This window comes from Schistocerca nitens, chromosome 5 (genome assembly GCF_023898315.1).
Source record: "Schistocerca nitens isolate TAMUIC-IGC-003100 chromosome 5, iqSchNite1.1, whole genome shotgun sequence".
NCBI classification, from domain to species: Eukaryota; Metazoa; Arthropoda; class Insecta; order Orthoptera; family Acrididae; genus Schistocerca; species Schistocerca nitens.
Window position 1 is genome coordinate 345,772,941 of NC_064618.1, and position 144,179 is coordinate 345,917,119.

General features: G+C 43.1%; 1 protein-coding gene and 1 pseudogene across 1 annotated transcript; both read right to left on the minus strand.

The window, feature by feature from the left end:
• Nucleotides 1-17,926: 17,926 nt before the first annotated feature.
• LOC126259930 (uncharacterized) lies at nt 17,927-65,799 on the minus strand. The gene is made up of 7 exons (XM_049957022.1): nt 65,665-65,799; nt 54,022-54,088; nt 47,439-47,491; nt 42,592-42,627; nt 32,194-32,320; nt 24,268-24,350; nt 17,927-18,066 (listed from the first exon to the last, which is right to left on the minus strand). The coding sequence occupies exons 1-7, from the start codon at nt 65,719-65,721 to the stop codon at nt 18,019-18,021; spliced, it is 471 nt and encodes a 156-aa protein (XP_049812979.1). The 5' UTR covers nt 65,722-65,799; the 3' UTR covers nt 17,927-18,018.
• Nucleotides 65,800-74,148: 8,349 nt separating this feature from the next.
• On the minus strand, nt 74,149-74,759 carry LOC126259916 (N-alpha-acetyltransferase 20-like; annotated as a pseudogene).
• Between the last annotated feature and the right edge of the window lie 69,420 nt (nt 74,760-144,179).

Genomic DNA, 144,179 nt, shown 5'->3' on the forward strand with positions numbered 1-144,179 from the left:
TGTTCTTGAAGTAACCGATTCGTAACAGTTCGTTGTTACTGAGGTGCCAATTGCTGCTCAGATTGCTGCTGCAGGTGCAGAACACGATGGTCTTCCCTCTCGGTGTGCCACGTGGCCATCAGTGTCTTCCTGCGACTACCACTGACTGCAATTAATTACAGTGGCTACATTCCTGCGAAGCTTTCTGCAACATCGCAGAAGGAACATCCAGCTTCTTGTAACCCTATACACGACCTCGTTCAAATTCTGCGAGGAGTTTATAATGGCGTCTTTGTCCCCTTAAAGCTGTTCTTGACTATCATCAACTCACCACACCCAGTCTCAAAGGTAACTGACGCTCACGACCGTTAAAGCCTGTATTTAAGGCAAGCCTGATTTGCATCCTCATAGTGGCGCTACTACCGCCAGTCTTGTGCGACTGGGGCGAAATGTCAACAGACACCATCTTTCAGATGTAGAAACAGGCCTACCAATTTTAGTTTATAACTGCTTCTTGGTGTTGCGCTTTTTCCGTCCGTGTATTTTGTCGTTCTAGTCATATGTCAGCTCTGTTTTTTGTTGGGATCACTACCTACTTCGTTACGGTTACTAGCAATTATCACGCATGAGTTCGCTCACACGTAGCATTGTTTTGTTTTTATCCTAAGACTTCCGAAAACTGCAGTGCTTCACAACGGCTAAATATTCATGTGAATAGGATATACATCCTAATCTACATCTCATCCTCTCTTTGTCCATCACCTACTACCCCTCCCTCTGCCCTACCTCCCCCCTCCCCCTGTCACTGCTCCTCCCCCACTCTCTGTACATCTCCTCCTCCACCCTCTCTCTCTATATCCATTTCCTTCTTCCCCCCTCTGCCCATTTTTTCTTCTCTCCACTTTTTGACCTTGAGCTTTGTTTACTGTTACTGTCAGCGAATCCTTGATTAGGAAACGAAGTTGCTGAAAATAAAAGGGTAAACTGTTTACATGGTACCACAAAATTTCTCTTGCTCCTGCCTCTGTGACGAACGTAGCTTCGGTGACATTTCACGCAGTGTTAACTTTCGAATGGTTAGAATTACAAAGTTTCGGACTATTTAGATTTCGTAGCAGTATTTTAATCATAAGCCGGTAAGCCATAAATATAACTATCTTGTTTCCTGTTAAAACCAACTGCGAGGAAGAAAACAAACAGTACATTGTTATGTATACAATTTTTGTTTAAAATTATGTATGAGGGAAAAAAATATATGTCTAACGTTTAAATGCTCTGTCATCACTTTTGAAATCGATTAATGGAAAGGAAATGAAATCGCATATTTTTACGGCATAGCACGGCATTATATTTCCATTCCCACTGTCGCTTCTAAGTGACAACCTGTACATTGCAGTTTAATAAGGTACACAGCCTATTTCCGTCTGAATACGAGGGTGAGTCAAACGAAAACCTTAAATTTGTGATAACAAATCGAAATTTCGTGCCGTTATCCTGTAAGTTGGTAAGCGTGCTACAAACAGCGTGCAGAATCGCATGCAGGTGGCAGCATAGTGCAGATGCACACATACCGTCGCAGTATCAGTATATAAATGGCCGCCCCACTTGCAACTTGCATCAGGGAAGAATAGCGTTCTGTTATTCGGTTTTTGCGTAGTGAAGGTTGAAACCTACTGAAATTTATCGACGAATAAAGGTTCAGTACGGTGACACATGTTTGTCACAGCAGCAAGTCTACGAATGGAGTAGGAAGTTCGCAAATGGTGTGGCTTCAGTGGAAGATGCTTCTCGTCCAGGTCAGGCACAACGAGTTGTGACTCCACAGAACATTGCAGCAATTGAAGCCATAGTGAAGGAAAACCGCTAAGTGACAGTGAATGACATTGAACCATGTTTACAGATTAGTCATGGGTCAGCACACCACATTGTGCATGATGTGCTCCAGTTTCACAAAGTGTCTGCAAGATGGATGCCACGACAGCTGACTCCTGAAATGAGAGAATGACCTTTTGATGCGTGTGAAAAACTTCTTCGGCGCTTTGAACGAGAAGGTGATGGCTTCCTTGCAAGAATCGTTACTGGAGACGAAATCTGTGTTCATTTCCACCAACTGGAAACGAGGACAGCGGGCAAGGAATGGCGCCATTCCTCATCACCAAAACCAAAGAGGTTTCGAGGAGAACCATCAACAGGGAAGGTTATGCTTACTCTTTTTTGGGACGAAAAAGGCGTTATTTTGGAGCATTACATGCCTAGAGGGACCACTGTCAACAGTGCATCATACACAGATCTCCTAGAAAAATCATCTGCGGCCTGCAATCAAATCAAAGCGATGTGGATTGTTGTCAGCAGGTGTCCTTTTGCGACATGACAATGCAAGACACCAAACTGCCCGTACAACAATCACAGACATGCATTTTGAGTGTCTGTCTCATCCACCATACTCACCAGACCTTGCCCAAAGTGATTTCCATATTTTTGGACCACTCAAAGACGCATTGGGAGGAAAGAGGTTCTGTTCTGATGAAGAGGTACGCCACGCGGTGCTTGAGTGGTTATGCCGACTACCAAAAGAATTTTTTTTATAAAGGAATTTATGCACTTTTTAAGCGCTGGAGGACTTGCATTGAGCGTGGGGGAGATTACGTTGAAAAGTGATACAGCTTTGTACCACTTCTGCACAATAAATAATATTCAAAAAAATATTTAAGCTTTTCATTTGACTCATCCTCGTATTTAGTAGAATATCGTGGAATATTTTCAGGTACATCGGTCAAAAGTTTTTTTCTAAAAACGTTTCCTCTCTCTCTCTCTCTCTCTCTCTCTCTCTCTCTCTCTCTCTCTCTCTCTGTCTTTCTGTCTAATGCTGATGAGCCAAAACATTATGACCACCTACTTAATTGGGTGTTGGTCCACTTCTGAAACGCAACTTAGCAGTGATTCTGAGCGCAATAGATTCGACATGTACTTGATAGGTTTCCGGAGATTTGTGGCACCAAATGCATACGCACAGGTCACGCATTTCCTGTAATTTACGGGCCGATGGTTTATGGGTGCAGAGCTGGCACACGACAGCGTCCCAGTTGGGTTTCATGGGACTCAGAAAAGAAGAATGTGATGGCCAAGATATCGACGTCAGTTCATATAATGCTACCCAGACCATTTCAGCACGATTCTAGCCTTGTGATAAGAACGATTATCTTGCTGGAAGATTCCGCCACTGCTGAGGAAGACATCAAGCACTAACTGTTAACGAAATCCAAAGCTGTCATCGTCCTTTCGATTACTACCGCAGACCCCATGTAGACCCAGGTGAATGTATCCCATTACATAATACTGCTCCCACCGACCTGCGTCCGTGGCGCGCTGCGTGCTTCGAACAGCCGTTCGCCTGGAGGACGATTATCGAATTATTTTAACAATAAACGGGTTCATCCGACCAGGCGAGACGATTTCGTTTATCCGCTGTCCAATCTCGATGCCCCCAAGCCCACTGTAATCATTACTGACCATGTTGTTGGATCAAAATGGGAACATGTAGGGGTCCTCTCCTGTGGAACACCATTTTCATCACTGTGCGTTGAACCATGTGCACCAAAACACTTGTGCCTGCGCCGGCACCGCAGTCAGTCGTCAGAGCTGTCACAGATTGCAGCCTGTCTGGTTTGGAGAGCGGGCAAGCGGCCGATCCGTATGTTTCGTTATGAGGTATTGGCGTCCAGCTTCTAATTCCTATTCTTGGTTTCAGAATTCTTCCACCAATTTTCACACATGCTCACGACAGTAGCACTCGAACAGCCGAGATGCTCGCTCCCAAGCACTGGGCTACAACAATCTGGATTTTGACCAAGTGGCGTCAGTCCGCGGATTACCGCATTTGCGCCAGTTTTCCGATCCACCATTGGTGTCTTCTCCGTTCTTATAATTCTCTTACCGCGTCACGTGTCCTCAGCGTCATCAGGCACCATAGAACTTCACAGTGGGTAGTGGTCATAAACTTTCGGTCCATCAGTGATGAAATATCCGCTATCCTGTTGCAAGATGCCATCGCTGTTGAGGAAGTCATCAAGCGTAAGGTGTTACAGGTAGCCCGTTCGTCCGTCTGTTAGAGTATCGTATAGAAGTCTGAAGAATGCTGGGCAAAAACTTTTCTAGATTTTTGGTAGCGATGTTAAATGACGACTTGTCTTTATATAGTTGTACAGATTAGGTTTATGGTTAGTCGATAAAATGAGAAGACTCGTTTTCGAGTGGTGGTATTTTATCCCAGTCACATTTGCAAGTTTTGCTGATATAGTGTTGTTGTATTTTGCTACTGGACAAGTGAACCTGTCCAGTACAACCTGCTCGCTGTTCGGAACTTTGTGTTTGTGTGCGCCTGCCTGGCACATCCTGACTCCTTGTTTAGGGTGGCCAGGTAGCTTGGGTACGTAGAAGCGTAGCCCCTCCCGGAAGTTGTCCTCCTTGCTCCGTCCGTCATTGGTTATTTTACTGCCTAGGTAGCAGAATTCCTTAACTTCATTGACTTCGTCACCATCAATCCTGATGTTAAGTTTCTCGCTGTTCTCATTTCTACTACTTCTCATTGCCTTCGTCTTTCTCCGATTTACTCTCAAACCATACTGTGTACTCATTAGACTGTTCATTCCGTTCAGCAGATCATTTAATTCTTCTTCACTTTCACTCAGGATAGCAATATCATCAGCGAATCCTATCACTGATATCCTTTCACCTTGTATTTTAATTCCACTCCTGAACCTTTCTTTTATTTCCATCATTGCTTCCTCGATGTACAGATTGAAGAGTAGGGGCGAAAGGCTACAGACTTGTCTTACACCCTTCTTAATATGAGCACTTCGTTCTTGATCGTCCACTCTTATTATTCCCTCTTGGTTGTCGTACATATTGTATATGACCCGTCTCTCCCTATAGCTTACCCCTCCTTTTTTTCAGAATCTCGAACAGATTGCACCATTTTATATTGTCGAACGCTTTTTCCAGGTCGACAGATCCTATGAAAGTGTCTTGATTTTTCTTTAGCCTTGCTTCCATTATTAGCCGTAACGTCAGAATTGCCTCTCTCGTCCCTTTACTTTTCCTAAAGCCAGACTGATCGTCACCTAGCGCATTCTCAATTTTCTTTTCCATTCTTCTGTATATTATTCTTGTAAGCAGCTTCGGTGCATCAGCTGTTAAGCTGATTGTGCGATAATTCTCGCACTTGTCAGCTCTTGCCGTCTTCGGAATTGTGTGGATGATGCTTTTCCGAAACTCAGATGGTATATCGCCAGATTCATATATTCTACACACCAACGTGAATAGCCGTTTTGTTGCCACTTCCCCCGATAATTTTAGAAATTCTGATGGAATGTTATCTATCCCTTCTGCCTTATTTGACCGTAAGTCCTCCAAAGCTCTTTTAAATTCCGATTCTAATATTGGATCCCAACCTCTTCTAAATCGGCTCCTGTTTCTTCTTCTATCACATCAGACAACACCCTCATAGAGGCTTTCAATGTATTGTTTCCACCTATCTGCTCTTTCCTCTGCATTTAACAGTGGAATTCCCGTTGCACTCTTAATGTTACCACCGTTGCTTTTAATGTCACCAAAGGTTGTTTTGACTTTCCTGTATGCTGAGTCTGTCCTTCCGACAATCATATCTTTTTCGATGTCTTCACATTTTTCCTGCAGCCATTTCGTCTTAGCTTCCCTGCACTTCCTATTTATTTCATTCCTCAGCGACTTGTATTTCTGTATTCCTCATTTTCCCGGAACATGTTTGTACTTCCTTTCATCAATCAACTGAAGTATTTCTTCTGTTACCCATGGTTTCTTCGCAGCTACCTTCTTTGTACCTATGTTTCCTTCCCAACTTCTGTGATGGCCCATTTTAGAGATGTCCATTCCTCTTCAACTGTACTGCCTACGGCGCTGTTCCTTATTGCTGTATCTACACTCCTGGAAATTGAAATAAGAACACCGTGAATTCATTGCCCCAGGAAGGGGAAACTTTATTGACACATTCCTGGGGTCAGATACACCACATGATCACACTGACAGAACCACGGGCACATAGACACAGGCAACAGAGCATGCACAATGTCGGCACTAGTACAGTGTATATCCACCTTTCGCAGCAATGCAGGCTGCTATTCTCCCATGGAGACCATCGTAGAGATGCTGGATGTAGTCCTGTGGAACGGCTTGCCATGCCATTTCCACCTGGCGCCTCAGTTGGACCAGCGTTCGTGCTGGACGTGCAGATCGCGTGAGACGACGCTTCATCCAGTCCCAAACATGCTCAATGGGGGACAGATCCGGAGATCTTGCTGGCCAGGGTAGTTGACTTACACCTTCTAGAGCACGTTGGGTGGCACGGGATACATGCGGACGTGCATTGTCCTGTTGGAACAGCAAGTTCCCTTGCCGGTCTAGGAATGGTAGAACGATGGGTTCGATGACGGTTTGGATGTACCGTGCACTATTCAGTGTCCCCTCGACGATCACCAGTGGTGTACGGCCAGTGTAGGAGATCGCTCCCCACACCATGATGCCGGGTGTTGGCCCTGTGTGCCTCGGTCGTATGCAGTCCTGATTGTGGCGCTCACCTGCACGGCGCCAAACACGCATACGACCATCATTGGCACCAAGGCAGAAGCGACTCTCATCGCTGAAGACGACACGTCTCCATGCGTCCCTCCATTCACGCCTGTCGCGACACCACTGGAGGCGGGCTGCACGATGTTGGGGCGTGAGCGGAAGACGGCCTAACGGTGTGCGGGACCGTAGCCCAGCTTCATGGAGACGGTTGCGAATGGTCCTCGCCGATACCCCAGGAGCAACAGTGTCCCTAATTTGCTGGGAAGTGGCGGTGCGGTCCCCTACGGCACTGCGTAGGATCCTACGGTCTTGGCGTGCATCCGTGCGTCGCTGCGGTCCGGTCCCAGGTCGACGGGCACGTGCACCTTCCGCCGACCACTGGCGACAACATCGATGTACTGTGGAGACCTCACGCCCCACGTGTTGAGCAATTCGGCGGTACGTCCACCCGGCCTCCCGCATGCCCACTATACGCCCTCGCTCAAAGTCCGTCAACTGCACATACGGTTCACGTCCACGCTGTCGCGGCATGCTACCAGTGTTAAAGACTGCGATGGAGCTCCGTATGCCACGGCAAACTGGCTGACACTGACGGCGGCGGTGCACAAATGCTGCGCAGCTAGCGCCATTCGACGGCCAACACCGCGGTTCCTGGTGTGTCCGCTGTGCCGTGCGTGTGGTCATTGCTTGTACAGCCCTCTCGCAGTGTCCGGAGCAAGTATGGCGGGTCTGACACACCGGTGTCAATGTGTTCTTTTTTCCATTTCCAGGAGTGTATATCGTTAGAGAACTTCAAACGTTCTCGTCATTCCTTAGTACTTCCGTATCCCACTTCTTTGCGTATTTATTCCTCCTGACTAATGTCTTGAACTTCAGCCTACTCTTCATCACTACTATATTGTGATCTGAGTCTATATCTACACCTGGGCACGCCTTAAAATCCAGTATCTGATTTCAGAATCTCTGTCTGACCATGATGTAATCTAATTGAAATCTTCCCGTACCTCCCGGCCTTTTCCAAGTATACCTCCTCCTTTTGTGATTCTTGAACAGGGTATTCGCTATTACTAGCTGAAACTTGTTACAGAACTCAATTAGTCTTTCTCCTCTTTCATTCCTTGTCCCAAGCTCATATTCTCCTGTAAACTTTTCTTCTACCCCATCACCTACAACTGCATTCCAGTCGCCCATGACTATTAGATTTTCGTCCCCCTTTACATACTGCATTACCCTTTCAATCCTCATACACTTTCTCTATCTGTTCATCTCCAGCTTGCGACGTCGGCATGTATACCTGAACTATCGTTGTCGGTGTTGGTCTGCTGTCGATTCTGATTTGATCAACCCAGTCACTGAATTGTTCACAATAACACACCCTCTGTCCTACCTTCCTATTCATAATGAATCCTACACCTGATACTAAAATGTAGACTTTCACGGCCGGAAATATCATGTCCATTATAATTATCCGGGCTGTTATGCCGTGTTCGGTTGATGAATTCTGTGGTGATTCCCAACGTTTCGTCTCCAACTGCGGTAGACATCTTCAAGGGGGTCTGTAGCTCGATGGAAGGTCCAACACACACACTGGCTCGCTACTGACTGCCGCTAAATTCCGTGTCCGCGCGCCCCCGCGCCGCGGCGTGACGTCACGTGTTTTGAAAACGTCAGTGCAATTGGCCGCTGTCCGTCGCCGTCGATCGCCGTTGCCATCACCCAGTAGTGGACGGGTGGTACACACCTTCTTTAACACCGGCATCCATATACCGTTTAATTTCACGCCCTCCTCCTTTCGGTTGAAATTATTTGGGTGTTTAGCGATTTCGATTGCCTCCCTGTAGAGCCTTTCGTAATATCCACTCGTGGCCGCTAGTACTTGCGTCTCCTCGAAACGATTATTGTGGCTCCCTGGCTGGAAAGCATGCTCCTCAACAGCTGATCGTTCCGTTTCTCCTCTTCTACAATTTCCCTTGTGCTCTTCCAAACGTTTAGAAACAGTTCTTTTAGTGGTACCCACACAAACATCACCACAGCTGCATGGGGTCCTATACACTCCAGATTTTTCCAATGGTTTGCGAGCGTCCTTGGCAGGCTTAAGGTATTCCTGTATCGTCCTGGTGGGTTTGTAAATTACGGTAATATTCCGCTTCGTCAATACCCTCCTTACTCTTTCCGTTACATTTTTAACAAACGGCAGGAAAACCTTAGATTTTGCAGTAGCCTGTACGTCAGTATGATTTCTGCGTGGCTGCCTCAACGCACGTTTTATTTCGGCGGACGAATATCCGTTCTTCATTAGTGCATTGTGGAGATGTTCCATCTCAGCGTCGAGCAACTCAGGTTCACAAATATTTCTAGCTCTGTCCGCTAACGTCTTGGGTTTGCGGTACACTGAGTGGCCCAAACTACCATTTTCGTTTCTAAAACAAGCACATCGAGGAAATGTAATTTGCCGTCTACCTCCTCCTCCATTGTAAACTGCATTCTCGAGTTTATACTGTTCAGATGTTCGTGGAACCGGCTTAGTTCCTCCCTACCATGTCTCCACAGCACAAACGTGTCATCCATGTATCGGAACCATACATTTGGTTTCTTGCTGGCAGTACCTAAGGCCTGTTTTTCGAATTTCTCCATAAAGAAGTTTGCAATTACGGGACTTAGGGGGCTTCCCATAGCCACGCCATCCGTTTACTCATAAAACTGTTCATTCCAATTGAAGTATGTGGTCGTCAAACAACACTTAAACAGTTCTAAAATATCGGCAGGAAAAATTCGATCCAGCTGTTCCAATACTTCATTAAGTGGAACCATGGTAAACAGCGGTACCACATCGAAGCTGACCAATATGTCCTCCGGCTGGACCACTATGCCATTCAATCTTTTGATGAAATGTGTCGAATTCTTTATATAAGAGTCCGAACGGCCCACATGTGGTTTTAACAGCGTAGTCAAAAACTTGGCTAACGAGTAGGTGGGCGAACCAATAGCACTTAGTATCGGTCTTAACGGCACATTTTCTTCATGAATTTTGGACAATCCATAAAGCCTCGGTGGTAGCGCAACCGAATTGCAGAGACCTTTCTGTACACTCTCTTCAATGGAGGACTTTTTTATTAACCGCGACACAGTTCTTCCTATATGCTTGCGGATCCAGTAGATCAGTAATTTTTCTCTGATAGTCGGCCACATCCATAACCACCGTTCCGCTTCCTTTGTCAGCTGGGAGAACCAAATTACTATCGTCGTCATTCAGGAGTTTTAAAGCTCTTCTCTCACCCACAGTTATATTACTTTTCGGCGGTTTTGCATTGGCTAATATTCTCACTGTTTCTATACGGATTTCTTCAGCTGTTACAGAATCCATACTGCGAATTCCTGCTTCTACACTGGATATAATTTCTTCCGTGGGCACAAAAAGCGGACTAACAGCAAAATTTCCTCCCTTGGCAAGCACAGATGTCTCATCGTCAGATAACGAACGTTTGGACAAAGTGATAACGGTCCGGGAAATGTCTAAATGCCGAACAGTCTGATTAGGAAGCAAATTATCAAACTTCTTCTTCTGTCTACTAGACGTCGTCAACATACGCTTCCCCATGGTATCATGCAGTAGTATATCAATTTTATCCCAGTCACCGCTGCACAGTTTATTACTGATCGTAATATGGAGAGACATTAACTTACAGTTTGTGCTTTTGCCAAGTCCCGTCGGGTCTGCTGAATGCGCTCTTGTAGTAAGGCCTCCTCAGTCCGTTTGAAAATGCGTTGTGCCTTTCCCGAATAGAACAATCGCTTTATCTTCAGAAACTTCGGTATAACGCCGACGGTTCTGCGACGAGACAGGAATGTGAGTGAACACAAAAGCTGCACTCTCTTCTTCTGGAGTCATTCCAGGCATCGCACTTCTCTTGACATCTCCTCCCCGTAGAGAAGCCAATTGCACTGACGTTTTCAAAACACGTGACGTCACGCCGCGGCGCGGGGGCGCGCGGACACGGAATTTAGCGGCAGTCAGTAGCGAGCCAGTGTGTGTGTTGGACCATCCCCCTTGAAGATGTCTCCCGCAGACGGAGACGAAACGTTGGGAATCACCACAGAATTCATCAACCTAACACGGCATATCAGCCCGGATAATTATAATGGACATGAATCCGACACCTGTTATACAATTTTCTGCTGCTGTTGATATTACCCGATACTCATCTGACCAGAAATCCTTGTCTTCCTTCCACTTCACTTCACTGACCCCTACTATATCTAGATTGAGCCTTTGCATTTCCCGTTTCAGATTTTCTAGTTTCCCTACCACGTTCAAGCTTCTGACATTCCGCGCCCCGACTCGTAGAACGTTATCCTTTCGTTGATTATTCAATCTTTTTCTCATGGTAACCTCCCCCTTGGCAGTCCTCTCCCGGAGATCATCATGACACTTCTTCAGATACAGGCCACATGTCCTGTGGATACACGTTACGTGTCTTTAATGCAGGGGTTTCCATTGCCTTCTGCATCCTCATGTCGTTGATCAATGCTGATTCTTCCGCCTTTAGGGGCAATTTCCCACCCCTAGGACAAGAGAGTGCCCTGAACCTCTATCCGCTCCTCCGCCCTCTTTGACAAGGCCGTTGGCAGAATGAAGCTGACTTCTTATGCCGGAAGTCTTCGGCACCCAATGCTGATTATTTATCAAAATTTAGGTAGTGGCTTGGATCGAACCCGGGACCGAAGACGTTTTTGATTATGAATGATAATTAAATGGACACCCTATCTGCAAACAGGCGTTGATGTACTTCATTGGGGACATGTTGAAAATTTGTGCCCCGACCGGGACTCGAACCCGGGATCTCCTGCTTATATGGCAGACGCTCTATCCATCTTTTTTTTTTTTTTTTATGAACCGCTGCAGGAGCAGGACGACGGGTAGGGCAGGGGTCGACACCCGAAGCCTGGCCATCCCGCCGCCACGCCCAAGCAACGTGTTCGAGTTCGAGGATCGAAGGATCGAAGGATCAGGAAGAGGATGGAGTGGGTTTGTCGATGTTGTTCTTTTTATTTATTTATTTATTTAATTTTTATAAATTTTTTTTTGTATCATAGATTTATTTTTGTTTCATTACAAAGAAAGATCCTACAACTGCCGTAGCCGAGCGTCCGTGTCGTCTTCTCGTCTGTTGGGAGGGGTTCCCCCCTATTCCGTCCGTAGAGGATCAATATGCTCCAGGATTCTTCTTCATTTTCAGCGTCTCATACCCGGAACGCCCCAGTGAGCAGGAGGATCCGCAAATAATGAACCTAAATAACTTGCGAAACGAGTTCTGTACTTCGGGTGGCGGCTGAAAGCTGCATGTGTCGTCATCAATAGGGACCAAAAGTCGAGTGTGCCTTTGGGAGCATCGCAAAATATGTAGTAAACGGCCATGCCTTTTAGCCAGTTAACGGCGTTCGTTCTGGTTGATGGAAAGTATACGACGTCGGGGCGCAATACGTCATCAGGGGAGATAGACTCCGGCAATCGCCGCAAGAGTAATGCCAGCATGCGCTGCGTCAGTAGCCAGCACTCGCTGGTCGCGACACACGTCAGACGGTGTGCATCCGAGTCAGCGACTGAGCATGTCGGACACAAGGGGTCGTCCGTCAGATGTATGGAATGTAACCTCTGACGAGTAGCGAACTTCCCGTTCACAACCACGTACCACAATGAACGCACCGTCGTAGGTAGAAAAGCCGTATAAACCGCTCGCCACACCGTATTCCAGGCAACTTCAGGATGTCTGTGGGTGACCGTTTTTACAGGTTGCCGCTGCTGATAGAGGCGATAATAGTCTTTTGTGCTGGGCTTCCGTGTCGTCGGAAGTTCTGACCGTAAGTAGCTGAAGTCAATAAAGAAGTCTCTGATGTGGGTGAGTGCCGGTGAAATGTGTCCTACAGAAACCGGGGGATGCAGAGAGTGTGGTGTCACTTCCGCTATCACGGTGCCCGTCAGAGTGGCGTGGGCAGAGGTCCACGTGCGACGCATAGTGTTGAGATAAAGCGATCGCGCACGGTTATATACGTGAATTAAACCGATACCGCCCGCCTGCTGCGGCAGTGTCAGTGTGGCGTATCGGACTTTAAAAACCAGACCGGTGCTTACGAAATGTCCATATGCTGCTTGAAATCTGTCGGCCATCGTAGCTGTCAAGGGAAGGATATGCGCAAAATAGTTCAGTTTTGAGACAAGATAGGTGTTGACATAACGTGTTCTGAGGAGCATATCCAAGCGACGCAGTTTGTTGTCCTGCAGCCGAGCACGTGTCTGGTGTAGGAGCCGGCGGTACGTAGCCGCCGCCGTGCGGCGGACATTGCTATAGAATTGCACTCCTAAACACTTGAGTACGGGCACCTTGTCAAAGGGCACCGCCGTTGTGTGGGAAATCCCCCCTCCGACATCCATGTATTTTGTCTTCTTCACGTTGATGACGCTTCCAGCGACCGCCCCGTACTGGCGTAGCCACTGTAGCGCCATATGCATTTCATCCTCTGATCTGGCCAGGAACACCACATCATCGGCGAATGCACCACAACAAAAGGTCACGTCCCGCAAGGAGATACCAGTTAATCGCTGCCGTAGACCATGTAAAGCTGGTTCAAGCGCTGCAGCAAATAATATGCCCGACAGGGGGCACCCTTGTCGCACTGACCGTCCAACAACAATGTGACCAGACTGATAACCGTTGACCATCATGCGGGAGCGCGCTCCGTGGACCAGTCGAAGGACCACCTGTGCAAACTCCGGAGAGAGGCCCATGTGTTGCAAAACTGTGCGTAAGAAGCCGTGATCGACGCGGTCGAATGCGTGGTCAAAATCTACGGCGACAAGGGCGCCTCGACTTTTGCAGGCCGCCGTCAAAGCAATTACGTCGCGGTATGCTCCTAACGCCGTATGAATGTTGCTGACACCACCTAAGCATGTCTGATCGGTGTGGATGGCTTTCCCGATAGCGGTGTGGAGACGCGCGCGGAGGATACGGGCGAAGATCTTGTAGTCGTTGTTGAGGAGTGTGAGTGGGCGAAAATCCTGCCACCTACAACCACCATTCGGTTTCGGGACTGGGATCAAGATGCCTTCTGTGAATTCTGTGGGGACAGTGAAATCAGGACGGATCAGGTCTTGAAACATTTGGAGCCACTTGTCACCCATAAGGTGGTAAAAAGTGCGGTAGAATTCCAGGGGTAAACCGTCCGGTCCAGGCGACTTGTTCAGTGCACCACGTGCCAAGGCCGATGTCAGCTCGTCGGGTGTAATGGGCAGCAGCAGACTATCATCGGGTGCCACGTCACGAGGGGCGGGAAAATCATGCAACAGCTCGTCATAATCACGTACATTTCGCGGATCTTCCATGTACAAGGTCCCATAGTGTCTGGCGAACGTGTGCGCGATGTCCGTTTGTGTCACTGCGCGCCCGCCGTCCTCCGTGTTTACCGCCGTAATGAGCTGACGTTTGCGGTGGCGCCTCTCGCGCACAATGTGATACACTGACGCTGTTTCGTTGGGGATACAGTCTTGCACTCGCGCACGGATGCGGACACCGTCTAGCTGCTCTGTCCTGATGCGAAGTAGACGAGCTTTGATGCGTTGTACGGACATCTGACGTTCGGGAGACGGCGGTTGCGTCGCCAGCTCACGTAACGCTGTATAGTAAAATTCCGATGTTGCCCTTTGCCAGTTCGATCTGTCACGCCCGTAGGCCATCAAGGTCTTTCGGAGGGCAGGTTTGACACATCCCAGCCACCACAGCAACGTGGAAGCATACATAGGCAGGCGCCTGATACATCGACGCCACGTGTCAGTGACTGCTCGCCGACACGCTTCCTCGCGAAGGAGGGAGACGTTCAGCGTCCACGGGCCCCTGCTGCGTCTTGTGAGTTGTCGGGGCAAGGTGACAGTGCAGATGTACGCGAGATGGTCCGTGAAGGCCGTCGGCCAGAGTTCTGCATCACGGGTTGCTGTGCGGAGGGCACGCGAGACGTATATCCGGTCCAGACGACTAGCAGAATGGCTGGTAAAGTGCGTATATCCACTCTGGGTCCCATGATGTAAGAGCCATGTGTCGTGGAGCGCGAGGTCACGTATCAATGCTTGTAGAGCCGGGCATGGGACGTAATGCGGTATCTGGTCCTCGGGCCGCAGAACACTGTTAAAATCGCCGCCCACAATGTAATGGTCCATATTTCCTTGCAAAAGTGGGGCCAACTCCTCCGAATAGAAGACATGCCTGTCACCACGGTGCGAATAACCGGAGGGAGCGTAGACGTTAATGAGGCGCACTGCGCCAAGCGTGAGTGCGATGCCTCGCCCGTTCGGCAAGTACGTCGCGTCCGTCGCGTCTATGCCGTCTCGGAGAAGGATGGCCGTTCCTCCTGCGCCATCACCTACGGGTAGGCTGTACGTGGTGTATCCATATAGGTCTAAACACAGCTCGGGACGGACCTCCTGGAGAAGGGCAATGTCCAAGTCTGCCGCTCTGATCATGTCGTGCAACATGCGGGTCTTGACAGTGGAGTGGACACCATTTACGTTGACTGTTCCCACACGGTATGACTGAGACATATCAAGTGGCGGAGGCAGTGTGCCGGTGCAATCCCACAGTGATCTCACACACCACACAGCCATCCATCTGCATGCCGTGCATTACTGTGCCGTAGGAGTCCCTGATTGGCAGAGCCCTCCGGGCTCAATGTCAGCCATGGGCTCTGGTGGAGATATCGATGTTTGTTGTGCGGCATCTGCCTCCATATCGTCTGCCCAATCACCAAGAGACGATTGTGATGTCATTGGGGGCTGGACGCTTTCACAGGAGCCCACATTTTGGGAGTCGACGCAGTGCGCCTCGTTTTCTGGGCCACCAGATTTAGGAGAGTGTTCCCTGTCTTCAGGCACCTTCTGGTGAATGATGCCACTGGAGTCCGTTGCAATTGTGGGCGAGTCAACGAAGTCGATGGCTTCCGCCGGCTTCACATTCCTGTCCTGTTCGTCAGCTGACAATCGCCTCTTCTTGTGTCGCTTGGGTGATTTTTGCTTTCGGGTCCGAGATTCGACATCCACTGGAGGGCGGGGCTCGACACAGTCTCGGTCGCTAGGAACCCCTGTGTCTGATCCCGACAGTGACGGTGGCTGGGTGCCCACGACGCTGCGGTGGGCGGAGGCTGTAGGAAGCTCTGCACCGTTGGGCTGCGGCGTCGTCGACGGCTCTGACTCTCCAACGGAGCTGGCAGCGGCTTGAGGAGGGAGCAGGTTTTGATCATCCATCACATCATGTCGTGCCGCCTCCACATATGTTAGCGGGAGAGAGGTCATAGTGGATCGTTGGGGAAGTTCATTGCGGGGCACCTGAACGAGGCGGCGCTGCAGACACTCAGTTCTAACATGGCCCTCCTGGCCGCAGCCCGAGCAGGTCCTCGGTTGTCCATCATATATAACAATTGCGCGGCAGCCACCAACGAAAATATACGATGGAACGTGCTTCTTAAGTTCTATGCGCACTTGTCGTACCCCGTTAAGGACAGGGTACGTTTCGAATGTGTTCCATTTCTCCTCCGTGTGGCTCAGAACTGTGCCGTATGGCCGCAGCGCATCAACGACTAGGTTGGCAGGAACTTCGAACGGTAGTTCAAAGATGCGCACGGTACGCACCCCCAGACCAGCATGGTCAACTCCTACCACGCTCACGTTACCGTCTGCGTGACAGAAGCGAAAGCCGTTTGCAGATCGTTGGAGTAGTCTGTCGCAGGCCGCTTCGTCAATCAGTTTGAGGTACACTGTGCTGGTTACAATAGACAGATGAATTCCTATCAGTTCTTGTGGTTCGATGTGCATGATGTCTCGTAGAAACCGTTCAATTTCATGGGCCTTCGGTCTCGTGTACGATGCGTTGAACGTTAGTCTGATTGTAGCTTTTCGATATGAGAACGCCATGTCGGGTCGGTACAGGTACTATACGGCAAGACAACGAGGCGACCGCGCGCTAGCGGGTAAACAACAACACCTGCGGAGCACTGCCCGGCGCGCCGAGCCCGTTCGCACGGTAACACGGCTGAAAGCCGACTGCCCCTAGACCACGGGTACTTTCTCGTACTGTACGCTAAAAGCTTAAATGCACGAATGTAGGAATCAGTGGCTTGCATATGAACAGCTACTTACACCCATAGTTCGGGTAATACCTCTACTCTAAGGAGTGAAGTGCTTGTGCAGAGAGACAGCGCCGGCCGAAGTGGCCGTGCGGTTAAAGGCGCTGCAGTCTGGAACCGCAAGACCGCTACGGTCGCAGGTTCGAATCCTGCCTCGGGCATGGATGTTTGTGATGTCCTTAGGTTAGTTAGGTTTAACTAGTTCTAAGTTCTAGGGGACTAATGACCTCAGAAGTTGAGTCCCATAGTGCTCAGAGCCAGCCAATCAGAGAGACAGCGTGCTAGACTTAGGCATAAAACTTTGGTACTTGAAAATGTTGTGTAACTACCTTCAGGTGAATGAGCCCACCCAACAGCCGGCACAGTAGCAGAGGCTGCTAATGCACACTAGTGTGGTGGAGTGCAATTGACAGGGAGAAACAGGTTCGAATCCTGGTAAAAGAATTTGTAAATCTGTGGTAAGATCTTGTGGGACCAAACTGCTTAGGTTACCGGTCCCTAAGCTTACACACTACTTACTCTAACTTAAACTAACTTGCGCTATGGACAACACACACCCACGCCCGTGGGAGGACTCGGACCTCCTTCTAGGGAAGCCGCGCGGAGCGTTACAAGACGCCCAGACAGTGCGGTTACCCCGCGTGGCGAATCCTGGTGGTGAAGAAGCTATTAATCACAGTATTTCACCACAAGGAAGCAGAGATGTTGGCTAGCAGTTCCTGATCAGCAGACTTTACGCCATTATCCTGAATAAACTCCAAATCTCTTCATAATGTGACCTTACTGAGGGGTCACATGGCACTCTTGTTGGTAATCCAACCGTGTGATGGGTGCGTTCAGCACGGCGAACCCATTGCTATTTTTCGAAAGAGTCAGGATATTTGTCGGCACCAGGTTCCCTCTCCCCTATCGTCGCCATTAACAAAGTGGACATAAACACGCAAAAAGACTATATACACACTCACTATCGTCACCTGTACTTGAGACAGTTATACCTGAGAAACATGAAATGGACGCAGCCCAGGTAGTGTCAGTTGGAACGGCTTGTAGTAAGTCCTCAGTCACGTGCTTCATCATCAGCATCATCACTAATATAGACATTCACGCTCCGTCAGAAAATGTAATTGTTTTGAGTTCTCGCTCTAATAAACAACAATGAGGTTCAATAAAACAGTTGTTGAATTTTCAGAATTTTTATTTCTTATTAATGTCCTTACAACAATAGTAGCTGTAAATAAGTAACATAACTCTTTCTATTTCACTTTTTTCTAATCAAGCATCCGCCTTTACGATGACTTCTGCAAGCCGGTCATATACTGTCTGAAAGAACAAAAACACGTTTATTCGTAACACATCCAGTTTGCATTTGTATGTTTTTATCAACATATGCTGAAAAACGTATTGAAGATTTGCTGTGTGGTAATTAATCGGTAGCTGTAAAGTAACAAGGTAAAATGTTTTAAAGCGATATCGCAACATCATTTCTGGATAATACAGAGGTTTAGAAAAACTGTGACTTGATAAGAATTTATTAGAATGTAGAATCAACAGAAGGAGCACAGCCAAAACATACTGTAATCTAAGTGGAAAAAAATAAGTCGAAGAGCTTACCGCCAGACGTTTATTTTACAAGTACATTGGATCCTGCAGAAAGGTGTATCTGGAAAATGTTACGAAGACAATGATGTACATATCATTTAAGTACTGTAGTACATCGTGTCTAGTTTTCATAATTTGCGATGTGTGTGATCTTCGTCCGTGGTCGCGTAAGAGTCCAGAGGCGCTAAGAGCGCGAAATTTAAAATATTTTCTCGTGGCACTACGAACAATATTACATGAAGTGAATCACCGTTTTAATATCGCCCCTCTTTTGCTGTTGTTCGTCAGCGAATCAATTATACCAGGTACGTATACGATCTTCATATGAATAAATTATTGTTATAGTTCAAATTTATAAACGTTCGATAATTATTTATCACGGTATCTGAGTCACTGATGCTAATAGAATAGTAACTAACAAGAGAAGGAGTCTTGCTGTTTAGGAAATATATAATTTGTGATGTATTTGTCATTCTGTCTGAAGTGAAATGACCTGAGACAGTTGATGCTCATTTTATTTTGGTGAAATTTCGAAGCAGCAACTCCGTGATTTGTTTCAAATAATTCCACTACTAGTTACATATTAAATACAATGCTTTTGTGCTGCATGTCATCGTCAGTAAAAGCATATATTCTATCACTTAATCTGCTTTTAAATACGTTGCACTTTATAATGCAACACAATGAAATGATTTAACATTATGAAATATTACTGAAATACAGTGGTAATGTTAACCATAGCAAATGTATAATGGTGATTTTTATGAGTTTCATTGACGAGAACCGTCAATAGAGTAGATGGAGTTGTTCAATAGAATGGTGTTTAATTCAACCTTACACTTCACTAAATTACACGTAAGACATTTAATACACTCAGACAGGTTGCTGAATGAATGAATTCATGGTTGCCACTACTTTCTGTAACAATATTAAGATCCTAAAGTCTTTACAGAATTTATTTTTGGGTCTAGTAATATACACTCCTGGAAATGGAAAAAAGAACACATTGACACCGGTGTGTCAGACCCACCATACTTGCTCCGGACATTGCGAGAGGGCTGTACAAGCAATGATCACACGCACGGCACAGCGGACACACCAGGAACCGCGGTGTTGGCCGTCGAATGGCGCTAGCTGCGCAGCATTTGTGCACCGCCGCCGTCAGTGTCAGCCAGTTTGCCGTGGCATACGGAGCTCCATCGCAGTCTTTAACACTGGTAGCATGCCGCGACAGCGTGGACGTGAAACGTATGTGCAGTTGACGGACTTTGAGCGAGGGCGTATAGTGGGCATGCGGGAGGCCGGGTGGACGTACCGCCGAATTGCTCAACACGTGGGGCATGAGGTCTCCACAGTACATCGATGTTGTCGCCAGTGGTCGGCGGAAGGTGCACGTGCCCGTCGACCTGGGACCGGACCGCAGCGACGCACGGATGCACGCCAAGACCGTAGGATCCTACGCAGTGCCGTAGGGGACCGCACCGCCACTTCCCAGCAAATTAGGGACACTGTTGCTCCTGGGGCATCGGCGAGGACCATTCGCAACCGTCTCCATGAAGCTGGGCTACGGTCCCGCACACCGTTAGGCCGTCTTCCGCTCACGCCCCAACATCGTGCAGCCCGCCTCCAGTGGTGTCGCGACAGGCGTGAATGGAGGGACGAATGGAGACGTGTCGTCTTCAGCGATGAGAGTCGCTTCTGCCTTGGTGCCAATGATGGTCGTATGCGTGTTTGGCGCCGTGCAGGTGAGCGCCACAATCAGGACTGCATACGACCGAGGCACACAGGGCCAACACCCGGCATCATGGTGTGGGGAGCGATCTCCTACACTGGCCGTACACCACTGGTGATCGTCGAGGGGACACTGAATAGTGCAAGGTACATCCAAACCGTCATCGAACCCATCGTTCTACCATTCCTAGACCGGCAAGGGAACTTGCTGTTCCAACAGGACAATGCACGTCCGCGTGTATCCCGTGCCACCCAACGTGCTCTAGAAGGTGTAAGTCAACTACCCTGGCCAGCAAGATCTCCGGATCTGTCCCCCATTGAGCATGTTTGGGACTCGATGAAGCGTCGTCTCACGCGGTCTGCACGTCCAGCACGAACGCTGGTCCAACTGAGGCGCCAGGTGGAAATGGCATGGCAAGCCGTTCCACAGGACTACATCCAGCATCTCTACGATGGTCTCCATGGGAGAATAGCAGCCTGCATTGCTGCGAAAGGTGGATATACACTGTACTAGTGCCGGCATTGTGCATGCTCTGTTGCCTGTGTCTATGTGCCTATGGTTCTGTCAGTGTGATCATGTGATGTATCTGACCCCAGGAATGTGTCAATAAAGTTTCCCCTTCCTGGGACAATGAATTCACGGTGTTCTTATTTCAATTTCCAGGAGTGTATTTACACTGTTTGTTGGTAAATGTCAAATATGTGATAGAACAAATGAGACATCTACTTCCACATCTGAATCTGTACACCACAGTCTGCGTTATGGAGGGTGGTGTAGGGTACTTTGTGCGCAAGCATCATTTCACTTTCTCCCCTTCTTGTTACGTGGGAAGAAAGACTGTTGGTAGGCCTCCATTTGACCTCGAAATCTTAATTTTCCTTTCATGACCTTTTTCCGGAATATACGCAAGGAGGAATCAGTACAGTAAACCACGGGGTTACCCACAACGCCACTCATGTAGCTTGTGCCACTGGAGTTGGGAAGCTTTCGCGCTCACTAAATACAACAGACGAAACGCACTGCTCCTCTTTGGATCTTCTATAATTCCTCGATCAATCCTATCTGGTATACATCTTACAGTGACTAACTAAACTGAGTGCTTAAGCCACAGTATTTCTTATCACGCTCGGCAATGGTGTATCTACAGAAAATCATTGCTAGCGAAGAGTGGTAATTTTGTAATGAATAAAAAATCTATATACCGAAATTCGAGAAAGAGCGAAGGATCCTTTTGCCCCACTGCCCCCCGACCCCACACCCCCACCGACCTCCTCCAATTTCGAATGCCTGCTGGTTATGACGTACTTAATATTAGCTCTCTGTTATTACAAATAAAAATGGTTCATATGGCTCTGAGCACTATGGGACTTAACATCTGTGGTCATCAGTCCCCTAGAACTTAGAACTACTTAAACCTAATTAACCTAAGGACATCACACACATCCATGTCCGAGGCAGGATTCGAACCTGCGACCGTAGCGGTCACGCGGTTCCAGACTGAAGCGCCTATAACCGCACGGCCACACCGGCCGGCTCTTTTATTACAATCGTACATAAAGTTAAGTCATTTCATTGTAATTAATTTCAGTACAACCTACACCCTTTAATTCCTCCCACATTTTAAGACGTAGCAAGATATGAAGGCGACTTTGTGACATGTTTTTTTTTTAATTCTCTGCTCTTTTTGTAAATTAAAGAACGGTTGCGAGCAAAAGATTGTTTCCCATGGAAGGCACTTTGTTCATTCTAAATTTACTCATAATGAAAGTTGGTTCTGAGGTTACATAAAATACATTTTCGGTTACTATACATAAAATTGCTTGAAATTATCCGTATTTTTTAATAACGATCTTGTATATCTTCGTCTGTTTCCCGTTTTCATAACTGGCTTCACTTTTAGAAATAATCCACAGCATTCCTAACAGCATAAATTCGAAGCTAGGACCATGCCCTTTTCGCAGAGACATAAGACCTTTTGTGGGTGATGGCTTCCACTTACAAATTCTTTAAAGCCCAATGCCAGAGCACTGCACGGATTACTTTTGCGCGTTTTTTGAAAAGCGTCTGATGTAACTGAAGCGCCACAGTGGATGTGTTAGGTCTAAGTACTTCTAGACATGTAATTTGTTTCATAAAAACATCAATGTTCCAATTAATATCAATTACTTAAAACATTAATAAATATGCATCACTCACATATGAAATACTTTGCTCAGATTCGGAATCTAAGACGAATATGAAATCATTTTCTTCTCAACTTCGATTTTGACATGCTTTTAGTGACTTTTGTTTTGTACGCCATAAGAATGACATCACAAGCCTCCATAACAGCAGAAGTCGCTTCAGAGAAAGGTTGATAATTACGGAGTTTTCCGCGAGCTGGACCAGTTACTATGATGGGAGCAACAGTTTCAGCGGATTCGGTTCTAATAAACAGTATGGTGGCAACACTGAGATGACACAAAATGAAGGCGAGCTGTGCCGTTTTTGTGGTGCCAATTATTAAATTGTAATAAACAAACATTACAGAACGTTTATTTGTTATTCATTCATTCCAAATTCGTCTCGAACATAATATGAAGATATTGACTAGCAACTTTGGAAAAGCCAACGACTACAACATAGGTACGTCCACGGAAGTTACAGATTTGACAATCTGCTGACTGGGCCTCACCATTCACGAACAAAACATGGAATCAAAGCCAAATCTCAATTTATGAGAAGGAGTCGAAGGTAATCTGTGTGCCGGAGGTTACTTCTTTTGGTCATCAGTCATCTCGCTGGCTTGATGAGGCCCGCTATGATTTCCTTTCCTGCGCTAATCCCTCCGTATCAGAGTGGCAACCAGTTATTTGTTGGATACATTCCACTCTTTGTCCTACTCTGCAGTTTTTGCACTTTGCATCTCCTTCTATTGCCATGGAGGTTACTCCCCGATGTCTTCATCTACAATTGTGTCACTCCTTCTCGTCAAGGTTTTTGACCTGTTCCTCTGCTTGACAATACTGTTTAGAACCTCCTCATTCATTACCTAATCTGTCCGCCTGATTTTCAACATTCTCATGTAGCACCACATCTGAAACGCTTAGATTGTCTTCTGTTCTAGTTTCCCCACAGCCCGTCTACCACAATCATTCAATGCTGTGGTCCAGACGTACATTCTCAGAAACTTCTTCCACTGTTTAGGGCTACCATTTGATGCTAGTGGACTTCTTTTGGCCGGGAATGCCGTCTTTGCGTGTTCTGCTAAATCCCTCCTTACCTCGTCTGTCTAGGATTATTTTGCTTCGTAGCAGAATTCCTTGACATCGTGTACCTCTTGATTCCCATTGTTGATGGTAAGTTTCTCACTAATCTGATTTCTGCTACTAATAGTAACTTTCTTCTTTCTTCGCTTTACTCTCAATCTGTGATGTGTGCTCATTAGAATGGTCATTCGATTCAACTCGTCCTGCAGTTCTTCCTCAGTTTCATTGAGGATAACACTAACATCAGCGAATCTTATCAGCGACATCTTCTCAATCTGTATTTCACTCCACCTCCTGAACCTTTCTTTCATTTTGTAGGACAGCCACAAATCTCAATCAGTATTTGTTACTTGTCAGTTTAGTTCAGTTTGACAAGGACGTCGTAAAAACCTGTGGAATTTACATTGTGTAATTTCAAAAGAACGAATTAAATTTCCAATATGATAACTTACGTTCAAATTAATTGGCTTGTTACCTTGCCGAAAACAGAGATTAAGCTGGTGGTAGGTATCTCTAATTTCTATGATCATGTCTTTTATGCCAGTTTAACATTCCATACCCTAACACTTTCTAAGTTCCACAGTTTATGACGATGCTCTTGTTAAACTGCGTGGTACTTTCCAATAAAAGACATTGACTGCGGCTTACGACTGTCTTAAAACTTTGTTTCAACAGTGATTGTTGCCTATAAGGAATGGCTGTTCTCGCTTTCTTTTATTTCCGCCATTGCTTCTTCTGTGTATAGACTGAACAGCAGCAGATACAGACTATAGCCTTGTCTCATACCCTTTGTAACCCGAGCCCATTATTCTTGGTCTTCCATTCTTATTGTTCCCTCTTGGTTCTTCTACATATTGTTTACTACCTGTTTTACCCCGTAGCTTATACCTACTTAGTGATAATCTAAAGACTCGCTGGTTGCACCTCAGGCTGTCAGCTTACCTCATAGCCCTTGGCCTCCATTCCCTCCGACAAGCAGTCGCCTGCGACGATCCCGCATTCGCAGTAGCCGCTGCATCCTGTAACTGTGATACAAAAAGGCACAACGTCAGCGACTGTAGCACATGCGTGACGGAACAGACGTGTCATTTCCCTGCCATCTAGCTTCATAAGATTATTGTCTCAATACACACATCCTTAAACAATGGTTTAAACAAAGGGCGATTCATACAAAAGAGGCATGTAACAGAACTTCAATAAACATCTACATCTACGTCCATACTCCGGCAGCCATCTTACAGTATGAGGGAGAGGGTGTTTCTGGTACTACCACCTCACCATCTACCATTTGCTCCCTTGTCTGTTTCACTTGCGAAGTCGCTTGCGTAGAACGACTGCACATCAACATCTGCATTAGCTCTAATATGTCTGATTTTACAAAGTTTTTTATTAGGTTGCCTTCTTGTCTCTCTGTCTGTTTGGTACAGATTCTGCAATTGATTCTAAACTAACTTTCCGATGTGCTAGAGTTACGGAACTTATAACATAGCTCAGATCTGGATGACAATGCAGTATAAATTCGCTTTCATGTCTGTCTTATCAACATGGGTGGGAATGGGAGACAAAATGATTGCTAAAATCTGAAATCTCACCTGCTCTGCAGGACAGGCGTGTTGTTCAGATAGTACCAGAATGCATTCGAGGTGCCCATGGTTGAGCAGAGAGAGGGAGGAAGAGGAAATGGATATCACTTTCTTGTCTGTTTGCACTGATTTTAAACTAACTTCGTGATGAGCTGGAAACTTGACATTTTAAATATGGCTGAGAACTGGAAGGCAGCGCAATATTAACTCTCTTTCTTGTGCAGCGTGTGACGGAGGACACATTTCTGTACCTATGCCATTTCGCGCTTTTCCTGTTCTAGTCATAAAGGGATCGCGGGAAGAACGATCACTGGTGCCCTCTGAGTGAGTTTAATTCTCTCTGATTTTTACCTTCACTCTCTTTTTCGCGAGGTATACAGAGGTTCGTTGAGTTAGGTGAAGAGAAACTGAAATAAGCCCGAAATTTACCACATGTCTGCGTTGTAATGTCATCAAAATGTTTGAAATCGATTGAAAAATTTCAGACACACACATAGAACAATAAAATTCAGAGAGAGTACGTTCTGGGAACACTGGAGCGACATATCACTTCCTGCAATATGTCTTCATGAAATGAGAATAATTATTTAAATGAAAATTAATTATTAATATGTCACATTTTTAATCGGAATAAAAAGTATAAAATAATTTCTCCCAATCACCACTTACAGATAGTCCTGATAACTTGTGACGAAAATACTTCTATGATTTAAAACGAAAAACATCGGGTGCATGCAATACATAATTGGCACATGAATACTTCACCTCCTTACTACTGCACTGGTTGCTAATTGACACAAGCGTAGTTCACCAACTTACTATTATCTGCTGCATGCGCTCCAGGTTTTTAATTTTAAATGTTACAACTAACTTCACGGCTATTAAAAATTCCTTAATTTTGTCTGTTGTATTTCTGTGGAGGTTATGAATCTCTACGGGGCTAAGAAAAATTATTTATACTTTTTAGTTCGATTTAAAAACGTGGTCGATTAAAAATTCATTTTCATTTACTTGATTATTCTGTTCCGTTAAGAGCGACGTGTTGATTTCTATCTGCGAGGAATACAGTCACAAATCTCATCTGGGACTCAAAAACTCGTATTCTGTTTTTCTAAACGGCAATGAGAATTAAATCAATAGCCTTCGTCAAGTCAAGGAAGACAGCATGAATCTGGGCGTGATGTCTACGCCTCCCTTGTCTCATGATTGAACAGAGTGAGCTGAACTTCGCTACATCCCTGTTTGATGGATCCATGTTGATATTTAAACTTTTCAGTTCTTCAGGGATGCCACAATAGGTGATTATAAAATATGTTCAATAATTTTTGGATTGATGTCAGCAACATAGGCCTGACGCCCCTTCTTTGAAGCGGTAATGACGTGCACTTTCTCCAGGTACTAGCTACCTTTCGTTGCCCCAGTGACATACGATAAAGTACTGCTAGAAGGGGTGCAAGTCCATTTGCATGGTCTCTGTAGTTTCTCATAGACAGAGTACACGCAAATAATTTGGACAATACCTGTGCAGATGGCGTGGTAGGGGAGCGGACAGGAATAGTGCTGGGGGATCCGTTGTGAACGGCTATTGCACAGTAGGAGAGGTGGATTTGGACTTCTGAAGCCTACGCAGAATTCGTAAGCTACAACTAGCGAGTAAGCAAACTGTCTAATTAACTGGTTATGTCAAAACCACCAATAATTCGACAAATGTAGATGTTCAGAGACAGTGTTTTCTCCCTAGAGTACCAAGAAAAGCAAGTCCAACCACATGCTGCCAGAATGAAATCTCATCAAACAAAAAAGGGGAAAAACGGTTGAGTAGCGGACAATGTCGCTTACTACGATACTTACAATGCAAAATAAAGAACATATGTCACGTGGAAGTTGTGTCAGTTCCATGACAACCTGTATTACCAGAAACAAAATTTTCTTCTACTTCTTCCACATATTTCCGAAATAGTAAGGCCTTGGGATGTACTGGTAACTATGCTTTATTCCATTTATTCAGTGATTGGAAACGTTAGGTGTTCTTGCAGTACTTTCAAGCGAAGTTTTCAATGTGGTTTTTGCTTGCTCCTCTGTTTCTTCTGGCATAAATTTATTGGCATTGTGTATAATCGCACGTGCCTGCTTATGCAGAAATTCCACTGCTCCTTCTGTGTCCGAAGACTGCGGTGCCACTCTGTGTAGCAAAGAGATAGGAATGAGAATGGTCGAAGTACCGACCTTGCAAATGACAGTCAATTTGGGGGCCCTACCTTTGGAACAAAGGTGTAGAATAACATAGAGCTCTCGACAAAAACGCTTTTCTGTTCAAGAAACACGTTATTTTTTGCAGTCGTTACATCATCCAGTCCAGTCACCTTCCGCTACTGACGATCGCTTCTCAAGGTGTCGATATGACATCATCTGCATCATCAGAGTAGCACAAAGCAAGGGGAATTTGTTCTGAAAGAAGGCTGCCTTCCAGCCGTCAATAGTGGTGTTAGTGCTGTGAAAAACGTGTAAGCGAAGCCATTGTTATTCGAGTAGTAGCTATCTGGTTGGCATTAGGAGTGGGCAATTAATAGTAAATAATTGTTTTTTCGATTATTTTAATGAAGCAGTTAATCGTATCGACTGATTGTACCCTGAAATCGATTATTCGATTAGTTGTTATGTTGCGGTTTATTTATTTCTATAAATCATTGCCCTAAACTTACTTTTTATGATTAGAAAGCTTGTTCTAAGAGAATCGGTGTTATCATAGTTCCATTCCTCGATTGTTGGACTTAGTAAATTCATTTACCTGTTAACTATCGTTTTCTGAACTTTATAGGGTAATGGTAACTGGGGTACTGAAGTACATGATTGTCTTTTACAGTCGCATTGTTAATTTTCAAGTTATTCATCGGATGCATTATATTTCCTAAACATTCAGGGACTTGAATCACAACTTATATTTACATCAGCCTTTATCACCTTCTTCAAAATGTTTCAGTACTCCACTTGTTTTTCTTAGTCCCATAATTTTATTTTAGCGGCAATCTGCACGTTGGAAAGTGTACCACAATAATAAAGCTAGGTTACAGAAGTAATTCCGCCTGCCTGAAAGGCGGGCGGGCAGAAGAGGGTAAATAACACTGCTGCCGTGTGGTGAGACTACATGGGAGGGTGAATGTTTACTTATTTCCGTCCTGCTTTGATTACTCTCTGGTTCGAGCGCAACGTACCAATTAGCAATTATGGTATAATAAACGACACATGTAACAAGGTCTGTTGACAGCACGTCACAGAGACGTTCAGGTTCGAACACACGTGTTACTTTTATTTCTCAATAGACACACACAACAGAAGACTATGACATGCTATATAAGAGCAACTACTGTTAGATCTCTGATGTTGGCAACATCCGTGAACAGAACACAATCGGCATGAAATGTTCCGCCTTATGCGAACGTTATGCAAAGAATACTAGGGAAGAGTTCAAAAATGGCTCTGAGCACTATGGGACTTAACATCTTAGGTCATCAGTCCCCTAGAACTTAGAACTACTTAAACTTAACGAACCTAAGGACATCACACACATCCATGCCCGAGGCAGGATTCGAACCTGCGACCGTAGCAGTTGCGCGGTTCCGGACTGCAGCGCGTAGAACCGCACGGCCACCGCGGCCGGCTAGGGAAGAGTCCGTAAAGCTATACCTATACAACAAGTTAACACACAACAAACATCAAACAAAAAAGGAAAACTTTAAGTAAATAATTTTAAGGGTGTACGATTGTGTAACATTAATTAACTGCAAAGAAATATCGTTATATCCATAATCCATTAACAGAATAATTACGATTAAACAATTAACAGCAATTAATCGCCCAACCGTAGTTGGCAAGTTAACGTCACAGGAAGTGAACACTCAGGCAGTGTGTGCGCGAAATAAGATGAAATGGCTGTTGAATACAAACCCTAATCAACATTAGTCGGAGCAGTACGCGTAGAACAAGAGAGTCAAGTTGGTCTTTAGACCGTCGATGTCTCAACAATCAGCCACAACGCTAACACAAACCTAACGGTATTAAACAGCGGCAGTTTATCCATGTGCCACGTGTAGCACATCTGTACGAATGCGTAGTGTCTGTTCTTTCAGACAAGTCTAAAGAATAGATACAACACGTTCATACAATTGATTTGACCTTCAGTACGATTGCGCAACATCGTTCGGCCTCCAGCAGGAATCTAAAGTTAGCGAGCATGTTGGACATGGAAGGGGACTGCGTATAGGTGGCTCTTGGCGGGAATGAGAGTCGGCCCGGGAGAGTGTCGCGACAGTCTGCGCACTTGGAATGAACACCGTGGCCGGAGGGCGCAGTGGTTAACGCAGCTACCTAGTTAGCAGGAGATCCGGGATACGAATATACGAATCCCGGTCCAGCACATGGAGCACACATATTCACTCGTCGCTGCTGATTCTGCATAAATTCCCGATGCAGCTGATTTCATCAATTTCTTCCCTTTCCTTCATTTTCTTCCATCACCTTCAATTTGCCATACATAATGTGTACCAACTCACTACTGGTTCGGTGATGCTGTTTCATCATCATGCAGATTTCTACTTCAATAGTAACCCATAATTCTTTTTACATGATTCAGGGAAACTATAGTAAACCAATTAAAGATCTCTGGATGTGGAGTTTGCACAAAGATTGTTTCGAATGTGAGTCCAGCCTCAGCTGCTGAGACACGTTATTCAGGACAGAGGTTGGAAGGGAAGTAGAGAAGTAGCAGGGAACTGGATGCTTAAAAGGAGTGATGGGGCAGATATCTGGAAGTGCACTGCCCGAGCTCGTAGACCGATGACGGAGTTCGAGTACCGGTGTGGCACACACGAGGAATAATCCTAAAGTTTTAATTTTCACCTCAGGAAACTTGATGATGAAGTTTATTCGTAATCTACATGTCGACTCTTCAACCTTGTATGTATCAGTCTGCATCTTGGCTTTTAGGAAGTTTCCACTTCGTTGTCATTCTGTAAATGCCTACCACGCAACATTTTCGTCGTACGAGGAAGAGTCCACTGGGTGTCATGTCTGGACAATACGTGAGTGTGAGGCAAAATCTGGTAGCCCCAAGAAGCAGCACATTGGACTGTGTCCTGTGCAGAATGAGCACGGGCTTTGCCGTGAAGCCAATAAACCTTATAGCTTCCAGTGAGCCTCCTCTAACTTCGTCAGGATATGCCACTATTACATGTCTTTGACGGTTTGCCTCTTACGAGAATAATCTGTTAGCAACACACCACGGCAGCCCTAAGAACGCAGCAGCACCTTGCCCGATGGTGGCTGCGTCTTCGCCATTTCGGTGCTAAGGATTCTAAATGTTCTCACAGCTTGCTTTGTTCCTCTGTCTCGGGGTCGAAATGGTGCACACAGCACTTCCCCCCCCCCCTCCCCCCCCCAACGGTTTCGATGACGAAAGAAGTCATCTGGATCGGCCTGACACAGCTGCGACATTTTCGCTGCGTCATCGGTTCAGCTGGCCTTTTCAGTGGGCATGAGCTATCGCGGAACCCAGCATCCGGCGATCTCTGTAATGTTCCGAATGCGTGCAAGATGTTGTAAACTGTTCTATGAACATTATATTCTCATTATCCACTATAGCTTCGATTGTGATAAGGTGGTCTTCAAACACTAGGGGCTCCTCTTCTCTTGTTCAAATGGCTCTGAGCACTATGGGACTCAACTGCTGTGGTCATAAGTCCCCTAGAACTTAGAACTACTTAAACCTAACTAACCTAAGGACATCACACACATCCATGCCCGAGGCAGGATTCGAACCTGCGACCGTAGAGGTCGTGCGGTTCCAGACTGTAGCGCCTTTAACCGCTCGGCCACTCCGGCCGGCTCTTCTCTTGTGATCCCCGTCATACAGACTTGTTTGACCTCACTGGAACCAGCTGCCGCATCTAACCACTGTGTCACACGATGGCGCGTTGTTTCCATACATTTTCATCTAGCGTCGATTGTGGCAGCATTTTTTACTTTTCAATTGAGGAAACGGCTAATTCTACGGTACTTCACTTCATCAAAGGGCTGCCCCATTTTGTTTATGCTCATTCAACGGCGCGATATGATACTGTGGTGCCAAGATGACAACCTTACTTAGTAAGTGCTAGGAAACTGCAATTAGTCAGATTACGAAGAGGAAGGAAATACCGTACAAAGAACTGACTTCGGGGGCAGGCACAGGCGCAGGAACAGCTGAGATGCCACCAGCAAGCGAATGTAGGATGCAGTAACGTGTTGGAGGGAGGAGTTGGGAAGGAACTGGTACGCCGTGGTCGACGCTGCCCTGTAAGAGGCACAGACCAGATTCAGAACGACATTCCACGCCAAGACGGAAGCTACCTGCCACCTGCTGCTGCAAACCTACCACGGGTGGCTGCAACTGAGTCGCGAGAAGTACACTATGTCGAGCACATAACCAAACTTGCGTCCTCAAAAACCGAGGGCCACCATGGACAACAATAGCCGGACACGCAGACGCAGACGACCCAAGCGGACCAGCCGAAGTTCCGCCCAAGGTAGTCGACATCGGAGCAGTAAAGGCGACACAAGTCAACGCGGAGCCCCTCCCGTGGGCGATCTCAAAGGTCGCCCCGAGAACAGCGATCAGTATGACGGTAGAGAACGAAATATGTGGTAACTCCAGCAATTCCTACTAGGGTTTACGGAGGCCTCCCTCGGACAAAAGGTGACTACTGGAGTTGTTCCAAATCCCCCCACCCCCCCTATTCTCAATTGGGAGATTAGTCCACCCATAACCCAATAGTCCCTTAAAATTCGAAACGAAAAGAAAATTCCAAATTAGTACACATGCATGCAACGTAACTTAATAAAGGCCAGACTTTGTACCCAGTACTTCAGAAGACTGTAAAGAACAACGTGCAACTCCCTGAAGGAGACTGAAAGGTGCGAAAACAAACAGACAAGCGGTCATTTCATCAGTGCACCTGATTATATCAAGGTGGACGCTTGCTGAAATATTATACCTACTGGACACTGACTTCCGGCCGTTCACACGTGAACTATTTCGTCAAACCAATACCGAATGACGTAACTGTATTTTTTTTTTTTTTCAGGCGATTATGATTTTCCGACTTGATTCTTACAGGCACATTTGCCGATAATGTTACAGCAAAACACGATGGGCCACGAGAGAGTTTCCTAAAACAGTTTCCTGTGAGGAACGAGCGGTAATAGACTCAGAAGAAGATACAAAGAGTAACGTATGAGACATGGTTCGTACCTTTCCCAGCGCAGCTTTCGGCGACTTCGATCGCAGCTGCTTTCTTCTGCTGGTCCTTCATTAGCTCAGGACAGTGATTGATGTATTCCTTCAGAAGATCCACGTCGTATTCGCCATCAGAGTTGAGCTGAAAACAAACATAACGTAAAGAATTTTACAGTGATAAGTGACAACGCAGCAAGTAGGGAACTCAAAGAGACCTTTGGGGAAAGGAGAAGTACCTATATGAATATTAAGGTGCTCCAATGGCAAGCTGATACTAGACAAAGGAGGGAAAGCTGACAGACGGAAGGACAACGTAGACGGTCTTTACAGTGTGATTCCTTGATGATGTTACAAACTTTCAGGTACGCTGTGGAAGAGTAAATGTATCAATTTGAGGCAATGGACCCTGGCCCGCAAACGACTGGGTCCCAACCGAAAATGTTCTAATACCTGTGATAGGGGAATGAATACATTTACCAGTACTGCTGTTGCCAAGTTTGTAGTCAGTCCCGACGAACACTGAAATGTAGAGGTTGGCATACTATGTACTGATATGAACAGTCCTGGTGTGCAATGTATGTGCCATAGCAGAACACAGTCTGTGTTTACTACTTGACGTAATAACTGAAATAAATCGTTCTAGCTACGTCATAAGTTGCATTAAGAAGAGATTTCTTTTATTTCCTGATGGTGATTAGTTTTGACCACCTATGTCCAGGACCAAATCATCCATTTAGTAAGCGTAACAATTCAAGCGAAAGCCAATGCACAAAAACTGCCCCTGCAGTAATGGTCAGAGCAGCACTATGGCCGACTCAACCACAGTAAAAGGACAGACGCAGGTGTCCGACACTAGTCACTATCAACAAATAAAGAAGGATACTTCTTAATGCAGCTTATAATAAAGCTGCAATCATTTATTTCAATTTTAAAACAAGATGCGGAATTATTTTTCACCTGCTGCATGTTGCAAGTTCGTTGACGTACTAACGTCGTTCAGCCCGAATCAAATGGAGTTGCAGGCTATGGCGGAACTTGGAGACATGATTTTCGTATGTGGACAAACAAATGGAAGCAGCGGAGAATCGAGCGACTTTCCAACGATTAAGTGAATGAGGGCACAGTACGACGATCGAGCCGTTCGACGAACTACACGGGCTCCCAACTTAGACGATGCAGTGCTTGCTCGAGTGGATGACGTGCTTGCAGTCACCAATCTATCAGCTGCATTACTAATGAATGTTTCGCAGCATTATGTGGCGAGTATTGAGGATACCATCAACAGAGAGTGCATGCTTTGAATCCTGCTGACTTCGAACTTCGTGTTGTATTCAGTCAACGAGTCTTTAGGAGCCTTGCAGTCGATCATCTATTGCGCATGTACATTTCACGAACGAGGCCTCTTTAATCACAGATGGCACGCTCATGACTTGCAATAACCATGGTTCGATCGATGAGAATATCTACGCTAAAGTTATCAAGAGCCATCAACACAGATTATCCGTCAACGTGTAGGCATATTCAGTTACAATGTAAATGGTCAGTTTCTTCCTTGTCCCCGCTAAAATGCACTAGTGTATGAAGCATCAATGAGAGACATAACTCTCAGGTTCCTGGAAAATATCGGACTTGTTACGCGTGAACGGATACCGTACTACGTGATCGAGGCACATTCCATTTTGGTCTAAGAATTCGTGAACACTCGAATTAGCCGTGCCCCGAAAAGTGGATAGGCAGAGGACGTCACTTAATTTCTCCATGTGGGGCCATGTGAAAAGTCTTGTGTACGAGACTAATGTCGAGAATGAAGAGGGACTCCTGGTAAGAATTCTCGCTGCCTGCAACACTGGGGTATTAGGATTGGTATGGCAGAACTTTGTACAGCGATGCCATGCCTTCACTGACGGTAGGCGGAGTCCATTTTGAACATCTGTTGTAAATTTTACAGTTTGTGAAACAGGTAAATGGAATTCATTATTACTGTACCGCAGACTTAGGATTTTCGGTCTCTCGACTCCAAATTATGTACATCGTTACTAGTCCATCAACAGGGAGAATTCTATACGTCATGACTAAGGTGCAGATGTTCGGGCCCTTGGTTTGACCCCTGTGCGAGGTTATGGCGGAAGTGGAGTAGATTTCCGCTTACAGCGTTCGGCTCCGGCGTTTCCGGACTAGAGTACTTTACCTCAAACTTGACACATTTATCCTTATACATAATCCCTGATCGTTTGTAACATCATCACGGAATCACCCTATATAACGGAAACAAATTTGAAGACATTATTACAGAAAGAGCAAAGGAAGGAAATGGAGATGAAATGGGAGATAAAATACTTTGAGGAGAATTTGAGAGGCCTCTAAAAGACGTAAGTCGAAACAAGCCCTTGGAGAAGACGGTATTCTTTCTGAATTCCTGAGATCCTTTTATAAGCAAGCCATGACAAAACTATTCAGTCTTTCATGTAAGATATATGAGACAGGTTAAAAGCACTCCCCACACCTTACCGGTGAACTAGCCAGTTGGTACTGAATCTAGCTTACTCCTCTTCAAATTTCCCCGTTCCACAATCACTATGCACCCGATCATGACGCTGACTTATCAAGCCCAAACTCTTTTACCTTAACATCAGGACATTTACTGATCAATATTCTTTAACACAGAATTACGCACCAAATTATACAAATAACTCAGCAACTTTGAAAAATATTACTTTCTAATTATCCTTACCGTCTGTACACCACAGCCCCATTATTTCTCTGTTAGAGCCCCCTGATAACTACTACAACAATGCTTAAGTGCAGAAAGTGCGGGAAATAAAATATCATCTCTAAACTTATCGACTACTCACAGAGATTTTCAAAAGATACACGATGGTTAGTGTATGCAAAGAGTAATGCGGGGGGGGGGGGGGGGGGGGCAGCTGCTTGCTGTTTCAACAACACGGAAACCTGTAGCCTAGAGGGTGAGTCCCTGGGTCGTGGCTAGAGCGAGAAGGGAATGCCTCCCAGATATGACTGATAGAAGGGAAATAAAATGCCTCCCACTGAGCAAAAGGCACACCAGCGTCTGATCCACGGTCGAAGGTTGCTGACAACGTCTGTCTCCATGTCAGGCAGGAGTGGATGACATGTTGGGGGCAAACAATGGAATATCACGTGACAAACCTCCTGGAGAACCACATGGGTACATTCACCGCTAAACGTCCCCAAATCATTCCTCAACAGGCACTCGAGGAGGGCAGTTTTGAGTGGGTCCACGTTAAAGACGAATATAAGGAGTGAAAATCAGAGTTAGAACATGAAATATTCGAAGTATATATGAAGTGAGAAAACTAGCAAATGTGATCCATGAAAATAAACGGCTTAGTGCCTCATAGTCTCAGAGTGTATTTCCCAGAGTATTAAAGATTTTATCCCATATTCCGATAAAACTGTCTTTTTAAAGCTGAGTGCCAGTCCAGTGAACATCAACATCATTCAAGCTTAGCACCAATGCTGATACTCATGAGCAAGAAGTGGACTCATTCTATGACCAAATAAAGAAAGTACTTACCCTTAATATGAAATTAATATAATATTAGGAGAGCTCATAGCCATACTGGAAAATAATGGGAGACCTCATAGCCAAACTGGAAAAAGGAATCTTTTGGTTTAGGAACATGAAACGAGAAAGTTAACCACCCAATACAATTGTGCCAGGAACAAAACATGAAATTCGCTGATAATTTGTTCAAATTACCACGAGGATGCTTGTGCCATATAGCTATACATGGAAATCTACGGTAGACAGCAAGGTAACGTTATTCGCAACTAGACAGACTATATTTTAATCGATAAGCGTTTTGGAACCTGAGTCACCAGACCACCCATTTATTCCAGAGCAGATTATCCATCTGGCCATACTCTACAGTTAGTTTCTCTAAAAACAAAACTCGTAAAACAGAAAAAAACAGCTAAACCTAGGACAGTAAGCACTCCATCTTCAGGCCACCAGTGGCCTACCGGGACCATCCGAGCGCCGTGTCATCCTTAGTGGAGGAGGCGAGGGGCGTGGGGTCAGCACACCGCTCTCCCGGTCGTTAGGATGGTATTCTTGACCTAAGCCGCTACTATTCGGTCGAGTTGCTCCTCAGTTGGCATAACGAGGCTGCGTGCACCCCGAAAAATGGCAACAGTGCATGGCGGCTGGATGGTCACCCATCCAAGTGCCGGCCCCGCCCAACAGCGCTTAACTTCGGTGAGCTCACGGGAACCGGTGTATCCACTGCGGTAAGGCTGTTGCCCAAACCTATGAGAGTAGCTGATGAAAAACTGAAACAGCCTGAATTGATAAATCAAGTGATCATATATATCAACAGTAAAATAGTGACAACAAAGACCTCCCTGATTGATCAAGATAACTATATCAAAGTATAAGAAGAGATGAAAACATTATGATAACAACTGCTTAAGAGACACTAGGATGTGAAAAAAGGGTTTTAAAAGGAAATGGATGCCTGATGAAATTCTTTCATTGATGGGTGAACGCCGAAGGCAAACCCAGACAGATCTAATTGATTACAATAATTTTTAGAAACTTACGTGGTCGGCAATCAGAACAACAGAATATAAATGGTGGCATCTCGGATATGAAGACACTGAAAGCTTGCAAGTTCCACATGATGTTTTTAAATTATATAAAAAGCTACAATATGGAATAAGAAACGTCTCTTCGGTAGCCAACAAAAATTATAAAATAGTTCCTGATGAGACAGAGAAGAAAGAGATATTGGAAGACAGTATCAGGAACCTCTTTCCAAATAACAAACGAAACGCTGAGATTTCTACGAACGATAAGGTAACAGGACCTTCAGTTATGAAAAAAGCAACCGATAAAGCCACACGAAACTGTTAAAACAATGAATCCACAGTACCTCATGAAATTCCATTTGCACTTATTGGACTTCTTGGTGAAGAGGTATAGGGGTCTAATACAAACATTTTTAGCAAACTTTTCATTGCTCCTAATCTCAATGCCGTATCATCTATAATTTCCTTGCCAAGAAAGGCGAATGCTCTAATATTTGAGTTCATAGACTAATGTCTATGAGCTATTTTCTGAAAATATTTCTGAATGTCATTCATCAAAGGTTATTTGAAAGGTGTGTGAAATGTTTAGGCGCAAGAGAAGCATTAGTTGCAGTACAAGTTCAAGTGGAAAAGTGCTATGTTCAGGATAAAAGTGTGAGCCTTTCTTGAATTGATTACGAACAAGATTTTGATTGAGTACAACATCATAAATTTACGAAAATTCTCAAAAGAATGGGTATAGACGAGAAAGACATTCGCTGTATAAAGAAAGGTCATCAACTTAGTTAATTCTGTAGAGGGTACGGCAAGCGTGCGTTATGTCACGTTTGTTATTCAGTTTTTTACTCAGAGAGTATATCTCAGGAAGCACATTGTGATTTAGAAAATGGTGCAAAGGTTAATGGAGTCTTCATCAACAACATTCACTATGCTGATGATACTGTGCTGATTGCTAATAAGTCAAATGATCTTCAGTGATTCGTCAACGTAGTAGGAGATAACGACACGAATCTACATCTGAATATTAACACTAAAAACACGCGTTTATAATTGTCCCAATTCAGCACAACGCCTTCACAAATGCAGATCTACGATTCAATGGCTCCGTAATTAGAAGAGTGGACAAGTTTAAGTACCTTGGAATGTGGTTCTGTGAAGAGCAGAGATAAAATACCGCTAAGAAAACTTCAGTAATGCTATCATAAAATTCCAGAAAATTAGATCGGTACTTGCACACATTTCTGAAGGATGCACACTAACATACGCCAAAAGTAAAGATGATAAAGGCATTTGAAATCTGCTTTCAGCGCAGAATGCTTAAAATACCTTCTACATTGAGAATAACTAACATCCAAGTGTTACTACGATTAAGCAAACAGCGAGAAACGTGAGCAGCATTAAAAAGAATAAATACTGTATACTTAGGACACATCGTGTGGAAGAGCAAATATACACCTCTCCAGATGAAAAAGGCAAGATTGGGGTTGAAAGAAGAAAAGGACGAAGAGGAATATTTTGGTTATGTAACAAAGTAGTAGACAAGATTACCAAGTGCAGACCAACTACTACAAACTTCGGATCATAGAATAAAGATAAATCGCGTGGTCACCAACTTCCATTAATGGATAGGCAGAAGAAGAAGAAGAAACATCCTCAGACTTCAAGAAGAATGTAATAATACCAATTCCGAAGAAGGCAGGTGCTGTCAGGTATGAATATTGCCGAACCCTAAGTTTAATGAATCATACTTGTAAAACACTGACGCAAATTTTGATCAGAAAAATGGGAAACTAGCTGAAGTCGACGTTCGGGAAGATCATTTTGGGTTCCGGGGAAATTTAGGAATACGCAACAGATGCTGACTCTAAGACTTATCTGAGGAGAAAGCCTGAAAGAAGGCAAACCTAATTTTATAGCATTGTAGATTTAGAGAAAGCTTTTGAAAATGTTGATTGGACACAGTCTTGGAAATTCTGGAGGTAGTAGGGATAAAATACATGGAGCCAAAAGTTATATATGGCTCGTGCAGAAAGAAACCAGAAGAATCGAAAGACGTGAAAGGGAAGCATTAGCCGCGAAGGCAGTGAGACAGCGTGGTAGCCTTTGCCAGATGTTATTCAGTCTGAAGAATGAGCAAGTAGTAAAGGAAACCAACGAGAAATTTGGATAGTTCAAGGAGAAGAAATAAACAGTTTAAGGTTTACAAACGGTGTTTAATTCTATCAGAGACGGCAAGGGACTTGGCAAAGCAGTTGAAAGGAATGGATAGTCTCTTGAAAAGAGTTTGTGATATGAACATCTAAAGAGGTAAAATAAGGTTAATTCATTTGATAAATGACATTATTTGTATGCATAGACAAGAAAAAGGCTGCTTGCTTTTTACATTGTTGTTGTTTCGGTCCGGTATTGAGCCCCGCGCTCATCGTCAGCGTACATTATATTACGTGCTACAATAACTTGCGCTGTTTTGCTTTACTGTCTAGTATTTCATGTATGACGGCTACAAGACACCTCGAACACAGGACTGAAATTCAGTTCAGCTGAAATAAATAAGATGGCTCTGACGGAATTAGAGCAGATAGTTAGACGTCAAATAGTAGTAGATGATTTCGGCTATTTGGGCATCAAAATAACTGGTGATGCCAAAAGTAGTGTCCACCAGCAACAAAAATCAAGAGCAGTGAAATATGTATTTCATGAATTATAATAAAGTGAAACTTCCTGGCAGATTAAAACTGTGTGCCGGACCGAGACTCGAACTTTTTTTTTCCTCGACAATAAAGCAAAAGTAATAGAAGAAGTTGTTGACCCTTCTCTAATTTCCGTTTCAAAAAAAAAAGCTACACGGTATTTGATTTTCGTTTCCTTTGTAAAGCCCTTCTGTTTCTTCTATCATTGAGCCCACTCTACGTTGACGCTGGCATAGTCGCAGTCTACATCTGACCTGCTGCAGGACACCAGTTGCCTCTAACTGCAAATGGGGCTCCGGGGGCGTCTCTGTGACGTAAGTTTGTAAACGTCACCAAGAATGTATACTCTGCTCAGAGGGGAATGCAGACACGATCAAGACTTATGAATTGTGGATTATCTTAGAGTCAAGGGTCTATTCGAGGTGGGTGGATTCCTTTAACACACAGAGAGACAACTTTGTTGAGAAAACCTTGGCAGTTACTTACAGTGATTGATCGTTTCTTTCCATCCTACTGATTGTGCTTAAAATTTTTACAATGAAAAGGTTAATCACTGACGATAGGACATAAATACATAGCAGACAATACAAACGAAACATTGAGTACTATCAGTGAATAAAGAATTAAATCAGGCCTGCGTAAAATTTCGGATGTTGTTCAGGAATATATTCTGAGTATTTTGCTATAAGAAGCCTGTGGCGTCCGGTAGCTCGTTAAGGAGTAATTACGTTTCTCTTGATTTCTTGCCTCTATTTATTTTTTAATTTGTATTGCCTCAAAATATCTGAACAGCGGTCCAAATGACGATGATGTGAGCTGTGTCTTGTTTGGAAACAATCTAGCTCCAGTCATATGTTCAGGTTGCGTCAAGAGCTCGTGTAAGAGACTGACAACTGGTGGCACGATTGTCAGAAATGGTGTGTAATACATTCTGTTCCAGATAACGTGTTCTCGTATATCTCGTACAGTTCTGCCACGGGATGATCCAAGTTCTAGTAGGAGCCCACGTAGAGATGCGAAACAAATGTGACGCTTTTGCCGCCGCTGAGTATAAGGTCGATGTGCTGTTCTTCCGTTTCATCCAGTTGACCCATAGACAGTGTGACATCGGCCAACTCTTAATCAGTGAACCGTCCCTTCTATGTATGTATTAAATCGGGGATCTAGAAACGACTGAGAGGCTTCGTCCCCTCGTAGCCCTCAGTGGTTCACAACCCCACAACAGGCCACAGAGCCCACCCACCCAACCACCGCCCCACATCGAACCCAGGGTTATTGCGCGGTTGGGTGTTTGCGTGGTAGAATAATTATGGCCTACGCATACGTGGAAACGGTGTTTGCGCAACGATCGCCGACACAGTGTAAGTGAGGCAAAATAAGGAGAACCAACGTGCATTCGCCGAGGTAGGTTGCCTTAAAAACCATCCACAGACTGGCCAGCATAGCGGACCCCGACGTTAATCCACCGGGCAGATTCGTGTCGGGGACCAGCACCCCTTCCCGCTTGGGAAGCAGCGCGCTATACCGCTCGGCTAGTCGGGCGGGCAAACCTAACCATACTGCCCTGTATCATTGCGTACGTCCAATCACCACAGGGAATCTCTGAGCGTCCGCAGCTCGTGGTCGTGCGGTAGCGTTCGCGCTTCCCACGCCCGGGTTCCCGGGTTCGATTCCCGGCGGGGTCAGGGATTTTCTCTGCCTCGTGATGACTGGGTGTTGTGTGATGTCCTTAGGTTAGTTAGGTTTAAGTAGTTCTTAGTTCTAGGGGGCTGATGACCATAGCTGTTAAGTCCCATAGTGCTCAGAGCCATTTGAACCAATCTCTGAGCAGTGAGCGTGGAGAACATGGACAGGGACTGTGGCTAGATAGCGTTGGGTCGGCCGAAAAGCGTGCCGACATAGTGTGCATAGCCATGGTGAGAACCTTGTCTGGGTGGCGCTGTGATTAACGGCCGACACGGTAGCTCAGCATATTCGGTCAGAGGGTTGCTCGCCCTCTGTAATAAAAAAAAAAAAAAAAAAAAAAACTGAGTAAAGGAATCAACGATGAACTTGAACTGATGTCTTGTGACGTCCGACCAGACCAAACGCAACGAACAATACCGAACAAAATGGAAAAAAAGTTCGAAGCCCACTGATGACGATTAAAAAAAAAAAAAAAAAAACGCAACTGCCTAATAAGCGGGAGACCCCGAGTTCGAATGCACGTCCGGCGCACATTTTCACTTGTCGCTGCTGATTCCACTTAATGCCTCCATGCAGCTGACATCAAAAATCTGTTCTGTTTGCCTTCTTTTCTCCCCCCTTACCTTTAATTTACATATAATGTAAAGTGGGCATTACTGTTCTCAACAGTAAGTAGTGTGATTGAATGGAAACAAATTTGTTTCAATTCGCGACACACAGCGCATACCATCGACATTTACACTGTTGTGCATATGCATGGTCTAACTAAATTCCCTTCACAGACTTTACTTATAACAAAACAAGAATTAGAATTCTGATAAATGGGGACACTAAAATTTATACGTGTAGAGATGTGAGCACTTGTTCATCTTGGCTGCTGTGAAAGACATCTCTCCCAGTGAAATTTTTCTCATTTTGTTTCATACTACTTCCTCCCAAAATGCGGAAAGTAAAGAGCTTGCAGTAGAAGAAATGTGTTTCACACCTATCGAAGATTAACAATTGCTCAAACCTCTTAAGGTATGTCTTATAGAGCATATGTTTACTAAACATTTCTTTCTTGTTTGGTAGAAGGAACCTGTCCTCAAAGTCTGTCCTCTAAATGTGCCAGAAAATTAAGTGTGATTCACTGAGTATGCATGTAGATTGTATATGGAAAGTAATAAAATCACACCCTCTACTCTCAATGTAATACAGATTCGAACATAAATGGGGATTAGCGACGCACTCTAGTCAAGGGTCCCTTGTACCAAAATATACAGAAAACATCCCTGAACAAGTCTAGAAATTTTTTCGGTGGAGTTCGGGTTCAACCTAGGTAACAAAATGTTATGTTAAAGCGGTGACTTTTATTGAAAGAGTGTCAAATTGCCAGATAGCTAAACTAGTCAGTCAACTGATTTTAACTCAACATGAGCGGCCTAAGCGCAAATTCCCCTGGCGCGAGCGCAGCAACAGGACTTACCACATGAACGGCCTTCATCATGCAGCCGATAAAACACTGAAATCAGAAAGAACAATGACATTTACCATTGACTCCTTAATCCAGTTGATACCTTACGAACTACTGAAGCACAATAATATTGCTACAAAAATTGTATGTATACGATAATATTAACACTTTTGAAAAAATATAAATCTTAAATATTAGGCAAACTATTTAGTGTAGTAGACTTACTAACGCCCAGCAAAAACTTTTAAACGATGGATTCTTCGGGTTCACAGGGAAAAAATACTATTCCTCTATATATATTCAGGGATCCTTGTGTTTCGAGTTACAAAGATCTCCTGATGGCATTCTAATTGTGGCAAAGAACACAAAGGAATGGGAGGGCCGGTTGAACGAAATGGATAGTGTCTTAGAGAACAATTGTAAGACACCCATCAAGAAAACTAGAATAAAGGTAATGGAATGTAGTGGAATCATAATTAACAGCGGAAACTGTCGTGGGTGAAAGTATAGGATAAAGAACAAAAATGTGCCAGTAAACATACCTAACTCTGCTTCAGTGTGACGTTTTATCCTAGTTGGTACAAATATGTTTGATTCACTGAAGACATGATCTCTTTTCACTTAGGACTCTGATTCTCAGTCTGGTGGGAACCAAAAAAACATTTTTGAACGGTTATAAAGATGGGCACAGTTGTGTTTAGGTCAAGAAATAAGTTATTTAAAAGTTGTTTTTATTTTTATTTGTTAAATACGTAAACAGATAAAAGTCATTTGTCCACACAGTTTGAAATCATTAAGGCATCGAAACGGAAGATGACAGAGATTGTCGTTGAGGCTCAACACAAACAAATGTGCTTAATTACGTAGTAAGCCCCAGTATTTTCCGATTGCACGTTGCAGACCAGTCATTGAAGCAGTGATATCCGTTAAATGTCTGGATGTATATCTACGAAGCAATTTATGGGGGAACGATCACATAAAACTATTCGCAGGTAAGGCAGTGCCACACTGAGATTAAATGGAAGAATCCTCAGGAAGTGTGGTGCACTCACAATTGAGTTGACTTAGAAAACCCTCGCTTGCCCAATGTTTGAATATTGCTCGTCAGTACTGGATTAGTACCGTATACGACTGACATAGGAAATACAGCAGATCTAAAGAAGACCAGTGCTCTCCGATACAGGTTCAATAAGTGGGCACGAAATCGTCTGAGAAACGCTTAGCCAACTGCTGTGACAGAAGCTACAAAAAAGCTGTGCATCGTGGCGTGGTTTATTGTTAGTTTGAGGGCGTGTATTTGTGAAAGAATGAACCAAAACATTGCATCCTCCTTCCTATAACTCGTGAAAAGACCACGAAGGTAAAAGTAGAGATATTCGAGCTCATACAGATGCTTACCAAAAATAGTTCTTTAACGAACCATTCGTAACTGGAACAGGAAACGAGAGCGAGGGAAGAGCAGTGGTACACAAGGCAGCCTCCGCCACGTACCATAATAACGCTTGGGGACTGTAGATCGAGATATAAAGATTGAAATAGATCCGAGGAGTAGGTAAAATTCCATTACCGTAGTAGTCGCTGCCGATGTTTATAAAAGCTCTCGACACTAAGTTACATCTGTATTATGAGATACACTTTGAAACATCCCCTTGGAAAAATTTATAAATGACACTGCTGGAAAACCTTTACGTTATTTGATTTTCAAACAGCTGAGCAAAACTGAACGTACTCAGACATTTCTCTCTTTACATATTCTGATCGTCACTAAATTGACACACAATATTTTTAGCTCAACGCAATCTGACTTTCAAAAATCCCTACAAAAGAATGGCCCTGACTAATAATAACATATACCTTACATGAATCACTTACCGCACAAAATCTTCGTTACTCGGACTACTGCAATACAGCGAGCGCTAATACTGCCAGCTAAATAAAAGATTCTAACTACGAAGGCACTAACTACTGATAGGTATAGTTAGCAAATGAAAGATTTTGATGGAGAACAAACAATGTATTTACCTTAATAGTCTTCAAAAGTCATTATATATATATAAGTTCATGACATCCAGTCTTACCAATTTCCTTTCTCTGACGGACACACGTCCTGATCATCCGCTTTCAAAACTCTGCCGTCTCTCTAGCCACATCCACCACTGCTGGCGGCTCACCTCCAACTGCGCAACGCTACGCGCTGTTCACATCCAACTGTCCTACACTACAATAGTAAATATTCCAACAATGAAAATCAGCCACAGGCTGCACACAGCACAGTCAGTGATTTTCATGCAGAGCGCCACGTGGCGTTACCGACATAATACCTAAACAGCCTACTTACAATCTCGTGCATACCTGTATAAGTCAATTATAGGAGGTGAACAAAAATACGTAAACACCACCAATACAACAAGTCAAGATGCTTAATTCGCCGAAGAAAAACGGTTTGCATTCTATATAGCTTCCAGTCATCTCAGAGTGGATAAATACAGTCGTGCATGGTTTTCAAGGGAGTCTCATACCATTCTTACTGCAGAATAGTGGCAAGTTCAGACGACGATGATGGGGGTGAATAGGGATCACGCTTCTCTCCAAAGTAGACCACAAAGGTTCAATGACAATGCAGTCTGGTGATTGTGATGTCCAGAGGAGATGCTACAATTCATCCTTGTGGTTACAACAGCAGTCTTGCATGATGCAAGCTGTGTGAACAGGGGCCCCGTTGCCTTGGAACGCAGCGTCATCATTGGCATACAGACATTGCACTATAGGATGGACTTGATAAGCCAAAATGATCACGTAATCTTTGTAAGTAAAGCGACCTTGCAAAGTACCCATTGGCCTCATAAGATATCGCGATATGGCTGCCCAAACCATCACCTAATGCCATCCGTGTTTCGCACTTGGGGCATAAACTTGGCCAAAAGTTGGAAACAGTGTGAAGCAAGACTCCTCCGATTAAACGACATTCTTCCACTGCCCCATAGACCAGGTGCTGTGGTTTTGGCACGATGTTTTCCTCTTAGGGACATTTGCTTAATTCCAGTTCGCCCTACAAATACTTGATTCTGGAGCTCTCTTCGTGACGTTTTGGTGAGACAGCGTTCGCGACATTCAGTTATGCAGTGACTTTTGGAGCTGTTATCTTCTTATTAATCGTAACAATCCTCTTCAATGACTGTCCGAAAGATCACTCACCACACACTTTCATCCTTGTGACTTGACAGATAATATTTTTGCGCTTTCTCTGTATGCGTTGTAGACTTTCGACACGGTGCCCCTTGAAACACCAAACACTTTGCCAGTCGTGGTTACGAAAGAACCCACCATACGATCATCAGCAATTTGCCCTCGTTCGAATTCACTTAGCTCCGATATAATGCAAACTACACATGACGCGGTTCTCGATGCATTCTCATATTTATGTTCAATCCCGTATATCATTCAGCATGTGTTGTAAGTAATGAAATCATTTGTTTCGAACTATTGTCAAGTATGTTTTACATATTGTAATAACTGATCGTCATCACATCCTTTATTAAAAAAAATGAATTGAAAACAAAAGGGGAAACTAATGTGTCACACAATACATTTCTTTTACAGTGTCTAATAAATGCATACTGTTTAATCAATGTATTCCAGAAATTGTAGAAATGCTATTAATGATGTTTCATAATAAACATTATTATTCAGTACTCAGGTAGCAGTCTACTGATTCAAACAGTATACTTAGTTTTAGTAAAAACACTCTATTTAAGAAATGCAGTCCGCAGCTCGTGGTCGTGCGGTAGCGTTCTCGCTTCCCACGCCCGGGTTCCCGGGTTCGATTCCCGGCGGGGTCAGGGATTTTCTCTGCCTCGTGATGACTGGGTGTTGTGTGATGTCCTTAGGTTAGTTAGGTTTAAGTAGTTCTAAGTTCTAGGGGACTGATGACCATAGATGTTAAGTCCCATAGTGCTCAGAGCCATTTGAACCATTTTTAAGAAATGCAGTCATATTTCGGTACCTACAAAGTATGTATTACCTAAAATTTCTACAGAGATGAAAGGTAGGTTTATTAAGTTTGACGTAAATCAGTTAAAAGCTCTTTTTCTACATATTTCAAAGCAAAATTTTTATTTTACAAAAAATGCTTTGTTAAGTTATTGACGATAAAAACTTTCGTAATCTAGTATATTGACTTGTAAAATTGAGTAAGGTTTGAATAACCTGTACTATATTCATGTAACCTATTTCTCAGGTTTTTGCCAAAATTACTACGCAAATTATAAAATTACTGACATTAACAAGTTTCTGTCTAGACAAAATTCTTGCGGGAAATGCGAGATTGTAAGTGTGGGCGTTGTGCTCAAATTCTGCGAGCCTATGTTAAGTTTTTGCCTTATAAAATTAGTGTCAGTCAGTTTGCGATTAACTTACGACTTGGAAGATACTGCACCAATCCTCTCAAGATTTTTGTCATTTCCCTCACTTGTCGGTAGAAATTTCGTCGCACTGAAGCACCAGAGAAACTGATACAGGTATGCGTATTCAAATACAGAGATATCTAAACAGGCAGAATACGGCTCTGTGGTAATTTTAGCAACTGACGAAAAAAAGGCCAACAGACCCGATCATAGACAACGAGTAGGAAGGAAGAGAGAAATAAAATTAAAACTTATTTTGTATGTAATCACCCCAATCGTAATTAAGCATTGTAAAAGTGGTGATTAATTATGCCTAAATGACACTTAACTTTGCTTAATATTAAACTTCGTTCCATACTTCTTGGGATGGAATGCTACATAAAGCAGACTAAGGTACATTCTTCTAGGACGACGGATCAGTTTGCCTATAGTGTGTGGCTCCTCTGACTAACTTACCTTCTCCTCTGTTGTTGTGGCCTCCTCGTTGGTTTTGAGGCCATCCAGACTATCTGCAGACAAGGAAAAGCAGCAATCAGAGACATTGCACATCAAATATCGATCACTTCACAGCGCGGAACACTGTTCAAGACGCAAAAAATAATTAACGGCACAAAGGCAGTTGCACATTTTTCTAAAAGAATCTGTAGAATTCTTGGAATCCTTAGTTTTAGTTATGTTAAACTGCTCAAAATAGTTTTGTGACCCTCCCCCATCCCCCTTTTCTCTCTCTCTCTCACTCTCTCTCTCTCTCTCTCTCTCTCACACACACACACACACACACACTGATGAGCCAAAACACTCTGACTACCTGCTTAATAATATGTTGGTCCACTTTGGAAAACGATATAGCAGTGTTTAGTTTTCTTGAGGTATGTGGCACACAGGGCGTCGACTTTCCAAAAATTTTGTGTGTGCATACCAATCGCGGAATGTAACATATGTTTTCTTGATACTCTCGATATTTTTAAAATTATTACTTTCCATTTGTAATCTTTTATGAACACTGCTGGTGTCACAAAGATCTGTACTGTGGTAAAGTAAATATACCGGTACTACACTGAAGCACCAGAGAAACTGATACAGGCATGCGTATTCAAATACAGAGATATCTAAACAGGCAGAATACGGCTCTGCGGTCATAAAAGCCTATATATAAGCCAGAAAGTGTCTGGCGCAGTTGTTAGATCAATTACAGCTGCTAGAACGGCAGGTTATCAAGATTTAAGTGAGTTTGAACGCGGCGTCATAGTTGGCGCACGAGCGATGGGACACGTCATCTCCGAGGTAGCGATGAAGTGGGGATTTTCCCGTACGACCATTTCACGAGTGTACCGTGAAGATCTGGAATCCGGTAAAACATCATATCTCCGACCGCTGCGGCCGGAAGTATATCCGGCAAGAACGGGACCACTGAAGACTGAGGAGAATCGTTTAACGAGACGGAAGTGCAACCCTGCGCCAAATTCCTGCACATTTCAATGCTGGACCATCCTTAAGTTTTAGCGTGCGAACCATTCACCGAAACATCATCGGTATGATCTTTCGAAGACGAAGGCCCTCTCGTGCACGATACAAAACTTTGCGCCTCGCCTGGGCCCGTCAACACCGACATTGGACTGCTGATGACTGGAAACATGTTGCCTGGTCGGACGAGTCTCGTTTCAATTTGTATCGGGGGGGGGGGGGGGGACGTGTACGGGTATGGAGATAACGTCATGAATCCATGGACTGCATGTCAGCAGGGGCTGTTCAAGGTGGTGGAGGGCATGTGCAGTTGGAGTGATATAGGCCCCCTGATACGACTCTGAGAGGTGACACGTACGGAAGTATCCTGTCTGATCACCTGCAACCATTCGTGTCCGTTGTGCATTCCGACGGACTTGGGCAATTCCAGCAGGACAATGCGACACCCCACACGTCTAGAATTGCTACAGAGTGGCTCCAGGACCACTCTTCTGAGTTTAAATACTTCCGCTGGCCAGCAAACTCCCTAGACATGAGCATTACTGAGAATATCTGGGATGCCTCGCGACGTGCTGTTCAGAAGATATCTCCACCCCCTAGTACTCTTACGGATTTATGGGCAACCCTGCAGTATTCATGGTATCAGTTCCCTGCAGCACAACTTCAGACATTAGTCGAGTCCATGCCATGTCGTGTTGCGACACTTCTGCGTCCTCGCAGGGGTCCTACACGATATCAGGCCAGTATACCAGGTTCTTTGGCTCTTCAGTGTATAAGCATACGTTGAGACTGCCCTAGCTCTCTCGGTAACACAGGTGACTTAAAGGCAACGGAAATGAAATCAAACTCAGGTTCAAATGTACTTGGACGAATCGACAGACCAGAGGCGTAACGTAAGCGATACGGGCCCGCCTGTTTCCCTAATACAAAATGTATAACCTAAAATTAGCTAACGTAACTTTCATTACGAGAGATAGAAATAGGAATTTAATGGAGTTTATTATAAAATCCCATGTAATACAAGCAAAGAGATGTGAATAGAAGCAATTCTCAGTATAGTATTTCAGCTTTCCATATGCCTCCAGTAATCGCGCAACGTTTGGAAATTGCGAAAATGTCAGGTGACATCTACTTTGCACTAGCTATTAATGCGGTAATACCCTTTGAATCTACAATATAAGCTCCAGCGTCCATCAAAACCATTGTTTCAACAAACTAAACGATTACAATTCAGATTAGGTGAAAACAATTTCACTGAAATCTTAAACCGCACCGCTGGTATGTTTAAAAAAAAAATAACTATTGAGGCAGTCTGTAACAGTCTGCCGGCCGGAGTGGTTGAGCGGTTCTAGGCGCTGCAGTCTGGAACCGCGCGACCGCTACGGTCGCAGGTTCGAATCCTGCCTCGGGCATGGATGTGTGTGATGTCCTTAGGTTAGTTAGGTTTAAGTGGTTCTGAGTTCTAGGCGACTGATGACCTCAGAAGTTGAGTCCCATAGTGCTCAGAGCCATTTGAACCATTTTGTAACAGTCGGCTTCCTTGTATCTCGGGTTATTCTTTATTATTGCTCAATTTTGGCAGGCAGATTTTTTAAAACACGAATGGCGTGGGCGTATTGTAGCTTTTCTTTTGTAAGGAAAAATGAAGCAAGCCGTAAAGATGGGATTCCATTCACGGTGTTACGCGACTGCTTTTCTGGGGAATTCATTTGACTTGGCAAGGGAAAGGCAACGGACGGTGGATTGTGTTGCTTGGTTGTGGAGTGTGTTGCTTGGTTGCCTTTGCCTTGGTTGATATGTTTTACAGGTCATAAATTTTAACTTGCATCTCAGTATTTTAATAGTTCATTACTTTTTTGATAAAAGCAAGTGAGAAATATTTATTTAATTTTGTTTTTATCACACTAAAAAATTTGTTTGTGCGGTGCCGCCACAAGATTACTTGTGTGGGTGCTCGATCCCCGGCGCGTCCACGCAGTCGGCGCGCATGTGTGGTACAAGATGTCCACGCACATGTTATGTAATTCCCGTAACTTACATCCCAAATGTGTTCTCGGGGCTCAGAGCACACGAATTAGATGCCAGAATTTCAGTATAACTCTCCTGAAACCATTGGTCTTGTGACACGGACAGTTATTCTGGTGAAAAACAACGCCGCCGTCGGAAAGGACATCTAGCGCCAAAGGATGCAGGTGGTCCACTGCAGTGTTCACCTGGTCCACGACTCTCGTGGTGACCGATTATCAACACTGGTCCCATGGAAGCATTGACGAGATCGCCGCCTATCCTGCTTTTCGAAGCGGACAAGCTTACGATCTCCACATTCTGAGATGAGACACGGAAGCCCAACTGCTTGATGCCTGCTCGTGGTTTCGTCGTCCTTCAACCACTTTCCATAGATGCTTACGACAGTAGTACGTAAACAGCTCTTCGCCATTTCCAAGGAGCTCATTCTCAGGCGCGGGGCCTTAACAGTTTGCCCTTTGTCAAAGTCGCTCATGTAAATGGATTTCCCCATTTACCACCATTGGCGTCGCGAAATGGTTCGCCATTCGTCTCTGCCCCAGTTATACAGTTTTCTTACCATATCACGTGCTGGCAACGGAGCAAGTGGCATTCAGTCTCACGGTGAGCAGTGGCCATAGTGTATTGGGTCACTAGTGCATATCTGAGTGGCGATTACGTAGGGAAGCAATATAAGGCCCAGCTTTAAATTTGTCCTAAAAGCTTCAGTTTAAGTAGACAGTACTTTCTTGATAGCCTAACAGAGGTTAATATTCGGGGAGCCCTCACCAACAGTGCTGCCAAAATACCAAGCAAATGATCCTCCCGCAGTGCAAGGTATCGTCTCTCTCAAAGAAAAATCCTTGCGAACAAATTTTAGGAAATGATGGGAAAAGTGAAGGACAGGTGGAAGTTTTGGACGTCTTGATGGCTCCTTCCAGTCGATGGTTCAAATGGCTCTGAGCACTATGGGTCTCAACTGCTGAGGTCATTAGTCCCCTAGAAGTTAGAACTACTTAAACCTAACTAACCTAAGGACAACACACACATCCATGCCCGAGGCAGGATTCGAACCTGCGACCGTAGCGGTCGCGCGGTTCCAGACTGTAGCGCCAGAACCGCTCGGCCACCAGCGGTCGGCCCTTCCAGTCGCAGAGATATGTTAGTGCCCCTGCCAATATTCCCCATGGTATTATAATTTCTCTCATATGTTTGTATCTTGTCTTACAGTTAAAGGAGTAACGAGTGACAAACGTCTCAAATACATCTTTTCATTTCTCCTTTGACAAAAATCCTAATTTTGTGAATATATTTTATACTTCCTGAGCTTATTAATGACGAAACAAATTTCTTGTCTCATTAGCCTATATTTAGAGCTCAGATTCCGTTCCCTCTTTCGGTTTTGATTTTTTTTTTCTGTTTTCACGTTGCAACTGCAAACGCAGCTACTCCAATCGCCTGGTCATTCAAATAATGATTATACAAACTGTGTTGGCGTGAGAACTATTTGTTCATTCTTCTTCAGCACTAGAGTCCTTGATCGGCCTAGCCCCCTGCCTCCGCATACTTGTGTACTCTACTTTTGTCCTCCATCGTCGGATCTCAGACTTCGTAAGGTCAGCCAACACGTTACCAGCCATCTAGTTTGAGGTCGGCCCTTCCTTCTGGGTAATACATCTTTCCTTTCATTATCTTTCTGCGTATTCTGTCATGTGCCAGCTACTCTGACATTCGATATATTTTACTGTATCTTTCTCTCTATAAGATGTCTTTCATAATCAACCCTTACTCTGCAACCTCCTGTCCGTATCTCATATGCCCGTAGGTCTTTCTCGGGGTTTCTCTTTCAAATGGCTTAGGTTGTTCATATCATCTTCTGATTCAGGTTAATAATACCATCTCAACTTTTTTGTTCTTGCAATCAGAGAATTCCCAAATAATTATGTTAGCATAATAGGCTATTTCCTACTTGTAATCTTTCTCTAAATCTTTGCCTCATATTACCATTCACAGCAGTGGAAACCTTTACATGCTCAAATAAAGGCTTACCATATCTACATTTAGACTCCGCGTACCCCTGTGAAGTGCAGGGCAGAGTGTGCTTAGCATGGTAGAGTATGTTACACTTTCTTCCAACTGGAAAAGCGCATCGAGCGCGGAAATAATGACTCCTTAAATGCCTCTGTGCTTGCTTTAATACCTCAAACTTCGAATTCACAGCCCGTAAGGGAGCGACACGCAGCGGTCCGAAGAATGTCTTTAGATTTTTCACTTAAAACTAGTTCCGTGAGACATTTCATTTGTCTTCAAGAATCTGACAAATGTGATTGTTCATATTTTTGTAACGTTCTTCTGTGAGTTAAGCAAACCTGTGACAGTTTGTGACGTCCTTCTCTTTACACATTTAATATCCAGTGTTAGTGCTATTCTGTACGAGTTCCACACACTTGAGCGATACCCTAAGATAGGACGCACGAATGTTTCATAAGCAATTTCCTTTGCACACTGTCTCGATTTTCCTGGCATCTTACTAAGAACCGAAGTCTGCCACCCGCTTCCCCTACGACTAAAATGTAAATGTCGTGTGAGTACGGCCTCCCGTCGGGTAGCCCGTTCGCCGGGAGCAAGTCTTTCGATTTGAAGCCCCTTCGGCGACTTGTGCGCCGATGGGGATGAAGTGATGATGTAGGACAACACAACACCCAGTCCGTGAGCAGAGATCTCCGACCCAGCCGGGAATCCAACCCGTGCCCTTAGAATTGACAGTCTGTCGCGCTGACCACTCAACTATCGGGAGCGGAACCCCTACGACTGAGCATCTGTGATCATTCCATTTCATATTCCTACAAATCGTTATTGATGATTCTATGAGTTTACTGATTCTAATTGTGAGTCGTTGATACTGTACTCATAGGATAATACGTGTTTTGTTTTCCGGTTTTTGAAGCGCATAATTTATTATTTCTATAAATTTGAAGCAATTTGCCAATCGTAGGACCACACTGAAGTCCCAGCAAGATCTGACTGAATGTTTTTGTATCTTTTTTCAGGCAATATTTGACTATAGAAAACTACATCACTTGCGAAAAATTTGAGATTCCTATTAACATCGTCTGGCAGGTCACTGATTTGCGACATGAACAACAAGGCCCTCAATGCACTCCCCTGGGGCATGGCTGAAGTTGCTTGTACTTCTATCGATACCTCTCCACCAATGATAAAATGCTGTTACCTATGTGCGAACAAATGCCCAACCCAGTGAAAAATTTTGTTTGTCAGTCCATAGGATCCTAGTCTTGTTAATAAACTTAGTTGTGTAACGGAGTCCAATGCTTTTAGGAAGTACTGCATCTACATAACTGCCTTGATCCTTGACATTCAGGATGTCACATGAAAATCGCTTATGTTTGGTCAATGTTCTTTTCTCCTCGCCTTAGAATACGCCATTGTGATGTGTTTTATGTTATCTCCAGTTTGTACATGCCTACATACGGATGCTTCTCAAGGATGAAATCATTTTTCTGGCCATCTTAGCTCACGAACATGGAAATCCGAAGAGATGTAGACTTACCTAGGTTCTCAGAAGCCATGCAGTCCTTTAAATCCTTGACTGCTTTTGTCAGGTCTGGCTCGTCTGCCTGGAAAAGACAGTGACGCAGTGTGAGATATACAAACTGCTTTGATTGCACACAAAAGAGCGGGACCTAGCTTTACTGAAAGAAACATGCGAGACATGTTTAAATTCTCCTGGTAGAACGCCTGCTCGTAGCTTTAACAACCTTATACTATTTATTATTATTATTATTTATTTGATCTTGTTTCCATTATTTTTCTGAACTGGAAGGAAATGTGCAGTTAATCATCTCATCTCGTCATTTGTAAGGCATCTAACTTATTCAAAGTATATTGTTAAAACCTAGCTTCGGTTTTTTGCCTTTGGATGCAAAGAGGAACAAGTTTTGTTGTTGCCCAAAACGTGAACATTCTACGACCTAACCAACGGTTAGAATCAGACTCCTATACAGTTAAGTTATCTTGTAGAGCAATGGCGGAATCCACCCGCTTCGCTACGACGCCAACACAAGAAGTAGGTTCAGAAGAAGAATAGAAATGAAAAGAAATTGGAGCCTTTTAAAGCAGAATGGTAAGTTAATTCAAACAACTGGAACTTTTGATGTGACTACGGACCTGCCTTTATTTTTCAGGTTAATATTTCCTCCTCTATGGCGCTGTTTAAAAGTTTTTGTGGGGGCATGCAAGGAGCACTGACGGAATGTACGAATTAGGTTGAGAAGTTTACGCTTTCGCCTTGATTTGTCGTTGTATCAGTGGGTTAAAATATTTTTTCTTCTTCTGGTGTAGTACTCCACTTTTGTCGTTTTATCATGAACTGCTGAACCTTCTTTTTGGTGAAAATGTTTGCTCACATAATTTTTGTTTGTCTACGTAGTTCCTCCTTTTCCTTAAGTCTTTAGTACTTTGCGCAACTCGTTGGTTAAGGCGACTTCGCCGGAATACGGATCAATGCGATATGTGTCTTTTTAGGTTGTATTCTAGAACATTCGAGACTATTGTAGAAAATTTAGAACATTCGAGAATATTCGGAAAACTCGATAACATTGATGAACAATCTCGCAAATTTTCCCTTGAAAAATACGTTGATGCGACAGAGGCAGAAGATGTCGTGGTGATCACCACAATGTGATGGCGAGCACTTCGAATCCATATACCACCATATCCACAACGGCTACTATATCACAACCACAATAGTGAGCATTTGAACTATTAACCAGTATGTGGTGAAAAAGGTAAATACTGCTGCGATACGACTGATGAGCCGCACACTGAATGGCATATTTAAGCAGAATGATTGAAGACACCACACTAGTGTTCACAAGACACAGCGAGGAATGTTCAGTTCCTCGACTCGCCACCCCCATCCCCTGATCCGTTACCTGTGGGAAGACGAACTATGTTATAGCAACCTCCAGCCAGTAATCAACGTGTACTGTGTTTCAATAGTGGCAAGAAATTTCTTAAGATTCTTCGGAGGCAGTTTTCTTCCACTGCACAACGACTACGTTAATCTATAGCCACGGGAGTCACAGCACATACCGATGTTGATGATGGAAATCAGCTGCCAATGGAATGTTAGGTTAATCGATTAAAACACATTGCATGATGAACGCCCCCACAGAGCTTGATAAATATTGAACTGATGTTCCATACTACAAGACCTTCACTATCATCAATGTGTGCTTCCATTGTAGTCAAACAATTTCGAATGACGGAAACTAAATGGCGGAAAACCACGACGACTAACCGAGAGTCGCATGGCAAGTGCAGCGTATGGAGCACCAAGACGGGTCCATCAAAATCGACAGAAACTTGAGAAAGTAAAAATCAGTCATGCATCAGTTTTCAAAATCTTACACGACAATTTGAACACGAGAATGGTCGGAGCCACCCGGTTCCCACGACTACTCACTACCAATCAAGAATACCGTCGAAATGAGCAAGCAGTCGAAATTTTATAGCTGTGTCAGACTAGCTTTGTTCCACGACTATGAACCAATTTATTCTGCACGGAAACAGTGTCCCTGGACTATCAACCGTTGTCTGACCACTGACTTCATCTGTCCTCGGATCAAGAAACAGTTGCGTGGCAGGCGTTTACACAACGACAACGAAGTGATTTTGAGGTGGAACGTTTTATTACATTGTTTTTTTTTGGGGAAGCGGGGTGGAGGGGGGGTCATTAGTCTTCTGGCTGGTTTGATGCGGCCCGCCACGAATTACCCTCCTGTGCTAAACTCTCCATCTCAGAGTAGCACTTGCAACATACGTCCTCAATTATTTGCTGAATGTATTCCAATCTCTGTCTTCCTCTACAGTTTTTGCCCTCTACAGCTCCCTCTGGTACCATGGAAGTCATTACTTGATGTCTTAATTCATATCCAATCATCCTGTCCCTTCTCCTTATCAGTGTTATTCACATATTCCTTTCCACTACGATTCTGCGAAGAATCTGCTTATTCTTTACCTTATCAGCCAACCTAATTTTTCAACATCCGTCTGTACCAACAAATCTCAAATGCTTCGATTCTCTTCTATTCTGGGTTTCCCAAATCCATGTTTCGCTACCATACAATGCAGTGCACGAAACGTACATTCTCAGAAATTTCTTCCTCAAATTAATGCCTACGTTTGATACTCTACGTCAGCCGGCCGTGGTAGCCGAGCGGTTCTAGGCGCTACAGTCTGGAACCGCACGACTGCTACGGTCGCAGGTTCGAATCCTGCCTCGGGCATGGAGGTGTGTGATGTCCTTAGGTTAGTTAGGTTTAAGTAATTCTAAGTTCTAGGGGACTGAAGCCCTCAGAAGTTGTCCCATAGTGCTCAGAGGCATTTATATTTACGACATTCGGGGTAAACAATATTGTCTTCTGTGACACCGCAATCTTCATGAGCCCAGCGATAACATTGCGTGCACTGTGCTCATTTCTCCCCGTGTTCTTCTCCAGAAAAGCGTCCAGTACAGAACAGACACTCTGCGTCATCGTCATCACTGCTGTCTGAATACCCACTGTCATCAAGATTGACATCGGATGCCGAGTCACTAAACGATTATTCTGCTTTAGGTCTACGATTTGAAGGTTTTCCACTCTTCTCCCCAAATAACTTTCTGGCTGCTTTCTTAGCTTCAGCCTCTGATTTCTTCTGTTTAGATTCTTGCAATTGCTTCACATAAGGAGTTCAAGTTAGCAACGCAGCAGAGCAATAACGGGGTGTTTGACCTATTTGACGATCTCCAGGTGGTTTCGCGATGTGTGGGAGAAGTCAAATGTCTGCCGGGCTGACAGCTTGACCATCACCGTCAGTAGTTTCATTTTCGTTTTTGGCATCTCTTTCATGAAGAGCGTCAGCATGCCGATGAATTTTTTATAAGCACTGTGAACGGAGTACATTGAATTTGGAGTAATATTGATCAACTTCTGAGCAAAATACTGCCTTGGAAGAGAGTTCCAGAAAACATTCCAATTTCTGATCATAAGACTAGTGAAAGTAATTCCTGTTTATGATAATTTAATCGAATTAAAATAAACACAGTTGCCAAAAGTTTACTACAATAAATGATAAAATATTCTTATCTCATGATAGTATTGCGTAAATTACATATAACAAATCGTGAGAGAACGAGTTCCCCCAATATGCGATAGGTATCGTAATATGCGACACTGTTGCGTATTTGGATCCCCATACTATCGCATAATAGGAATTTTGCCATGTTACACAAAGAATCACACACTTGCTAACAACTTTCGTTGGAAAGTGAACCTAATTGTCAATAATTACAGGTAATACAGTCACAAATAACAACAATAAAAGAGTGCAGTACTATCCACTCACCTTTAAGCTGAAATATTAACACCGAGTCGCAAAAACTCCAAACACAAGAAATTTTGTATCAACCTCTACGTACTGTGTCCGGCTCAACTATGGCGCCCTATTCGCTGTGTCGTCGTCTGGCACGCAATAGACGTGTTTAAGAAACTGTCCACCAGAGTGCAACCACTAATATGAGCGCAGTTGGGGTGTCTCATATTAGGGAACTATCTCATAATAGGCACCTTTCCCCTATTTCGCCATAGTCATACGTTCTACACAACAACGTTAATAGCCGTTTTGTTTCCACTTCCTCCTATTATTGTAGAAATTCTAATGGGATATTATTTATTCCTTCTGCCTTACTTGATCTTAAGTCCTCCAAACCTCTTTAAATTCTGATTCTTATACCGGATCTCCTATTTATTCTAAATCGAGTTCTGTTTCTTCTTCTATCACATCAGGATAAATCTTCCCCCTCATAGAAGGTTTCAATGTACTCTTTCCATCTACCCGCTCTCTCCTGTGCATCTAATAGTGGAATTCCCGTCGTTAGTGTTACCATCCTTGCTCTTCATGTCACCGAAGGCTGTTTTGACTTTCCTGTATGCTGAGTCAGTCCACCCGACAATCATTACTTTTTCGGTTTCATCACATTTTTCATGCAGCCATTTCGTCACAGCTTCCCTGCACTTTCTATTTATTTCATTCCTAAGCGACTTCTATTTATGTGTTCCTAAATTTACCTGAACTTATTTGTATTTCCTTGTTTCAGCGATCAACAGAACTATTTCTTTTTTACCCTTGGTTTTTTTCGATGTTGCCTTCTTCATACCTATGTTTTTCAACTTGTGTGGCTGCCCTATTTAGAGATGTCTATTCATTTTCTATTGAGGTATTCCTTATTGCTTTGTCTACAGCCTTAGAGAACTTGAAGCGTGTCTCGTCATTCCTTAGTATCTCGTTATCCCACATCTGTGCGTGTTGATTATTCTTGATTAACCTCTTAAACTTCAACCTACTCTGCATCACTACTACATTGTGAATTCAGTTTATATCTGCTCCTAAGTACACGTTTTTGATTAGTATTCAAAACGTCTACGAACTCAGATTCCAAACCTACCACCGCCTAAATTTCGAATAATAAACAGCATTAGCAGCTGAAGACTTCTGGCAAAAGAAGTCACCTTCATTTGGCAAACGGTCCTGTCAAAGAGGGCGGCGGACCAGACAAAGTTTCAGGACACTATCTTGTCGTTGGAGTGGTTGGAGTGGTAACTGCCCCTAAAGGCGGAAGAATCAGCAATGATCAACGGCATGTGGTTGCAGAAGGCAATGGAAACCACTGCATTAAATACACATAATGTGTATCGACACGACGTGTGGATCATAATTCAAAAAGTGTCATTATGATCCCTCCATTGGTAAAATAGTTCCCCATTAGGATCTCTGGGATGGGATTGCCATGGAGGGTGGGGGAGGGGGGGTTGGGCGATGGTTACCATGAGAAAAAGGTTGAACAACCAGCGAAAGGATAACGTTCTACGAATCTGGGAGTGGAATGTCAGAAGCTTGAACTTGGCAGGGAAGCTAGAACATCCTAAAACGGAAATGCGAACTGTTACTGTGAACATTTCAAGGATGGGGCTGTTCTTATCAGAATCGACAGCATACCAACACCGACAACGATACTTCAGGTATACATGCCGACCTCGCAAGCTGAAGATGAAAAGACAGAGAAAATATATCAGGATATTGAAATGGTAATACAGTACGGAAAGGGAGATGAAAATCTGATAGTCATGGGTGACTGGAATGCAGTTGTAAGGGAAGGTGTAGAAGAAAAGGTTACAGGAGAATACGGGTTTGGGACAGTGAATAAGAGAGGAGAAAGACTAATTGAGTTCTGTAATAAATTTCAGCTGGTTATAGCGAATATTCTGTTCACGAATCACAAAAGGAGAAAGTATACTTGGAAAAGGCCGGGCTATACGGGAAGATATTTGTTAGATTACATCATGGTGAGGCAGAGATTCCGAAGTCAGATACTGGATTGTTAAGCGTGCCCAGCAGCAGATATAGACTCACTTCGAAATGTTGTAACTATGAAGAGCAGGGTGAAGGTAAAGAGATTTGTCATGAAGAATCAATACGCAATAAAGTCGGATGAGAAAGTACTATGAAATGACGAGATATGCTTCAAGCTCTCTAAGGTTGCAGATACAGCAACAAGGCGTAGCTCAGTAGACAGTACAGTTGAAGAAGAATGGACATCTCTATAAAGGGCTATCACAGAAGTTGGAAAGAGAAACAGAGGTACAATGAAGGTAACTCCGAAGAAATTATCGGTAATAAAAGAAATACTTCAGCTGATAGATGAAAGAAGGAAATACAAAAATCTTCAGAGAAATTCAGGAATACAGAAATATAGCTTGCTTAGAAATGAAATAAACTGAAAACTGCAGGGAAGCTAAGACGAAATGGCTGCGTGAATAAAGGTGAATAACTCGAGAAAGAAATGATTGTGGGAAGGACTGACTCAGCATGTAGGAAAGTCAAAAAAACTCGGTGACATTAAAAACAAAGGTGGTAACATTAAGAGTGCAACGGGAATTCCACTATTAGATGCAGAGGAGAAAGCGGGTAGATGAAAAGAGTATATTGAAACCTCCTACTTGGGGGAAGATTTTTTATGATATGAGAAAAGAAGAAAGAGAACTCCGGTATTAGAATCAGAATTTAAAAGAGGTTTGGAGGACTTAAGACCAAATAAGGCAGAAGGAATAAATAATATCCAATCAGAATTTCTAAAATAATCAGAGGAACTGCAAAGAAAACTACTATACAAGCTGTTGTGTTGCATGTATGGGTCTGGCGACATACCATCTGACTTTCGGAAAAATATCACCTACACGATTCCGAAGAATGCAAGACCTGACAAGTGCGAGAATTATCGCCCAATCAGCTTAACAGCTCATGCATCCAATTTGTTGACAAAATAATACACAGAAGAATGGAAAAAAATTGAAGATCTGTAAAATAATGATCAGTTTTGCTTTAGCAAATATAAAGGCACCAGAGAGGCAATTCTGACGTTTCGATTGCTAGTAGAAGCAAGACTAAATAAAAATTAGGACAGATTCATAGGACTTGCCAACCTCGAAAAAGCTTTCGACCATGTAAAATGTTACAACATGTTGCAAATTCTGAGAAAAATGGGGGTAAGATGTATGAAGAGACGGGTTATATAGAATATGTACAAGAGCCCAGAGGGAATAATAAGAGTGGTCGACCAAGAACGAAGAGCTCGAATTAAATGGAGTGTGAGACAGGGATGTAGTCTTTCTCACCTTCCGTTCAATCTGTGCATCGAAGAAGCAGTGGTTGAAATAAAAGAAAGGTGTAGCGTTGGAATTAAAATTCAAAGTGAAAGGTATCAATGATTCGATTCGCTAATAACGTTGCTACCCTGAGTGAAAGTGAAGAGGAATTACATGATCTAGTTAATGAATGAACAATCTAATGAATACAGAATACGGATTGAGAGTAAATCGAAAAAAGACGAAAGTAATGAGAAGCATCAGAATTGAGAACAGCGAGAAACTTAACATCAGGATTAATGGTCATGATGTAGATGAGGTTAAGAAATTCTACCAATGAGAAATTTCCGAGAATGTACCATTCGAGCACGGCACTATGTGATAGTGAAGGATGGACTTTGGGAATACCGGAACAGAAGAGAATCGAAGCATTTGAGATAAGCTGCTACAGACGAATGTTGAAAATTATATGGAATGGTAAGGTAAGGAATGAGGAAGTTGTGCGCAAAATCGTAGAGGAAAGGGAAATGTGGAAAACACTGAGAAGGAGAAGGGACAGGATGATAGGACATGTATTATGACAGCAGAGAATGATTTCCATTGTACCAGAGGGAGCTGTATAGGGCAAAATCTGTAGGGATAGCCAGAGATTGGAATACATTCAGCAAACAACTGAGGACGTATGTTGCAAGTGCTACTCTGAGATGAAGAGGTCGACACAGTAGAGAAATTCGTGGCGGGCTGCATCAAATCAGTCAGAAGACTGATGGCTCAAAAAACGAAATGTACGTTATTCCTTATAATTTGTTTTGAACAGAACTGGTACACAGGTACCACCTACAGGCAAAATGTACATTATCCGTACAGTGTCTAGTTTGGGAAGATGTTGTCATGGCTCAAAGACATGTCATAAAAGTAGCTTGATCCGTCAGTGCGCCACATTGTGTATTCTCGTCCTCTGTGTCTGCCAGTTGGGAAAGCGTAGCTCGTAATGTGCAACCCCTCCTCCTCCTCGCCCCCCCTCCCCCCCCTCCTGCCATCAACTGCCACAGCGCACAACAACGTGGCATCCACAACGGCGCTGCGAGTGGCAATTTTGTCCAGACTAAATTATTTCATGGAAATTGGTTCAGTTCTTTAGTCGTGGAAAGGTAATAGACAAACACACTTATGTTCAGAAAGAACAGAACACCTTGAAGGACACGTTCATATTCACATAACATGTACGTTACTATGTTCTGTAGAAATTATTAGCATTTGAACCATCTCGGCCAGCCGGCTCAAGGCCAACGTCAATATGGAGACGCAAATCCACCTATCGGTAAAAATGTGCCTGCTGTCGTCGCTATAAATCAAAGCTAATGGATCAGTCTGATTTCAGCAGATGTGCAGGATGCGTCATTGACATCATACGCGAACCGTACCGTCAAATCAGTGAGTTTGAAAGCGGGCGCATTATTGGCATCAGAGAATGTGATACATACCTTCGGGAAATTGCTGCTCGTATGGGGCGAAGTGTTTCGGCACTGCAACGGATGGATGCAGAATGGTTCACGGAAGGCCGTAGAACAAGACAAGATGGGTCAGGTCGCACTCCGCCGAGAAGATTGACACCTCATTCGAATGACATTGCGGGACAGATCTGCGCTCTCCTCGGCTCTAGCGGAACAGTGGAATAGTGTAACGCATCCTACATCATCAGTAGCGATAGTGCGTCGCCAATTATTACGGTATGTGATACATGCGCGACGTCCACCTCTCTGCCTAGCTTTAACGAATGCGCAGAAACATGCTAGACGGCATTCGTGTATGGAACGACGTCACTGGGAACAATAACAGGATCAGGTAGTGTTTTAGGACGAATCCGGGTTCTGTTTGTTTGAAAATGATGGTTGCGTTTCGGTTGGCCGCAGACAGTGGGAACGGTATCACAGTGATTGCTTTCGCACGAGGTATACAGCGCCAACTCAAGGCCTTATGGTGTGGGGTACTATTGAGTACAACCATTAGTCACAGGTTGTGCATGTCCAGGGTACGGTGACCAGCGTGACCTATGTAAATGATATCTTGTGACACGTAGCCATACCCTTTCGGCACAATGCCCAATAAGCCATTTTTCAGCAAGACAACTACATGTTGCAGCACCAACTCGTGCTTCTTGTTCTTACAGGATTTCAACCTTTTACCCTGGCCCATCACATCACCAGACTTCTCACCAATGGAAAATGTGTGGGGTATAGTAGAACGAGGGGTGCAGCGCTGTGACCCAGTGCCAAACACCACAGATGAACATTGGAACCAGGTAAATGCAGCATGTGTAGCTACACCACACGAATCCATTCGTGCTTGATACGCGTCGATGCCATCAAGCATGGAACAAGTTAAGAGGGTCCATGGTGGACCCTAGGCCACAGGACACATGCTGGACCGAGGCAACTGATATACTAATCATTTTTGAAGACATATTACTGTAGATGTCCTATGAATATGAACTTCCTATCTCTAGTCGTTCAGGGTGATCTGTTTTTCAATTGATAACATCAAGTCTGAAAATGAGTCTGTAGTGGACTGACAAGGCAGCCAGTCCACAGAGACGGGTAGCCGAAAGGGCACACGTACACACACGCCGACTGGCGCGAAGTCTGGAACAGGATACGTGATGAATGTGATAAAGAAAAGAACGTAGCTACTACTTTGGTATACAGCATTCTTGATGATACAAGTGAGACTCTTTAGATTCATGAAGTAACTAATGGCGCCTTGCTAGGTCGTAGCCATGGACTTAGCTGAAGGCTATTATAACTGTCTCTCGGCAAATGAGAGAAAGGCTTCGTACGTGTAGTCGCTAGCAATGTCGTCCGTACAACTGGGGCGAGTGCTAGTACGTCTCTCGAGACCTGCCGTGTGGTGGCGCTCGATCTGCGATCCTGACAGTGGCGACACGCGGGTCCGACATGTACTAATGGACCGCGGCCGATTTAAGCTACCACCTAGCAAGTGTGGTGTCTGGCGGTGACACCACAGAGTCCATGGTCTGTTTTTTCTGGACATGAGTGTATGTACATATATATTTGGTTTGTTACTACAGTGACCCTTGTTTCTGTGAGAAAACCTGTAATATGCAATAACCAAACACACGACACATAGCAATATAACAACACTTTAACGAAACTCTGTACAGTTACGTACTTGCCGCCGCTGTGAGAACAGATCATCATACCATCGTTGTCCCGTTGCATTCAGTGAACCCGTTCAGAGGTGACTGTCGGCCAGCTCTTCATCAGTGAAACTATCCATACACATATGTATCGCTTTTAAGGTACACGTAACACGGCTGGAAAAGCATATACAGGACAGAACCTGTCAGAAGTGAATGCAAGCTTCAAGGCGAAGAGTAAAATGGGAGTAGCGTTGTCAACAGCAAGCACTGTGAACGAATGTGTAGAAGTCACAAGAGCGTATACCGACTACATTTCCACTGTTGTGCAATGTTTCCAGTACAATACTGCTAATTAGGGCAAGAAACTAAACGAACTACATTAACTCTGTAACCAGGCTCAGCAGGCTTGTGGGTCGCTTATATTAAAATATTCAGAAGGTGTGCTGAATAACCTCTGAAAGTTTGTTGGTGGAGTACTTGCTCACCCTGTACATAGCCCGCCTGCCACGTTAGTTTTCCCTCACTGAGAAACAAGGTACGAAACAAGCAAGTGGATTGCCACGAGGGGCGGCCACCCTTACGAAAATACACTGCTGAACTTAAACGCCAAGATAAGCCGCGGCCAGTCAGTGGGCTTGAGGGGAAAGAAATCGAAACACTGTTTAGGACACAGTGGTGTAGCGATAATAAGGCAACAGTGGACGTCAGGAAGCTGAATGTTTTCGAAACATAGGGTGAGCGATGGAGCGTCCCTTTACTTCAACGACGAACCCCGAACTCCTGACGCCTCGTATGCTAACGATCTTGATGACCGCTACTGACGTGTTCAGGAAATCGTTCCGAAAGTCTCATCTCCTCGACTATTTTTAAGTGAAGTTGTACGATTATATATCGGATTGTTAGCAGTACCCAAAAGTGGGGATATCTGGCGTTCCACGTAATACTTAAAAACCGGGACAGGCCACAAAATCGGGTATAGGGCACCACTACCCGAGCAGGACATAAGCAGCGTGTGCGAAAGAAAAGATGGCGTCTGAAAGGTATTCGTTTGACCCACTCCATGTCCCTAACGGGGTACTCCGGTGGAGATAATAAAGTGGAAACTACCGAGTCGGCATGACGTTTCAGTTACTGCGAGTCCGCTGAAGTTAAACGAATTGGAGTAAAAGGATAACTACCAACTCAGTCTGAGCCGGGCACGATCTACGTCCGGGGGGAGGAAGGTAGGAGTAGTGAAATGTTCCAGACGGTAACAAAACGGCGCTTCGTCTCTCGAGGCATATTCGTTACTCCATAGCGAATACATACGACCTCCAACAGTTGTAGCTTGAGCTCCGCGTCGGCTTACCTTTGCGGGGGCTGCCAGCAGCATCGCGCTGACGACGACAGGCAGGAATGTCCTCATGGTGGCTCGCGACTGGAGGCTATGGCGCCGATCTGTTCGCTCGCAGCTTCACTTGTACCGCGCCATTATGCTGTCTCATTCCAGGTGACACAAAACCTGACAGGACGGCTAAACATAATTTACTGTCAGCTGGCTCTGGCGTAACGAGCCGGGTTTCCTCCGCTGTCGCAAAAGTCTGTTCAGCTCTCTTCCTGCTGTCAAACCGGAGTGTCGGCCTAACATGACAGGCTGGGAATACAGTTGTATTGTTCTCGCCTGTTGTGCGACGTCCTCAGTGGGTAGTTTCCGCATTTGTCGCCCGCCGCTGTGGCCTAGGCTCTAGGCGCTTCAGTCCGGAACCGCGCTGCTGCTATGGTCGTAGGTTCGAATCCTGCCTCGGGCATGGGTGTGTGTGATGTCCTTAGGTTAGTTAGGTTTACGTAGTTCTTAGTATAGGCGACCGATGACTTCAGATGTTAAGACCCATAGTGCTTAGAGCCATTTGAATCATTTTTGAACCGCACTTCTTAGCTTGTCTATGGCACTTTTCTTTTCTTTTTTAATTTAGAAGGGAATGTCTCATCTTCAGGAATCAAAATGGATTCCGTAAACAGAGATGTTCTGAAGCTCAGATCGCTCTCGTTATCCTTGAGATCTGTGGTGCCCAGGTTGCTGCCATGTTCTTTACCTTCCCAAATGCTTACCATATTGCTCCACACTGCCAATTACGTGGCATAATACGAGCTTCACGAGCATCGACAAGATTCAGAATTTGTTAGTACTCATAACTCAACATTTAGTTTGAAATGGGACAATCTCGACGGCTGTATAGGTAATTTCTCCAGAGTACTCCAAAGGAACGGTACAAGAAAAATTACAAAAATTTTCTGATATTTTCTTGTAACAGACCCACTGTGTACAGTGGTTCGTTGCAGATCAATAATGTCATTACGATTTGTTCGATCTATTACTCCAGTTACCTTTGTTTCGGTGAAAATACCTTCACAACGGTAGGAAAGCCAGTAATAGGCAGTCACCATAACCACAACGCAACACAAAGAGTGAACGAACAACCATCAGAATCAAGAGCTGCGATGTGGCTTCCTTCGCAATAGGAACAGTTCACCGTGGCGTCGTTGCACTGCTCTTCCATTGATTTTAATGAAACCACACATGAAGGGCAAAACGGCCAATGCATGACGGCCAACAGTTCATCATTAAACCTGTTCATACAACTGTGCATCACTGTTAACGCAAAACTAACACCACCTGAACATAAACCATAAATAGAACCGAGCAGTACTTAAGGCAAGCTTCAGTTCGAAGAATAATGTGGGCATTTCAATTGCCAAGAGCAATACCCGAGAGTGAATGGAACATGTTTGTTTCCAAACAAGATACACAGCACATACTGTCAACATTTGACATTTTCAGTCGAATACACACACAAAGCAAGTACCACCCAACAAACTCGGAAACCATGTCGGTGGAGTTCACGTTCACCCTGTCAAACGGCTAACGTCGCAAGGTCCCAGAGGCTGTTCGTGGACGATGCTGTTGCGTAAAGCAGGGCGACAACGACAGAACACTGTAACCAAATGGAAGAGCACCGACAGTGGGCCGACGTCTCTTGCAAAGACTGGCATTTCACCCCGAAAGTAAACAAATGTAATGCATGACACATAAATAACCAGAAAAGGTCAACTACTGTTCAATCACCGCAAACGTTAAGTACCGGAAAATGCCTGGGCGTAAAAGTCTGAAGTGATGTGTGGCGAAATGACCGTTTATAAATAATTGCAGGAAAATAGGAGACAGGCTGAGATGATTGGGAAGTATACCAAGTAAACGTAATTCATTCCCCGAAACAAGTAGCTCATGAAACGTTCAACCAATTTTTTAGTATTGCTGTCTAGTCTGGGAGCCATACGAGGTAGTACTACTGGAAGAGATGAACAACATCCAACCTTTCGTCAAGAATTCATTGTGGTGTCACATATGGCGTAAGCTCATAAGGTTTACAATTATGATCGGACTTGGTCCGTGAAGCGAAGTATTACTCAACAAAACAAAAGGAGTTACAAAACGTCATTGTATTCTGCCAAAATCGTGACCAAGTGTACGTCTGGAGCAGCAAGTCACCTGAAGGATGGTGGTTCTGGACCGGACACGACATTAAAAAGAAACGTGACTCGTCCGACAAGGCGACTCATTTCCACTGATCCACGGTCCAAATATCGTTAGTCCCATGGCCACTGTGATCGTCATTAACAACGTCATTGGGTGAACGTGGAAATAAGTAGAAGTCGTCTGCTGCGGAGTCCCATGTCCAACTATCTGCACTGAAGGTGTGCTCCGAAACACTTGTGCCTCCAGCAGCACTGCACTCTGTCACCATGTCTGCCACAGATCACCGCCTAGCCCGCTTTACAGAGCGAATAAGGTTCCGACACCCTGTACCTGTGATGAGGCGTAGACTTCCAACTCCTTGTCTCCTGCTTGTGGGTTTCACCGCCCTTAAACCGCCTCCAACATATTATCACGACACACGAGAACAGCTCACCACCTTCACCGCTTCTGAGATGCTCATCCCAGTCGTCGGTCCTTTGCCAGAGTTGCTTCCGCCAGTGGATGTCGCCATCAGCGGCCCACAACGTCGCTGGAATGACTCCCCATCCGTGTCTTCTCCGCCTGTATACTTTCTCCACTCGTCACGTGCACGCAACGCCATCCGGCGGCATTCAGTGTGACAGTGGTGTGTGTGAATTCTTAAGGGACCAAACTGCTTAGGGCATCGATCCTTAAGCTTACACACGACTTAAACTAACTAATTCTAAGAGCAACACACACACACCCATGCCCGAGGGAGGACTCGAACCTCTGGCGGATGTGGCCTCACATCCATGACATGACCCCTCGAACTGCGCGGCCACTCCGCGCGGCTTTGACAGTGGTCGTAATGTTTTGGCTCATCAGTGTGTTACCACATGAGTCGTTTCTGAAGGCTGATGTGATGATGGAAGGAAAGATTTGCTGGAACGGCCCAAGATATAAGACTGATGGGTGTTGAAGTGGGATGCTGCATTTACGTTGAAATGGAGAGGATAAGAGGAAAGCGCTACAAAATTACTTTAAATTGATTTAAGGACTGATCACCGAAACATCTTCGTTTATCGTAGTATTAACGCACGTCATATCCCTTGGGGCTCCAGCAATACAGACAACAACAATCTACTGTAAGCGACAGACACCACACAGAAGGTTATATATATCGACGTCTACGGTTAACAGTTAAGTGTTTACAGAAGGTGTCTTTGAATCTGTTTCAGACTGTTTCTTGAGCGTTCCATTTTCGAGTCGCACGTGGCAAAAATGAACACCTATATCCTTCAACGCGAGCTCTTATTTTTTTTGTTTTATTACGATAGTGATTTCTCTGACAGAGTGGCTCAACAGAATATTTTCATGTTCGGAGGAGAAAGTTCGTAATACAATTTCGTGAAAAGATCTCGCCGGAACGAAACACACCTGTGTTTTAATTATTTCCAACCCAAATTGCTTACTATATCCCTTCTACCCTCCCCCCTCAGTCGTGAAAATACAAAAGGAGATGCCTGTCTTTGGATTTTTTTGAAGTCCGTCAGCCCTGTCTGGTATGGATCCCTTACAGCAATGCTCCGAAAGAGAAAAGACAAGCTTGGTGTAGGAAATCTCTTCAGCAGATTAATGAGTTGGGGCATAGACTGACGTGCGAAAACATTATGACCACCTACTTAAATGCATGGTGGTCCACTTCTGGAACGCAGTTAAGCAGTGATTCTACTTACCATGGATTCGACAAGTACCTGATGGGTTTCTAGAGGTTTGTGGCAGCAGATTCCTATGCACAGGTCACACATTTTCCATAATTTACAGACGGTTTGTTTCTGGTCGCGGAGCTGGCGCTCGATGGTGTCCCAGCAGCGTTGCATCGGATTTAGATAAGTCGAATTTGACGGCCAAGACATCAACGTTAGTTCACTATGATCCTACTCAATCCACTGCAGCACGATTCTGGCCTTGTGACATGGACAGCTATACTGCTAGAAATGGAAGACATCAAGCATAACGGGTTACAGGTGGTCCCTTATAATGTTCACTTAGTCCACAGCTGTCATGGTGCCTTCGATTACTACCGCCATGTGCCATGGAAGCCCAGGTGAACGTCCCCCACGGCATAATACTGCTCCCACCGGCCTGCGTCCAAAGCGCGCTACATGTTTCGAGCAGCCATTCGCCTCGATGACGGCGTATCTGGACACAAATATTGACCTGGTTTAACAATAAAATGCATCCATTGGGCCAAGCCACACTATTCCACTGATCCGCGGTCCAATCTCGACGATTCCCGTGCCCACTGTGATCATAACTGTCGATGTGTTGGGTAAACATGGGAACATGTAGGGGTCCTCGGCTGCGGAACACCATGTTCAAGTTCAACACTGTGCACTGAGCGGTGTGCTCCAAAACACTTGTGCCTGCGCCAGCACTGTACTCTGTCCTCATATCTGTCACAGATCGCCGTCTGTCCTGCTTTGGGCAGCGGACAAGCCTCCAACCGTTATGTTCCTGAGGTATGGCCGTCCAACTTCTTGCTGGCTACTTGTGGTTTCAAAATTCTTCAACCACTTTCCACAGATGCTCACGACAGTAGCACGCGAACAGCCGACCAGCTTCGCCGTTTCCGAGATGCCCACTCCCAGGCACTGGGCTACAGCAATCTGGATTTTGGCAAAGTAGCGTAAGTGGGCGGATCTCCGGATTTGAGCCACTTATCGTCGCTAGAATGATTCCCCATTCGTCTCTGCTCCGCTCATAGGCTTCTCTTACCGCATGAAGTGCCCTCAGCGCCACCAGGCAGCATACTTCCTCGCAGTGCGCAGTGGTCAAAACGTTTGGGCTCATCAGTGTATTCACAGTAAGGTTTCACAGTGATTCAGGAAATATTTGTATAATTGTAAATCTAGTCACGACAAATAAATTTATTAATGAAGTAATTAATTTCGGTCAGCTATGACCATCTTCAGACCAGAATGAATCCGGTACATTACACATATCGTGTCGTTATGTGTATGTATGGTACAGTCACATTAATCAGTCATACGAAGTTGGTATGACCTTGTGACATGGACAGCCATATGAAACTCGAATGGCTGATTAATTTATGTACCAACTACATTTGTCATTTTTCGGGGTGCACTCAGCCTCGTGATACCAATTGAGGAGCTACTCGACCGAATACTCAGTGACACGAATTGTGTAATGTACAGGGTCTACTCGTGATGAAGATGGTCATAGCTGACCGAAATTACGAGTAGTTACCTACTTAGGAAATTAGTAGCTCCTTCTAAGTTAATCTGCCAATAAAAGGCAGCATTTTCTATGAGATGTTTTCAGTTTTAGTATTTGTAATCGTAATCAATGGATATTTAGTTGACTTGACAATCTTTAAACTTGTATAATTTATCGTGTAACCGAAATTTAACGGATTCTTTTTTAATAGTTCGTGTGGAAGAACTCTCACTTCTATTGATCACGATCGATTGCCACTTTTCGCACAACACAGATATCCTGACAAAAACATTTTGTAATTTATTAGGGTTTTCTTATTGGCAACGGCCTTCCCGCAGTGGATACACCGGTTCTCGTGAGATCACCGAAGTTAAGCGCTGTTGGGCGTGGCCGGCACTTGGACGGGTGACCGTCCAGCCGCCATGCGCTGTTGTCATTTTTCGGGGTGCACTCAGCCTCGTGATGCCAATTGAGGAGCTACTCGACCGAATAGTAGCGGCTTCGGTCAAGAATACCATCCTAACGACCGGGAGAGCGGTGTGCTGACCCCATGCCCCTCCTATCCGCATCCTCCCCTGAGGACGACACGGCGGTCGGATGGTACCGGTAGGCCATTCGTGGCCTGAAGACGGAGTACTATTATGGTTTTCTTATTACTTTACTAGACTCTAACCGATGGCATCATCTGCACACAAATTAAGGGGGTTTCTCAGATTGTCTGCTAAATAGTTTTGTAGATGAAGCATAGCAAAAGTCCTCTAGCGCTTCATCGGCTTAATAAATGAACTTAAATACACAGCTGTGGTGTTGGTTTTAACCTTCTGTAAGAAAATATAATCGTAGTTAACGTTGTGAAGCTGAAGTGGACAGGATCCATGTAGCCATAGATCTCCAAGATGAAATACGAAAATGGTACTCAGATGTCTCCAAGATGAGAAACGATCTAGAGGAGGTCTATAGATGATGTACAGGCAAAATCAGGAAAATACCGCCCACAAGAAAATGTAAGAGGTTTTTGGAGAAACGAGATGCAGCTATATGAATATCAAGGGCTCAAATGGAAAACCAGTTCTGAGTGAAGATGGGAAAGCTGAAAGGTAGGAGGAGTACATACAGAATCTGTACACGGATGATGAAACTGAATGCAATGTTATAGAAATAGAAGAGGACATACATGAAGGTGAGATGGGAGATATGATATTGCGAGATGAACAGGACAGGGCACTAAAAGACCTAAGCCTAAACAAGGCTGCTGGAGCACACGAAACTCCCTAAGAACTGCTGATGACCTTCACAAAGCCAGCCTTGAAAAAACTATTCCACCTGCTATGCAAGGTATGTCAAAACAGGTGAAATACCCCCAGTCTTTAAAAAAATATAACAATTCCAATTTCAAAGAAAGCAGTTGCTGAGCGATGTGAATATTAACGAACTATGTTTAATAAATCGTGGTTAGAGAACACTCACGCGAACATTTTACAAAGAATTGGAAATGTGGTAGAAGCCGTCCTATTGGCAATTTGTACAGCAACCAGACTGCAGTTATGAGAGTCGAGGGGCTTGAAAGAGAAATAGTGGTTGAGAAGGGAGTACATTAAGCACTAAATGAAACCAATGAAAAATCTGGAGAATGATTTACAGTCCGGGGAGAAGAAATAAAAAAAATTGAGGTATGCCGATGACATTATTATTCTGTCATAGATAGTAAAGGACTTCGAAGAGCAGTTGAACGGAATGGACAGTGTTTTGAAAGGAGGGTATAAGATGAACATCAACAAACAGCAAAACAAGAATTATGAAATTTAGTTGAATTAAATCAGGAGATGCTGAGGGAATTAGATTATGAAACAAGATGCTTAAAGTAGTAAATGAGTTTTTTATTTGGGCAACGAAATAACTGATGATGGCCGAAATAGACAGAATGTATAATGTAGACTGGCAATGCCAAGAAAAAGGTTTCTGAAGAAGAGAAATTTGTTAACATCGAATACAGATTTATGTGTTAGCAAATCTTTTCTGAATATATTTGTATGCAGTGTAGCCATACATGGAACTGAAACATGCATGATAAACAGTTTAGATAAGTAGAGAAGAGAAGCTTTTGAAATGCAGTGATACAGAAGAATGCTGAAGATCAAAGAGGTAGATCAAGTAACTTATGAGGAGGTTCTCACAGAATTTGGGAGAGAAGAATTTGTGGCACTACGTGGTTAGAAGAAGGGGTTAGTCGATAGGACACATTCTGAGTCATCAAAGGATCACAACGATGAGATCACGGATTTACTTCAGACTTTGTACACTTCTAGTATGTCATTGAAACAACATAATGTGAAAGTAGTAAGGTGCACTATTCTGGCAATTCCGAGAAAATCACAAGAGAAGTTTTACGCGTCTATTTCGTAACTGATGTATCTGTGTGAAGGTGCCGGGTGTTACAGTTCATAGTACTCAAGTGCTTAGCGTTCGATCTACGCAAGGCGAATGTATGTGAGGCGACGGTTTGACTCCATCTCACATTTAATTTTTAATTTACATTTTTTTCATCATGGGTCATATTATTTCATTTACATGACATTTGCGAGGTAATATAATTTAAAAACAACGTGTATTTAATTGAATTTTAGTGAATTTCATGTTATTTGACTACTTAGTGCAGGTGTATTTTTTAATATCAGAAAATTTTCACTTGTACTACAAAAATGGAGGTTTGAGCGGGAGTCGAACCGTCACTCCACACATGTTCATTTGACGATCTTCGGACGCTAACCACTTTTTGTTTTTATTTTTTTGCCAAGGCACAGGGTTGTTCCCTGTTACTGAAAAACTTTATTGCTTGCACACACTTATAGTTCAGACAGTTGTTTCTTCTCCAATGCTCAAATGTATATTCAACATTCTGCACATTTCAATTTAAAAGTACATAACTTGCGAAGTAGTACACAATAGAAATCACTCGAGAAATGAAAATCTTCAGTTCTTATTTTCAGTCAGATTGTGTTGAACCAGAATTAGCAGAGGTATTTTGTTGCCTACGAAATGTTTTGCAGGTTTTTCACACAGAGCAATCTAGTGAATGTCAAACGCCGTGCCGATGGACATTCAGTAGCCAACTTGTCGTCAGTCCACTTCGCCTGGTCGTACAGGATGAGTCAGCGAAATCGTCGACTTTTTCTTCACGTCCCTAGATAGGGCTTTCCGCATATCAAAAGCACTTTCATCAGGATCACCTGAACAGTATTCCAAAACAGTTATGTACTCAATGCACCCTAGGGTCTTGTACGTGTTTATTGCAACTTTGTTGGAGAAACGTAAGAACAGATCAACAAAGTAGGCGCGCTTTTTCTCCGACACGTCCTCGAGCCAGGCCATTAGTGTTGCCGCCAAGCCCAGTCGACGGTACTCTGGTGACACCGGCAGTGCTGTCACGTAACCATGCCAGCTTTCTCCGTGGCCCTCTGCCTTGCCCATAATGTAACCCATGATTTCCCCATTTGGTGATTCTGCCACTTGAAAATATTCAGGTCAGTGAGCGAGGTACTGCATGTAGAAAGACAATCCATAAGTTTCAGTCAGATTCACATTATTGAATTTGAACATGTCATTACAAGTGAAGGGCCTCAGGGTTGTCATACTTACAACTTTCGAAAACAAGCTTCCAAGAACCTGTTCAGTAATTGTAGAATCAATCCAGTTAACAATGGTACAGCACCCAACTCCGAGACACACTAGCATCTACCACTTGACCACCATGAACTCCGACATTCGGCCCCTGCGCATAGACACATCAGTTATATAGTAGGCGCGTATATCCTCTCGTGCGATTTTCTCGGAATTGCCAGAGTAGTGCACCTTATTACTTGCTCATAATTTTGTTTTGATGGCCTAGTAATTGAGTACAAAGCTTGAAATAAATCCGTGACCCCACCGTCGTGGCCTCCCTTGTTAGTTTTGGAGGGAAGTGTGAGGAGCAAAAATCTTAGGGAGCCAAAGATAAGAATACAGTAAGCAGATTCAGAAGGATGTAAGCTGTAGTAGTTATTCGAACTGGAGACCACAACAAACAACAGGGTGTCCCAGGAGGAGGAGTCAATATTCAGGGATATGACAGGAACGATCATTTGAAGCAGTAAACGTTTTATGGATATATGCCCTACTTCCAATGATTTCCGAGACAGAACACAGTTAATGTACAGTGTTATTTATTTTCTATTTTATTAACTATATTGCCAGTTTACACTAGTACACGTGTACGATAGTTAGTAAACATCACAACATGCGTTACACAAAGTATGAATCAAAATTACATTTGCTGGTTGATTTGAAAGAGGGGACCAAACAGCGAGGTCATCGGCCCCATCGGATTAGGAGGAGGGTGAGGAAGAAAGTCGGGCGTTCCCTTTCAAAGGAATCATCCTGTCATTTACCTGAAGCGTTTTAGGGAAATCAGGGAAAACCTAAATCAGCATGGCCGGAGACGGTTTTGAACCGCCGTCCTCCCCAATTCGAGCCCAGTGTGCTAACCATTGCGCCACCTCTCTCGGCCTGAAATACGTATTTATAAAACATTCACCTCTGAGCGTTATTGTATACATCACATTACAGCTGCTGTATAGTTCTCAATAAACGTTGAAATATTTCACCGTCGCCGGCCGCTGTAGTCGAGCGGTTCTAGGTGCTTCAGTCTGGAATCACGCGGCTGCTACAATCGCAGGTTCGAATCCTGCCTCCGGCATGGATGTGTATGATGCCCTTAGGTTAGTTAGGTTTAAGTAGTTCTAAGTCTAGGGGACTGATGACCTCAGATGTTAAGTCCAATAGTGCTTAGAGCCATTTGAACCATTTCCCCGTCATCGTCAGTGCATTTGTGTACCCTAGGGAACACATGTTGTCTTGCTTGAGTGAGCCCTCTGCATGTTCCCTAATTACCGTCCACTGTTAGACCAAGCTGTTCATCTCGCGTATTTACCTTTCGTTTGTACACCTCAGATTCATCCAACCCCATCAACAAAATTCTAATGAAATAAGGTCTGACGATCTTGCTGGTAAGCTAAATGCACTTCTACGACCAATCCAGCGATTAGGATTAGTGAGTTTGAGATGTTCCCTCACACGTCTGGTAAAATGTGCAAGGACTCCGTCAAACTGGAAATACGTTGTAGTCCGCATGGCCAACGGAATACCCTCAAGGTGCTCAACACACCTATTCCTCCAAAAGAGCAAATAATTCTGTCCCCTCATTCCAAAACGACTGAATGTTGTCGACCATGCCGCACCGAACATTGATCGAAAAACGAAGTTGGAAATTGGTTTCCACTGCAGCATTTGGATTTTCCTGCGACCATCGATGATTATTACGTGTGTTATTGATTACATTCCGTGTAAACGTGGCTGCATCAATGAATAGTATTAGTGGAAGCAAATGACGACTGGTGTTTAATGATGTCAAAATTCAAGACGTGCGGTGCTGTTATCAATGTAAAGATCGTGGACGCGTCGTATGTAAATAGGTACAAGTTCTCCGCATGTAATGTTCGCCATAGACATACACCAACGACACTGATACTCGTAGAAAGTCGCCAGCGCTGGTAGTAGGACTACGTTGTACCACTTCAACAATATGTTGCCGTTCCTGCACAAATTGGTGAAATGTACTTTTATAAGAAAAATGGGAACTTGGAAGAATACCTGTTTCGTGAAGTGTGCTGAAATCTTTGGTATACTCTCGACGATCAGGAAATTGCATAAAGCGTTCTTCAACAGCAGCAGGAGCAGTACCATCCTAGAAGGCGTAAACATGTACCATACCTGTGTATACTTCATTAGTGTAGATATGTCGTATTTTTGACATTGCGTGTACAAAGACAGTTAACCGACGACTTGAACTGATACACTCTCCACCTCTCGCACTACTCCACCCACAACACCTCATGGATGCGCATTCAACGTGCTAGTTTCGTGACAGAAAGACGTCCAGTGCAAAGAGGATGAAAGCAGTGACCTAGTTTCGGCTAGTGTAAGACACATGCGTGTACGACTAGCCCCCAAAAAATGTGGATTATGTGTGTTCCGTCTCGGAAATCATTCGGAATAGGGCATATGTCCATATGAATACTGATAATTTCTCCTGGAACACCTTGTATAGATTTTTTGTATTTCACAAAATTTAGCGGAACACCTATTTCCACATTTTTTGATGAAAGGGATTTTTACACTTGTTTACACCATTTATATGGTTCAAATGGCTCTGAGCACTACGCGACTTAACTTCTGAGGTCATCAGTCGCCTAGAACGTAGAACTAATTAAACCTAACTAACCTAAGGACATTACACACATCCATGCCCGATAGAGGATTCGAACCTGTGACCGTAGCGACACCATTTATAGTTAATGCTCATTCACTGTTGGCATTTACTACATTTACTGTATCTTCTATGGCCAGAGAATTTTCTATCGTAACACCAGTCTACCTTCTATGGCTTAGTATTTGGAACTGTTTTACCTTTGTAAATCGCCATTATATGTGTAAACATCCGTGTGACCGAGTTTTTATGTGTGTTTGTGTGTGTGTGTGTGTGTGTGTGTGTGTGTGTGCGTGTCAGTGGGTGAGTGAGAGAGATAGAGAGAGATACTTTGCACTAACTGTGTTTTCAAAGTACAGAAATTGTCAAATCATGCTTGGGATTTGGTGAAATATGCACCTCTTCGAAAGCAGTCATCAATGCAATAAAGAGACAGACTGTTCGATGTGACACAGAACTAACTCAGTTCTTAGTTTAGAAAGTTGTTTCAGCTATTACAATTCATTGTTAGATCAAATTACAATAAACCCTCTTTCCTTCCTAGTTTTTTTACTGCAAGGCACCACGATGTCAAGGAACTTTCATCACAATCTGTGGACACGACACGTTCATCATAAAATCATTTTACATTTTAACAGCCGTCTGAGGATCGATAGCGGTAACGGAGCTATTTGAGTAAATAAACAGTATTGTCAATAAGGATGGCTGCTGTTTTTAATTTATGCTAAGAATTAATCTGTATTTACAAAGAGACATGTTCTCGGCAAGCCTGTTTGCGACAGAATAGCATCACAAACCTGAAAATGTAGTATGCGTAGAAATCTGAAATACGCCTTTTTCTTTTTTGGAAATAGACGCAAAAAGATCTAATGACTTGAAAGTTAAAATGTTGCGATCGCAGCTATGTAACCTAAATTGTTACGTATTTAATGCGCAAAGACAGTCAGCACGTTTTGAGAGACAATTTCACGCTCCCGCAAATGAATTAATGTTCATTTTCGCTGTTGGAAGCGCTGGTGTTTATCGACAAACGCAGCGTCACCGCCACGGACGGCGACCTGGTTAGCAGACACGGCCGTTTTGCGGTCCCAGAGCTAACAGCTGGCTTCACGTATTGTGCCATGATACGGCGCGCAGTTATCCCTCGATAATTGCGTCCCTTCCGCTCATTAAATGGAATACGCCGCCGGTCCCCTTCCGTATTTTAATTGCTTCACGTGTTCTGCTAAATTCGCTTCACGTTTATCGCTAGCAGTTTGGCTGATCGCGTATCTGTCGACAGAATGTAGCTGAACACGAGTTGCAGAGTGCGAATTGTTACAAAGTATTAAGTAAACACGGCCTCATTACTGCAAATGGTACCCTAGTTTTGGTGTTCTTTCTGTGCTCTGATAATGCCAGGCTGTGGGAAAAGGAGGGTGATACGAAACAGTTCGTCCAAATTTATATAGAAAGCAGAGAAAATGTAGGCAAAAAAAATTATAAGAGGAATGAGAAGGAATGTACGAGTGGCGCTCAGTAGGTAACGCAACACATTTTTTTCTTGGCCAACTGCGGTCGAAAAAAATGCAGACTTTGTTTTGGGACACTGATCAGTGTTCCCGCCTAAGCCTAGTTTCTTGAAGTTCCGATAAGTGGTGGTGATTCACATCATCATCAGTGTTCTGCCAAAAGGCAGGTTTTTGCATGGTAGTTTTTCAGGCTGTCTAGTCTTCTGCCATCCTCTTCAGGTCTGCATACTTTCCTCTTCCCTTTATGTCGTCTATCATCTTGTATCTCCTTCTTCCTCTCAGTCTTCTCCCACAAACCAATTCTTCTAAAGTATCTGCTAGGAAGCACTCCCTTCTCAATGAATGTCCCAACTGCTCCTCTGCAATCCCTCTATACAGCTTGCTACACTCTCAGCAAGACTTTAGCTGCATGAGAAATTAGACTGATGGTCCGGTGCTCTTCACATTTTTTAGTGTTTCTCTTTTCCTCTATTGGTACCATAACGTTTGCAAGGAAGTCCTCTGGCCATTCCCCTTTGTCATATATCTCGTTACAGAGGTAGATTGTTTCTTTTCTTACCTTGTTTCCCAGGTTCTTCAACAGTTCTGCTGGCAAATCATCAATTCCACATGCCTTCCTATTCTTCATCTCCTTCAGCGCCTTTTCTACTTCTGCTTCCAAGATGGTAAAACCCATACACATAGCCTTCAAAATGGCGTTTGTAACGGAGGTGCTTTGAAAGCTCTCATTGAGTTTCGTTTGTCGGAAAACCGGAGCATTGCAGATATTCATAGGCGCTTGCAGAATGTCTACGAAGATCTAATAGCGAACAAAAGCACGGTGAGTTGCTGGGCGAGGCATCGCTCATAATCGCAGCAAGGTCGTGCAAACCTGTCGACCGGCCTCACACAGCTGTGACTCCTGCAGTGTTGCAGCGTGCAGACACTCTCATTAGAGGTGATCGATGGACCACAATCAAACGCATCACTGCACAACTGGACGTCTCTGGTGATAAACTGACACACTCGTCCAATAGTTGACGTACTGAAATATGTGTGGCCCCTCGGTCTCTCGGCCTAACAGAAGGCCATAAAGAGCAATGAAGGATCATTTGTGTGGAATTACTTGCGCATTACGAGTCTGAGTGTGACAACTTTTTGTAAATCATCGTCCCAGGCGATGAAAACTGCGTCCATCACTCCAAACCGGAAACTAAACGCTAATCCATGGAGTGGGGTGGCAACTTTTCCCCTCCGAAGAAAAATTTCAAAGCCATGCCCTCAGCCAGTAAAATCACAGTGATGGTCTTCTGGGACTCTGAAGGGATAACCCTGTTTGGTGTCCTCCCTCTCGATGCAAAAGAAGCATATTGTGTTTCTGTCATTAAATTGAAGGAACGACTTGAGCGTGTTCGTTGGCACAAAAGTGCAATGGAACTTCTACTTCTCCATGACAATGCAAGGTTCAAATGGCTCTGAGCACTATGGGACTCAACTGCTGAGGTCATTAGTCTGACAATGCAATGCCTAATACCAGTCTGCCCACCTGAGAGAGCTCACAAAACTTCACTGGACCCTTTCTTCCTCATCCACCCTACAGCCCGGATGCCTCTCCTTCCACCTGTCCGGCCCAGTGAAGGATGCACTACGTGTGAAGCAGTACACGGATGATGGGCAGGTCACCGAAGCAGCAACGTATCGGCTCTGGCGTCAACCGGTATAGTGGTAAGATGATTGCACACAGGTCTTCCCGGTAAGGTGGCGTTCGGCCGACGCACTGAACGGAGATTATGTTGAAAAATATGGTTTTGTAGCTCAAAGATTGAGGAATGCGATTTTTTATTGGAATCATGAATGAAACCAAACAGCTTTCAGAAAAAAGCGTTCCATTACTTAATGAACGCCCCTCGTGTCTGCTAACAAGTGTGTGATAAGAAGCCGCAACGACACAAGGTATGTGACAGACTGATGACTTACTAAAAACCTGTATGAGCCATCCATCGTACACGGTGAGGACCACGTGGAGTGTCTTCACGCTTCTCCTAAGAAGGAGCTCATCTCGTTTCTGTGGCTAGAAGGAGGCAGGTCACCGGCGTGTTGTTGACATTACCAGCAGAAACGTTTTGTCCGTCACTTTCAAATATTCTTCTTTCGAACTAAACTGTATTTCAACATCGAGATGATAGTATGAATCACCTGATTATTACTACGTGACTCCTTGGGTGTTATATTACGTAATTAACTTGTTTCTGTGAATTCTCACGTCGCGTGGCACCCAGAAGAATCTTACCTCTTCCCGCGGTCTTTGTAGGCTACAAAGGGCATCTTGTATCTGCTGAGATACTTTACCTGCTGGGTATGAACACTGTAGAGCAAGAGATCCACTCAGAAAGGTGGTGGACGTAAGTTATTTTTCAGTCGCAACATCCCGCCTGCCTCAGTGTCTTCAAGATATCGCGTAATCCTACATCATACACAGCGAACCCTAGACGCAATTAGATCTTGAATAATCTACATCTATACTCGCAAGTCACCCTAGGAGTGTACCAGAGGGTACTTAGTGTAGCATTTCCGCTTCCCCCTGTAACGTTCCTTAAATAATTGTGTTTTTGTTTTGCCAATGAATATGCAATGTGTATTGCATGTGTTATGCAGATTTACTGTGTGATGTATTGTTGAGCAAATTTGTATTTAATCAGTTTTACTGTAATCCAAAAAAATTAAACAATTTAATCTGGAAAACCAATACGCAGTGCCCATAATGAAATCGGTCCCTCTGAAATTTACCCTGTCTCGTCAGCACTGAGTTCTATGGCCCCGTACCATAAACTGATAAAATTCCCTATGCAAATAAACTATGAAATAAATGTTCCTTAGCTCTAGAGTCGCAACGAATGTGATCTTGGTATTCTCTTCTCTCCACATTAGGCATAGAAAATGTTCAATCTTCGCACAGTGAAGTGCAATGCCGGCCGTAAAATAACTTCATACAAAAAAAATTCAGAAGATTAGTTGATAAATGAATAACCTTGCAAATGTTCAGTGAAAACACCCGATACTGGTTCAGCGCTGTGCAATACTGCCTGCATTGAAGCTGTTACAAACATTAACAGTTTTCTGATTCTGGCACATTAATATTTTTCTGGCTCTGATTAAAAACTGATTTCTTTAAAAAAATATTCATTGGGTTAAAGTAAACACGACATGGAAGAAAATGCGGTACTGATAAGGGGATATCCTAAGACCAAATGCTTCAGTTTGAAAATTGTATTCAATATCAAGTTCCTCCTTCACAAAATCTAATCCGAAACATTTTACATTAACTTCAAAATCGGTTAACTTCTCAACTGTTGTACAATTCTCACTTACTGTCGTAATTAAAGACACTTGGATTGTTACATGACAAAAAGTCTCACATCGTTTGACAAGACAGATTCCAAAATTTAACTTCTCTGTATCAGAATTAAAAAATACACAAAATATTACAAATCGGGTGATGGAAAACTCTTCTTTCCTACAGTCAAGTGTCAGCACTGTAAAAATTAGCGAAAGCCACATTGTGTTGCTGCACATTTAAAATTAAATATACAAAATTTCATTATCTTACAAATTTGTTCCAGTTGCTTTACCTTTGAGTTACAGTATCAATTCATTCAAATGGTTCAAATGGCTCTGAGCACTATGGGACTTAACTTCTGAGGTCATCAGTCCCCTAGAACTTAGAACTACTTAAATGTAAGTAACCTAAGGACCACACACACGGCCATGCCCGAGGCAGGATTCGAACCTGTGACCGTAGCGGTCGCACGGTTTCTGACTGAAGCGCCAAGAACCGCTCGGACACACCGGCCGGCATCAGTTCATTACTCTTTTCTAATTGCCACGGACAATGGTCAATATTGTTAACGATCAGTATCACTTCAGTTTTCGATAATCTTATAGCCTTATAAATTAATGATACACACTCTCTGTGAGCACAATAATATCACTCATCACTTCATTTAGTGAAAATTGTATTATGCTCCGCCCATGGACCAACAAATAAATCCTCACAGCTAGTTACTAGCTTTAAGTCTTAAATTCTACCGCCAGCAGTGTGCTATGCAACTGCTATTACGCTCCGCGCGCCCTAAATAAAGTCGATTCTGCCCCTCAGGCAAAATCTTTGGTTCTTTGGTGTCAAAAATACAATCTCTTCTACATATGACAGTCGTTTCAGGTCACTTTTGATGAATTATATTACAAAATCGGGCTCCACGTAGAAGTGGACCCCTCACACCCTTTTACATCCGAAGACTCCTGTCCTTTGAGAAAGACCTGCTGTGTTCTGTTTTCTAGAAACTCATCACTCCAATCACACATCTGGTCAGATATCCCGTACGCTCACATTTTGTTCATTCGACGGAAATGTGGGACGATGTGAACGCTTTCCGGAAGTCGAATACGTGATCAAGGAAATCCACAGAACAGCCATGGGTGTTCTCCTACACATCTCCATCAATTAATACAGTTGTACAGTCGTGGTACTGATTTAGAATTTCGAAAACAACTGATTAAACAGTTGACTTTCAGCCCCCTCTATAACTGAGGTGACAGTCGGTTCCGTCCGAGCCTTCGTGCTTGACCGATGCCAAATACCTCCAGTTCATGCTTCGTACGGATCCAATATAGTTTCGTTACTCACGGAAGAATTGGGAAAATTAGTTCCAAGGCCAGGTGAGTACTGGTTCGGTATGCTGGTGAACGTGAAGTAGCCATGATTGCATTTTCCAGACAGAGAAAGTGAAGTTATCACCGGATGCCTTAGCATAGAGACTTGGTGTGGGACCAGTCCTGTAAGCACATGTGGCGACCCTGATACCCCCTCTACCCATGGTGGATAGCATTAATAACCTTGCGGCAAGTAGATCTTTATCTTCTATCTTGACTTCATATCGACATCGATTGCGCCACAGGAGTAAGCGTTATCAAATCAAAGAGGTAGTGCTGCACAGTAAAGGAATACAATGAAGTGATAAAAGTCATGGGACGCTTCTTAATACAGGGTGTTTATAAATGAATATCGGGGGTTTAACGCTTTATAATATTTATATGTCAAATGAAAGAGCAACTCAAACAGTTTTACCAAGAACCTTATAAATGTTCATTGTGAGCATCATTTGTCACACATCACGCATAAAGTCTATAGCCGAGTTCTTCCCAAACGTTGATAAATGTGTCCTCAGTGATTGTAGCAAGAGCTGCTTCAACCCGGTTTCTTAATTCAGGGAGGTCTGCTGGTAGCGGAGGCACGTACACATGACCCTTGATGAAGCCCCAAAGGAAAAAATCGCAGGGCGTTAGGTCGGGTGAACGTGGAGGCCATGCAAAGCAAGCCCTGTCATTGGGCCCCTTGCGGCCTATCAAGCGCCTAGGGTGCAGTGAAGTTCAACCAATCGCGTACTTCGCTATGCCAGTGAGGTGGCGCACCATCTTGCTGGAAAATGAAGTTCTCTGGCTCATCTTCTTCCAACTGAGGGAAGAGCCATTGCTCTAGTGTATCAATGTAAGAAGTGCCAGTTACAGTAGTTTCGCCAAAAAAGAAAGGCCCATAAACAACCGTTGTCTAGCGGATTGCGGCGGGAACATTACGCGCTGCGCATGCACACAGATGCCAAATATAACTGTTTTAGTTGCTCTTTCATTTGACATATCATTTATAACTGTAAGTTTAATGTAATAAATATTATAAAGCGTTAAAACCGAGATATTCATTTACAAACACCCTATGTTGTGTCGCATCTCCTTTTCCCAACGCAGTACTACAGCTCGACGTGGTGTGGAGTCATTGGAAGTTTCCTGCCTCTGTAGCCGTGGTCAGTCGCAAAGGTTTTGCTGGTGCAGGAATCTGTGCACCTGTTGACTTCTCGATTACGTCAGATAAATGTTCGATGCAATCTTGATGACCATATGATTCGCTGGAATTGTCCATGATGTTCTTCAATCCGATCGCTAACAATTTTGGACCGGTCACGTACCGCAGTGTCATCCATAAAAACTGTATCGTTGATTTGAAACATGAAGTCTGTAGATGGCTGCAAATGGTCTCTATGTAGCCGCACGTAACTATTTCCAGTCAATGATCGGTTGAGTTGGACAAGGGGACCCTGTCCATTCCAAGTAAACGTTGTCCACACCATGACGGAACCACCGCCAGTTCGCAAAGGTTACGTGGCGTCTGCGTTAACTGAAACACTACCATCAGCTCTTACCAACCGAAATCTGGATTCACCTGACCATACCACAGTTTTTCCAACCGATAAACTCACGAGCCCAGAAGAGGCATTGCAGGCAATGTCGCGCTGTCAGCAGAGGCGCTCGTTTCGATTGTCTACTGCCATAGCCCATTAACGTCACGTTTCACCGCTCTGTCCTAACAGGTATATTGGTCGTACGTCCCACAATGATTTCTGCCGTTATATCACGTAGTGTTGCTTGTCTTTTAGGACTGAAAACTCTACACAAATGCCACTTTTCGGCCTCTGCGTTGTTCGTGTTGAAAGGTGACGCCTGAAATTTGGTGTTCTAGGCACACCCTTTACACTGTGGATCTCGGAATGTTGAATTCCATAACATTTTCCGAAACAGAACGTTCCATGCGCCTATCTCCACCTACCATTCCGCATTCAAAGTCTGTTGATTCTCACTGTGCGGCCATAATCTCTCCGGAAACCTTTTCACATGAATCACTTGAGCATAAATGGCAGCTCTGCTAATGCACTGCCCTTTTATATCGTATACGCGATACTACCGCCTTCTATATGCATATCGCTGTCGAGTGGCTTTCGTCACTTCAATCTGTGGGTGAGACTCCTTGCGACACATCTGATCCTGCCATCTAGAGGCCGGAATGTCTCTGCCTGCAGCAATCGGGAACATCACTGAGAAATCGTTTGCGAGTGATAACGAAAGAAGGGTGAACAAAACTTTTCTCTTAAACTATTCTGGATCTTGTGAAATCCATACAAAACAGGTAAAGATGCGTCCTGTACCCTCCTCAATAGATGGAGATAAGGTATTTTAAGGACGTTCACCGCCCTTAGGGTCTAAGTCTTTAGATCCTTTAGGCGTGGTAGTCACGGCAGTTTTTAGTCAGATATCACAGTCAGAAACATCACTTATCCTTTCGTGTCCCTCGTTCCACGTCAGGTAAATTAAAAATTTGATGAGAAACGACAAAATAAATATATATACACTTATCTGCAGAAAATTCAAAACCTCTCTACACAATTCTACAACCCATGGCTGTGTGTTGCAACTAACGAGCTACTGTCGCAGGACAGGAAGAGGAACAAAAGAATGCAAAATCGTCCACAAATAAGTCGCACTGCAGAGGAATCCTTATTAGGAGGTTATGCCGTTTATGGTAATAGCAAAGCTGGTAACATTTAAAGACTTCCATGACGGACACCATTTTGTTGTTCTAAATTATCACAAAGCACTCTACCAAATCGATACCTAAAAACGCGTTGTGAGAAGGAAATCCGAATTAATATACCGGGTGATCAAAAAGTCAGTATAAATTTGAAAGCTTAATAAATCACGGAATAATGAAGATAGAGAGGTCCAAATTGACACACATGCTTGGAATGACATGGGAATTTATTAGAACAAAAAAAAAAAGTATTGCTGGACGCGTGAAAGATCTCTTGCGCGCGTCATTTGGTGATGACCGTATGCTCAGCCGCCACTTTCGTCATGCTTAGCCTCCCAGGCCCCCAGAACTCAGTGCGTGCGATTATTGTCTTTGGGGTTTCCTGAAGTCGCAAGTGTGTCGTGATCGACCGACATCTCTAGGGATGCTGAAAGACAACGTCGTACGCCAATGCTAAACCTTAACTCCGGATATGCTTTACAGTGCTGTTCCTAACATTATTCCTCGACTACAGCTATTGTTGAGGAATGATGGTGGACATATTGAGCATTTCGTGTAAAGAACATCTTCTTTGCTTTGTCTTACTTTGTTATGCTAATTACTGCTATTCTGATCAGATGAAGCGCCATCTGTCGGACTTTTTTAACTTTTGTATTTTTTTAGTCCTATTAAAACCCCATGTCATTCCAAGCATGTGTGTCAATTTGTACCTCTCTATCTACATTATTCCGTGATTTATTCAGTTTTCAAATTTATACTGACTTCTTGACCACCCGGTAGATACACATTGGTACAAGCCCCTGAGCCGTGCTGGCTCGCCTCTGTTCCTCTTTCGACCTGCCGGCGCAGCCTTTCTCGTTTGCGGTCTGCGAGGTAGTCCATAGGCTCTTGGCGAGTAGCCGTAGGGGCAGGGCGACTGAGAAGCTGAAGTTGGGCAGCCTTTGGGCCAGGAAGCCAAGTGTGGCGCTGCGCACGTGTTGCTTACTATGTCTTGCCTTGCTTGCTTTTACCTGTTTGTGGGCAGCTGGTGGGTTAGTCGGCTGCCTTTAGAGGGCTCTTCGTACGTTGCTATGTGACCCGCTCTTGCTGGCTTGACTGTGTTGCCGATTCATGACTCTGGTGGGTAAACCTTGTGGCTGTTCGTTCTCTGGGCTTGCCTGCCGCGACGTAATCTAATGTTTCCAGAATGAGATTTTCACTCTGCAGCGGAGTGTGCGCTGATATGAAACTTCCTGGCAGATTAAAACTGTGCGCCCGACCGAGACTCGAACTCGGGACCTTTGCCTTTCGCGGGCAAGTGCTCTACCAACTGAGCTACCCAAGCACGACTCACGCCCGGTACTCACAGCTTTACTTCTGTCAGTACCTCGTTTCCTACCTTCCAAACTTTACAGAAGCTCTCCTGAGAACCTTGCAGAACTACAGGGTGTTTCAAAAATGACCGGTATATTTGAAACGGCAATGCAAACTAAACGAGCAGCGATAGAAATACACCGTTTGTTGCAATATGCTTGGGACAACAGTACATTTTCAGGCAGACAAACTTTCGAAATTACAGTAGTTACAATTGTCAACAAAAGATGGCGCTGCGGTCTGGGAAACTCTATAGTACGATATTTTCCACATATCCACCATGCGTAGCAATAATATGGCGTAGTCTCTGAATGAAATTACCCGAAACCTTTGACAACGTGTCTGGCGGAATGGCTTCACATGCAGATGAGATGTACTGCTTCAGCTGTTCAGTTGTTTCTGGATTCTGGCGATACACCTGGTCTTTCAAGTGTCCCCACAGAAAGAAGTCACAGGGGTTCATGTCTGGCGAATAGGGAGGCCAATCCACGCCGCCTCCTGTATGTTTCGGATAGCCCAAAGCAATCACACGATCATCGAAATATTCATTCAGGAAATTAAAGACGTCGGCCGTGCGATGTGGTTGGGCACCATCTTGCATAAACCACGAGGTGTTCGCAGTGTCGTCTAAGGCAGTTTGTACCGCCACAAATTCACGAAGAATGTCCAGATAGCGTGATGCAGTAATCGTTTCGGATCTGAAAAATGGGCCAATGATTCCTTTGGAAGAAATGGTGGCCCAGACCAGTACTTTTTTAGGATGCAGGGACGATGGGACTGCAACATGGGGCTTTTCGGTTCCCCATATGCGCCAGTTCTGTTTATTGACGAAGCCGTCCAGGTAAAAATAAGCTTCGTCAGTAAACCAAATGCTGCCCACATGCATATCGCCGTCATCAATCCTGTGCACTATATCGTTAGCGAATGTCTCTCGTGCAGCAGTGGTAGCGGCGCTGAGGGGTTGCCGCGTTTGAATTTTGTATGGATAGAGGTGTAAACTCTGGCGCATGAGACGATACGTGGACGTTGGCGTCATTTGGACCGCAGCTGCAACACGGCGAACGGAAACCCGAGGCCGCTGTTGGATCACCTGCTGCACTAGCTGCGCGTTGCCCTCTGTGGTTGCCGTACGCGGTCGCCCTACCTTTCCAGTCCGTTGAAATTTGGCAAACAGATCCTTTATTGTATCGCTTTTCGGTCCTTTGGTTACATTAAACCTCCGTTGAAAACTTCGTCTTGTTGCAACAACACTGTGTTCTAGGCGGTGGAATTCCAACACCAGAAAAATCCTCTGTGCTAAGGAATAAACCATGTTGTCCACAGCACACTTGCACGTTGTGAACAGCACACGCTTACAGCAGAAAGACGACGTACAGAATGGCGCACCCACAGACTGCGTTGTCTTCTATATCTTTCACATCACTTGCAGCGCCATCTGTTGTTGAAAATTGTAACTACTGTAATTTCGAAAGTTTGTCCGCCTGAAAATTTACTGTTGTCCCAAGCATATTGCAACAAACGGTGTATTTCTATCGCTGCTCGTTTAGTTTTTATTGCCGTTTCAAATATACCGGTCATTTTTGAAACACCCTGTAGCACTCCTGAAAGAAAGGATATTGCGGAGACATGGCTTAGCCACAGCCTGGGGGATGTTTCCAGAATGAGATTTTCACTCTGCAGCGGAGTGTGCGCTGATATGAAACTTCCTGGCAGATTAAAATTGTGTGCCCGACCGAGACTCGAACTCGGGACCTTTGCCTTTCGCGGGCAAGTGCTCAGTTGGTAGAGGCTTCACAGGAACTACAGTAGCACACGTCCATTGACAAACGCAGCTGCTACTGCTGGCAGTAGCAACCTCCGTTTGTGTAGTGGCATCAGTTTTCTGTACTGGCTGTTTCAGGACGGAAGAAAAGGAGGCAGCGAACGTGGGCGGCTGCATGGACTTGTATGTTTTCTTCGCTTTACCATACGGGTTGCGTTTGGTGGTTTTAAGTTCCTGTGTCTTCCGTTCCTCAAGGAAAACTCTGCAGTCCCTACTCCAGAGCAGTTGACACACTTGGGAGGAGAGGAGCAACCATCTCCCTCATGTGGGGCTTTACCGCATGTCCTGTAAGTGGCTTCCCCTCTACAGCCGAGAGTAGTGTGCTCAAAGTGTTGGCATTTAAGACACCGCATTGGGGAAATAAGGTCGGACACTGAGACGTAGGAAACCTGCGTTCACATGCTCCGGTAGTTTGGTGCTGTTAAAAGTAAGAATAAATGAGTCGGACTTAAGAACGCCATCCACCCGTTTCATAACGTGTTGCACGTCGACAATTCCTTCCCGGAACGATTAAGCTTTCAGTTCTTCTTGAGGAATGTCAACGAGATCCCTGAAAGTCACAACACCTTTGCTGTAGTTCACGGTGTTGCGAAATTCAGTCTCTATCGCAAACTCCCCAAGGAATTGTGCCTTCTGAAGGTTCTTGTCTTGTTGGAAGCTAGATGTTTCAACCAACAAGGTCCCATTTTGCAAGCGCATAACAGATTTTAAGGTGGCAGCAATGCCTTCTAAGCATTCCTGTATAGGTATAAAATGGTGAAGCTTTACGAAAACTCCTCTCTTCTTTTATCTAGAAGAAACACATTCTGCGAAGCAGCATGCGTTCTGTTACAACTAACGGAATCAGCAGGACTGGCTACACGAGCCCTCTTGTTGGATTGGGTGTTGGAACCTACCAGCGGCCCACCCTTTCCGCTGGGAGGAGAAGAATAAAAGTTCGAGGGTTCCATCTCGGTCCCACGAGCAGCTAGGGAACTAGAATCCACCTAGACAGAGCCCCGCATGCCTAGGTAAGCCTTATACAACTGAGGTGCGGCAGGTTCCCCAGAGGTTGCCCGCTAACGACTGTTCCACATCAACAGCCATGCATCTCATCAGCGCGCAGCACACCTTGAGATTGAGGTTTTTTTATAGAGGTTTATTCCATCCTCGCGATCCAGGCGGTCAAGCCAAGATCCCCATTCCCTGAGACACACAACGTTCCATAGCCGCGCAACACGGTGGTCGCTGAGCTTACGGTGACAGGGGACTGGCGGCGCTAACCAGTCAACAGCTGGGGAACCCCGGGGTTGCCAAGCCCGTACCCAGCAAATGAATGCTTGGGGGCAAAAACAACTGTACTGTCTGTCCCGTTTAGTTAATATTTTTCACGTATACTTTTTATCATTGTTTCTGCAACTAAGCTCCTCATTTCTTATCCTATCAGACAATCTTCATCAACATTGTGTAAAACTACACCTCAAAGGAATCGACTCTCTTCTTTCGGGTTATCAAATGAAAATGTCACTGTGTAACATAAAAGTGTCAAAAGTTAAAACTCCTGACAAAAAGTTTTAGAATTAGCCATTACAATAGTTTGAACATATTAGTCATTTTCATATTAGTCATTTTCAGGTATGGTAAAACCCTAAGGAGCAGCCAGTATTGTGGCTTTCGGCTGTTACTTTAAGCTTTAGTAAAGAGGCGCTAATTTGTGAAGAGGAGGTAGTTCATCGAAATTGAGATGTAGACGGAAATGTGTCTAGAAAAATGTGTTACACTTCGCGAACGTTCATGAAGGATGTGCCAACTTGCAATAAAATTCTGACAATTTAAAGAGAGGTGACAGTGAGTGATTACTTATCAAACCGCAGCACACAGAACATGTGCAGTGACCATCATTGCGCTTGTGTGCCAGACGATTAACATTTGTTATGTAATTTGTCTACGGAATTAACATGTGCGGTTTCAGGCCCAAGCGGCACAAGCCGCCGCTTGGGGTGCCAAGCTGAGAGGGGTGCCAGAACCATCACAACCATGACATTGGTATACATGACTATCACAATCAGTAGCAGCCGCTTGCGGGACCCCTGACTCCCATGTACATGATCTGTATATTGCACACGTTGCAGGTGGTAGCGAAAACTGACACGGATGAGATTAAACGAGAGAAAAGAGAGAATGGGAGGGGAGCTTGTGATAAGTCGCTTGTGTGGAAAAGTTTTCTCGAATCGGCCCTGGGAGTTAAGACAGTAGCTGTAGCAAGCAACGAATTACAGCAGTAAGCAACAAGTTGCTGAGAAGAGATGATCCCGTTAAACAATGAGTAGCTGGGCGCCTGACTGCATCCAGTTCCGATCGTCTACCGATACGACACGGCCTCTGAGCTTACACAAGGCAAGCAACATTGCATTCAGAGCAGTTCTGACTCATTCTGCATGTCATCAGAAGATGAAATGAAATTAATATTAGGGTTACCGACTGAGACTTACTGAGCCACAAGCAGAATAGTCTTTAACGTAGTAGTTTGTTTTAACAGTTACAGTATGTTAATTCTCATATGGAGTTTCTGATACCCTAGAGGCTCCTCTAGTATGAAAAATCAGGAACTAACGGTAAGGCGAACGTCCCCAGCGCAATTAAAATTAGGATCACTAACTGAGTCATTTTCAGCCACAAGCAGACTACTATTTTACGTAGCAGTCTGTTTTAACAAGTACTGTATGTTAATTCTCGTTTTAAGTTTCTGGGACCCTTGAGGCTTCGCTAGTATGAAAAATTTGGAACTAATGTTAAAGCAAACGTTCCCAGTGGAATCAAAATTAGAGCCACCGACTGAGTCACAGTCAGCACAAATAGACTGTCATTTAACGTAGTAGTCTGTTATAACAATTATAATATGTTTGAAGATAGTGATACCCTAGATTCTTCGCTAGTGTGAAAAATCAGGAACTAATGCTAAAGTAAACGTCCCCAATTGACAAACGCTGCGTAGAAACTCAACATCAAACTCTTACTGATATTTTGGTTTCCCTCCGTCTCAAATGCAGTGCATGTTGACAGGGCCAGTCAACAGAGGCATTTCGCTCCCACTGGCAAAGCAATATCAGTGATTATACTGTAATTATCAGAAGTGCATGATATAATTCGTTAATTTGATTATGGCAGAGAGAATGGCTGTATCGCTTAATGAAAACGTATTTTGCGTAATGGAGAAATAATGTCAGAGTTTTATTTTGCTTTTTAAATGTGCTGATGACAACTGCTTCTCCCGCTGTGTTGGCAGAAGGAAAAATCGAATTTTCTCCGCACACACTCCCCGGGCCCATTTCTTTGCGAGTTTCTGAGCCCACTTCGCTTCCTTTTTTGAAAACATTATGTCATGACAATGAAAATATTCTTAAGGAAAATTGCTTGTAAGTTAATAATGACAAGAGGAAAAGAAAGCGATCTCCTCATAATCTTCGTTGGACAACTACGTGTGATGATAGAAAACAGAAAAAGGTTAATCGTGTCTGGCGGATGGGCTTCTCAGATCGGCAGAAAAAGTAATTATGATAGCTACTGAAGAGGACGGGCCGGCCAGAGTGGCCGAGCGGTTCTAGGCGCTACAGTCTGGAACCGCGCGACCGCTACGGTCGCAGGTTCGAATCCTGCCTCGGGCATGGATGAGTGTCATGTCCTTAGGTTAGTTAGGTTTAAGTAGTTCTAAGCTCTAGGGGACTGATGACCACAGCAGTTAAGTCCCATAGTGCTCAGAGCCATTTTGAAGAGGAGGGCCGTCTAAATAATCTCCCATGCTCTTTATTTATAGTGTTTGATTTGAAGTCGATGAGTCTGGATATTTTTCGTAACTACGCTTTACATGAAAATCATTGGGCTGATCTTCAGAATTTCAGCTGCCAACTGGTGTCGCGGCGTCTTCGAAAGGCGAGCTTTACCACTTCTAGCCAGATTAGCACGTCGGGCGAGCAAAGGTATTCCTCCTGTCGCTATTCTAGTGCAGAACCGACAACATTTTAGAATATGTTTGACAACTGTGAGACCGTTTATTTATTTTCTGGTATGATTCAGAATTGTCCTGCTAAGGTTGGTTGGTTCATTTGCAGGAAGGGACTAAACAGAGTGCTCAACGGTCCCATGCCCTGCTAAATTCAATTAATACACTATGTGATGAAAAGTATCCGGACACCCAGATAAACATGCGTTTTTCATTTTAGGTGCATTGTGCTGCCACCTACTGCCAGGTACTAAATATCAGCGACCTCAGTAGTCATTAGACATCGTAAGAGAGCAGGATGGAGCGCTCCGCGGAACTCATGGACTTCAAACGTGGTCATACGTCTGTACGCGATATTTACACATTCCTAAACATCCCTAGGTCCACTGTTTCCGATGTCATAGTGAAGTGGAAACGTGAAGGGACACGTACAGCACAAACGCGTACAGGCCGACCTCGTCTGTTGACTGACAGAGACCGGCGACAGCTGAAGAGGTTCGTAATGTGTGATAGTCAGACATCTATCCAGACCATCACACAGGAATTCTAAACTCCATGAGCATCCACAGCAAGTACTATGACAGGTGGGAGGCGAGAAAACTTGGATTCCATGGTCTAGCCACACATCACGCCGGTAAATGTCAAATGACGCCTCACTTGGTGTAAGGAGCGTAAACATTGGACGATTGAACAGTGAAAGAAAGCGTTGCGTGGAGCGACGAATCACGGTACATAATGTGGCGATCCCATGGCAGGCATCTGCCAGCGGCTGTAGTGACATCAGTAAAATTCGGAGGTGGTGGTGTTGTGGTGTGATCGTGTTTTTCATCGAGGGGACTTGCACCCCTTGTTGTTTTGCGTGGCACTATCACCGCACGTGTCTACATTGATGTTTTAAGCACTTTCTTGAAGAACAATTCGGGTATGGCGAATGCATCTCCACCTGTTCATAATGTACGGCCTATGGCGGAGTGGTTACCCGACAATATCATCACTGTAATGGCCTGGCCTGCACAGAAACCTGACCTGAATCTTATAGAACATCTTTGGGATGTTTTGGAACGCTGACTTCGTGCCAGACCTCACCGACCGACATCGATACCTATACTCAGTGCAGCAGTCCGTGAAGAATGGGCTGCCATTCCCCAAGAAACCTTCCAGAACCTGACTGAACGTATGCCTGCGAGAGTGGAAGTTTTCGTCAAGGCTACGGGTGGGTCAACACCATATTGAATTCCAGTATTACCGATGGATGGCGCCGCGAAATTGTAAGTCATTTTCAGCCAGGTGTCCGGATACTTTTGATCACATAGTGTATGTCGATGTCATTTTCGATAAATAATGTGAAAGATTCTGACATATGGTGTAACACTGGGCTGTCAAATTTATTTTTTACCCCCAGGATCGCCATACACAATAAATAACGACTCTCTTATTTAACATTAATAATTATCTCTGGTAATCAACAATAGGAATTACAGTACCATCTGGCTAGTTCAGGGGTAATGCGGGCGCCTTGTGGAGGGGAACGCTACGTTAGATCTCGGTTAGAAGCTTGCAAGTCATCTAAACATTTAGTCTCCTTTGTATATCTTCTCTTACCGAGCTTTGAGATCGAGAAACATTTTGGAACTCTTAATGTCACCAGTTTAAGACTCATCGTAGAAGAAGAAGTACGGTAGGGATACATTTCCAGCCAAACAACTGAACGGGTTCCTTCTGAAGTCACTAGTGTGTAGACGGGAATTCTCTTACAGTAGCGACTCTAGTTGCAGTTTCCTTGGTCCCTTTTTGTATGTTGCTACTGCAAGGGGTCTCAGTTGCTGAAACAGATGCCAGTTGGGGTGGATTCATCTCTGGTATGCAGTTTTAACACAAAACATGTTGACTGTGCCACTAGACGCATAAAGTTAAAATTTGTATTTTGAGGACTCACGGTATCATACGCTTCTTTTTATCTGGAGGGGGGGGGGGACAGCTATTTTATGTTTATGAAGTCAATACTTAATACGCAGAGGTTCAAATCCCCGTCTGACCGTCTTGATGATGACGTAGCATTTCCATTATTTCCTTAAATCGATTATTTTTGACAGTTGTTGCTCATCTGTCCATCAGGACCGGGCATAGGTATCAAACTAAAATTGATTTTAATTACTAATGTCTAAGGTTTGTTAGTGATGAAAAAAAATTAGATTCTAGTTCAGAGCAATGAAAAGATACTGCTGTCGGCAAAGATCCCTTTTCCTCAAAAACGGGTAGAAATATGAAGTTGAATTTAATGTCAGATACTAATGTCTAAGGTCCCTCGAGGAAGTAAATAATTAAAGCTTCTAAGTCAAATCAGTATAAAGCTACGGCGATATATGTCAAATTTTTTGAAACTAGCAAACTCAGGCATCATGTTTCATAGATGAAGAAGGTAAGAAACACGTTAGTCCTGGCGGTCTAACAGTAAAGCATTTCCATGGAAGGTGAAAGCCGTGGGGTCGATTCCCGGTCCGAATGCAAATTTTTGAGACTTCATTTTAACCTAACCTTTACCTCTCAATGATGTGCGGAATCTACGTTACACTGTAGATCCCCTTTGGCCGACTGGATAACTGCGGTAGATTACACACGCAAGTCGTCGAATGGGCGTCCTGCAGAAAGACTTGCACTAGGGCACTGAGCCACGTGAAATAATAAATAACAACAATTATCATTATTAATACTACCTATAGCCTCTCCCCGATGTTATTCAATCTGTATATTGAGCAAGCAGTAAAGGAAACAAAAGAAAAATTCGGAATAGGTATTAAAATCCATGGAGAAGAAATAAAAACCTTGAGGTTCGCCGATGACATTGTAATTCTGTCAGAGACAGCAAAGGACTTGGAAGAGCAGTTGAACGGAATGGATGGTGTCTTGAAGGGAGGATATAAGATGAACATCAACAAAAGCAAAACGAGGATAATGGAATGTAGTCGAATTAAGTCGGATGATGTTGAGGGTATTAGATTAGGAAATGAGACACTTAAAGTAGTAAAGGAGTTTTGCTATTTGGGGAGAAAAATAACTGATGATGGTAGAAGTAGAGAGGATATAAAATGTAGACTGGCAATGGCAAGGAAAGCATTTCTGAAGAAGAGAAATTTGTTAACATCGAATATAGATTTAAGTGTCAGGAAGTCATTTCTGAAAGTATTTGTATGGAGTGTAGCCATGTATGGAAGTGAAACATGGACGGTAAATAGTTTGGACAAGAAGAGAATAGAAGCTTTCGAAATGTGGTGCTACAGAAGAATGCTGAAGATTAGATGGGTAGATCACATAACTAATGAGGAGGTACTGAATAGGATTGGGGAGAAGAGGAGTTTCTGGCACAACTTGACCAGAAGGAGGGATCGGTTGGTAGGACATGTTCTGAGGCATCAAGGGATCACCAATTTAGTATTGGAGGGCAGCGTGGAGGGTAAAAATCGTAGGGGGAGACCAAGAGATGAATACACTAAGCAGATTCAGAAGGATGTAGGTTGCAGTAGGTACTGGGAGATGAAGAAGCTTGCACAGGATAGAGTAGCATGGAGAGCTGCATCAAACCAGTCTCAGGACTGAAGACCACAACAACAACAATAACAACAAACATAATTAAGTTTGTACAGAATCCTCAGAGCCCGAGTCCTGTTTGCACTTGTCTGGTTATTTAGGTAAACTTTGCCCTCGTTGGTTACATGTCATACTCTTTACACAATGTACTGCATGAGAAAAGGTCACTACGTCCTCACCTACGACGTTACATCAGAGGAAATGCGGTTTAAAAACGTAAATGTGAGAGAGTGGTCGATATCTTACCTTCGCGTTTACAGTGAGCTCTATTTATAAGTATACCATAAATACATACATCAGCACACAGTCACTAGTGGAAGGCCACACTTCCGGCAGAAATTTCCGAAACCTACCTTGTTGCCAGTTCGTCCAGCTGGCTGTTGTATGACTTTATTTCAGTGATTAAAAAATCAAATCAAAAACACTGTTTGAGTAAGCAGCTAGTGAACTCTGATGTGGAGGAACAAGATAATGAATTTGTCGAGAACGTTACAATCAGCATCCAGTGGGTGTGGAGCATTCTCCTTTATGAAACAAAACATGCCTTAGATCCGGGTTCGATTCATACATTAGGGAACCATTCATGACAAGCGCAAAAGACCCTCTTCACCTCTGGGAATGCAAATTGAACAACGTAGTAGTACACCGTGGTTCTAAAGCCACATTGGACATGTCCCTCCGCTACCTGCTTTAGGGCAGTCGGCAAATGGGGGGTGGGGGGGGGGGGGAGGGGGGGAATGACAGAGGCGGTAATTACACCAGGTAGAAACTGTGTCACGATTTTTTTTCTTACATGAGCTTCTTTTTATTATTTTTAATGAACATATCATCAAGAAAGGTCCAGGGCCACTTATTTCTTATTGTTTGTAAACTTGAGATATTGAAAGTACTGGTGATGGACTGGGATTCCAACTCAGATCTCTCTTTTTGCTGGGTTTGACGCCTTTGAGATGGCGAAGCTTCATCGTTTCATTGTTTCCCCAAGATTTCGAACTCCTCAAGGCCTCCATGAAACGCGTGACTCCATTCGAATGATGATCTGGCACAACAGTTTCTATCGTGTCATTTGAACTTGTAGTATGCGCAAACCAAACTACAGGTGACAAATAGTTATAACTATAAACACCTCTCCGTGCGTTTTCAGGAATAACACTTGGTGCCGGTTGCGACTCCAATTCAGACACGGAACTTCTCGTCACATAATTTCAGGTTCTAACATGCCATTTTTAGTAATTAGTGAGAAAAAATTCAACAGGCAACTTTCCTTCGTACGCAGTCCACGACGATTTTATGTCCAGAGTTCGACTCCAAGTCGGCATAGAACTTAAAGTCACATTAGTTCCAGTTCAGACATATGCACATTTCTGGTGAAATAAACCGATTTTTAATGTCTGTTCGTGACTACAACTCAATGACGATAGGTAGCTGGTTCAAATACCGGCAGGTGAAAACTTTTTTGTCTCGTCATTGTAGTTTCAATCAGTTCACGATACCTGACATTTGACTGTTCTTAGTTAACAGTCAGATTAGGTGCTGGGTTCTAATCACTTCCAACATAAAACTTCGTGCATTGTCATTTCAAGTTTAAACCTCCACATACTTTGTTACTTGTGATCGAAACGAAATTAAAATCTTTCTTAATTAGTTAACACGAATTATAGTTACTGGATTAGACCGACAGATCTCAGCCCAGTGCAAAAATTTTCGTTATTTAACTTCAAGTTGAAACTTTGTTTCTGAAATGTCATTTACTGCAATAATTTGAGTTTCCAAGCGTAATGGTTGCGTCTTCTCTAAAATAGCTTGTTTTGTGATATTTGCGTTATCGTGATATTAATTTGCATATGGACCTATAGACATACTGAACTGTTATAAGTTGTGGCCTCTTTATGTAATCATTTTGTAGCGCCAGACAAGTGTCCCGAAAACAAAGCAGACGACCTGCAAGAAAGTTACGTCATGTGAGTTGCATACTCATCAGGCGAAACGCAATTCAAGTTTGATTGGATAGAGTACATGGGACAATGCTGACTGAATTCAGCTTAGCTTCAACCACAATTAATGCATGAAGACCTTACTGAAAGGTAAGCCCAGCTCCTCCTCTTGAAAAAAAGTCACCCAATCTTTGAAATTGTAATTGTTGGTACACCACGTCTACCGAATTCCATCCCATTCGATTTCTCGTCATAGAGTGTATTTCGAGTTCTAATGGTAAAAAATTTGTTGCTCAAATTAAAAGGTGCCATTACTCCAATCGAGAATTTCAGTTTATTGTTTAGACAATTGCAAACCGCGAACCAAATCGTTTGGTTGCATTTGGGATACGTGAGGTAAATTTCCTTGTTGTTCAGGTTTTAGTCTTCCACTGCTGGTGTGTCTCATTCACATCCGTCAGATAGTTCTAGCAGACGTATCCGATTTCCAAGTTGTAACCAGGAACAGGCAAGTCTCAACCATGGGGCAGAGGTCTATGTACTGACATTATGATACGTAATATTGTGTTTGTTTTACTGGAATTACTGCAATAGTTGTCAAGGCAAACCAGCAGTCTGTATCCTCTTTTAGCTCTCGCTAAACCACTGGAACAGCAAAGCTCAAAGTCGGCTGAAACTTTAGAAAAGCAATACTGGTACGCGGTACAAAATTTTAAGTATTTCGGAAACATTAAGTGATACCATGTTTTTAAGACTGTATTTTGATTCTACAATCATACGCACGATTTATACCAGATTTAAACTGTTTGGCTCTTTCGCTTTGTCGATATTGTCCCATAGACGACAGTACCATCAATGAACAAAGTGAGACTGCCGTTGATCCCATCTGATAAACCGTATGCATGTACTGAAGATATTAGTTGCAGAATTACGCACACATAGGGCACGGCTGATGTCACAGTCGCTTCCCGTTTACAACCCACGGCACAACTTCTGTTCTTAAATTTATGCATGTAGCATGCAGCTGGATGAGATCAGTGACTGTATTACACATTTCTTAAATAATTTTTGTTGCTGCAGTCACTTTTTACTAATATTTACTTGCACGACGCGTTCGGCAGCGTGGTACCATCACCAATAAAAAGTGACCGAAGCACTAAAAATTGTTTCTTATAGCTTCAGTTCCACTTAAAATGACAACTGCACGGTCAGTGCTTTGATTTTCTTTATGCTGTCTCAGAATAATTTACTGGCTCAGAAAACAATAAATAATCGAGAGTATAATGAACGTAAATTGTAGCGACAAACAACGATTCGCGAAATTTTCTTTTCGCAGGAAATTAGCTTTGAAAATTTAATTAATTACTCTCTCTCCTCGATATTATCAACGGTTAATTAAAATTAAATTAAGTTACAATGAACTAAAATTAGATATGCTATTTTCCTTTCGCTGTTGTTTTTGTCACCACCACCCTGGTTTCTCTCATGTCGTCACATCCAACAATAAGAGAGTCATTGAGTTCACACGCGGTCTGTTACCAGTTTCATTCGTCCCACTTTCTGACCATTCACGGACATTTTACGTGTGTAATAAAAGAAACGCTGTTTTGCGGAAGCCCCAGTTTATCCGATTTTATCGCCGTGGTCCTCGCGCGATATGTTTTTACGGGGTAGTAACACGTTCTTCGGGCGCCTCTGACGACCTGTTTCTGGCATCTTATAAGGGAATTCTTTGCTGGCTTTCTTCCAGACTGAAGTATTCGACTTGTCTTGTTACTGATTCAGAAATCACTAAAAAACAATTTAGAATAACTTCAAGTGCTTCGGGTCCACAGCGAAAATGAATTTTTTGAAGGACAGCATCTAGAAAGCACTCTAAGGTAAGACATAATCTCTATGACCTTGACTGCAAAGCTGTATTCTTCAATACATAATTGCAGTTTTCGACACATAGGCCTTTGTCAAGTGTTTCTTTTGTTGCCAGACGAGGTAGAAAGAAGTACTTGAAAATTACCTAAGTTACAAAAGTGCAGTTGCGTATTAAAAACTAAATCATGGCAGTCAGCAATATAAAGATTATTTCTTACCTCCGAATGCTTTCTGTTTTCACTAATTAAAACTATATAAGACTCGCAGTCGGACAAATAATATGGATGAACTACTATTGCAAGTGTTTAACATAGCAGTACACTTTGCAAATACTTCGCTGAATACTTCCAACGAACTAAATATTTCTGCACTGCTCTGAGGATAACAAAAATTTGCCTAAGAGCCTTAAGGTATTGTAGCCTTCGGAATTTTCATTCAACGGCGAGGCCCAGCAATGAAAACGTAGAGGGTGTTAATCTGGTGCCATTTTTGGCGACAGACATTCCTTGAGCGTACAATAAAGTTAAGTTTAGTACAAAAATGCAATGAAATGATCCTGTGGCATTGCTGGTGAGGAGGCCCCATCCGAGGAAGTTCGGCCGCTGAGTGCGAGTCTTATTTCAGTCGACGTTATATTGGGGACCACACAACACCCAATCCACGAGCGGAGAAAATCTAAAATCCGGCCGGGAATTGAACCCGGGCCCGCTGCATATGAGTCAAGCAAGTTACCACTTTTTTTTTAATCTCATTTTGACCTATATTGTTCGTTGAATTTGTTCCGGGTAGACGTCCGGTGACACTCGTTTACATTCTTCGTTGATCCGTTCATTCAGTTTTTTTGTTTTGTTTGTTTTTTTGTTTTATTATTGCAGAGGGTAGGTAACCCTCTGACCGAATACGCTGAGCCATCGTGTGGGCATCATTCAGCTAAGTAGGCGGACAGTTTAGTACAATTATGATATCAGTTACGAATCTAGCTATAACGCTACAGGTTGCTACGTGTTGCGAGATTCAGCTCTTCTTCAGGTGGTAATGCTGAGTAAATGATACCTTAAAATGTTAAGATTAACCTAAAGTTGAGTATCAAACTATTAAACTAAGCTTACACCAAACTGTATTTTGTTATCAATGTGACTTCTTGTGAGATGATGGTGTTTGTCATCCAGTTCTTTTATGTTTTTGTTAGCTAATGAATGAAGCATGTACAATTATTGTTTACTGCATGTTGAATTTTGTATGATTTCTATGTGATGACTGTGGTCTTAGCGCTGTGCTTTGTCACTTCTCACTCATCCATTGTTGCTTCTGCATGGTAGTGCTCAGGTCCTCGACATTTTATTTACACGTTTCGCAAAAATTCATCTTCATAATATCAAAGGAGATGTGCTTCATATACGACGGAATACGGGGTGTAAGAAGTACATTACCTCCTCCGATATTATGATAAGGCGGAGGCGTAAATAAAATTGAATTGCTAAATGTCAAGTGACCGTTGTTTTACAGCGACCATCATAGCACTGTTTAAAAATTATAGTTTTCTTCACAAAATCGCTTCACGTTGAAGTTCATCGACATATTTCAAGCTGTACAATAACAGTCATGGCACACCAAGATCATGTGCGGCAGAAATATTCCAGTTTCTACATTAAGAAACTTATACATCACACAATGTAGTTGTTCCTCCATCATTCGCTAGGAAATGAGAAAATAAAAAATACCACAAGAGAAACAGCTACATCGTCCCACAATAAGCTCTAGGAGCATCGATATAGTTAGGTTAAATTTATTATGAAAGTTTGATATATAATGTAGCAAGTCCCGTGATTTCTTGCTGAACGTTGGCGCTAAAAATGTAGAAACATCCAAAACCCAAATATGCTCCACGTTGATGTGAAAAGGTTGTAAATTAAAAAACGTAAAATTTAACGAAGTTGTCATCAGCTGAGCGCCAGTTCTGATACGCAAAAGTTTCCTCTAAAGGGATATGCATGGAGCGTCAGATTAACTGAGAGTTGAACTAAAAAGCTGTAAAGTAACGTTATTTGTTAAAACAATTTCTGAATACAAGAACGTTGTTAATAAATGATTATACGATCGCTTTTACTGGCTTCACGGATTGTATGTCTAAGTCAAAGATATGACAGTTTGTTTCGACAGTTCAGAACATTTATTAGATCCAACTCGCAGACTGCGACGAAGCTACATCGTCTTACACTTGTCATGTGACGCCATGAAGAAGATTTTCGTGGCAGTTATGACGGTACGAAAATAAAGTGAGCTGAGAAAATCTCCGACCCGGGCGGGGATCGAACTCAGGCCCCTTCGATTACTAATCTGCCGCGCTGATCCAACAGCCACCAAGACAGACGGAGAAGCGATCTTACTGACGTCTTGGACCATCCATTGGCGTCGGCTTCGAGTGATTTTGACCGTAGGCAGACTGCAGCTGACGGCAGCTGATTTTTAGCAGCGTCCAACAAATGTGGTTTACTCCAAAAGATTCATTCTTTGGTGGATGTCCGTGCGGCCTTATGATGCAGGTGACACTTACCGAGTCGGGGTCAAAACCGAAATCGACGTTGGGAATTAAGATGTAGAAGCAGCTTCAGGTGGGAAATGGAAGACTGGCTTCCATAAAAGGGCACAGACTAGCGAAGCCATATGCTTGCCACGTGAGCAATAGTCTGTAAGCGAATTCCAGTAATGACTGGGAACGGGGTACTACTGCATGGAGCAAGTGGAAACTAACAGAGGATCTAGGATAAACAGAGTGTAGTAGTTACAGTGACAAGCAGCAAGTGTCATCAGAGCCATGAGCGAGAACAGGCGACCAATTTCGAGCTCCGGAAGCTAAGAGCCCAAGCCAAGGCCACAAATCCAGCCGAATATATCACAAGACGCAGAAGATGAAGAAAATAAGTCCCTCCCCCCTCCAGACTCCACATTCACGGTCTTGTCGGCGTCTTCCCTCTCCTATGTTGCCAGAGCTGCCTCTCCTGGCAGACGAAATATTACTGCCAGCCAACGAGAGATGCCTATTTTCGCTTCTGTTCACGCACACAGGATTCATTCTGATGATCCCGCAAGATATCAGCTCGCGGCGTGTTTATAAATTACGTATAAGAGGAAACACGGGGTAGTCGCACATATGCAGCGGCCGGTGCTTCCGATGTGTTTGTTTCCCGTGTGCAACAGGTTTATCGAAATTGTTTGCTTCACTCGTGTTTAAAGGGCACTAGCTGGTGGATCGCTTCTCCTATTTGCGTAAACTTCGCCCCAAGCCCCAACGAAGCAGGACAGCGCCAGTAAGCGGTTCATCTGCCTCTACATCTACATCTACGTGATTACTCTGCTGTTCACAATAAAGTGCCTGCCATAGGGTTCAATGAACCACCTTCAAGCTGTCTCTCTACTGTCGATCGGCGCCAGGAAAAAACGAATACTTAAGTTTTTCTGTACGAGCCCTCTTTTCTCCTATTTTATCATGATAATCATTTATCAATATGGAGGCAGGTTCCAACAGAATGTTTTCGCAATCGGAGGAGAAAACTGGTGATTGAAATTTCATGAGAAGATCCCGTCGCAATGAAAAACGCCTTTGTTTTAATGATTCCCACTCCAATTCATGTATCGTATCTGTGGCACTATCTCCCCTACTTCGCGATAATAGAAAACGAGCTGCCCGTCTGTGAACTTCTTCGATGTCATCCGTCAGTCACACCTGATGCGGGTTCCACACCGCACAGCAATACCCCAGAATAGGGCGGACATGCGTGTTGTAAGCAGTCTCTTTAGTAGACCTGTTGCACCTTCTAAGTGTTCTGCCAATGAATCGCAGTCTTTGGTTTGCTCTATCCACAACATTGTCTATGTGATCGTTCCAGTTTAGGTTATTTGTAATTGTAATCCCTAAGTATTTAGTTGAATTTACAGCCTTCAGATTTGTGTGAATTATCGCGTAATCGAAATTTAGCCGATTTATTTTAGTACTTATGTGAATAACTTCACACTTTTCTTTATTCAGGGTCAATTGCCACTTTTCGCACCATACAGATACCTTATCTAACAGATACCTTATCTAAATCATTTTGCAATTCGCTTTGGTTATCTGATGACTTTACGAGACGGTAAATGACAGCACCATCTTCAAACATCTAAGACGGCTACTCAGATGGTCTCCACTGCCGTTAATATAGATCAGCAATAATAGAGGGCCTATAACACTTCCTTGGGGAGCGCCGGATATTACTTCCGTTTTACTCGATGACTTTCCGTCTATTACTACGAACTGTGACCTTTCTAACAGGAAATCATGAATCCAGTCGCACAACTGAGGCGATATTCCATAGGCACGCAGTTTGGTTAGAAGACGCTTGTGAGGAACGGTGTCGAAGGCCATCTGAAAATCTAAAAATATGGAGTCAATTTGACATCCCCTGTCGATAGCACTCACTACTTCATGAGTATAAAGAGCTAGTTGTGTTTCACAGGAATTATATTTTCTAAATCCGTTCTGACTATGTGTCAATAAATCGTTTTCTTCGAGATAATTCATAATGTTCGAACACAGTATATGTTCCATAACCCTACTGCAAATCGACGTTAGAGATATGGGCCTGTAATTCAGCGGATTACTCCTATTCTCCTTTTGGATATTAGCGTCACTTGAGCAATTTTCCAGTCTTTATGTAAGGATCTTCCTATGAGCGAGCTGTTTTATATAATTGCTAAATATGGAGCTATTATATCAGCATACTCAGAAAGGAACCTGACTGGTGTACAATCTGGACCGGAGGCCTTGCCTTTATTAAGTGAATTAAGATGCTTTGCTACACTGCGGATATCTGCTTCTGTTTTTCTCATCTTATCAGTTGTTCTTGATTGGAATTCCTTTTATATACGGTGTTAGGGGTATAAGTGCAGAAATTGTGAATATTTGGTACCTTAATAGGTTCAAGAATGGATCAAATGGCTCTGCGCACTATGGGACTTAACATCTGTGGTCATCAGTCCCCTAGAACTTAGAACTACTTAAACCTAACTAGCCTAAGGACATCAGACACATTCATGCCCGAGGCAGGATTCGAACCTGCGACCGTAGCGGTCACGCGGCTCCAGACTGAAGCGCCTAGAACCGCACGGCCACACCGGCTGGCTACCTTAATAGGTATCCACTTGAGTGTGTTAATTGTTTTTCAGCTGTGTCTACTAGTCGTTCTGCAAACATGTCACATAATTTACTACCTGCTATTTTCTGCATTATCGTAACTGTATCACTAAGTGGACTATGCCCGTCAGAACAGACTAATCCTTTGGCGTCCACGCAGCCCCACTTCCACGCCTGACCTACTGCACAGAAGAAAATAAGCATTATTTCTTGCTCTTGCTACAAGTAGGGGAGACGCTGCTTACGTTCCAAGCACCAGTTGTATGTTTGGTGAAGTGATACGATGTGTTGTTTTGAAACTAAAGGGAAAAAACTGATTTTATGAAGATCTGAAGTAAGGGAAGATCAGTTTTACAGTGTTAAATGCGATTCACTTGGGAGAAATATTATTTATAATTAGCATTTTGGTTAGCTGCATCTCTAACTTAAGTCATCTCTATGTTTCGAGATTTGAAAACGTGTCAGACATCTTTTAGCCATCTTTTCTAGCTTGAGAGAGTGTGGGCAATATGGTCACGATTTTCGTCAAGGAGACAGCGTTGCCCCAAACATATTCAAATGTATGACTCCAGTTCTCTCTTGCAGATAGCTCTTAAATTGCTAGAAACCTACCTTGCAAGACTTCACAATAATGTGGGAGTCCAACAAAACTGCTACAGGCTATTAAAACAGTGAGAAGTGGTGAAATGGGGTGTAAGAAAGCGAGTAAAATATTTAGTATTCCCAGAATGACACTGAAGAGTCGAGTCAACAACTTAAATCAAGACGCAACCGAGGACTAAAATGTTCTTGGTTCAAAACGACCTGTTTTTTACCCCTGAACAGAAGGAACTAAAAGACTATATGTTGTAAATGGAAACAGTTTTCTTTCGCTGCACAGTTACAGATGAGAGAAGTCTTCATTTTCAACTGGCTAAGAAAAACAAAATTAAACATCCTTTCAACAAAGAATCAGATCTTGCTGGAGAAGACTGTTTCTGAGGATTCAAGAGTCGTCACTCAGAACCGACACTGTGATCACCTGAAGCGAGATCTATCGCTAGAGCTCAGCCCTTCAACAAGCCTAATGTAGATAAATTTTTCTCCATATTGAAAACCCTCTTGGATGAAAAGCAGTTTCCGCCCCATCGAGTATTTCAGGTCGATGAGACTGGTATAACTACTGCCCACACAAAATCGAACAAGGTCCTCGCCTTACGAGGAAAGAATCACGTAGGGAGCCTTACATCTGAGGAATGTGCAGTCCTGTCCACAGCAATCCTTTGTGTGCCCACTGGGAGGCATTTTATCCCCCCCCCCCCACGCGCGATAATTATTTTCCCTCGCATCCGCATGAAAGCTGAGTTGGCTGATGGTACTCCATCAGTAACATTGTTTTCTTGTAATTCTTCATGTTGGATGCAACTGGAAAATTTTTCTTCATTGTTTGACCACATAATGGGGCATACTACGCCGCCAGATAAGGATCCTGCTCTTCTGATACTGGATGGTCAAATGACACACATCAAGTACCTGGATTTCATTATGCGTACAAGAGATAATAAAGTGACAATAGTTACAATTACGTCTCATTGCAGCCATAAATGGCAGCTATTCGATACGTCCAGAATGAGATTTTCACTCTGCAGCGGAATGTGCGCTGCCAGGAAGTTTCATATCAGTGCATACTCCGCTGCAGAATGTTCAAAGGGGTGAGAATTCCTAAGGGACCAAACTGCTAAGGTCATCAGTCACTAGACTTACGCACTACTTAAACTAACTTTTGCTAAGAACAACACACACGCCAATGCCCGAGGGAGGACTCGAACCTCCGGCGGGAGGGGCCGCGTAGTCCGTGACATGGCGCCTCAAACCGCCCGGCCACTCCGCACGGCTCAGCTGCAGAGTGTTAGTTCTGAAAGGTTCGCAGAAGAGCGTCTGTGAAGTTTGGAAGGTAGGAGACGAGGTACTAGCAGAACTGGAGCTTTGAGGAGGGGTCGTAAGTCGTGCGTGGGTAGCTCAGATGGTAGAGTACTTGTCCGTGAAAGGAAAAGTTCCGAGTTCGAGTCTCGGTCCGGCACAAAGTTTTAATCTACCAGGAGGTTTCATTCGATGTGTCATTCATGTTTCCACTTTACACATTTTACGTCTCTGCTAGTGAAGTTTCTTCTCGAACAATCCTGGACGAGCCGTGACCCAATAACAAGTGAGCAGACACTTTAGAGGAGCACATCTGAGGGCAGTAACATCTATAACATCCTTAAATGGATTTTAAAAATGTGGCATTTATCTCTTTAACCCTGATGTTTATGAAGAAGCAATTTTTTCTTCCTCTTTGCCTACTGACAGATCTCTTATTCTTGGAGCTAAGCTTATGTTTTCCAAATCAAACGCCACATATTCCAGCTGGAATTTCACCGCAACCCAGTTATTCTTTTGTGATAACTCCCGAAGATATCAGCCCGCCACCCGTATCCGTTAAAGTTCCCTTGCACAAGAGGAAAAGCGGTAGCAGATGCCATGCTAATAAGTAGCCCATACAAGCAACAGCTAATTGAAGAGCAGAATTGCCGGCCGGAGTGGCCGTGCAATTCTAGGCGCTACAGTCTGGAACCGAGTGACCACTACGGTCGCAGGTTCGAATCCTGCCTCGGGCATGGATTTGTGTGCAGCTATTTAAAGAACCAAGTGTGGTCATTTAGCAGTTAACGTAAGGCCCTGATGAAGGCTAGCTGCAACGCTGGCCGAAACGTTGGCGCATTTTAAATTATGACGATGCGGTCTGATACCCTGAAGAATTTTATTGAAGAAGACAACGGCCGCGGAAGCCTACGCTTACATCCTTAGGTTAGCTAGGTTTAATTAGTTGTAAGTTCTAGGCGACTGATGACCTCAGAAGTTAAGTCGCATAGTGCTCAGAGCCATTTGAACCATTTGAACCAAGAGCAGAATTAAGAGAGCAGCAAAATAAAAGGAAAACGGAATGAAAAATATGCAGAGGACGACAAATAGAGCGCGGAGGAAAACTGCTGTCTAAGATAAGCGAAGGGAGACCAACACCAAGAGGAGGATAGCTTCTGTTTTTTTTTTTTTTTTTTGGGATACAAGCAGCAAGGAAAGCTTCTATTTGAGAGGATACAAGGAGCGAGGAAAAAACTGAAGAAGATCACGTTGAATGCATGCTCTATAAGGATAACTGGTCACCAAGCGCTGAAGGATGGATATGTTGTTCACCTAGTTGCGAATGGTCTCATGAAGAGTGTGCTGGCGTTGACGATGACTACGAGTATTTCACTTGTGATTTTTGTACAAACAAATGTAGGAAATAAATTCATTGAACAATTACATTTCCCTAAGAAATTGTCACAAGAAAATGTTAAATTTAATTTCAAAAAGTTAATTTCAAATTTGTTTGTGATAATGTTTTCATTTCATTTGTAGGCCTTTATAGCCATATATAACCTAAATTTGTATTAATATTAATTGCTATACCGTATTATGTTTTCCTTTAACTGTAGAAGCAATTACTTAATATCATTTGCATTTTTTCACCAAGAGACCACAGAACCAGGGTACTTGGGCAAAGTGGTGACTACGCAGAAACTCAGATTATTGTTATTAATACAAATGCGTTTCAATTTATAAACCTGATAAACAACTATTCCTCTGTATATACAACAAAATCTCCTAATGTGAACACGAAGACAATAAGACTGAATGATGTTCCAATTGTAGTGCTTTATTACTTTAGGTGACTCCATTGACCTGGTTTCCCATACTTGGAGGTACTAACCAACCTAAAAGCATATTACTCGTAATAGCTATAACTAATAGTCTGCAAATGAAGTCAATACTGATTAAATATTATGCAGTACATAGTCCTCAGTAACCAATAAAACTATTTGTGCTTGTGCAGCTAACACTCTGTACGTGGGGTGGACGCATCTCGACAGCGACACGTCAGGCTGTCCCATTCGCCAAAATAAATTTAGATTTAACTTAGCATGTCATCATTATATTTACCTCGAATGATCGCCTGAGAGGTTGAGGCTCAAAAAAAAAGTTCAAACTGCTAAGGTCATCAGTCCCTAAGCTTACACACTCACCCATGCCCGAGGGAGGACTCGAACGTCCGCCGGGACCAGCCGCACAGTCCATGACTGCAGCGCCTCAGACCGCCTGAGGCTCCAATCTGCACTCAAATCTGTAGCGTTTTCTGTTCGCACGTAGCTGAGAGCAGAGATTAATTTCTGATTGGTATCAGATTTGTATGAAACCCAACTTAATTGCACTATCACTGATTCCCTATTGTCTAAAGCGACAATATAACATTTCTTCCTTCATATATTTATTGCTGTCCCGTACCAGTGGACGAACATTTCTGTAACGCGAGATATGATTCATTATCTATGAATGATAGCTTGGAGATAAACCAAGACTCGAACACATAGCCGCCTACATTTGGAAAGCAAGTAACTTAAAATGAAGCTTTATTTGTGACTGGTATCACACTTCCACAAAACTTGATGTTGAAGAACGGATGATTTAGATTTCAGATTATGTCATCAACGAAATCATTCACAGTCGGAGCTAGGATTGGTCGACGATGGAAAAGGTAATCAGCCGTGCATTTCTCAAAGAAACCATCTTCGCATTCACCTAGTGTGATTCAAACGAAGCTGCAGAAAATTTAAATCTCAATGGTCAGACAAGATCTTATCTCCGAGCCTACAGAGAGTGTGTCTCCTGAACTCTATAACATCCACGATATATAAATTTTTTTATTACGAGTGGAATATGAACGTGTGGATAATATTCATTCAATTATGTAATTATTTCTTAAAAAGATGATAATTATGTAAAACAGAGACAATATTTGTCTCACATTCTTTGTTAATCTATGTCATTCTTTTCTTTTGTTTTGTACCCTTTTGTCGTCTTCTTCTGATGTACATCATCGACGCAAGACGCGAATCGATATGAGGTCTGTTAAATGAAAAACATTTAATGTAAAATTATTGTGCTTTTATGTTCATTTGCTGGTAAAACAAATAGAGCCAAATGCGTTAAAACTATTTATGATTAATTATTGAAAATTGACCTCCTCTTTTAATGATAATTTTGTATTGGTTGTTTTATCATAACTGCAGGAGGCGCAGCCATTGTTAGTTGCGATTATATAGGAACTTCGTCTGTACTTATAGTTGAAAATAGCATGGGTTTGTGCTAAACTAATTTTCAAAACAATTTAATAATTTTTTTATTGGTGGCATCGCTTTAAATGATTTAAATGATTTATTGGGAAAAGGAAAAATCTTAATTAAAAAAGAAATCCTCTATATTTTGTTGGCCGCCATCTTAACTTTTATCACAGTGGCAAATTTAAATTACTTGAAACTGCAAACTTTCAATATTCCGATGTGTAAGAAATAAATGTGCACCGGTGGTACTGAACTCTATTTATAAAAGAAAAAAAATTAATCGAATCAGACTGCATTTTCTAAGAACAGTGCTGATGGTATTTATTGTTGAACAAGATTTCATTGCTGATGTATGAGGCCAAAATTAAACTACGCACGAATCACAGAGAAAAATATTTTTTTGTAGCATACGTCAGTGTTGTGTGCGGGTGGTATTCTGTGGTTCCTTTTCATGATCAATTTGCTAAGAATAATTAAATCCATCGACGACAAAAAAAATTATAAAAGCTCTGATGTACGATCTGTAATTTTAGTGATATGAACACAGCTTACAGTCAACATCATTACACTACGTCAGGTGGAATTCTTGAGCAATTTGAACAAAATAATTATCCGGGAGAAGTTGTAGTTTGAATAATGCATTATACATGTTTATAATATTGTCAGTATCATTTACAAAATCAAATCAATGCGATTGCTAAAAACAAAGAAAGAGTGAATTCAAACCGCAGAATACCATAGAGTATCGTATCATCCATATCCATTGCACTTGTCGATGTTGATGATACACAAAAACCGCCACAACTCGTTGAAGAGATCTGGAGTCCAACCAGGAGCATTTATCCTTTGGGCAACACCATCCTTCATCGTTTCCACCGTTCATCATACTGCCTGTCTGGAGAATTTGACAATTTTATTAACTGCTTTGACAAGAGAACACTATGGGTGAATACACATCAGGGGAGCATAAATTATTTGTTCAAACGACTCTGAGCACTATGGGTCTTAACATCTGAGGTCATCAGTCCCCTAGAAATTATACTTAAACCTAACTAACCTAAGGACATCACACACATCCATGCCCGAGGCAGGATTCGAACCTGCGACCGTAGCGGTCGCACGGTTCCCGACTGAAGTGCCTAGAACCGCATGGCCACACCGGCCGGCAAGTTATTTGTTTCTATCAGCACAATACACAAATTAGAAAACAGAGAGTATTATCACTTCAACAAATATGACTCGGCAACGACGGACACGCCATCAGTACTTTCTTATGTCCAACACTCATGTAGAACTCCCGCAGAGCAACATGACAGTCGCACAGAAACTTGCTCTATTTGTTCCAAAGGGGCGGCCGCCTCAGTTGACTGTCGGCTGCCAATCTACACACTTCGAGAGTTCATGTAGCGGTCCTTCTACTCTGGGTCGAATTTAACTTGCACTACTTCTACTGGAGCTTCCAGTCTGATTGAATGTACTGTACATGGGCCTCAGTAGTCAAAATATTCACTGACGGCCCCAAAACAAGAGAGGACGGCGGCTTTGTTTACGTCTGCAGGGATGCACTATCTAGGGCTATGTTTTAAGCTTCCGAAGGATCCCATCATCTTCACTGCCGAAGTTCTTCCAATTTAGGAGGTCCTTCGATATGCGTAAAATCAGTTCAACGACATTCCTACTGTGACGTAATCGAGGAGTGCACTGGAAAACCTGTAAAAGCAGCAAAGAGGCTCCTATACTAACTGCCATGCGATCGATATAATTACCGTTGTGTATCACAGAGTAAGTCAACGTAAACGTATACAATTTTACTATCGGTCAAGGGAGACTCTTTTGTCTCATGTAACGAGATGGCGGACCACCTGATGAAACAAAGTGTGATTGATGACAACCTTACTACACTTCCCTTCGACATTCCGACTTTTTCGCTGGTGTACAGAAAAACGTCCATCGGGAATAGTCAACGGCGTGGGGAACTCACAACAGTTAAAAGGAAGACATTATGCTACAAGGAAGCCAAGTAATCAGCGAAAAACCTTGTTCTCACAAGTCAAGCTATCTAGACGTCATAACACTCTTATAAAGCGCGGCTGGTTCGGTCGCGGCTGTTATCCTTCAAATTTTTATAGAATGGCAGTTCGGCCATTTCCGTACTGCGAAATCCACCCGCCGGCCGGAGTGGCCGAGCGGTTCTAGGCGCTTCAGTCTGGAACCACGCGACCGCTACGGTCGCAGGTTCGGATCCTACCTCGGGCATGGATGTGTGTGATGTCCTTTGATTAGTTAGGTTTAAATAGTTCTAAGTTCTAGGAGACTGATGACCTCGGCTGTTAAGTCCCATAGTGCTCAGAGGTATTTGAACCTTTTTTTTTTAATCCACTCAAGATTGTAGAGCTCAACCATTCGACACTACGGTGTTCAGCCTATGACACACAACGCCGCAAGTTTCTTAAGACCTTTATCAGAGTGGTAATTCCCCAACCTACATCTCTGCTGGATGTGGCTCGACAGCTGTCCACAGCAGACTATGTCAGTATTGCCCAGTCTCTGTAAGAAGCTGATATCAAGTTACAAGTCAGACACAATGGATCCAGAGTGAGAAGCTGTAATATATGGACCGTGTTGAGTGTGTGTTTGTACAAAGTGTACGATGAAGTTTATTTGTGATATCTATGCTGTGTACATTATATTGTATGGTATAGCAAATCTGTAGTTATTGACTTCTCTGGGTAAATGGTTAATGCGAAAGGCCAATTAACTAAATTAAAATCTCCCTTTGCTGTATAGCACGGGATCCCTGTCTTCGCACACCGTAGCACCAGGGAAAATTCTTAATAATCAGGCACAACTGATTACATGCAGTCAACCGGGGTGGCCGAGCGGTTCTAGGCGCTACAGTCTGAAACCGCGCGATCTCTACGGTCGCAGGTTCGAATCCTGCCTAGGGTATGGATGTGTGTGATGTCCTTAGGTTAGGTTTGAGTAGTTCTAAGTTCTAGGGGACTGGTGACCTCAGCAGTTAAGTCCCATAGTGCTCAGAGCCATTTGAACCATTTCTATACACACAGGCAAAAAACGCAAGGGATACCTCCTAATATCACGTCGGTTCTCCTTTAGCTAGGTGTAGTGCAGCAACTCAACGTGGTATGAACTCAACAAATAGTTGGGAGTCCTCTGTAGAAGTGCATGCTGCCTCTATAGCTGGTGCAGGATTCTGTGCACGAACTGACCTCTCGAATATGTCCTATAAAAGTTCGGTGGGATTTATGTCGGGAGATCTGGGTGCTCAAACCATTCGTTGGAATAGTCCAGAATGTTTTTCAAACCATCCGCGAACGATTCGGTGACTCTGTCTGAAGAATGATGTCATCAGCAAAATTTTATTCTCGGCGCTGAAGTATCTTTTCAAATTTCATGTGAGTTTTCTAGTTCCCTTCACAGCGTCCTCAGCGAACATACCAAATAGCATGGGAGGTCAGCAGCAGCCTTGTCTCTCTCTGAATTTGCTTACTTGTTTGAACCGCCTTCCTCCTTAATATGAGGCCAGTGTGTTTGGTGTGTGACTTCACACAATTGGAATTCTGCTGGTTTGCCTTATGCCTATAGGTTACGTTCGAGAGACTGTTTTATGGAACCTCAAGTAGTCAATTACGAAGAAACCTAGGAGCCAGTTGGTCAGTCGGAGGTAGATGAGTACAAAATAACTTATCCCGTGCCTGTCAACCGTTGCTCACTAGAGTAGGGCAGAGTGTTGTACCTAGGAATTCTTGTCACACATTATCTCTCAGCCAGTACTGTAATATAAGTTTAATATACACACATCAAACAGGTTTTGCATCACTCGGTTCCGAGAGTTCCGGAACCTGTACAAGAAATTGGAATAGAAACAAAAATAAACATCATTTCCGTCCTTTTTATTGCTCATGAAAACCACACATTGGATGTTGTAACAACACAGAGCGAGACCTTCAGAGGTAGTGGGCTAGATTTTTGTACACACCGGTACCTCTAATACCCAGTAGCACGTCTTCCTGCATTGATGCATGCATGTATTCGTCGTGGCATACTATCCTCAAGTTCATCAAGGCACTATTGGTCCAGATTGTCCCACTCCTCAACGGCTATTCGGCGTAGATCCCTCAGAATGGTTGGTACGTCATGTCGCCCATAAAAACCCCAGGCATGTTCGATATTGTTCATGTCTGGTGAACATGCTGCTCACTCTGGTCGAGCGATGTCGTTATCCTGGAGGAAGTCATTCACAAGATATGCACGATGGGGGCGCGAATTGTCGTCCATGAAGACGAATGCCTCGCCAATTCGCTGCCGATATGGTTGCACTATCGGTCGGATGATGGCATTCACGAATCGTACAGCCGTTACGGCGCCTTCCATGACCACCAGCAGCGTACGTTGGCCCCACATAATGCCACACCAAAACAGCAAGAAACCTCCACCTTGCTGCAGCACTCGCTGGACAGGTTGTCTAAGGCGTTCAGCCTGGCAGGGTTGCCTCCAAACACATCTCCGACGATTGTCTGGTTGAAGGCATATGCGACACTCATCGTTGAAGAGAACGTGATGCCGATCCTGATCGGTCCATTCGGCGTGTTGTTGGGCCCATCTGTACCGCTCTGCATGGTGTCGTGGTTGCAAAGATGGACCTCGTCGTGGACGTCGGGAGTGAAGTTGAGCATCATGTGCGTATTGCGCACAGTTTGAGTCGTAGTACGACGTCTTGTGGCTGCACGAAAAGCGTTATTCAACATGGTGGCGTTGCTGTCAGGTTTCCTCTGCGCCATAATCCGTAGGTAGCCGTCATCCACTGCAGTAGTAGCACTTGGACGTCCTGAGCGAGGCATGTCATCGACAATTTCTGTCTCTATGTACCTCGTCCATGTCCGAAGAACATCGCTTTTGTGCACTCCGAGACGGCTGGACACTTCCATTGTTGAGAGCCCTTAGTCGCACAAAGTAACAATGCGGACCCAATCGAACCGCGGTTGATCTAGAGGCAACATGAGTCGTATACCTCCTTCTCGTTGGAATGACTAGAACTGATCGGCTGTCGGACCCCGTCGGTGTAATAGAAGCTGCTCATGCATGGTTGTTTACATCTTTGGGCGAGTTTAGTGGCATAACTGAAAAGTCAAAGGGACTGTGTCTGTGATACAATATCCATAGTCAACGTCTATCTTCAGGATTTCTCTGAACTGGGATGATGCAAAACGTTTTTGGTGTATGTGGTTTCTTATTCCATTTCGAAATGAGGGCAGTCATTCTCTGGTATTACAAAATTTACTCTGCAAAACTAAAGTTTTCAAACGTGACAAACTGTTCTAAGGTACAACATGGTGACCTAGCAAGGAAAAACATATTGTGTTTAAATTTAGAAGTGTTTGCATTGAGAAAATCTTGTCGGTGTTGTATTTGCCTATGTGTTACGCTATAACTCTATTACACACCAATAGTATGCCAGATAAATAAAAAATGATTTACAAGTTAAAATACTTCGAAATTGAAGCTACTAGCATTAATTTCAATTTTCGAGACAGTGAAAATTGTTGCTACATGAAAGAAATTCAGTCATTTTCAAATATCACGTGTTGCTTCGTAAGAAGATCTTCCGTGTCAAGGTTCAAGATGGCGAACGCCTAACGAAGAATGGATTAACCTTTTTTAATAAATTTTAAAAATAAACTGAATTTTGCTCACCATTAAACTTGGTAACTAAAGAATTAAGAATACCCTAAATATAGGTTTGATATATAATACAGTACTTAAGTATGTAAACCTCGAAATATTTACAAACGCTGCACAAACGCAAACTCAGATCTCACAACAACACAAACAGCAGAAGACGCGAGAAACAGCTCATGGCGGCCTCTAGTGTGCAATACTTTATGTGACTCCAAAATATGTCACAGTACTGAAACACTGACAGTGAAATGTCATGTGTACACCTTCCTCCAGTTTACAGCACTCTACCCTACTGTAAAAATAATAGTCACCTTAACAAAAGATCAGCTGCAGCAAAACATCGACCACCGACGTAAGAAGGAAGAGGAAAAAATGTTATCCGTCATTCCCCAGACAAACTGTTCCTCAACAACTCCTAAATTTAAATTTTTCCTCTTTTTCCATATATTACCTGAACTAAATTAACTATGCTTTCCCCTCCTTCTTTATTCTTTTAATCCAGCGACTGGACTAGGGGTTCCAGTAATCCTTTCAAGTATAGTTTTTGGCGAAATTTCTGCCTCCTAGTTTACCTCTTTAGAAAAATTTCATGGCATTGCATGTAATAAAAAATGACTCTGAGCACTATGGGACTTAACATCTTAGGTCATCAGTCCCCTAGAACTTAGAAGTACTTAAACCTAACTAACCTAAGGACAACACACACATCCATCCCCGAGGCAGGATACGGACCTGCGACCGTAGCGGTCGCGCGCTTGCAGACTGCTGCACCTATAACCGCTCGGCCACCCCGGTTGACTGCATGTAATCAGTTGTGCCTGATTATTAAGAATTTTCCCTGGAGCTACGGTGTGCGAAGACAGGGATCCCGTGCTATACAGCAAAGGGAGATTTTAATTTAGTTAATTGGCCTTTCGCATTAACCATTTACCCAGAGAAGTCAATAACTATAGAAGTACATGTGACCGATAAACGGTAAAGACAAGAGGAGAATATAAGCTTATGGAACATGGCGTTAGAGAAGAAAACGGTATATGGGTAGCTCGAGTAGCCAATGGCTCATCGTTCACTGGAATTTGGAAGGCCTTCCCTAATTGTGGGCAGCGCTTCTGACCGCTGCTGAGCGCTGTATCCCAAACGGCCTGAATGAAAAGAGCTTGCCCGAGTTAGCGAGCGAGATAATTGTTGATTGGCCAACGGGATCTCATGTTATTGTTCCACCCAATATCAGACTTTGAGAAGGCATGGATTACGACCCTAGTTGCAGGAAGCAGCTGACCTGAATTGGTACTGGAGGAAAGGAGGTACAAATCGCAACACAAACAAAAGATTTAGGTTGGCTGATTTGGGCGCGGGGACCAGACAGCTACATCATTGGCGTAGGATGGGGAAGGAAGTCGGCGGTGCCCTTTCAAAGGAACAATCCCAGCATCTGCCTGAAGCGATTTAGTGAAATCCCGGTAAGCCTAAATCAGGGTAGCCAGAAGCGCGTTTGACCGTCGTCCTCCCGATTGCGAGTCTAGTGCGTTAACCATTGCGCCGCCGCGATAGATAAAGATTTAGGAACTAACACAAAGACATATGGTCTGAGATTAGCACAGAACAGCGTACTCTTCACCGTGGGCAGCCTCCACTGACAAACATATTGACAGAACGACGTATAGAAATAGTATTCACCTGTAACTACACAAATCTATCTGAAAACACTTTGGAGAGAGAATATTAAACCTTGAGAAACAGGCTTCGGCCAAAAAAGGGAGTGGTAGATTACAGTGAACCTTACCGTATGACTGGCGCTGCTGTTCTCCCGCAGTGTCGCGACGTTCTCGCGATCGCCAAACGACGGACACAGCATTACTAGACATTGCCATAGGTAACGAGCCGTTGAACATTTCGTAGCACAGCGGAGCGTATCTATAGGCAAGAGGCAGTCGCGGGCGAGACGGCGCACACACGGCAAAATGAGCACTTTAGGCGGCCAAAAATCGATTTTTACACTTATAGATTAGGTCTAAACGTCCTTGTATTCTTCATCGCAGATAACTGGTCCATCGCACAGCCGTGAAATATCCTTAGTTATGTTGATAACAAAGGCGAGTGAAGGTCTGACAGGCAAGTTGCATTCTAAAGTATTATAAAGTGAATTGTTTGATCATCTCGTGCTAAAATCTCAATATTTATCATGGAGGTGGAAGCCACAGGTGTGTTCATTAAATAGATAACGTTAGAATTCATTATTTTTTTACCCTTGTTAATAGTAAATGACGATTAGAAAAAATGTTTTTCCTTAGACTTTCAAAAAAGGTTCCGCTTAATACCACTTTCTGTCCTAAATATTTACACTTGTGCATTTGTTGGCTATTAGTATTGTAAATTCTAGGAACTGAAACCAACGCATTGTGACACCAGACTCTTTTCTTTACAGGTAGTCGGAGTGGACAAAGTCACTCGGAATTAAATATGAGGAAAATGGAACTAGTTTTAGTGTTAAAAAAGGAGAACTTTTACAAACAATCACAGTCTAAGTGTATAGAACGATTAACGACTCACGTATTGGATAAATTTAGTGAATATAAACAGTCGAGGGACAGTGTATGTAAAATTAAGTCAGTTCTAAAAATGTTTGTCTCAAAATTGCTACAGAAGTGGCAAAAATCCAATTGGAATATGGAAAGATTTACCAAATCCTATTCAGAATGGTTAAAAAACGACTTGGTCTTGCCGGCTCTAAGCACTACAACCACTGAAAAATTTTTGAAGAGAGGTCTCAACGATCAAAACGAAGAATAGTGCAACCAATTATTGCTGAGTCTACCCCAGAGCTTTTGTGTACTGCTGCTCAAAGCAACCTTAATAAGAGTGGAAAAAGAACAGCCGCACAAGTAGTAAACTTAGCCCTAACCACAAGCCCCCGCAGATAAAAACGCATGAAACACGTTCACCAAAAGCCATCATATTCAGTTATGAAGCCTTACTCACCCGAAGAAGCCTTAGCGCTCATTATTGACTCTGACATGGGAAAAAAAGATTATATTCATTGGCAAAAAGGGGCGAAATCTCGAGGCGCGAATATCTATCCACCTTATAATGTCATAGCACAATAAAGAAGCAATGTTACCCGAGTAACATAACAATCACGGAGACCGAAGAGCAAATTGCAGTTCAAGATATTTTGGACCGCACAATCAAAAGACTTGCTCCTGTACAGCAGGATGTACTTCTGTTACACCACGATCACACTGCAAACTCAGCGACTGAAGTCATCTACAAGTGGGGCCTTGACGGTACTGGTGGACATTCCATTTACAAACAATGTGTTGCCAATAACTCACTGTATGGAGATACCAACATAATTCTATGTACTATAGTTCCATTGCAAATGTTAGAGGTCACAACGAATGGTAAACAGATTTTATGGCAAAACCCGAGTCCTTCTTCGTCGAAATATAATCGCATCATTCGCCTGCTGATTGGAAAGGAGACAAAGGAATCAGTAAAACTCCAGTACGAAGCAACTGAGGAACAAATATCAAGTTTTCAGCCTACTGAGGTGACCCTTGGGGATAAATCTCACACATTTAAAAATCGTGCTGTATGTACAATGATGGACGGAAAAACGTGTAATGTGCTTTCAGACACTTCGTCAACACAAGCGTGTAATGTGTGCAAGGCACCACCCAAAGAACTCAACAACCTTGACTTACCTTTGCAAAAATAATATTCTACGAATAGTTCATTTAAGTTTAGGATATCTGTTTTACACTCATACCTTAGATGTTACGAGTACTTTTCACATATATCATATAAATTGGAACTGAAGCAGTGGCAAGCAAGAGGTAAAGAAGCCAAAGAAAATATAAAAAGAAGAAAGGAATAAATAACCACTAACGTCTATTGTGAAATGGGATTAGTGGTAGACCAGCCCATGCAAGGAGGAGGTAACTCCAATGACGGGAATACTGCAAGAAAATTGTTTGCAGAGCCCACGAAATCTGTGACTATAACAGATCTAGAGCCCGAAATTGTACAAAGATTTGCAAACATCCTAAGCGTTTTGTCTTGCGGATTTAATGTTAATTACAGTAATTTAAAAAATTATTGCCTCGAAACAGCAAAAATCTGTTTAGAAACGCACACGTGGTACAAAATGAATGCATCTGTGCACAAGCTGCTAATACATGGTACAGACATAATAAAGGAACTATCTTTGTCTGTAGGGCTTTTTTCAGAAGATGTATTGGAATCAAGTCAGAAAGAATATAAAGGTATAAGACTTTTCCATGCAAGGAAAGATTCAAGAATGCATACCAATACGGATATTGTCCACTGGATACTGATAGCTTCAGATCCTATCATTGTGTCCAAGAGCAGGAGGCACATTAAGAAAAGAAAACCCTTTCCTAAGGAGATACTGTTAATATTAGAAGAACCTGATGTGAAAATGCTTGAAGATCATGGTGACGGAGAAACAATGGATGATGATGATGATGATGATGATGACAACGACGACGACGACGGAACAATGGATGATTATGATGAGAGATACTGTCTGTAAACTTTAAGTAAAATATACTACTTTGATTTTCATTCTACTTCTTCATTTTTAGCTACCTATAAATCACCTTTGAGGTTGGTAGGTACTTTCAGAATCTTGTCAAGTCTGAATACACATCAACCCTAAGGTAAGAAGCCTTTCTAAGTATAAATGCACGTATTATTTAACATATTTGAATTTTGGCCTCCTAAAGTGGTCATTTTGCCGTGCATGCGGCGGCTGGTAGACCTTCCAAGATGACGTTGTAGAATGTGGGCCGCAGTGGCGATGCTCATGGGTCTGTTGGCTGGTCGGCACCTCAAACTGGTGTACTAGAAGTTCCGGTGCCAACGTGCTGCGTGGTCAAGCGGCTAGCTGTCGCTAGCTGGGCCATGGAACTGCCCGCGTCCTTTTTACACCAGAGGTTTCCTAACCTGGCGCATCGTCAGTCGTTGGGACGGTGGGCATTACTGCGGAAGTGCATGCCTCAAAACCATTAAAAGGCTCCGTTTAAGCTTGAATTATTTTAAAGGACGCCTAAACATTGAATAATTTATTAATTTCGCCTTAAAATGACATCAGCGGAGATGTGTTTAGAGATTTTGGTTCCTCTGTACATAGGGAATTATTATTACAAGGGTTCTTTCGTTTCTATGATTATTTAGATGCTTTAATTCGCGGCTGAATCTTTAGATACTTCGAAATAAAGTTTATATGCGAATTATGGATTGAGCAGCTGTTCGTTCTCATCAGAACGTCCCGAATCTGTCATCTGATTTCATATTCACTAGTGAATTTTGACGCGTCCTTTATTTTCCGCCTTGCGCAGCTGCCCACGCGCTCGTGAACGTGGCATCCTTGGGAGAGTACGTAACACGATGTGTAGTACAGTGTCACATGCAAACTGCGAGGAAGATGAGTTGCTAATTACATTTGTCAGTTATCGTGCACTTGCTGTTGGCGATTGAGGCCGCTGATTTACAAGCAGTGACGTTAAAGCTAAATAGTATTTCTCGACTACGGTGGTTGTGTGTTCTGTGCACGCTGTCGATCGATGAAGAGCTATTCAGCAGGTCAGGCAGGGGAATGTCATAACTGTGTTGGTTGTTCGTCATTGGGAAGACTAGCAACGCAGTGAGTGTAGCCACGCCATCGTTGGATAAATAGTCGTTTTGTCAAGTGTGCCTTCGTTCGTTTCTTTGGGGGAGGTCCATTGTGAGGCACGAGAGGTCACTTCGATTCTGGCCTATGGTTTGTTGGCACTGGATGCAAAATTTGTTCTTGTCGTTTGTCTGGCTGTGATTTGCTTGTCAGTTTGAGTCATTTCATCCTTAGTGGAGATTTTGGTCAACTGGTGAGGGCTGGTTATTACACACGGCGTATATTGATTCGTGCTTTACATTCGGCGTGTATCTTTCTAATTTGATAAGAAATAGAGGCCTTAGCGCATATTGTTTGTCAGTGGGAGATACCCTTGTTACGTTGACCACTGTCTAGTTCCAAACTGGATGTTGTACTCAAAGAATTAATTGAAGAACAGGCACCTAATAGAATTCAGGATAAAAGAGGTCTCACAACATGACTGAAACAAGCAGAAGATCCATACGACACACCCCGAGGCTCCAAGGGATGATTAATATTGTAATGAAGTAAGGAGTGGGGGATAAAACATATAGGAGGGGAGGGGGGCGGTCAGGGATTTGATATAGTAAACAGGTTCAAATGGATTCTAGGGTGCAGTAATTTTACAGAAGTGAAAGTAACTGCGCAATATTGACTAGCTTGGAAAACTGCTTAAACACAGTCTTCGGTTTTTGAATTCAAAAATAAAGAAATGAAGTATAAATCATTGGATATAGATAGTATAAAGTACAAGGAAGATACAGCGTAATGGTTGCAGAGAAAGATGTGAAGAATTTGCAAAGGAATTGACCGTCGTAATGATACGTTCGATGCAAAGAAATGTCGATTAGCCTATTGAAGAATTAATATCAAAAGCATCTACATTTTGGAAAGCACCTTGTAATGTCTCTTGCAGCGGTCTCTCCCCGATATTTTCAGAATTTTTTTGTAAATTATATAACTCAGTACATATCTCGAAATATCTCTTCTTATCTTACCGATTCCTAAACTTTAATATACGATGATTAACAATGCAAAGTAGTTTCAAGCCCTATTATTCCCTGGAGCGTGCATTTACTCCATGGAATAGTTTCTCTGCTATCTATGGTTTCTCTTATAAAAAGAATGATTCACATCTTGAAACTTCCTGGCAGATTAAAACTGTGTGCCCGACCGAGACTCGAACTCGGGACCTTTGCCTTTCGCGGGCAAGTGCTCTACCAACTGAGCTACCGAAGCACGACTCAGGCATAGTACTCACAGCCTTACTTCTGCCAGTACCTCGTCTCCCCCCTTTCCAAACTTTACAGAAGCTCTCCTGCGAAACTTGCAGAACTAGCATTCCTGAAAGAAAGGATATTGCGGAGACATGGCTTAGCCACAGCCTGGGAGATGTTTCCAGAATGAGATTTTCACTCTGCAGCGGAGTGTGCGCTGATGTCTCGGTAGGGCACACAGTTTTAATCTGCCAGGAAGTTTCATATCAGCGCACACTCCGCTGCAGAGTGAAAATCTCATTCTGGATTCACATCTTGCCGTGAAGGAACGAAGATGTATATGTATGTATTGTTGAGCTAGTCGCCATCTTGATGAGATTCTGTATGAGAAGGAATTTAATACATGAACTAAACTAAAGTAAGTGTGTTCGCGCATTATTTAACTGATTATTATTGACTGTGTCTGTTTACTACACTGTGTTGCACGGGATCTGTGGGGAACGTCTGATGTCTGATTTACACTGGACGAACCTGCCGTTTTGTATGCTTAAGATATCCAGTTACTTCAAATAAATAGGCTAACACGGTCTTACCAGCAGATCTCCGGTCTTCCCCATGCGATCACCGAAAGTTAATAATTATTACAAATGTTTTCAGGAGATCGACTGACAATTTTCGTCGCACCGAGACTTCGAAATGGCTTCACTGCCTTATGGAATTTAAGTTAAGCTCAGTTTAATCAGTGTAGAGCAGTGTTGAACTGTGTGAATGTGATAAGCCTGCTTTGTGAATAAAAATTCCTTTAATATACACATGTTTTTTTACTATCCTGATCAGTGAAGCTAAATCAGGCCGGTGTGAGAGAGGTTTTTAAATTTCAGATTCCACAAAAAATATTAAATTTGGCTTCACTGTGACAGGACTTATTTTTGAGCATTACTTAAACATTGTGTGAATTTTATGTTGCATGTGCACGAGAGAAAAGAAGACGAGGCCTTTTCCAGAAGTCACAATTTCGCCACAACCTACGAGAACGTCGTTCAGCCCAGACAATATACAATTAAATTTTTGTAGATAGAAATTAGTAGTGACAGACATTTTCAATAGAAATTTGACGTGTGTAGTTAGAATAACTATTTAAATGTCTATCGGTGGACTTTGTTTATTTTTTGAATCAGATTGATTGAGTGACTGTTGGGTTGAGCTTTAGATAGGAAGTGTTTGTTATTAGTGAATGTTATGCAAAGTTTAGGTCAGTGACATTATGAACTCAGATGCGAGTGACTTTGTATATTTAAGTTTAGCTCAATTTAATCAGGATACGCATGTTTTTTACTATCCTGATCAGTGAAGCTAAATCAGGCCGATGTGAGAGAGGTTTTTAAATTTCAGATCCCACAAAAATATTAAAATCTGTTAAACTCAAAGAATGGAAGACTTGCAATAACATAAGGATTGATAACAGTCGTTCCAACCTTTTAAAATTATTTGTAAAATTGTAACTAAATGGGTATTCTAGTTAGTGTCTCGAATCTGTGAGACTGGAGACGACTCATCGGACACTCAGAAGACTATCTTTCACAAAGCAAAGACAGCAAATTGTGAGAAATATTTCAGAGTCTGCTTGAGAAATCTTGCATTCAAACTGTGAGCTGAATAATTAAAACGAGTGATGTGGCGCAGTTGGTAGCGCGGTGGACACATTGGGGAGGACGACGGTTCAAATCCGCGTCCGACCATCCAGATTAAGATTTTCTGTGATTTCCCTACATCGCTCCAGGCAGATGTCAGGATGGTTCCTTTCAAAGGGTCGGCCAATTTCCTTCAAACAATCCCGGCTTGTACTCAGTCTCTAATGACTTCAATGTGGAAGGGATATTAAACCCTAAACTTCCTTGCTTCTGGATGATAAAAGAATGGAAAAGAAAATTGAGGAGCTCTTAGGAGGCGATCGGTTTGATTCTTGGAAGATTAAAGGTACTAGGGAGGCAGCTCGACGCTGTGCCTGGGAGTTAAAAAGAAATAAGTAAATATCAAGAAAAATTCATACATAACATATAGATTTAGGAAACGCGTTCGTCATGTAAACTGATGCAAGATGCTTGAAATCCTCAGTATCATGGGTATACAATACAGCCAGAAGCGAGTAATATAGATTATGCATAAGAACCAGGAGGGAGTAATAGGATTAGAAGACCAAGAGAGAAGTGCTCGGCTAAGCTGGGTGTAAGCCATCTCCCTTTCAGCGTGTTCACAGAAGAAACAATGAAGGAATAAAGAAAGTTTCAGTTGTTCCAAGAAGCGTGTTGTAATTTAAGTGGTTGATAAGAAATGAGCAGGTTCTATGCATGACCTGCGAGAAAGGGAGTATGTCGGAAACACTGACACATTTGCTATGTATATGACTATTCAAATTTCAAGCCACTGACTTTGGGGGTTATGAGAAGTTGTATGTTCCTTCTGCGATATTGCAGAAATACTTTGAGCCGTGTGGCTCGATCAGCGATACTCCTGCCGCCGGTATGGGTCATCTTTCCGGCGGTGTGCGCATAGCGGTCGCTGGCGCCAGCAACCTGGCCGATCGGGAGCGAGAGGAGAAGCTGAGGAAGAGGGAGTGATTTTGCTTTGGGACGCCGAGCAGTAACTGCGTTTTGGGAACTGTGGCGGACAGCTAAGGTCCGGTGTCAGCCAGCAAGCACGGCACGTCAGAATGGGCTGTTTACGCTAGTGACGGCGCCGTGACAGATATCGCCAGCGTGGAAAGAGACGTTACTGGGAAGCCGTTGGTGTTGTATTTCCACCTGCTTAGTGTCTCCTGGCATGGGGATCTGCGGCGGCTAGTTTCGTCGAACAAGCAAGAGGGTAAGGGCCTTGCTTGTCCTGTAAATTGCGGTCGGCATCCACTACTGGGCTCTGTGCGGTTGACTGTATTTTCTTGGGCGACGGTCGCTACTCCTACTGAGTCTGGCCTACTATTGGTTTAATACGTCATGTTTTAAGGTGCATGTGGTGTGATGATTAACATTTACGAGTGCCTGGAGTGCTGAGGCATTTCTTTGTAGATCCCTATTGTCAAGGTTTGACCGCCATTGGAAACAGTTTGCTGGTCCTTGTTTAAGTACCGCCTGGTTATTGTATTTATATCACACCACGGAGTTAAGATGGCCAGTCGCAATTGATATATATTCATATACAATATTTCCTTGGGTATACTAATCTCTGAATTGTAATAACTTTACTGTTATGTTTCTGTTTGAACTAATAGCGTGTCTGAGAGACACGTGCATAATTTTGAAATCAGTAGTTCCTAAATTCTTATCAGTTATTGAGAAGCCAGTTGTTATTGTTTGTTTAATGGACTGAAACGGATTCTGTTGATGGTGGTACTAGAATTCCTACAATGACAGTAGATCGATATTGCAATTAATTTCATGTATTAATTTTACTGATGTTTTGTAATGAGTTATTGTGTTTCTAGTTACTTAAGGCAGATGTCAGTCTGTTGTAGACACCCACTAGTTCTGGGATTTTCTCGTGCCCATTCGTGACAGTTGCAGCTGCCGTCTGGGGTTCCATGTCGAGCCTGTATTGGAAACAGCTGAACGGACGGGCGTCCATTTTCATTTGTTGAATCTCACAAAGCTCGTTTGCTCACATGAAATTTTAAGTTATATGCTAAATTAACTGAATTATTTTGGTAATAACAAAAAAATGGTTGAAATGGCTCTGAGCACTATGGGACTTAATCTGAGGTCATCAGTCCCCTAGAACTTAGAACTACTGAAACCTAATTAACCTAAGGACAGCACACACATCCATGCCCGAGGAAGGATTCGAACCTGCGACCGTAGCGGTCATTCGGTTCCAGACTGAAGCGCCTAGTAGAACCGCACGGCCACACCAGCCGGCGGGAGGGGGGGGGGGGGGGAGGCTCGCCCACGTACCGTAACCCATCATGCTCTACAGACTGTCGACATGTAGCCTTGTCCTGCTCGATCACCAGAGCTTTCTCCGATCGAGTATACATGGGACATCATCAGACATCTCCAGCATCGTCTACAAACAGCATTACTCATGTCTGTATTGACCAACCAAGTGCAACGGACATGGAACTCCATCCTACAAACTAACGTCCAGCACCTGTGCAATGCGCGTTTGCGTTCTTGTATTCAGTATTCTGGCGGTTACAGCGCTTATTACCCCTACAAGCATGTCGTGTTTTCAATGGTTTATCTCGCGCTTACGTTAACCTATGATCTTGCATTGTTAATCACTTAAATGTTACCTAGACAAACGTATTCCCCTAATTTCATGACTCTACATTAATTGATTTTTGGTGTTGCGATTATTTTTTCAGTCAGTGTATGAACAAATGTGTGTGTGTGTGTGTGTGTGTGTGTGTGTGTGTGTGTGTGTGTGTGTTCGTGTTTGAGAAGGATTGTGTGCGCAACTGCGGGCGTATATTCCAGCATCGCTATGGAACGTATGAAGTAAAAAATGTTCAAATGTGTGTCAAATCTTATGGGACTTAACTGCTAAGGTCATCAGTCCCTAACCTTGCACACTACTTAACCTAAATTATCCTAAGGACAAACACACACACCCATGCCCGAGGGAGGACTCGAACCTCCGCCGGGTCCAGCCGCACAGTCCAAGACTGAAGCGCCTGAGACCGCTCTGCTAATCCCGCACGGCCGTTTGAAGTAGTTCGACCGAACTTCCTACACGCGACACTTAAGATGGGATAAACGAAATAATGCAGCCAAGACGTACCTGTGGCATCCTTAAGGTTGTGAGTCGAGTAAAAATATCGCTGCTCATAATATTAATCGAAAATAACTGATGCTACAATCGAATACATAGTTGTTAAGACTAGGATGACTGCTGACAGAACCGATGAAAGTTCAGTACATGTTTGGTGAAATAGATCAGTAGGGTTCTACAGAAAATTCCGAAACAATTTAGGAGCCAACACTTCTCTGTACAATCTTGTAGACCAACTAAATGCACAATAAATGCTTTCCATGTACTTCATATCGTGAGAAAACTGGACATTTATGTACCCGGGCACAGCTATATAGCCGGCCGCGATGGTCTAGCGGTTCTAGGAGCGCAGTCCGGAACCGCGCGACTGCTACGGTCGCAGGTTCGAATCCTGCCTCGGGCATGGATGTGTGTGATGTCCTTAGGTTAGTTAGGTTTAAGTAGTTCTAAGTTCTAGGGTACTGATGACCACAGATGTTAAGTCCCATAGTGCTCAGAACCATTTGAACCACAGCTATATAATCAGGTAGTTACACGAAAAGGAAACCTTTCAAGAACTATATGGGAGACACAGATAGGTACTAACGCATTTATAATTTCGGAAATAACCCAATATCCCAGGTGTTTGAACTAAACTAAAATAACAAAAGCAAACAGCGTCACTGAATATTCAATGAAGCCCTCAACTCTTTGCAGAAGGACATCTGAGTTGCTACCAGACCATCACAGTGATCTTTCATGTGGGCAGATATGTACACAAACAGAGTATGTAATAAACCCATAACGTTGAATTCGTAGATTTTCTTTTTCATATATTCAGACACTCTGGGGGAAGTAGATACTTCTAATTATAGACATAAATCGTTGGAAGCGACCACTGACGGTACCGTAACGGAATTATAACACACGAGTTGTAACAACACTACTGTCTTCGATCTCTACTGAGCTCGTTGACGACGGGACGATAAACACTCTTCTTTCAGTGTTGATACTGGATTTTCTGAGAACGAGTATGTGAGTCTATAGCAAGAGAAACAACGACTGTGGTTTATCATTCTGATTACGATAAGGCCAATGCAGATAGAGTAATATTAATGATTAGTGAGAACTGTCACACCTGTGTTGAGACACATTTATTGTGTCACGACCGGTTTCGTTTGTTGGAACACCATCAGACCGCCGAGTTCTACAAATATCATGATTTAACATCTCTACCAGCCTTGCGCAAAAGTTAGTTGCAAAATATGGAAAAGATGAACATGTCAACATTCTGTCGACAACATGGACAAACGTGGCGAGTACTAAGGGAAAGTAACACAGCGTACTGTGTACACTAGACAGTCTGGTATAGACACCAGACCCATTAAATAGTGATAATGGCACAACTCACCAACCTGATGATGTTCCAACTAAAGAAACCAGCCGTGGCACAATAAACGTGTATCAGCTCAGCTATGGTGGTTCTCATTAATCATTAATGTTAGTATCAATCTGATGTGGAGATCTAAATAATGAAGACAGAGTACCCAGCTCGAAATAAAGGAGGGATTCAGCCTTAAATGATTTAAGGACACGAGATGCATTCGCAACTGCGAATGTGGACAACCATCAGCCGTATAACTGAATGAAGAGAATTTGTGCCGGATCGAGACTCGAACCACTTATCGCGGGCGCCGCTTTACCAGCACGGCTCACGGTCAGACCCAAACTTTCATCAACCACTTGACTACAGCCTGCACTCGTACAGCCATTATGTTTATTCCAGTGCAGTGGAGACATTTTAGTTAAAAGTCGCTTGCTCGGTGTCGGCGGATAAATACGATAATGCAGTGCCTATGTTGTTCCTAGTTACAAAGGAACAACGCATTATAATTTGGAATAACACAGGCACTCCAACATCATAGGAAGATTTTAATCGGCATGGGTCGTCCAAATGAGTCCAGGGACTCAGCTACTGCGCCACCTCGTAGCTGGTCTGGTGAGAGTCGCTCCGTTTGGAAGAGATAAGGGGAGTATCTCCGCCTTGTGCCCCGTTGTGGGAAATTAACTGTTTTCCGGTCACAGGCGTAAAGCAATCGACTTCGCCCTTGATTTCTGAATTGGTTAATTAAGAACATGAGAGCTGGACAGGGCTTTCAGCACACAATGAAGAAGTTATCATTAAATAGTCACAGCCTATATTAAAACAAAGAACTTTCACATTGCGGGGAACAGCACTCAGAAAAGAATGCATGCAACCAAGAATTCTCTACAGTCATAAGCAAACCATTGACAGTTAAAACGAAACAGGTATTGATAATAAATTACTAAGCAACCGGTGGTTACCGAAGTTTTCGCTACAAGAGAGATCAAAGAAATCGTTGCACAGTCCGCTTGGGGAGACGAAGGGGGTTGGTAGCAATGTCTTCTTATGGCGACGAAGTCGAAGGTGGCTTGCAGCACCGAGCAAGCTGCAACCTGGGTCCTGTAAGAAGCGGTTGGTCGCGCCGCCTTAAAACATTAGTGCTTATCGCAGGCGTCATCGTGCGCCTGTATCCAAGGTAATGAACAGAAAAACTGTAACAACACTCTAAACGGCAAGTGCTTCGAGCTGAATGTGGAGACCATTAGCGACTTCCAAACGTGCAACTGCCGATGTTCGAACGAGAAGAATGTAGTGTGTCCCGGAATGTTATGACCGTGTAGTGATCGGTAATCAGTAAACACCAGATTAAATATAACAGGTCTCCTGCTAACTGCTGGGAAAGGCAGCTGCGGTCATGTCGTACCTGCTGGAACACAGAGAGCAAATAGAGCCTTCCTTTCTCGGAGATTTCCCATTCTGACTAGACACCAGAAGAAAGAGTCGTTCGGATTCTCATTGGGTTCTAACGGTTGTTATCATTCTGGAGATATTTTTCTCTTGATGATTGTATCATAAATATACCAGGATATTGTTCTGCAGAATGTAGGGGCTTTGCCTAGATATTCTCTTTACTCTCCAATTTTTCGACGAGGGGGAAATTTGTATGAAAAGTTACATAAAATTCGAAATAAAATTAATAGCGAAACTTCCTGGCAGATTAAAACTGTGTGCCCGACCGAGACTCGAACTCGGGACCTTTGCCTTTTGCGGGCAAGTGCTCTGCCATCTGAGCTACCGAAGCACGCCTCACGTCCGTTCCTCACAGCTTTACTTCTGCCAGTATCTCGTCTCCTACCTTCCAAACTTTACAGAAGCTCTCCTGCGAACCTTGCAGAACTAGCACTCCTGAAAGAAAGGATACTGCGGAGACATGACTTAGCCACAGCCTGGGGGATGTTTCCAGAATGAGATTTTCACTCTGCAGCGTAGTGTGCGCTCATATGAAACATCCTGGCAGATTAAAACTGTGTGCCCGACCGAGACTCGAACTCGGGACCTTTGCCTTTCGCGGGCAAGTGCTCTACCATCTGAGCTACCGAAGTACGACTCACGCCCTGCAAGGTTCGCAGGAGAGCTTCTGTAAAGTTTGGAAGGTAGGAGACGAGATACTGGCAGAAGTACAGCTGTGAGTACCGGGAGTGAGTCGTGCTTCGGTAGCTCAGATGGTAGAGCACTTGCCCGCGAAAGGCAAAGGTCCCGAGTTCGAGTCTCGGTCGAGTACACAGTTTTAATCTGCCAGGAAGTTTCATATCAGCGCACACTCCGCTGCAGAGTGAAAATCTCATTCTGGAAAATTAATAGCAATTGCACCACCAGAGTGCTAAATGTAATGAGACGGCCAATGCTCTGTAGGAATGTAAATCTGATTTTAGTTAATTGCGGCCTCTTTCCCCACGTGGCAAGTGGCTCATGGCGAGGTTGGTTTGTGTTGTAGTGTCTCACTCTTAACTGGTAGACTGTTACACTTGATGTTCGAATAAAGTCCAAGTTATAAATAAACCAACGCAAATTGACGATCCTTACTAGAACCAGCACGAAAGAAACAATACACTAATATGTGTTAAGTCCCTTCCTTGCTTTTCTAATTTAGTACAGAGAGGCCGAGCTGAGGAACCTCTGCGTGAAGTCAGGCTAGCTGTTGGGAACCTATGAAGCGTCTTCGGCACTATACCTCGCGTCATGTTACAACGCGATCCTATTTTCAGCCGTTCTGCGCCTCCCCCACCATCATCTGCTAGTAGCCAGTAAGATTCATTCTCTTTCCGAACGGCTAGCCGTGAGTTACAAACTGGACTGCGAGAATCTCTCCCCCACGTGCTGCACTGTTGCCGTATTTTGCGACAATGCAGTTTCATTCGCAGAGCGACCGAATTATTTATTCAGATGTCGATGTTACTTTCTTGTACCAGTATATCTGTGAATGTGTATCTGTAAAAGTTTTAGTTCCAAATGAAAATGTCATGTGACGGCAATAAACGTGAAGTTCCTCACAAGGAACTTTTATTAAATTGTGTGCCTATGGAATATCGTCTTAGTATTGTGACCGGTTTCGTGGTTTCCTGTCAGAAAATCATTGTATGTAGTAATCGACGGAAAATCATCGTGTAAATCAGATGTGATAGAATTGATATCTGGCATTCGCAAGGAAGTTTTATTGGTACTCCTCTGTTCTGATCGAATACACGATTTAGGAGACAATCTGAGCAGTCCTCGTAGACTGTAAATGACGCTGTGATTTACCGTCTTATAAAGTCATCAGGGATCATAACAAATTAGAATATGACTTAGACGAGATATCTGTATGGTGAGAAAAGTGGCAATTTACTTTAAATAATAAAATGTCTAAAGTCAAGTGAGAAAAGTGGCAAATGACTCTAAATAATGAAATGTCTAAAGTCATCAGCATGGCTAAAAGGAATCCGCTACATACGGTTTATGGGATAAAACACACGATTCTAAAGGCTGTAAATTCAATTATACACTTAGGGCTTACAGTTACGAATAACTTAAAATGCAACAATAACATAGATAACGTTGTGTGTAAAGCAAACCAAATATTGCGATTTATTGGTAGAACACGTAGAAAATGCAACAGGTGAACTAAAGAGGCTACTTACACTATGATTTCCTGCCTTCTTCTGGAGTATTGCTGTCAGGTGTGCGATCCACAGCAGATAGAATTCATGGAAAAAATCAAAGAAGGGGAGCTCGTTTTGTATTTTCGCGAAATAGGGGAGAGACTGCCACGGATATGATACGCGAATTTGGGTGGCAATCATCAAAACAACGGCGTTTTTCATTGTGGCAGGATTTCAGTGGCCAAATTTCTCCTCAGAATGTGAAAATACTTTTTTGGTGCCCACAGACATAGGGAGGAATGTTCATCATAATAAAATAAGAGAAATTAGAGTTCGCAAGGAATGAAAAAAGCGTTCGTGTTTCCTGCGCGCTGTTCAAGAGGGGAACCGTTGAGAAACAGCTTGAAGGCGGTTATGAACACTCTGCGAGGCACTTAATTGTGAACTGGAGAGTAATCATGTAGATGTAGATGCTTCACGAGCAGTCGAGGAAGTTTATGTCCCACATTTATAACTTCTTCAAATTTTAATCTGAAACCGATACTTCGATTTTTGACTCAAGAACGACTGCAGAGGCACGTGTCGGCAAGGGAACTCTACAGAGAGTAGTAAACAAAAGTGTCCGAGCTGCACAGAAAATAGTAAACAAAAGTGTCGGAGCTGTAGAATACTCAGGGAATTATGTTTTCGTGCAGCCTGAAAATCATCGAAATCGCAAGAAACCTGTAACGCAAGTAGATGGCTTTGACAACGATGTTTTAAAGCGCTCCGTCTTTGAAATGTATATAAGAAGGGAATACTCAACATCACAAAAACTTGTTGCAGCTATGCCTGAGAAAATTGGCTACAAAGGTAGCGCCTTCGTCAATGTAAAGAATAATACATTGATTTTTAATATGTTAAAAAGAAAGTTTTTAATTGAAAGAAGTGACATAGAAGCAGCATGAAGCACGGGCGTTATAAAGATGCACGATACAAGAGGAGGAGGTAGTTCTACATTGTATTACCTTGATGAAACATGGGTGAATCAGAATCATTCCATGAATACCCGCTGGAAAATAAGTGACAGTACTGGAGGTTTTAAAGTTCCCTTAGGAAAAGGTTCTCGAGTGCTATTCTGCATGCTGGCTCTTCTTCTGATTTGGTTCCTGAGAGTAAACTTGTATTTCGATGTAAGAAAAACAGTAGTAACTACCATTCGTAAATGAACGCTGTCACTTTCAAGAAGTGATTCACTGAACAATTCTTGCCATACCTAGCTTGGTAGTTGGTCATTGTAATTACCGTGCCAGTTATCATTCAGCTATTACAGAGAAATACAAGAGTGAGCACTAAGAAAGGGGATATTGTGTTCTGCCTGAAAAATAAAAATATTCCGAACAATGTAAATCAGACTCGTCCTGAACTCTTGCAGCTCGTTAATTTGTAAAAGTCACGCAACAGAATGTACAAATTTGACTTTCTTGCCATGTGAATGTGGTCACACAGTTTTGCTTTTACACACACATTACTGTCAGTATAATCCGATAATATTAATTTGCGCACAGGTTACAAGTTATGTGAAAAAAACCATTCAATTTAATAGGAACTGAAAGGCTTGTGCTTGAAGCAATAGACAGCATCCCCCTTCAGCGTGGGCACACTGTGTGTGTCACGTTGAAAAGTTTAAAATATAAAATTTTCACAGAGAGGTGAAGACGGATAAAAGCCTTGAACCTATCATCCTTGTGGTGTGCGTACTGTAAGACCTTCGGTACACACACCATCAGATTATTTGACTTGTCGCTCTAACGAAGTAGGCGAGTGTCAGCAATATGTCTCGTGGTCTTATCGTGGCGTGTTTATCTTCTGCGTTAGGTCAGACGATAGAAATGCCACTTGCACGCTTAGAGTAGCAGATTGGCGGTGACCAACTTTAAACAGAACTTCATAATTTTCACACACATTTATTAAAATAATAACAAGGATAAAAATAACTTAACTTGGTTCTGGATGCTATTTATAATTGACAATCTGAAGTTCCGTTGGTCTTGGTACATTAATCTTATTCTCACATATCTCTGATACTTGACAAAGTGTCTATTCATTTATCTTCATGGCTATGTACAGGAATATGATAATCTTATTAGGTGCAGACTGAAACTTGACTACAGAGTAAAAATGGTTCAAATGGCTCTGAGCACTATGGGACTCAACTGCTGTGGTCATAAGTCCCCTAGAACTTAGAACTACTTAAACCTAACTAACCTAAGGACAGCACACAACACCCAGCCATCACGAAGCAGAGAAAATCCCTGACCCCGCCGGGAATCGAACCCGGGAACCCGAGCGTGGAAAGCGAGAACGCTACCGCACGACCACGAGATGCGGGCGACTAAAGAGTAATGCAGACTGAGTAATAGGAAGGCTGTACACTCGTTGTAATACCTCAAGCGTTCAGGTATCACTGCGTGAGTGTGATCTGTGAGGAGAAAAAGGTTCTATATTAGCAGCAATCTCATTGGCTGCATAACATATTAATATGCGGATCGGCAGAAGCAGAATTTGGTCCGCCTCTAAGGCAGCGCCATCTCGTAGTCCAGAGACGGACGAGCGCTGCGCCTGCGCTGTTTTGCTTAGCGGGGCGCGCTCTAGTGGGAAAGTTGTGTACGCGCTGACTACGTGGAACTATGTACACAACAATCCTAGATTTACAATCAGATGGTTCGGACATGGACTTAGATAGTAGATGACATTACGATGTACACTTTGAAACAAGGTCATGATCTTTCTTGGTTTTAAAGGATCATGGCTTAAAAACCTTTTTTTGTCAACATATGAATTGCATACACTGTACATGGGAACTTCCTAGCTTTTGTGAGTTAGGAACATGTAGCCTATGAAGTATTCAGACTATAATGTTCAACACATTGCTCAAGGAGAAGTTAAGTTTTTCGCAGCCTGTTGTATCACTTATGAGAATGCAGCTGGATAAATTTGTCCAAAACTCCAGTATTTCGACGCGTAAACAACTGTCATTTTAATGGGACGAATTGGAAAATTCCTTAAATGAAAGGGTGGGTTACCTGTCGAAATATCGGCTGTCTTCGACGTTATCGGTCAGCATTCCGTCGAGTTATTCACAGAAGATGGTTAATTGTTAGCTTGCTCAATGGATTATAAATGCGTTCTCCCACCGTAATGTCGAACTAGTTAGTATAAACTCATGATGCCTGTTGACACTGAAAAATATGATAACATACTCAAAATTTTTACCATATTCTTTTGCGCTAGTGTTTGCTACCAGTAATTTTTTTTCACACATAATACAGGATGATTCAAAAAGAATACCACAACTTCAGGAATTTAAAACTGTGCAACGACAAAAGGCAGAGCTAAGCACTATCTGTCGGCGAATTAAGGGAGCTATAAAGTTTCATTTAGTTGTACATTTGTTCGCTTGAGGCGCTGTTGACTAGGCGTCAGCGTCAGTTGATGCTAAGATGGCGACCGCTCAACAGAAAGCTTTTTGTGTTATTGAGTACGGCAGAAGTCAATCGACGACAGTTGTTCAGCGTGCATTTCGAACGAAGTATGGTGTTAAACCTCCTGATAGGTGGTGTATTAAACGTTGGTATAAACAGTTTACAGAGGATGGTTGTGTGTGCAAAGGGGAAAGTTCTGGACGGCCGAGAACGAGTGATGAATTGTTGGAGTATCGGGTTGATATTGCTCGAGTGTCTGGAGGGGGCCATATTGAACATCTCTGAACTTGTTTTTGAGTGAAAAAAACCTTTTTAAATACCCTTTGTAATGATGTATAACAGAAGGTTATATTATGTTTCTTTCATTAAATACACATTTTTAAAGTTGTGGTATTCTTTTTGAATCACCCTGTAGTTTACACTGAACAGCAGTGAAACACACCCACATACGCGCATTATAAACATTTAAAAATTATATGGAGTAGAAGCAGTTGTCAAACAAATATAATAATTTCAGTTTGAGTCTGAAGTTTATTTTGTTGCATATTACATTTTTACTTACAATACAGTCCAAATCGCAATAAATGAAGATTATTGCAACTATCTTGTCGTCATACAATCGTTGTTTTGACAAAAATTGTTCTTGATGTTCTCACAAAGCTGTATCAGCTGTTCGCGCCTTCAGACGTCACAGAGACAATTGCTGGGGAGCAGCGGACGCAACCTCAAGAACCGAGCGAGGTGTCGCAGTGGTTAGCACACTGGGCTCGCATTCGGGAGGACGACGGTTCAATCCCGTCTCTGGCCATCCTGATTTAGGTTTTCCGTGATTTCCCTAAATCGTTTCAGGCAAATGCCGGGATGGTTCCTTTGAAAGGGCACGGCCGATTTCCTTCCCAATCCTTCCCTAACCCGAGCTTGCGCTCCGTCTCTAATGACCTCGTTGTCGACGGGACGTTAAACACTAACCACCACCACCACAACCTCAAGACTCGCAAGTAAGTTTCTTCTGTCGCTAGCTGTAGACATTTTACCGAAAACTGTAATTTAAAGTCGTAAGTACAGTGTTTTCTCTTCGTGTTTGGTTTGCTTTTGTAGATGTTGCCAACTTAACCAAATATATTCTGAAAAGTAACGTTTCTTTATTTCTGTTCTTCTTCTATCTGTATGTGTGTGTGGCTAGTCAGTGGGAGTTATAGAAAGTTGACAGTGAATGCAATAGTTGTCAGAAAGTGGTTGAAAGGTTTGGTGTTCAACTGATTTACTTTGGTTTAATTATTTTGTGGAGGAGTTCATGTAAGAGTAAACTCACTCCTTACATTAATAGATAAAATAGTAGAATATTATTTCGAAGGATGATAATTAGTAGAATACTAGCATGCAACCCCTTTGACCTCAGTCTTACACGAACCCCTCCACAAAATATTTAAACCGAAACTCGAATCAGCTGTACACAAAAACTCTCAACTACACTATGTCAGATATTACATTGACATTCAGATTTCTGCAACTCACCCTGACTAACAATACACACACACAAACAAACACAAAGGGAACAGAATGAACATACTTAAGGTTTCAGCCTGTACTTCCTTAGGTCGGCAACGTGTAGGTAAACAAACCAAGTAAGAAGAGACATAACACACACTAGTTACGACCCCAAATGATTTTTTGCTATAATATCCGCAGCTAGTGAAAGAAGAAGAATTGTGCTATACACCAATTAGCGCAAAGAACGTGAAAATTGTGAATATAAAAGTTTGTAATGTGGAAATGTGCTTATGGAATGATCATATAACGTTGATCGTCGGTAAAGCAGATGCCAGACTGAGATTCATTGGAAGAATCCTAAGGAAATGCAATCCGAAACAAAGGAAGTAGGTTACAGTACACTTGTTCACCCACTGCTCGAATATTACTCACCAGTGTGGGGTCCGTACCAGATAGGATTGATAGAGGAGATAGAGAAGATCCAACTGAGAGCAGCGCACTTCGTTACAGGATCATTTAGTAATCGCGAAAGCGTTACGGGGATGATAGATAAACTCCAGTGGAAGACTCTGCAGGAGAGACGCTCAGTAGCTCGGTACGGGCTTTTCTTGAAATTTCAAGAACATACCTTCACTGCGGAGTCAAGCAGTATATTGCTTCCTCCTACGGATATCTCGCGAAGAGACCATGGGGATAAAATCATAGAGACTAGAGCCCACAAAGAGGCATACCGACAATCTTTGTTTCCACGTACAATACGAGACTGGAATAGAAGGGAGAACCGATAGAGGTACTCAAGGTACCCTCCGCCACACACCGTCAGGTGGCTTGCGGAGTATGGATGTAGATGTAGATGTAAGTGATTTTATAGTATGAGCTACAGCCTGCAACCAAATGAGAGGAAACGCAGATGCCGGCCAAAAATTCAATTAACTGTAAGTAATCACTTATTCACGTAAAACATAAGACGTGAATTGTTTCATAATCTATAAATATCCCAAAGATTCCACTAGAAGTATCTGAAAGTAAAAGGCGAAAGGCGTCTAGAAGAAATAAAATACATCACAGAAAGATAATGGCGTTTGTTATTTACAAAACTAATATTTCTGTGCTTTCTGCAGGAAATGCCCACGTAAACAAACTTTTATTAATTATTTAGTTTTGCCTTAAGAAAATTTCTTTATTTTCAATGTTTTGAGTAGCTTATAATCACATGTAATAACACCAGATTGCCATTTACACTTTCTAGCATCGCTAAAACAGTGTTTACAGTCAAGATGTATAGCCTTTGATAACTCGATTTCTTTTAACGAAAGATTTTACATCCCTGATCGAATCTTTGTTTAAGACTCCTTGGCATGAAGCACCAAATAAAATGTTATATGAATCTTTTTTCAATATCCATAAAGTCTCACTGATCCTGGTCTTGCAAGTAGTTATAAAGGACCATACATAATAACTGGCTTCACAGTTAACACTTTAGGCATTGTAATCGAATTGCCAAATCGATATTTGGTCACCGAAGTACTATATTTATTTTTTATTAACCGGCTTTACGTGACACAAGCGGTAGTTAAAAATAGTTTCATATGATAGTGCATCCTTTGACATGCCTCAGAATGGTCACATGATATCTGAAGTCAACGGAAAAGCGTCCACTGTACAAAAAACATATGGCAGCACACGTAAAATTGCATTACGATACATTTGCCACCGATGACTTCTACACAGTTTGGGAACTGCCAGTGTATTCCAAAGTCATGGATAATGCGTAACCAGTCATTGGTTGTTGTTTCTTGAAGGAATAGATGCCTTATGGGAAAAGCTACAAAACAGTAATTAAACTTTATCATTTGCTAACAGTCACCATAAGAAAACCGCAATCAAGTTTTAACTTTTCCCTAACATAAAGCTGTTTTCAGAGACTAATAGATGCATACACAAATACATCACACGTATATGTGCTAGAGGCTATAAGAAACAAAAATTCTGGTAATAAATACGCAACTGATCCACCTAATGAAAAGTGTTGTTATTTGCTGTTGGGCTGCACTAATAGGAAATACAATTCGTCTGTGTGTTGACACAGTGCTCCACAGTACTCTGTCCTGTGTAGGCCTCTCCATCTCTACGTAACTACTGCATCCTACATCCATTCTTAGATTTGGCAAGGCTTGATCTCGTTCTACAATTTAGCCTCCATTACCAAACTGATTATTTCTTGATGCCTTATAATATGTCCCGTCAGCTAACTCCTCTTGTCGACAAGTTAAGCCATAATTTCCTCCTCCTCCTCTATGTAATTGAATAGCTCTTCTTTTGTTATATGATCTATGTATCTGGTCTTCAGCATTCTTATTTATCATCACGTTTTGAAAGTGTCCATCTCTTCTTGACAGAACTGTTCATCGTCCACGTGTCACTGTCTGTCCTTTTGTATCTGCACAGTGAGTGTACCAATGTGTGCAAACTTAGCTTACCACATAGCGCGCAAATGGAAAAACATCTGGTGTTAAACAAACATTCTAAATAAATATGAACTTGGCCCTGTAAAGCAACTAATATCAGGTGCGGATCCTAACAAAAATCATTAAAAATGTTGCTGTCACGTAACTACAGTGCATGAACAAATTAAGGAGAAAGTTTGGGGTCTATTCTAGAAAGACAAAACAGCTATTCCCTTTATTTCTACGTATAGTTTATCTACGGTGCTTTCAGGGGTAAAGTGATACACAACCATCATGTTCAGTTACTTTGGACACTCAATAACAATATATTTAACTCTTGGAGATATTGAACTGACGATTATTAAAATCATTATCTCTACACTAGAAATTTTTTATCTCAGGAAAGAATGATTAAAAATCTCCATCAACTCATTTACATCTACACTGTCATAGCTGGTCAATGCACTGAGTTGGTGGAGAATAAATTTACTATTTGTATTAATGAAAAAACTTTCATGTACTCAATGTAAGGTAACTGCAATTGCCTTTTGTTGATATAATATAATTATTTTTTTCTGAGGATCTCATATTGTATCGTATTGTCATTATGCATCAACCTTATGTAAGGTCTGTAAAATCCGGATGCCTTACACATGCATTCCCTTCCAAATTAATTCTGTTCTGCTGTGACCAATGGTTGAGCCATTGTTCACTGCAGTGCAAAATTATAAATTTATTTAATTTTTTTCATTGTCCCTCTAGTTTTCTGTCTTATGCTAGATGATGTCGTTTTGCACATTTTTTAATTGAAATGTATTGTTTTACACGGCATTTTCTATTTAGATGATTATTATGTGGCTTTACAGTCCTTTAAAGTTATTTGACTAATTTTACAACATATTTCTCTCTAGTTCTTGTGGTTAAATTCTATTAAAATGGTTTATCCACCCTTTAGATTCTCTCTTTACAATAACTTCAAACACCTCACAGTTCCCAAACATTCATGATATTGATGATTGTGAAAGGTAAGTGAAGTTAAGGAAGCGTTTGTATCTCTTATATCTACTCTCAACACTTAAATGCTACATCAATATTACAATTTATTCTCATAAACAGACACGTATTTACTTAAGTGACATTATATATGTAAAATAGTTAATATTTTTGCATGTTTTCATACACATTAATCCAAACTTTATAATCCTTGAATTAGATATCATTAAAAACAGATGTTTCCACAATATCTACAATACACAAATTCTTATTAACATATATTTAAATTGAATGGACATTTACAAATTACACATGAAATACAAAATATAAAACACAGTACATTTATGAATATACTTTAACAATTTACAAATCGAATTATAGAATACAAATAAAATATATAATTTGCAAATTCTCAGTGGTACAGGCACGACTGCATATTTATAGGCATCTCAACTCCTTGCTGAAATGATTATCTTTTGCACTCTTTAAAATATTATAATGAATTTGTCACATGCATCACTTTCTTTCTTCATGTACTTTATACTTTAAAATTTTGGGCTGGATTTGCTTCCCAATGCTGCTGTCGATCAGTGGTGATTGATGCTGCTAGGCAGTTGTAGAATGTGTGATGTTGTTGAAGATTATCAACATTTATAGTTCTGAGTATTCAATCACGAATGCCATTGCATGGTCAACTCTGTGTTGCATTGTTCTGACTACAAACTGCTCGTCCAAGGCAATGCCATGATGTAACAACATTGGTGGCTAAGTCCTTTATTGGTGTAGTTGCCATCAAGGTTGATTCATGTATTCCCTCCAGAGTTGCTGCATTTTGATGTCCACATTATGCGTACTCCGTTTGATGATCTGACTGCCTTTGGTTATTTTGATAGTTAGAATAATATAACTGCCATGGTTTTGTTGAATATTGCTTTCTGTTGATTCTGCCAAATCTCATACTGCTTTAAGATATAGGATTTAGAATGGAATCTTGCTGTCTTCTGCCTTCATCTTGGGACTCTTTCTTCTCTTTGTTACTTGCTGTGTCTTCATGTCTTCTTTCTTGGAACTTGCAACTTCTTGGGCATAGGGATAGGATATGTTACTCAGTGAAAGTTATTTGGAAGGATTACCAGTAATGTTGTTATGAGATATGATCATGTCTGAATAGAAGATTTCGGAAGTGATACATCTGTTTTCAGTTATTAGCTTCTTCATCTCGTATTGAGAGAAATATTCTGAGTTTATTTTTTCAGGCGGTTGTGCTAAGTAGCTTTTTCCAATGGTTTGCTATTGTGTGTCACTGCTATTGTGAGTCGCCGCTAATGGGGTCGCTTCACCTTCCTCGCAGGTGTGTGTCCTTTGTTCCTCGCTGCTGCTGGGTTTTCCCGTCCTCTCACTGTAGAGGTGAGGTGTGGGACAATATTCTTCAGAATACATGTGGCTTGGTCTCTGCACTAATGTGAAGCATGAGACAGTGAATTCCTCACTTTGGTTTCGAGTTTGTCGACAATGCCATGTTGTGCAATCATATAAACTCTCACACTCAGACTGTACCTTCTCGTTGAATTTCTGCTTCTGTCATCAGCTTGGCTTCCTTCCCTGGACAATTGTAGTGATGTTGTTTGTGTGTCTTCTTTGTTTCATTTGTTTCCAACGACTTTTGCTTCTTGATATTACTTACAAGTTTCTTTATCTAAATTTGCAACGAGCTTTAGATTTGATTATTTACACTAATAATACAACATGTGTGTTTAAATAGTTCTTTTTTCCAGTAATTTACAGAATAATTATTTCATTTATGCATTAAGTTTTATAATGGTACCTTTACTTCTTGAATGAGGATGGATTGATGATGTGTATGTTAGTTAATTAGCACATCATGCAATTAGTTTTCTTTTTTTCTGATCTACTTTGATGATTTAAATGATAAGTATTATTATACCTGTATTTGAATATTTACATGTTTGTAGCTCGTTATGTCTGCCTCTTGAAATCTGCTGCTATCTGAAACATATCTACATTCCTTTGCTGTATCATCTGTGATCCATATATATTTTAGTCTTCATAGATAATTGCCATATGACTACTGCAAGAATTCCCATCCAGCACATCTGTAGAACAGCACGTCATTCGTCAGCATTATTTGCTGATAAATTTCAACTGAGTTCTTGTCTTTCCACTTATGTTTGACCCTTAAGACCCTTGGGTCTTTGTTCTGTTTGTTTCATACATGACCCTGGCAGTCAAATGCAAGTCTTGTCAGCCTTGTGACATTCGATGAACCTCCCATAATTGGTCCCTGTACTTTGACCTTTTGTGCTTTTAACACTAAT

Bases quoted from the DNA above. Each gene is read 5' to 3' on its own strand.
- LOC126259930 (XM_049957022.1), bottom strand. From the start codon at position 65,721: ATGAGGACATTCCTGCCTGTCGTCGTCAGCGCGATGCTGCTGGCAGCC. The intron at 42,628-47,438 runs GTAAGTTAGTCA...TTCTGATTTCAG, and splicing joins CCACAACAACAGAGGAGAAG to TGTTTTATCGGCTGCATGAT. The intron at 18,067-24,267 runs GTAAGCTGACAG...TTGTTCTTTCAG, and splicing joins TGGAGGCCAAGGGCTATGAG to ACAGTATATGACCGGCTTGC.